The sequence below is a fragment of the Diadema setosum genome, chromosome 12 (assembly GCF_964275005.1).
Source record: "Diadema setosum chromosome 12, eeDiaSeto1, whole genome shotgun sequence".
Lineage (NCBI taxonomy): Eukaryota > Metazoa > Echinodermata > Echinoidea > Diadematoida > Diadematidae > Diadema > Diadema setosum.
In genome coordinates this window covers 24,909,868-25,042,471 of record NC_092696.1, presented here as the reverse complement: position 1 = coordinate 25,042,471, position 132,604 = coordinate 24,909,868, and the positions used below count along the sequence as shown (strand labels likewise).

Sequence of the window (132,604 nt, the reverse complement as noted above, 5' to 3'; positions counted from 1 at the left end):
TCCTCATCCTTCTTCACCGTTTCCAGCAGGCGGGGGGCGCACTCCTCATCATTCAGGCAGGTGTAGATGAGACGGGACGTCTCCACCATGGTGGGGAGAATCACTGCCACTCAGCAGGGCAAAACTCAGGTCTCTGGTGACAGGCAGACAAATACATGAAGAATTGAATGAATGGAATTGAATTGAATTGAATTGATTGAATTGCATTGAATGAATGGAATGGAATGGATGGGATGGGATGGGATGGAATGGAGTGGAATGGAATGGAATGGAATGGATGGATGGAATGGAATGGAATGGAATGGAATGGGATGGGATGGAATGGATGGGATGGATGGGATGGGATGGAATGGAGTGGAATGGAATGGAATGGAATGGAATGGGATGGAATGGAATGGAATGGGGAATGGAATGGGATGGGATGGGATGGGATGGGATGGATGGATGGAATGGAATGGAATGGGAATGGATGGAAAGGATGGGATGGAATGGAATGGAGAATAGAATGGAAGGAATGAAAGGAATGGAATGGATGGACTGACGGAATGGCATGGAAGGAAGGAATGGATGGAATAAAATGGATGGAAGGGAATGAATAGACCAGTTCGTAATTCCACTTTGCGCATGAGCAGAAAAAGGTCATTTGTACCAACATACGTTTTGGTTTGTTATTTCACTGAGATAAGCATCTGAGATGTGATGATTATTCATGTGATCATTATCTAAATGGCGCCTGCCAGTACATCCACCTGATAGCAGCCCTGGTATTTGACAATATGAAAAGAAAAGGTTGATATCGCATCCAATACAAAACAATGAAATGGATGCCTTTAAAATGTCAACTGACGGACTATTCTGGTCACGTGGTCTATACGCAAGTTCATTCTTTGTTTGAACACGAATTCCATAAATTGTTACGTCGGGCATGCTTATGCATTATGCCGCTTTGAAAACGAGTGAAGTGCCTAACCAATTGAGAAAAATGAAAGGTCATTGTACCAATGTGTACATGATCTAATTACGAACTGGCATATTGGAATTTGGTTGGCTGATTCCTCCTTCCTCCCTTCATTCATATTCATTCCTTCATTCGTTTGCACATTCATTTGTGCATTCGTTCCTTTATTCATCTCTTTATCTATTCTTGCTCATTATTTCATTCATTCTTCAATCTATTCCTATTTCATGGGCATGAACCCTATAACTGAGTCACAAGTGGTTTTGGGAACATTTTATGCATATCAGTAACACTGGGGATCCAAAACTCAGTGCATCTAGACATAGGTATCAAAGGAGCAACAGATTTTCCACTTCTTATTGACACATGCAGTTGCATCATGGTTGTGCCTTCTAGTTGTAGATTGCCTATAGAGTCCTTCGACTGTATCATGGCAGTATATTGTTAGCATCATGATGTGACTCAGCTTTCATGGATCTATTGTAAAATGTGACGCATAGTGATCATATTTGACCCACTAGCACAAGTACTTCAAACATTCAGCGTCACTTCCACATTTTGGGGTTTGTTCATTGTAACTCTGCATGATAGATACAGGGGAACTGAGAAATCTTTACTGGGATGAAGACACAATTGTGCATACACTTTGTGACTAAAGCCTGCATGGGCATAGATCAGTTGATACTACTATGTCTGCATGAACAAGTTCCTCTCTCAATTTGGTTCTTGCAGTTTACTTTAAGCATTGCAGGGAATTTTGAATACACAAAAATGATGCCACACCTACATCAACTTTGGCAAATGTCAGCTAAAACAAACAACATCTCAAGATAAATAAATTGATTCTGGGTGATTGAGGATGACTCTGAGCATCCAACACAAGGTATAAAAGCCACAGCACTATGATCCGATATCATAATATGTTTGACACATTATTTTCAAGATTGACACACACACATACACACATATCACGAACTCAAAACAAAAATTACACAATGCCTATTCAGTGGGTACGTTTACACTTACATGAGTTGTTGTTTCTTGCTGAAGTCTTGGTCTGATAGCTGGGCTACAGGCCATATTACCGAGCACACCCATACATATCTCCTACAGGTGATAGACAAAAGACATTGAATAATTTCAATTATAGAGCTTATGTCATCTCTAACACAAAGAAGCCATGTCTCAGTTTATAGCTCTAAACTGTGACTTTATGAATTTTTTGCTCTTCAATGCAAAGACAAAATCAATTACTACAGAACCAGAAACATTCTCAGCATGAAACTTTAGGCCAACAGCCTTTTTTTGCAGTATGAAACATTCACAAATTGCTGATAATAAGTTATGAATAAAGTACTGGCATTCAATGCATTGTGTAGACAAACACTTTCGCATGCATTTTACTTTTGCAAATCTTGGCTCCTCGCAAATTCAGGAACGTTTCATGCATGTGAACATTTCTGGTTTCACAATATGTTGCAAAGCACTTTGAGCGTGATGTGACAGAAAGGCAATGGATAGGTGCGAACTATCTCAATCATAAAATTGAGGAAAAAAAAAATGATAATGTGTACATAGGACTAAAACAAAAAAAAATAAGTAAATATTCTCTTTTCCTGAAAGGCACTCGCACAATTGTCAATATCATTGATTTTCAGCTTTCATAGAAACAGCTGGCCCTTACAATAAAGTGAGGAATACGAGTATGATACAGCTAAACATGACTTAATGAACAAGAGACTCGCGGGTCTAGCGCTCACCTGAGTATCGCAAGTTCACCTTTCACGCAGTCACTAATCTAAATTATTCACAGCTCTACTAAATTTGACCCAGGCATTCTCAAGTAGAAGATGAAAATGTACAATAATGGCCCAAATTTTTTAAGATTCCTTAATTTGGGGGGATTGGGGCCCCTGGGCCCTCTGGGTGTGGCATGGTGCCCATTTTGATAAATTGAGATCCTGACCCCCTAGGGATGCTACCTGCAAAGTTTGACGAAAATCAATTATGAGGTTTTCAGGAAGAAGATGAAAATGTACAATTCAGGCCCCCATTTGGACCTTTCCACCCCCCCCCCCCCCATCCCTCCGCCCCCAAGAGGGGCACCCCTGGATCTGCTATGAACAAACTTGAAACTACAGTCATTAATGTACTCACTCATACCCCTTTCAGGTAATCGTGGTTCAATTATCCGCATCCAAATAATGCGGATGAAGTAATCAAAATCGCGTTCATATATCCCATGAAGTGCGCACTACTTTACGAGCGCCCGTTCATATAACGGTGCGAAAGACGGGAGTATTTGTCATGGTTACTGCGCACGCCTCTATAATGACGTAATGTTTCCTGTGATATATACTCACGTGTATGCACAGCTCTGGCTCAAGCTCAGAAATCAGCGGTTGTGCGGGAAATCGAGTGACCTTTGACCGAACTGTGGAATGTTAGTGCGCATAAGTCGTAAAACGCGTTCATGTATTCTCGATCAACTCCTCATGCTGCAATAATGCGGATAATAGCAGCATCAAAATAATGCGCACTTTTTTACTCCTCTCCGTTCATGTAATCAAAATTTTACGACTTAGTGCTCCTATTATCCGCATCCACGATTACCTGAAAGGGGTATCATAGTATTATCTTAGCTCTATAACTTCTGATTCTAGAGAAGATTTTTAAAGATTCCTTCATTTTGGGGGGTTTGGGGCCCCCCTGAGGGTCCCCTGGGTGGGGCATGGTGCCCATTTAAACAAATTGAGATCCTAACCCCCTAGGGATGCTACCTGCCAAGTTTGGTGAAAATGGGGTCAAGGGGTTCTCAAGAAGAAGATGAAAATGTACAATTTAGGCCCCATTAGGACCGCTCCCCACCCCCCTCCCCTGGGTCCCAAGGGGTAACCCTGATTCTGCCATGAACAAACTTGAAACTACAGTCATCAATGTACTAACTCATAGTATTAACTTAGCTCTATCACTTCTGGTTCTAGAGAAGAAGATTTTTTACAGATTCCTTAATTTTTGGGGGTTTGGGCCACCCTGGGGGGCCCCCATGATGGGGCATGGTGCCCATTTTAACAAATTGAGTTCCTAACCCCCTAGGGATGCTACCTGCCAAGTTTGATGAAAATCGGTCTTGGGGTTTTCAAGAAGAAGATGAAAATGTAAAAGGTTTACGCACGACGCACGACGGACGACACACGACGGACGACGCACGACGGACGCCGGACGAAGGGCGATCGCAATAGCTCACTTGAGCCTTTGGCTCAGGTGAGCTAAAAATCAATCATTGTGGAGAACCGCCCTGTCATGATTTCAAGACGGTGGTGACAGGTGAACATGTCTCTAGCGAAGGACAGACTCACCGTGATTCTCGGTGCGTTCGTCTTGGAGATGACGCTCAAGAAGATGTCTGGTGACTTCCACTCATGCAGAAACTTTGACACCTCCTGCAGGGAAGACCACATGCACCAACAATCAACAAGTCATGGTAAAATTTGGAGTTTGGCACGTGCTGTGAACAATACACTGACAGAAGGATCATTTGTTATCCATTTTCCATGTATGAAATGAAGTTATGATCAGTTGTCACTGGCTAATTAAACCTAGGCATTGATTTTTTGTTTTAATCTTATTCAAAGACCACAGTATCATATCTTGAAGAAGGATCCCTTTCCCAAAATGGGTGTCTTCTACTACAACTTCTTCTACTACTACTACTACTACTACTACTACTACTACTACTACTACTACTACTACTACTACTACTACTACTACTACTACTACTACTACTACTACTACTACTACTACTACTATAACTACTACTACTACTACTACTACTACTACTCCTACTACTTACTACTATAACTTCCACTTCTACAACTACTTCTTCTTTTTGTAATCTTTTCTTTCCCTTATTCATTCTTCACAAAATTGCATTTTTTAAACTATTTAAAGTTTTGTGCACAAAAGAGGGCCATCAGGCAGAATGCATACATGTATTGTAGTCTTTTATCCAGGGTGAATAAAATTGATCCCAGGATGTGGTTGTCTATAGGAAAGAAATAGGAGTCAGAGCTGAATAAGGTGGATACAAGAAAGGGTGAATGGATAATAGGAATGATGTGACTAAGTGGATGACATGAGATAGAAGAAAGCAAACAGAATGCTGCATAAAGGAGACATTGCAGTAGGTAATGACATACTGTATACTGTAAAAGTGGATATTTTTGCTAGAGTCATTTTTCGCACTCGGCCGGGTAAGATGGATTTCGCGTGTTTTTAATTCCGTGGAATCAGGACATTAACTACTGGAACATATGGCATGCAAAAATATTTGTGTGCTTTTATTTTTGCACTAGCGTCTGGTTGGGCGAAATGTGCGAAAATTTCCACACCTTTTACAGTAGCTGGCAAGTGAAAGTGTAGGATCATGTGAAGAGGTGAGGAGGAAATGTGAGGTGACATTCAATGGGTCTCCATAGGAGGTGCTGCAAAAGTTAACAGCCGAGGCCAGGGTCACAAGGACATGATACAGGCATGGGTGTGGGGGGGGGGGGGGGGGGGCAGGAAGGATTAAGATGTAATGATTGAATTATGCATGTGTGTTTCACAACATAATGTTATGCATCAGAAGAAGAAAATAGATAGGTAATGAAGTTTCACAGTATCAATTCAACGCTCATACTGGATATAAGTTGGGGGACAAAAGAATGTGCTTATACATAGGCCAGCAGACAAGAGTGAGTTGCATAAAGTTCACTGACCACATTAGCTGACATGTCCCACAGACGACAGAGGTCATTCTCCAGTTCTTCATCGATATCGATCCCATGAACCTGTGCCGCGTCTCCCTGGTCATCCTTCTTCTCCTGCTCATCCTCCACTTGCTATAGAGACATTTAGACAGAGTTCAAAGGTCATGGATTTCCTCAGCAGGTATTTTCAGAATGAATGATCACATGCAAGACACAAGTACATGTATATGAATAAACTCAAAATACTTCAATTTCCACATTTCACCTTCAAGTCATTTATAAAAGTCACTGTATTCATATTATCTTGAATACTGTCCGAACTATGGATCTGCGTATGTTTGCAAAACCACCAACCTTTAAGAGTTTCATGAGAATTGAGAAGACCCAGTGCTTGCTAAACACTGTGTTGCTGATGGTGTCAGCCTCCAAGAGAGATTTATCCACTCCAGATAAGACGTCGTCAGGCGGAGGGGAGGGGTTGCGTATCGGCCCATCCTTGTCGGGGGTCAAAGGTCGCTCTACTTGCGGAGAGTTCTCTGCCTCAGAATGACCTGTGGGGTCATCAGCGGGGTCCATGGAAACTGACCTCAGTGAAGTTCCGTCCACACGATCTTAGAGAGTAAAGATATTTTTGTACACTTTCAAAACAAAAGTTTTACTATCTTGTAAGGCAGACACAATTCATTTAATGTCTATCACAGAAGTCATGTGAATTAAAGTCTAAATGATATATGGTTAAAACTATAAGAATAGATGTAGACAGTTTACCAATTTCACTTTGTCTATCATTTGAACAATTTTTCATTTCATTAAAATGTACTGTAAATGTAAATTATCAACTGCATCAATCAACGATTTTGAAAAAAAGAGAGAAAAAAAGTCTACTTGACCCCCAAACTCTATGCCCTTTTAATATTCTGACAAAGACTTTCATGTCTCTTAAAGCAGGAGGATATCTAACTACACACAGTCCTGTTGCTGTACACAAGTGTCACAGGGCATCTGGTTGGGCTACAGCTACAGGATATCCTAGTATCCTACCCTTACAAACATTTCATGTGCCATACATATGCAGCTCAGCATCTACACCACCACTAGTCGGGCTAGTCTTTAGCTTTCTAATTCTAGAACATTTACACCCTAGGTGTGATGTATGACCACATCAGCTGCTGTACATGTGCACAGAAATTTTACGGAACTTTTTTATGGTTGAACTTGACACTGACCAGCTGCCCTGGACAGGTTTCACTGTCGCTGTCGGTACAAAACCTTTTACAGCTACTATGCAGTTTTAGCCTTTGGCTTTCGTGGCCTTCAGCAGTAAATTTAAAAGTTAGAAAGATTCTCAGTAGCATGCAGCACAGCCATCAGAAGGAAACGTGCATTGAAGTGAACTGTACAACACAGCAGACACCTTGCTCCAAGTAGTTGACAGTTATAGTTAACGCAGGTCGCAGTAAAACGTGAAAAGCAATTACTAAATTTTATTGAATAAGCCAGCAAGAGCTGGCTATCTTAAAATTAAATGGGCCTCATCCTGATTAACGTTACAAATACCAGCCCAGCCTTCCCCTTCCTTTACAGAATTCTTATCTTACCCTCTTTGACATGAAATAATTCCAACCCCTAAATAATGTTGTTGTTAGCGGTCAGAGAGGGAAGACGTGTCTCGGCGGAGCTCTGCTCTTTTAATTTTCTTCGTTGATATTTAATGCTATTTTTCGCTGTTTTTATCTGCAATAAAGTTTCCAATGTGTTTATCAGCGTTTACTTGCCCCAGGGAACCAGTTTTTGTGATTTTTAACGGAATACATTTGAGGATGGAATCGGATTGATTTTTCTTGGAATCCCACACTGGATTGCCTCACATAGCGCCGTAGCTGCAATACACACTGTATATAGCGTGGCGCGGGAAACTTTCAACACGCAACCTATGCAGCTGCCCATGTAGCCCCCGCCATATTGCCGCTGCAAGATCTCAGCAATTTTATCAACTTTCGTGTGTGAACATCATTCATCATCATTCATAATTCATCATTTCCTGCTGAGTGCTGGATTATCCGCTTTTAATGTGTATTTAATGTGTATTGTTAACTTGGGATACCACGCATGCCACCGATTTTGTAATTGAGCTGTTTTTATGACCTGCAATAAAATCTACTGCCGACCTGTTTTTAGGCTACAAATGTCTGCAAATGTCCACGTAATGGATATGATTTGCTGAAATGTTGAGGATGGAACCTGTATTCATAATTTTTTGGAGCTGATGTGTATTTACACCGGATGTTTCCCCGTAGTGTGCCTTGGCATCGTGCATCGTGCAAGTTTTGATTGCCCCCGTCAATATTCAACGTTCAAGGCACCAATACAGCCGGCGTTATTACGACTTTTCTGCATTGCACTGTGTATTTTGCTACGATTTGATGTGTGATAAGATTGTGATTTGGAACCATGTGGATCAAAGGCTTTTGAGAACGAAGCTTGAGTATCCTTATGAATTATTTAGAAGTTTGAGTTTGTGTAACTTATAACTATTATCAGCAGTTCATGGTATGCTCTATCACATCTGCATTTGTACATTATTAACGCGATCAACTTTTGACGATCAGCATCACTTTTGGTCAGATTTGGTTGTTCCTGTTGGTCAACTTATAATTATATCGGTCTGTTGAAGTTTGTATGCATTATGGGCCCACATAGGAATACATGCTACTTCTTCATCCTGCCATGGCTGACATTAACTGCTCTCATTGTAACTTGTCATCCTTCAACGAGAAGCTATTGTCCAAATTCACTAGGTGGGACCACTTACTGCTTTGATGTGCATCCTTACATCCCCAGGCACATAGCTAGTAGTGACGGCAATGCCCACAAAGCACCCTCCTTCAAAATCTCAGTTTCATGCCCTGCAAAAACTCTCTACTACAAAGCATAGATATGTACTGACTTTTTCAAAGCTAATGATATTATGTCAGACCTTCATCTCGTTGAGCACGGTTGCCCAGTCTGGTGACATTCACCCCAACCCCGGCCCTCGCACTAAGTACCCCTGTGGGGTTTGCTCCAAGGCATGCAAGTGGAACCAAAATTGCATTGTGTGTGATGACTGTGAAACATGGCTCCACAAGCAATGTATTGGTATGAGCAGCACAATTTTTAACCAATTGAGTAATTCCTCTTCCACCTGGATATGTGACAACTGCGGTCTTCCCCAATTCGGCTCATCTCTATTCGAGTCGTCATTCTCCACTTCAAACTCGTTTGAAGTCCTGGCTGACTTCAAAGGAGCTGATGATGGGCCATGTTCCCCTCTGATGGCATCATCGCCCATCTCTTCACATAGGAGAAGGAATTCCTCATCCCCCCGTCATCCCCCAGGACCTCAACATCGCAGAAAGGGGCAAAATCACACAGTGAAAGATGTCCATGGGATACGCCTACTCATATTAAACTTACAGGGCATTATGAGTAAGACTCAGTCTTTTGCTGATGAACTCAAGAAGCATAATCCCCACATTGTTTTAGCTACCGAAACCTGGTTATCGCCCAGCATAGCTGATAGCGAATTTCTCCCTCCATCTAGTAGCTATACAGTATACAGAAAAGACCGCCAAACCAAGGGTGGCGGGGTTTTTATAGCTGTCCGCAACGACTTGGTAGCATCATACGCCCCTGAACTGGACACGGATACAGAACTCTTGTGGGTCAAACTACAAATTGTAAACATCAAACCAGTTTACATAGGAGTCTTTTATAGACAACCCAAGTTAGGAGCAGATCCATTAAAGAAACTTCATGATTCGCTTAGCAAAATTGATTTAACAAAAAATCCTTCCATTTGGCTCGGGGGAGACTTCAACGTACCCGACATTGATTGGGATATCCCCTCACGCAAACCGCCTGGTGTATGTAACTATGCAGAAGCTGTATCTTCTACCCTACTGGATTTATTAGGGGATTTCTCACTGACCCAGCTTGCGAAGGAAGTTAATCATGCTCATCAGTCTAAAGTTCATTGTGTTAAAAACATTTTGCAACTACTTTTAGTCTCAAACTCGGATGCTTTCTCTCCAGTGAAGACCCTTCCAGGAATTTCTGATCACTTTATCCTTAGCTCAGATATCAATTTAAAACCTGTCATACAGAGATCCTCTCGCCGCAAAGTTTTCAAATTCGCCAAGGCTGACATTGACGGATTGAAAGCAAAGTTAGGAGCATTCACCACCACTTTTCTTACTAAGGCTGACACCAACTCCTTAGATGATAACTGGAGATGGTTCCGCACAACGGTGACTGACGCCATGGAACAGCACATCCCATCTTCTATGAAGAGCTCCAGGTTTAACTTACCCAGGGGTGGTATTCTGAGGTCGTAATTAAGTCTGTAATTAACTTCGTGATTAAGTTGTGAAGTTAATAGGCCCTTAATCATGGGCAAAATCGGTATTCTGAGGACGTAATTAAGGTATGATTAAGTCCCCTGTAATTATCTTAGGTCCCTCCCATCTAATTGTTATTCCATCCAATCAGACGCGTTGTTAGAAGCCAAAATGATGATTACACGCGCAAATATGCCCTCAATGCGCGCTCCTGCACGCCCCCTGTAATACAACCCAAGAGCCCCGTGCGCACACTCCGGTATTTGATTACAACCCCTCACTTACGCACGCGAAGATCTCAACCTCTTTGCTCACATAAAATGACAAAATTCCTCGAAGATCGGCTGTATTTCTTTTTTTCTCTGAATTCTACGGATACCATGATTACAAGATTCAACCGCTCCTCGGTTACCGAAGACGGTAAGCATCGTTGTGGCAGAGAAAACACGATGTAATGCGTGATATCGGAGTAGTTAATGACACTCTTTGGTATCATTAAGTTTTCCATTAACTTTCATACTTAATTACACCCTCAGAATACCGATTCGTAATTAACTCTGTGATTAAGTCCTCTCAGAGGTGCACGCGCATTGATACGCGCAAACGCGTAGGTCCTTCCCGCCAAAACACTTGTTGCTATGGTAGTTAATAAATCCCCTACTTAATCATGCTCTCAGAATACCAATTCGGTAATTAAGTGCTAATCAGACACTTAATTAGCTCTCAGAATACGGCCCCTGGTTTTCAAGATCTCTCAGGAGGCTCTCGAGAAGGAAACAAAGGGCTTTCTACGCAGCCAAATCCACCAACAACACAAGATGCTGGCAGCGATATCGTTCAATCAGGAAACAACTCCAGAAACAACTCAGAAAGGCAGAGCAAGACTACCTCTCTACTACAGTCTTTGACTCCCTGAAAGATGATCCCAAACGGTTCTGGAATTTCATTAAAAGCAGGCGTCGGGATGCATGTGGGATTGCTGCTCTGTGGAATGGGAATCAACTAGTTAGCTCAGCTGTTGACAAGGCTGAGGCACTTAGTAACCAGTACAAATCAATCTTCACTAGGGAACCCACACTCTCCTCCATGAACCCTCCCAAGGTACCAGGTAAAGAACTCCCTGATGCATCTCCACTAGTCTTCAACACCAGTGGAGTCATGAAAATACTCATGAAGTTATTACCACACAAATCACCAGGCCCTGATGGCATACACCCTTTCATCCTTCAGAAATGTGCATCGGAAGTCGCTCCTGTCCTGACTAAGATATTCAACCAGAGTCTCACTCAGGGCAGAATCCCATCAGATTGGGCAAGAGCCAACGTCACCGCAATCTTCAAAAAAGGATCCCGCACAGACCCTGCAAACTACAGACCGGTCTCACTAACATCGATTTGCTGCAAGGTGATGGAGCATGTTATATATAGCCATGTCATTAATCACCTAGATTCGCATCATGCCCTCCATCACGCACAGCATGGATTCAGAGCCAAGCGGTCCTGCGAAACTCAATTACTTACCACAGTCCATAAGATCTGGGAAGCCAATGAGCACACTAAGCAAGTAGATGCAATTGTCCTCGACCTCGCTAAAGCATTTGACATGGTTCCCCATGAACGGCTTTTGCACAAACTGTGCCACTATGGGATTAAGGGACCATTACATAGCTGGATCTCTGCATTCCTTAAAAATAGAACACAGTCAGTGGTAGTACAAGGTTCATATTCCAAGCCTACAGAAGTGATCTCTGGGGTACCTCAGGGCACTGTGCTGGGCCCTCTACTTTTTCTTATGTATATCAACGACCTGCCAGATGGTTTGAAATCCAATGTCAGTCTTTTTGCAGATGACTGTGTGGTTTATCGGCCTGTCAAAACCCCATCAGATTGTAACTTGCTCCAGAAGGATCTCAAACTTTTGGAGAGATGGTCCTCCCGCTGGCTAATGTCCTTCAAACCAGACAAATGTAGTGTGATTAGGTTCTCCAGATGCAAGACCAAAATTGAGCGCACATACAGGCTCTGCGGTCAAGATCTCCAATCAGTCCACCAGCATAAGTACCTTGGAGTTACTCTGTCATGTGACATGAAGTGGAATACTCATGTGGACCACGCAGTATATAAAGCTAATGGTATGATTGGTTTTCTACGTCGCAACCTGGGATCAGCCCCTCCAAAAGTGAAAATCCAAGCTTTTAAAAGTCTCGTCCGTCCCCATATTGAATACTGCAGTTCAGTATGGGATCCACATACCAAGAGCAATATTCAGAAAGTTGAAGCTGTACAAAGGCGAGCGGCACGGTTTATCCTTAACGTTTATAAACGTGAAAGCTCTGTCACAGCCATGCTTGCATCCCTTCAACTCCCACCCCTCCAACAAAGAAGATTCATCAACAGGCAGGTCATGATGCACAAGATGATCCACAACAATGTAGATCTCTCTATTACCAGCTGATTACGGATTACTTGGAATTTAAGAAACGAGACCCCTCCGTGTCTACAAGAAGATCTCACCCGCTCTCCCTTGAAGTTCCTTTTAGCAAGACAAACTGCTTCAAACAATCTTTCTTCCCAAAATCTGCCAAAGATTGGAACTCCCTTCCCCACTCATTAATTTCCATCAAAGATTCAATGATATTTTAACAAAAGCTAAAGAGCGCACAGCTCGATTAGATACCGTTCCCTCACAGACCGCTATCAACGTTGAGTGATGTTCCGGATGGAGCTTTTCAACCGTGATACCGTGAAACCGTGAAAACCGTGAAATCACTTCAAATTAGCATGCCTGAATGATCGTGGTTGAGTGGAAAGCTTAGTAGTTATACATCGTGAACCTGAACACGTGCGTGCGTCTGGGGATCAAGCAGGAGCTCGCGTTAACCCCACGCCGCAAACATCGGCCTAGGATCATAGGACGCCTCCTCAACAAGGCGAACATACAGCTGTGTACCTCCACACAGCACGGGCCTCACCTCGCTGCTGGTGAAGTAAAAAATACATTTTGGATACACTTGTCCACTATGGCAAACGATCATGTACACACATAGCCTACATCCGATTTCATATCAACATGGAACTGTATGATGCTATGACAGTCAAGCAGTTTTGTCACTGTTTTAAACTTACAATATGATCAGTCAGATCAGCAGGTGCCAAACTAACTGCGACCAGCAGCCCCAACGTACAACGTACAGGCGGCGGGTCTCCGGGGCCCGGGGCTAGTGCCAAACGTGCTTCGTTTTCGTACAATCGTGGATTGGGAAAATAAAAATCAGCTGTCGATAGAGGGCGTACACCTCAATAACACTCAGTAATAACTTTTTTTTTTTGGGGGGGGGGGGGGGGGTGGGGGTGGGTGTCTTTCTCACGCCCACACGCCAAACAAGTTTTTTCGCATGCCTCACAAGAGAACCTCAAAACAAGGACATACACACACACACACTCTCACAAAAAAAAAAAAAAACACATACACACACATAAACAATCGATCATGGATTTCCAACCACAGAAAAACTCATATATTGAGATTATTATTATTTTTTTGTTTAGATAGGCCTATAGGCCTATTCAGCAGAATAAGCAAAGGTATCAGATTTAGGTGCACCAGTATCATACAATTTCCAATCTAAAATTAGGCTAAAGCTTGTTCTACCGTATGTGGGAGAAATATCTCGAGTGATATATTGCACTTAAATTTGAGACAGAAAAGTGGCCTTTTTTTCTTTCTGTGTCTGACTCGGAGATGCTGGCAATTAATACAAAAATGGTTCCCCAACATGTAGGCCCTAACAGACTAATAAACACTTACATTGGCAAGCTTAATATGCCACATCCATTAAGCATGCTCTTATACATTGCTGTCTCCTGTGTCATTTAATTCTATATAATTATCATTACAGTGTATAATTTTTTAATGCACCTGCTGCATTGCATGTGAAAAAACAGTACCCATACCAACTGGCCCCAAGGCAAATGTCTTCCCTCCCTTTTATTTTTTCTTGCCCCAAAGTTCACATTTCAATTTCTTTTTACTCAACCCCTGAAAAAAAAAATCACTACAAAGAAATTGAATTTGTTATCAAAGTCCATTGTATCAAAAGTCACAAATCCAAATAATTGATTTCAATTTAAGTATACAGTACTAATACTATAAAAAGAGTTTGCTGATTAAAAAAGAGTTAATTCCAGTTGTGTCAATTTCAGATCTTTGCAATTAAAGCTGCCAAATATAAAGAAAATAATAAGAAAATATGGGATATTAAATATGGGATATTAAGCATGGGATATTTTCTGTCATAACTTCAAGAATATTATTATTTTGCTCTATCTGATGATGAACTTATCTTAAAAAGATTAGGTGGCACTTAAATCGCATTTTGTGGCCAAACTCATCAATTGTTATGATAATAAATCAAATTCATATAGTGCTTTACAGGTGTTTCTATAAGTGCATTGATAGAGAACAGAAATGTAGCATTAAAATACAGAATATGACTATGAATATTGTGATTTGTACATGTATACCCTGTATATAGCAAAGGATAGAAATTATCGAGATGAGCCAAATCAGTCAAGACAACCAGAGTGATTTTTACTACTGTATTTCTTAAACAGCATTTCTTATTTCATATATGAGCTACATCTGAGCAGAACATAAATACATCTACAACATCAGCTTATGCATGAAAACTTTCAGAAAATCATGACAAAAATAACAGCATTGAATTACATAATAGCTTTTTTATTTTCACTAGAGTTTGATAAATATGAAAACTGACATTACAAAGAACAGTGAATACAGAAGAGACATCATATAGATCAAAAGAGCTGAAACATTACATCAAGGTACAAACAAAGCATTTCATTATACGTTATTACCACTAAGTACCTTTTTTCTGTACATACTCACACAGGCAAGTAACAATTTCTTAGATGATGTAGTGATATAACAATAAATTTTGATACCGATTACAGATACACAACATACTTACTGATTCCACAACCACACACATGTTTATTACATTCTGTAAGAATATAAAATTAAGTTCCATACCAATGAATGGTCAATTGTTACATATCTTACACTGAAACAAACAAAAAAGTTCAAGCACAATAATATTGCAGTATAAGATACATTTGGAATAGATAAGATTATTGATCACTACATGCTTTGTTCCTAGTCGTCATCACAACTAATAAATGTATTAAATCAGGATAGCAAAATTATCATCATTACCTAATGACAATGTTTCATTTCCTGTATAATCATTTCTGCACCATCTTCATAACAAATGTTTATTCAGATTTTAAAAAAGGTGAAGTGCAATCATGAAATAAAATGAAGAGTTTGTTTGCAAAAACCGATATGTCCATTTTTTAAGATTTTGAAGTACGGTCTCTGTCATAAAGTACAAAATAATACCTTTTAAATGATATATTGGTCACTACATATAAAGATATACATTTTTGAAGTTATGCTCAAAAGAAGCAAAAATTTTCTTATTATTCTCTTCATTTTTCTTGACCCTTAGCCGCAAATATCTCCATTTGACAATTTTGGACTTATCGGTTTTTGCGAACAAACTCTTCAATTTTATGTACTATGAAAGCTGAATGATGTCATCTATTGTTTAATATTTGATCTGTCTGTTTACCTACCTGAAACTGACAACCATTACAAAGAAGACATCTGTTTGTACTCCATGGAGTGAATGATTTCACCACCTTTCCTTTGATCAGTACAAAACTGAATACAAACACACAGCAACACACACACCTATTGTGTTAGAAAAGTGCAACTGAATTAATCCATTCATTTTAGTATAAAAAATGCACAGAGTTAAAGTTTGTCAAGTCACAAAAATGCATAATAATCATTTAGGCCTACAGATTGTTCCATTTTCCATTTTAATGAGAACACTGATGCAAAATAAAATATCAATACATGTAATACTACCAACATCAAAGCTTCATAACTTGCATCCTTTTGGCACACATTAAAAGTATCTTTGGTACATGTATAATCACAGAGATAATCATGGGTACAGCAACTTTGAGTACACCTGTTTAATAATCACACACATTTTGAACATGAGGGAGTAAATCTGAATATTCTATTTAGGTTTTAATTTCTCTACTGTCTGCAATCATGCTATGTTCATACAATTCTGCTCATCAGAACTATTGAATGTGATGCTCTCCTATTAGAAAAAAATCTCTTCTTCTTTTTTCTTCATTTATCTTGTTTAAACAAAAAAAAACTTTCATGCTGCTGCAAAGATCTTGCAATGAGGTTTATGAAAGAAGATTTTCTAAAATGCAGTACTGTACCAGATATGAGTCTAATAGCAACATGTGTACAAGCTATTTCATTATAATTACAGTATTATTCTCTGTTTGAAGACAAGATTTCTGATCAAGAAGTACTCCAAGGCTTGGGTTTATGGCATAACTAAAGGAGGAGGTGTCTGATTTCATGCATCATGTTACATTGTATTGCAAGTTAGTTAAAGTGAACAGAGCATCAAATAAGGTTAAAGGCATAATTTACCATTTGCAGATGAAACAAAAACCCAGCATTAGTACTTTAAAATAGTTCTAAAATGTGAGTTAGGGATAGAAACAACCACTGTCAAAATTTGAATCCGTACAATCGATGTTAAGTGTTGTTAAATACACAAAATGTGAACAATAGTTATAATAAAAATGTTTCCAGACTAAACCGCATACAGTTACGGTTTACTGAGAAAAACCCTGATATCTCCTTACATTTTACATTTTATTGCAAATATTTCATACAGTAGAATGTTTTATGACACAACAAACCTTTATATGAATCAAATGTGATATCTTGAACATTTTTGAAATCACTGCTCCCAAAGATAAACTGGACCTTTAAGGGGGAAAAGTATACCAGAATATATGTACAGCTAGCACATACATGTATTCAGCAAGAAACAATAAAATACACAAAATGCTCTATAGTCCAGGCTAGGCTCCATAGAAAATGCACCTAACCTTGTTTTTTGATATATACAATGTTTTTTGATGGTTTCTTGTCAATTCGAGGGTGCTGATTCCAAATCCGATTGATGCCACTCGCGTAACCTTGAGCATTTTCGGCAAAATGCAAAAATCCAAAATGGCCGCCAGATATGCTAATTTGGCCATGATAATCCCAGTTATGTCAATTTTATGACCAATTATTCCATCAAAGTTTTTTAAATTTTTGTTCCTTGAGTAATTCTACTTGCACATGCAAAAAATCTTTCATTTGAAGAGGTACATTTAGTATTTTAAGCTTATTTTCAATTCAAAATGGCCGCCACTCCTACACTCATGTACTATATGAATGGCAAAAAATATGCATAGAAATAGAAGACGAATTTTCAGTCACATACCTACGCTTTTATCAAATTTTGCATGTGCCATGCAAATCTCATGAGTGCCACTAGCAAAACAAGCAAACAAACAAGCAAACAAACGGAAAATGTATTGTTTTTAGGCTTATTATATTCTTCTTCATACAAAACTTCAAAATGGATGCCACCCACATACCCCTGCACAATATGAACGGCAAAGTGTTCATGGAAAAAAACAAATTTTCTTTTCTTTTTTTCTGTCACCCAGGTACACTGTTTCTCAATTTGTGTGCTGATTATAAATCTGAGGATTGTCACTAACAAAAGCTGTTTTATTCTTTGATGCAAACATCCAAATTTGCTACTGTCAATCTGAATTTTTCCCAAGAAATTTGGAAAAAACCCACCAAAGCTTGAATTGACGCCAACATCAACATCGTTTATCAGGAATTATTTGACATTAACAATTTGATAAAAGGCTGAATCCTAGATGATGACACAAATGAAATTTCCAATTACCTTTCCTGTTCTACATTATCTAAAAGCGATATCATACAAACTTTTCAGTCCCCTCACCAGAGAAAGAACATGAGGCAGGGGAAAGCGGAAAAAAGGGACCACCTCACTTCCTGTTGTCAAATCTCTGAAATGAAAACAAGGCCCAAAAGTTTTTCATGTTAACCTAGCTGAACTATATAAGGAAGATGTATTCTACCACCATTTTTTTTTCTGAGTGAATGTGTTTGCGTATATGATGTCAAGACAGACTCTAAGATCTGTACAGTGCTGCCTCATTCTGAAAGCAGTGTTATAACAACTTCACACTGCTTGTCCTTAATCTTCAGCACTCAGAGACTACAACTCTCCAGCTTTCGACGGGAGATCTTCCGCCGAAAGCCCGTTTTGCGAAATCTCCCGTTCTCCCGCTTGAGATTTACTTTCTCCTGCCCTGGCTCTGTGTCTCCCACTTGAAATGATTTCTTACTTTGTGTGTTCGTATATTGAAAAATAAGCCTTAGATAGCACAAGAGAACACTAAGAACCCTATTAGAGCTTCCAGAGCTCAAGCGGGCCCTGGACCCCGGCCGCAGGGAACTTCGCGCTCGTGATAATATATGCGCTTCGCGCACATCAAGTTGGAGTCTCCCGTTTGCTAGGGGTTTCAGGCGGGAGAATATCCAGATCAGAAGGTACTTGGGGTTGGAGTCTCTGAGCACTTGCAGATTCAGGATTGCTCTAGGTAACCAGACCAGCAGTGTTAGGACTCTGAATGATGGCCTCCTTAATGGTGGCTGTAAACTAACTCCACTAGAGCTCTTTTTACCATATACATGGTGACATAACATTCCCTTCACGTAGGAAGTTTGCAGATGATCTTGCCTTTACGTCTCGTAGAAAGTCCTTGGATGACATGAGCCGAGTACTGACCCATCTCAAGACAATAGAGAAGTTCTTCACTTTCTGGAGACTTTGCCCCAACCTTTATTAGATTATCATCCGACCCATGCCTTCCATCTTAGTAACCATCTTGCCAATGCTATGTTCAAGGTAGCCCTCTGTGGCAAGCCTTCCAAGCATAGGCTAAGGAAGTCTACCCTCCTTCACTGGCACTCGATCACTCTCTCTCACGCTGGAAGGAAAGGATGGCAAGTGTCACCAGTGCTGTCAACGCATACCCTGACCTTCCAAACATGATAGCATGGGGGCATTTCATGAAGCGTTTCGTCTGAAAAAATTGTCTGACAAATTTGCTCTCAGCCAATCAGATGCAAGGATTTTAGTAGCTTATAACAGTTAGTCAAAAAGAGAAGATCTAACAAAACGCTTCATGAAATGCCCCCTTGAACAACCTGCCATCAATGCGTCTGAAATCCCACAAGCCTAGATTTCCCTCCCGTAACTTGAAAGCTTTGACCCCAAAACCGGTTGGTGAAGATGCTGGTCTGATGTCATCTTTGACACCACCTAAGTTACCTACAACACTTGTCTCTGGCCTGGCAACAAAGCCATAGGGCTTCAACGGGTGGTGATCAAGCAAGTCTTTATGTCTTCATTCTGTTTCTATGGCAAATAATCGCCCTCTGACCCCTGAGGAAGTGCTGAACATCACCAGATGTGGTTTCTATTAAAGCAATTGCAGGACTCATATGCATCTTTAGCCTGAAAATTCTGCAAATTTGGGGCTGATGTCACCTGCTGCCAAACATCCAATTAAAGGGTTCTTTAAAGACAATAAAAATTACAGTTTTAGTTTTAAGACAAGACTGAATGAGATCATGATGTCAAAGTGTATCTAATTATTATCAACACCTGGGAACTGTGAGAGAACTGAAAGAGGTATCTCACATTGCTCCTTGGTTGATGTTTAATGAATAGTTTGTACGGTATTGCGTTTAGACAGTTTCGTTTATGCCTTCACCAGTTTTTGTCGTTTTAAGTCAAGAAGAAAATCAAGTTTACTCTATGATATCAAGGCGGTACTTCTAAATTATATCATATCAAAGTGATGGATGTTATGATCCATTTCAAACTCGCCTCCCCCCCCCCCCCCCCCCCGCCCCCCAACTCCTTGCTGGAAAAAAAAATTATAATGTAAAGGGTTTTTAGGTGTGTCGGAATGTCCGGTATGTTTTTGTCGGCAACCATATCTCTGCACTTACTGTATAGGATTCTCTGTACTTTGTTAATATGGTTATAGGGGAATGTATATTAAAAGCTTTGTTTTCTAGATTCCCTTCCATTTTTAACATTATTTGATAAATACCATGCATCTAGGCTTCTTAAGATATTGTGTTAGTATTACATTTTTATATTCAATCTGCGTGTAGAATATGACATTATATTGCTTTCTTGCGAGACGTTTAGTGAACTTATATTCGTTGTTGAGACAAAATGAAATAGATAAGAAATTGTGTTAAACATATAGTAAGGTTTATGAATATCAAATGCTGAAATATACATGTAGGCCGGTTATATTGTAAGTGACACCCAACATATTTGTATTACACATGCAACACTTTATGACAGCGTAGGTACGGGACTGGAAACACAGTAAATTTGTTCTATATTCCCATGCATTATGTTTTGCCATTCATATAGTACATAAGCATAGGAATGGCGGCCATTTTGAATAAAAATGAGCTTTAAATACTAAATGGACCTATATGAAATGAAAATTCTCTTGCAAATGCAGATGGAGTAACTCTAGGAACAGAAATGTACAAAGTTTGGTGGAATAATTTGTCATATAATGCGCATTATTATGTTTATCACGGCCGAATTAGCATATCTGGCGGCCATTTTGGATTTTTGCATTTTGCCGAAAATGCTCAAGGTTACGCGAGTGGCATCAATCGGATTTGGAATCAGCACCCTCGAATTGACAAGAAACCATCAAAAAACATTGTATATATCAAAAAACAAGGTTGGGTGCCTTCTAGCCTGGACTACTACAGAAAGTCAAATACACCAAGATGTGTGAGCCTATATGGTGTATTCAAGGTATACACCATGCTTTCAAAAAACACATAAGATAGACAAAACATTAATATCTATCAAACTACAAAGACATGCTATTTGGACAAATAAATAAGGCACTGAAAAACTCTACCCAAGGCACTGGAATATGCATTTTTTGAAAAAAAAATATTTGGACATCCACCAAATAAGGCTCTACCCAAAAACACTGGAATATTCACTCTTTGGGAAGAATTTGTGTATCATTCAAAAGATTGGAAGAAAGGGAAACTCAATGTGTTGACAATCATGGAATCAAGGAATGACAATCAAACTTGTTGCTCATCACAATACAAACAGAAAAATCTGTCTGTTTAAAAGGTTTTTATAACATTGTTTGACTTTTGACGGATTTCCTCTGAGACATACATAATTATAATAGAAGAGGGATTCTGTGAAGCCAGACATATAGTCTTCCATATCCTCAAAGCTAAATACTGACTGATCTTTTGGTCTAATCACAATATTCTTTTGCAAGTACACCTCTATGTAGCTCTACTTTATTATACTTCTCCTGGTTTAGTGCATAAATAACTCGAAGTCCATATTTGCGACTAACAGCAGCCATGAATAGAGAGCCACTGTTAACTAAAACAATTAAATTCCAGAAATCATATAAGTTTTGTGCTTTGATATTCTGCTGTCTCTTTTTCATACATTTTTTACATGTACTTACTGTTACTGTTTCAAGGGATGAGTAAGTCTTTCAGGTAAGCCATTCTATTGTTCACATCTTTGTGTGTGTATTTTTTAGTTGCAGAAATTTCAAAAGCTCTTTAATTACTAGATATTGGATTGATTCCTAAATATATAGAAAAAAATCTTTCTTGAATTGGCAAATTTTTCGGATTTTGTGCAGACTTATAATAAATTTTAACCACTTCCATCAAAGATCTTGGCAAATCTGAAATATGCACAGAGCCAATTAATGATAAGATGATAATTTTTGCAGCAAAATTCCTTTAGAAATAATGGGTTAAGGGCAGAGGATGCAAAGTTCAAAGGTCACAAGATTTGGTCTTGTACAGGAGCTCAAAGTGATTAGCTCCAATGGGCTGGCATTCTATTCAGGGGGTGGGGCTTGACTTCAATATTTAACAGCATCTGCAGTGTGATAAGATACCTGCTGTATATAAAGTCTCCTGGCATATTTTGTCTTTAGAACTTATCCTTTAAAGATGGAGCCTAAACAAACTCTTCAGTTACTGACATTTTCTCTAGCACTGCAAACAACAGAACAACTGAGTGACCAAGATGGTAATGCCATATGCATGGCCGGCAGAACCGGGGGGGGGGGGGGGGGGGGGCTCGCCCCCCCTTTTTTTTTTGCACCATACAAAGGAATACATAAGGTGCTACCACTTTGGGCCCCCACTTTTTTTTACCCCAGAAGTGTGTAAATGGCACTAGAAAGAAATAGATAGAGACCGTGAAGTGTGAGAGCGGTAAGGTTATGTTTTTGCGCTGAAGACCTTTTTTTTCTTTTTTTTGCTTGTCAGCTGGTCAGCTAAAGAAACTTGGAAGTGGAAGGCGAAAGATGACCTGAAGACCTTTTTTTCTTTTTTTTTCTTTGTTTTAATCAGCTGAAGAAACCCGGAAGTGGCACCAGAAGTTGCGCTGAAGGTTATTTTTTTTTTTTTTTTTTGTTCGTTAGCTCATAAAACCTGGAAGTGGCCCCCCCCCCCGCTTTTGAAAACGCTCCGCCGGCCCTAATGTGAGTCTCTTCAAAGAGTCTTCTTTTTTTTTGTGTTGAATAATCTCAGTTCAGCAAACTCGTCAGAAGGGATGCTTACTTTCATCACTAAAGAATAACATTAGAGCTATGACGTTTTTCTCTCTCTTTCAAAATGAGCTTACCACAACAACAATTTTGGAATCTGATTGAAATAGTTGGACATAATATACTCTGACATTCAAAGAATAAACACATTTCAAACTGATTTTGAGGCTCTTATTTTCATTTGGCTAAATGCCGGGGTTGTCATCTTTCTCAGAATTGCAATATCTATTGTCAGCAAGAGTGTGTCATCATCAAATAAATATGGATATGTTTCCTTTCAAACTAATTTATTCCATCACCATGGCTTCCATGGTTAAATTGTGGCCCACACAACTACACCAAGAAAATCTGATGGTCTTCTTACTTGCAAATTTGTCTTTCAATATTTGCATACAGTTGATATGGCTGTACGTCAATCACTTACAGAAAAGACAAAATGGTAATATCATTTTAAGGCTGATTTTGTGTGAGAGACTTTGTAAAGAGTTAATTGGTGAGTCAATTTGTAAAGAGTTAATTGGTGTTTTTATAACTATGATTGTAAAACATGTGCAATTCAGCCTTTGGCTGCCAGACATGATTTTTAATAAAACCTGTTCAATAAAACCTGTTCAATTCAATTACTTAGACAGAAAATAATTTTTAAGAATAAAAAAAAAAAATATCGAAACAATAAACAAAGTTGTGGAGCATGTACACTCTGTTGCGAATTTCGAGAATGAAACAACTAAAACATCACGTGAAGTATGTACACTTGCACTACATGCACTTCAAAACAATATTGTTCAGCAGCATTACCTGCTAAAAACCATGGGTATTTCTGTCCATTTTAAGCCAATCTATATCTACACATATGACCACTAAACCTCATAACCAATGTAATGTACAAAATGATTCTCTCATTGCACTTCTGAATGACACTGATGATTACACAGTGACAGTGTAAAATCATCTACCAGACAGCACACCCAGTCAACATATTATATTTCATAAACTTTTTGTCCCCTTTCCGAATCCCACAGAAGGAATATTATTTCCTCAGAGGAGCAGTTGGAAAACCATCAAAAAAAGTTGTTCAAGCAGAAACATATCAAAAACAGTAACCCTTTCTTCACTGGAATTTTTCCTTTTGTTGAAAACAAACTGAATTTAAAAAGGAAAATATTACCTTACGAAGAAATAAGAAAAAGATTGCATGTTTAGCAAAGGAAGACGGGAGAAAATGCATATTCAAGGCAAATATAAAAAGGAAGAACAGCAGCACATTATAAACAGAAATATGTGCATAGAGTTGTCAAACAAAGTTTGAGAAAAAAGTTAAGAGTTGCTATAATGTCAAAATCTACTGTTTATAGTTTTGACTTCCAACAGAAAGACTTGCAAAGTAAGGACAATTTTAGTGCATGGTCATGGTTCCATAATCCATCATTAGATTGTACATGTTTTGACACACACAGCAGCAGAAGAGAAGCTTAGATGACCCTTGAAACTATTCATCATGGCTTTGTTTGCTTTTCAATGCTACCTCCATCAGCTTGTATACACTTCAAGGTTTGGTGTATCTGCAAACATGTATACTGCAGTACGTTAGTGACGTAGATCTTCAATATAAAGGGCACCTTTCCACTTTGTGTATTCTAAGATGCCATGAATTTTGTGAGTACATATTTTGCCAGTTGGGCTTTGCAGTACAATAAACAATGTCTCACAAATTCATGGTTGAGAACCATAACCATTATGTAGACAAAAGGAGAATGATGTCTTACCCCAACAGACCATACAGTTACAGAGACAGAGCACTTGAAATGATTGAGAAACTTAAACTCTGAATAGGAATATACATTTTTTGTTCTTCTTCTTCTCATGATTTTAACACAACATCTTCATGCATATCATGTCAGATACTCCTGATATTGGGGGGGGGGGGGAGATTGACTAGTTTGTGTTTGTGTGTTTTTTTTCTTTTTATAAGGATGCCACTTGTATTTACTCACTACAGAATGGTGTGATGTTGTTTAGATATTCATTGTTCCCTGCTGCCCAACCCAAACAACAGATACATTGAACAGAAAATGTTACTAATAATATCAGAAACAATCATAAAATGTGATAGGAGCTGAAATACAGACATTGCACGAAGTGAGAATGAGATGAGAAAAATACTTAATAAACACAGTAATTTTAACTTTTAAGTAGAAAACAATAAGATATAATCTCAAGGAAGAACATGTGATGTCACAACTGTGATGATACCAAAAAATACTTTAAAAAAATAAGAGTTGAGTTAAATTTAAAGAGAAATGTATTGAAAATAGAACATGAGCTCATACCCTGTGAATGGTCAGCCACTAAGTGACCATGTGCCACGTGCATGGTCAGCTATATGCCATGTGCTTGGATACACCTGAGTATACTGTTCCTTCACTTCACTGAACAAATCTATCCTCAAGGTTGATGATGACATTGTACAGCAAATCAGCCTACAGCTTTAGAGGATAAGAAGGAAAGCACAATACATCACATAGAGGTTGTAAAAAAAAGTGAATAGATGCCTCAAAGAAATGTCTTGAATACCTGAATATGTGAAGAAATATATTCATGTCCAATCTACTATTTGGACAGTAACTTCAATCACAATATTTGGAGCCATAATATGTGTGCTTAGTTCCAAGTTATCAAAAACTATGACAGAATGCTAGGAAATGTGGCAAATTTTTGGCAGCGTGATGTCATGTGAAAAAAACAAACAAACATGTACTACATAGAGGCATCAGTCGTACAGCATCAGCACTCGGTGTGCAGGCTTAAAAATTAACCCAGTTATGCTTTGGGCTTAATTCAAAATTTCACAAGATGTCATTCATGATTCAAAATTGAAACATGAGAGGCAATGCACATAAATATCACTTCACTCATATACGCAAACACACACACACACACACACAATAGTTCTGGGCTCCTTTGCTTGATATTGCTAAAAAGAACGCCAATTTCAAGCAAAATTATTATAAAAGGAATATATTGTAGTGTACTGTAAACTAAGAAAAAACAAAACAAAACAAAACAAAACAAAACAAAAACAAGAAAACTGATCACCTAGCCGCAGAAGAGTATACGAGACCAAAGACCAAATACAGTAAAAGTATCCATTATGGTACATATCACCTTTCTGCTAGCCTCAAAACAGACACACTTCTAAATAGAGAGAAATAAGTTTGCTGCAAGGCACACCTATCAACGGGACAGGGTTCTGAATAATTTAAAATTTCTTCAGTACATAGCAGTTGATCGTGATCTTATGACTGATCTTCACTTTCTGGTCAACTGCGATTCCTTACAAATGTGGCTCTGCTCTGATGCAAACACCGCTGACCAACCACACCTGATGTCCACACCCAATGTCCAAAGCAGAAACATTGAAGGTGAGTGAACTCGTTTGGCAGAACTCTGAAGGCAAGCATGCATTAGGTCACCATGGTTTTAGGATCACTGTGGGGAAAAAAATTTTGTTTAAAAGTGTGAACTTCACATGCTATTCACTGAAGACTAGAAGACATGTTAGACAGCAACAACAGCTATAACATGATTTTGTCAACAAATTGAGTAGTCCCTGTATTAAGTAGGTACCTATCTCAAATATCATCACATTTTTAGCCTCTATTCTTTTTTTTTTCCTTTTTTTTTTTTACTTGAATGCTGACTTCTAATACAGGAATTTGCACCAAGCATGAGTTGAAATTTTAGAAAATGGTTCTTTCAAAAGAATGGTTTACAATCACATTCAGTAATATATAAACTCTGAATGTGCTATGTTCACACTTATGTTGTGCCATGCCTGTATATATATATATATATATATATATATATATATATATATATGAAGAGTTTGTTTGCAAAAACCGATAAGTCCATATTTGCCAAATGGAGATATTTGCGATTAAAGGTCAAGAAAAATAAAGAGAATAATAAGAAAATTTTTGCTTCTTTTGACCATAACTTCAAAAATATACCTTTATATGTAGTGCCCAATATATCATTTAAAAGGTATTATTTTGTACTTTATGACAAAGATCGTACTTCAAAATCTTCAAAAATGGACTTATCAGTTTTTGCAAACAAACCCTTCATATATATATATATATATATATATATATATATATATATATATATACATATATATTAACCAACAAAATCTGAAGGTGTACACCATTGATAATACATAGTACCATAGGGCAAAAGAAATTTAGTAATGATCTGATTGGCTAATCCCTCTTGGTAGCCATGTGATGCATAGTATGATGGGTTGTTGTGTAGAGAAATGACAGTCACAGAAATTTTCGAGCACTCTATTCAATTCAATTCAATTCACTTCAACTCTATAATACACAGGGTTACATATTTAATGTGGCTTATGAAAGGCCTGATGATGACTGACTGACGAAGGCATTTGTACAAAATGTCCTATTGCTGTCCAGAGGTTCTTTAATCCAGGTAATGTCCCTCAGTCTTACTTTACAATTTGAGTAAAAAGAATTCATAACTTGTTGATTACTCAATGTATACATAAGCCTGTGTGTGTACAGGGCTCAACATTAATGGTGGTCTTATGGCCCAGGGCCAATAAAGATTGATTTCCAAAAAGGCTATCTCTTGGTGGCCCGATTGGGCAGCTAAAATTCAAAAGGAATTTTTACATATCCTTTTACTTTAGGTTGCCAACATTTTACAATCAAATATTTTGGTGGCCAGAACAGGTCACCATCTCTGGGCCCTGGGTCCCGTTTCATAAAACTTGTTATCAGTGACAAGTTGTCATAATTGTTATAAGCTACTAAAATCCTTTCATCTGATTGGCTAAGAGCAAATTTGTCATAGAAATGTGGCAGTTGCCAATGATAACAAGTTTTATGAAACGGGACCCTGATGTCAACATGCCCAGACATAAAACTAAACCTTTCTGTACCCCCTCAGACACTGCTTCAAGAAGATGATATTACCAATAATAAGAAATCAATAGTTTGGGCAAAAGAACCTCACTCTTTTATACCACTTCATACTTTCAAGGACTATTACAGTATACACTGCCCATCAATGCAATGTAACAACATTATCCAGGGATCAACATACTCACATAAGACTACCCCAGCTATGCCACCAAGGATGAGAATAACAATAATAGTCAGAATTATTGTTTGCTGTAGGGAAAAAAAAAGAAGTAAAATAAATTGAACAGCATTCATTAATACATCACTGATTTCGGGGTCTTAAAAGTACTTCATTTTGTTATCAGTGTCACTGTACATATTACTCTAACAAGTGAATACTGGAATCATAGATGCAAGATACTTTAACATAAATCATAAGCATTTATTGTCTAATGAAATTGTGCATCATAAAAAGCAGAGGGTAACACAAGACCCATCTCTGCACAGAAATCATTTTACTGCACAAGACCAATAATGCGTGCATTGGCATTCCAAGGCATGTGTCAAAAATGTTCTCTCATACCAAGGCTTGCTCCTACAAAGTTAAAAGGCCTGGGTTTGTGGAAACAAAATGTTTCCTGTTTTAATATGAGTACTTAAATTCTTCAGTTAAACACATTTTTTAAAAATCTCTTTTTGTTGTAAAACAGTTTTCACATGAAAGAAGAAAAGACTTCACAAACTGTTTTCATGAACACATTCACAGCCAAAAAAAAAATAAAAAAAAATAGGGTCTACTGGAATGTTCATGTGCATTATAATTTCCCGAATTTCGAGAATCACAGATTACAATCAAAAGCAAGAAAGCCTTTTTATGAACAATTTCTCCATAACAAACTTAAAACAGTAGAAAATGTGGATATCCATGAATATTTCGGAATGATAAAAATGGAAAATATAAATTGACTCTAGCAATATTGAATCATGTCTTCACATACAAATGTGGCTAGCAGGAATGTTGTTTACATATACATTATATGGATAGGAATAGGCACAAAGTTTGGGTTATACAGTTCTACTTCAATTTCCAAATCAGAATTATTTTGTTCAAAACTACACACAAAAAAAAAATGCATTTTTTCAAAATTTTGAATGCTGCACTATCATGTATTTAACCCTACAAGTTTTCGTCTAATACTTAATATATTCTGTCTGAACTCCTGTCTGTATTCAGCAAATGAACTACCACTATCTTCCACATGCATTTTGCCTTGATGGAAGAGAAAACTGACCTTTCTGTATTTCCACATCTCCTTTTTCTTCACCTGCTTGGCAACAACCTGGAAACCCTTGGCTTGAGCTTCAAGATCCTCTTTGAAAAAAAAAATGACACAAGGCAAAAATTAGCAAACAGCCTGCTGCAAACATTGCAGAATAGAGCCCTGCATTTGACAACTACACCAATAAGTTGGGGTCTCCACCCATCTAAACTGTGTAAATTTCTCACCACACTTTCTACAAACACAATCCTTATGGTGGCAACTTTTAAAAAATTATGAAATCAGTTCAATACTTCCAGATTGACTTGTTTGTGCATTGCTTGTTTTAAACTTTAAGAATGGAAGACCTAGGTCTCTTACTGCAGCACAGCAGGTTGAAGCTTTTGGACCCTTTACCAGATTCAGAAAGTATAATGCAATTAGACACACATGTGTAATGAAATGGGCTTGAGCATCAAAGTAATTTGATTGGCCAGAGGGCAGTTATACGAGCCATCGTGGTTCAGTGGATAGGATCACAGACTCTCACTCTTGAGGTCCCTGGTTCAAATCTCCTGCTGGCAACAGTGCATGTAGGTGAGGCACTTTATCCCCATTGTCTATAAGGTCCTTCAAAGGGGACATAAAGATAGAGAAAACAATTACCAACACTACCCTTTTTTCTTTCCTTGCAATAAATCTGACTAATTTGATAACATGTGCATTGTACATTCTTCAAACACTGTAATTTTTGTGCTCGCATAGAATTTGGCAAAAAGCCTAAAACATGCTTGAAACATCACATTTGGCACACAGTTCATAATCATAAACTTCAGCTCAGCTCAATGGCCCTGCTATGACCTTCTTCATTTTGTTGATCATTTCCATTTTTTTTTTTCAAATGTTTCGAAGGGTTGACAGATGAAGTGAACTGGTAATCAGTGGTATCAGGGAGGTGAACATGAAATCTCTCCCCACCTCCCTGGTGGAATGTATAGCAAAAGAAACGTCTCGTAGTGAATAAGAGCAGATGAGGGAACCTTATTACAGCAAGGACTTGAAAACAATGACAATTACCTTATACCACATTTTCACAATATCATGGTGCAAAAACAAAGTTCTAAATAAAAAGTTGGGACCTGTATATAAAATATCACCTTGTCAAAAGAGGACTTTGTTACATGTATATCTGATCTACTGATACAGTGTGAGATTCCACTTTACCTACACTGACCATCAGGTCATCCAGGGCATCCCCTCTGTCCAGCATCTTGTCAATGTTGGACACCATGATCTGAGCGATCTGGTCAACTTCCTTCTGGATGACGTCCACCTGACCAGTGTTATCATCTTCAACCTCCGGCTGCTTCTTCTTGCTCTTCTTCCGCTTCTTTTTGTTCTTCTTTGACCCCTGAGGTGTTGTGGAGCCCTCCCTGAAAGCATGCAACAATGACGAATCATTACATCACAATGATGAATCAATAACAATTAATGGTATTGACCGATTCTGTGACGCGCTATGTGTATTTTTGGCATGGGCAGCGCCATTACGCGGTGTCTCAGCCAACCCCCCCCCCTTCCCACTCCCCACCCCTCTCCCTACATTAGCACGCGCGCAGAATGAAAAACTGATGCATGGTTGCTTTAGCCAATGGGCGTCTCGTACTGAGTGCGCGAATGATTGCTTAGTGCGCGAACCTTTGTTACAAGTGCGCGATAAACATGTTGCCCTGGGGGTGGGGGAGAGCAGGGGGGGTCGACTGAGACACCGCAATTTGAGCTCATGACTGCGCCCAGTGCCATAAAATGTCTGCTGCCCTCAACAAACCCGAATCGGTCAATATGGATGAGAATTTTCTATCATAATCTAACATGTTGGAACTTTTTTTCACTGAAATATTTTTACTGAAATATAATGTTACTCTCTCTCTTTGCAACACACGCACACACACACACACACACATGCCCACACACACTGACACACACCTACACACATAAAACACAAAACTGCATGAATACGTAAGAAATCATGAGAGTTATAAAATGTACTGCTTAATATGTATACTGCACAACTTCGGAGCCATATTGCTAGGTGTACTCCACCATGCATGTACAGCATAAATACACTGACGTAGGCGCAAGGTTATGTGAGCCGAAAATTTTTGTCAACAAAAACCTTGTTGAAACTCCAAATGACATACTCGAGATTCCTTCTTCTACTTATAATAATACATACATATACACATTTGATTGTCATATCATACATACATACAGTATCTATTTTGTGAACACCAGTAGTTCATTAAAATTCTAATGTTTCAAATGTCTATGCTAGTCATTGTTTGCCTGTTGATAAAACAAAACACTTAATATGGCAGCAACATTACACGTTTTGTATGTCAACTTTCCACTGTACATGCATAAAAACAGTGCTGTAGTAAACACAGTGACCAAGATTATATATTGTTATTGACATGATATACCAACTCTATTCTACTACCCACAATCAGATCCTTGAGCAATCCCTTGAAAGATTTCCAGCCTTGGGGAAAAAATAAAAAGTCCTCTAAAACTGGTAAATAAAATTCAGGCCATATTGTAGGCATGCCACCATTTTTGTCTACACTGTAATAGTCCCTCCATCTATGCATGACCATAAAATTGTGAACTTCCATGCTAAACCAGCTGCATTTCCATAACTAATATGAATCAATTGAGAATCTGGACTGTTCAGGTAATACAGCAATTGGTACTTTTTAGTAACACAAACTGTATATGAACCATACTCTAAGAAAATAGGTTCAAATTTGCATCTTTACCAGTGTCAAACTGGGGGCATCTTTATGGGTGCAACTTTGCACCTTTCAGACCAGTGTCTACCTTTAAAGGTGCAACTTGGCACCTTTCTGGTCTGAAAGGGGCCAAGTTGCACATCTGTAACATAGGTGCTCCCAGTGTGACACTGGTGAAGGTGTAAAGTTGAACCTATATTTTTCGTATATGTGAACATAATATGTGACCATGCATCACAAAACAAACAAAAAGTCGCACCCCTTGATTTTACGTGAGGACTCAAAAAAAGGTGAAATGGGTCAACCAAGTCAATCTTGAGTTTTTCATATTTTCTGAAAGAACTATCTTTCTTCTACATTATTCTTCAGTTTGTGATCTTAACATGAATGGGAAATTATGTTTTTAGCAGTTTTTCTATAACCCTTTTTTTGGTGAAGAATAGAATGATTAGCTATGTCTTGGAGATCGCTTTTTATCTCTTGAAATCCTTTGCACAGTCTTTACTTTCAAGTCTAATAACTTTCGAAAGGATAACGCTACTGCTTTGAAAGTTATCATTAATCATGGGCAGAATGTGTTTATAGAACATGCTGAATTTCAGCCAAATCTGATAATCTCTTCATTGTTGTTGCTCCAGTGGTTTACATCCTGTGTTTTGTCCATTTCATGGTATGGCTAGCACGGCTTGGTAAAGATTAAGCGTTTGAATAGACTGTGTACTTCAGAGCCTCTTTTTCTCAGTTCACACTTTTCAAAAGTGTGTGCTTTCTTTCCAGTATTTAGGTAGGTTAGGGGAGACCATTTGAATTGAGTTATACATTATTTTAAAGCTTAGAGTCTGCTCTTTCAGAATCTGCCCTGAACTAAAAATCTATGCCTGGCGACTTTTTGTTGGTTTTGTGGTGCAGGGTCACATATATATAGTCTTTGTCTAAGCATGTAATTATATTCCTCAATCATTCCATATTTCAGAGACAGATATGAATGATTGAAAAGTGAAAAGTGAGAACTCGGTAAGTCCATAAAAAGAGAAACTTTATGCATAGTGAACACCTTTGCTTTTTCTCTCCAAGGCACAAAAGTAAAAATTGCAAAAGTGAAGAAGTAGTCATTTATGCATAAATGCTCTTCCATAAAACAATAACAAAAGACAAATTTAACACAATAAAAACATAAATTCAGTTGCTAAAACGGAGCTATGATCTCTATATCTTTGACACCCAAAATATCTAGAGGGATAAAATGAATGGAGAGAAATGAAGAATTTTCTGTCAAATCAACATTTCAAATGAAATAAGAGAAGAATCAATTTTTGCAAAAATTGTAGGATTTTGAATTGATTTCTCAAATTAGGGAAATTGTAACATATATTTGGTTCTTGAATTTGTCTCATGACTTCTTAAATAACAAATTTGAGTGAATGAAAAAAAGATAGTCAGTTCATTCAAAAATCTTTGTGCCCTTATAATACTCCCTATGTCATTTGAAGTTTGAGTTGTCAGAAAATTCTTATTCCCCCCTTAAGTTTCCCACTTTGATTTTTGATCCAGCATAGGTAGACTCCATTAAAAAAAAAAAAAAAAAAAAAACTTTTTCCACTCTTAATATGCAAAAAAAAAGGTGAAAACATTGGTGAAAATATCTTACCATCCATGCTATAGTCATATGTTCATGTATACATTATATATCTTTCTCTCTTTTTTTTTTTGGGGGGGGGTTAAGATAGTGGAGTACATTATCATATTTCTTAGGGAACTCTTAAACCATAGGGCAACACCAAACATGCATTTGATACAAGCTGTTCCATCCTCTCCCCTCCCCCTCCCCTATCAAACATCTCACAAATCATATTTACACCCAACATTTACTGGATCTAAGAAATAAGTTCTACACCAATATCAAAAAGTACCATTAAACTGCAGTACATAGACAGAGATGGAAATCATGGTAGTAGCTTAACTGCGACCAGCCCCAACGTGCAGCGCCGCATAGCGGCGCGGTCTCCGGGGCTAGGTAGTAGCTAGGCCATATTACCAGCAACTACAATACATACTGTACCTAACTATCAAACTATTGTCTTGACACGTACTGCAATAAAGGATCTATTAAAAATAAGGAATGCAAGTTCCTAGAATCTGAGCATTCAGACAAATTTACTTACATCTGAATCAAGTCATACACTCATCAAAGTTGCAAACGATGAAGAAGCGTTCCATTCATCCGCGCCGCATATTAATGTACGGAATGCTTGTTCTCACAATCACATTTGCCTGTCACAAAACTAGAGACAGAATGTTGACGTTTTTGTAGTTGTACGAATAACTCCCGTTGTCTACCAACTCTTCTTCCCCTTTCAGTGCCTTTTGCAGAATCCAAGGATAAGTCAGCTTCTTCTGCCGCCAACCATTACGACGGCGGCTTGAATAAGATGGCCTTTCAGGGAGGTGGAAGAGAGAAGCCTCCCTGTATGTACAGGACCATCCCATAGTATGTGTACATGACCAGCGGCAGGTGTCTCACCCCGGGGCACGGCCGAGTCCGTGTACTTGTGCGCCGGATCGGTCAAAAGGTAATTACGCGCTGAATTGAACAGACGAAGAGCCACCTGTTCCGATACTATAGAGTTTGACTACTACAGGTTTTGTACTCTTTGGTTGTGCGTATTTGTTCCGAGTATCGAACTATTTTCGTCAGGCTGAACTCGACGAACTAGGAATCCACTGGAGCGTGACCTATCACAATTAAGTTACTGACAAAAGAACAATAATGAACAAAAAGTCGCTTTAAAGGACGATGGGATCTTTGGACTTGTGTCAATCTCGAGAGAAGGTGTAAGAACGGCGCGATGATAAACATGCATACATTTTACATTTTAGTACATCAGACAATGTAGGCCCTACATGTATTATCATCCTTGTTTAGCTCATAGTACTTGATACAAACGATATCACTCTTGAGGTTGATATTGGCAAGACAATATACCCGGGAATATTACATTATTATGTAATATATTATTCAGATCGATTTTACAGCAGTACGTCACTTTATTTCACATGGAAATGGAAACATATACAACAGACTTTTAGACTAACGTCAGAGGATTTTGTTACTTTGAAACGATTGAATTTTCACGGACATTTTCATTGATGTCATGTGCATTTTATAGTTCATATATCTTTTTTTTATCCTTCGCCAATCCCAGGTATAAGAGAGCAGAAATGTCCTGAACGACTTTAAAGCTTAATTCTCCGTATAATATTTCCACGATTCGAGGTCAAAACATGCAGCTCCTATGGTTGTCGTTGCCAAGTCTTTTTGAGAAAATATTTTTATTCCATATGTTTGTACCTGCAATATCTTCATGATTTGCAAGAAATGAACGCCTATGCACATCATGACAAACACGCTCATTCTTGTGAGAATATCAACTCCGCTGATAAACATATAAACCGGTATGTGTGGGGCCTAAAACTATGTTGAACAGAATATTTCATATCATGAGTATTTTTCGGTTCGCCTTGAGTGTGAATGTAATCATACCAAAAAACAAACAAACAAACAAACGATTATTTAGGTGAAAGTGATGATTCTGGAGATAACGTGGTTGTTTCAATTCTGTAGTGTGAACACGAGAAAAACAAAATAGGTCGACGCATAATTATCGAGATTTGAGACGTGAGGTAAATAATTTTATTAACATCATACCTCAAATTTGCACAATTATGTGTTTCCAACTATTTCTTGACTTACGAAATTATAAGCGATCACAATTATTTAGAATCACTTTAGAATGAAATTAGAATCACTTTTACATGAAGTCCTTTCAAATCAATTCAATTCAATAGTTTATTCATTCCATCAAAAAAATATTCAAAGTGGTACCTGTGTCAATTTGACTTTCATTCAACTGATAAGGACAGTTCATTGAACACAATGTGAAATAACATTATGCACGTATGATGTTATGACAACAAAACAAAACAAAAAAAACCCCGAAACAATGCACATTTTGTCATGCTAACAAAAACAAAGAAGTAATCATAACGATGGAAAAGATTGTTCCACTAAAAGCCAAGCTTGTATAGGACGTGGAACACTGGAATGAAAGCAACAGCAACACCAATACTAGTATATATACCAATGAAATATATTCATATCAAATTCATTTACATATATTATACATATGTATATGTATATATATATATATATATATATATATATATATATATATATATATATACATATATATATACATATATATATATATATTATATACCATTGTATAATTAATCATTGATGAATGATGCTGACAATAGAAGCATACTATCAGCAACACAATAATTTTCGAATGCATATAAAATATATCATAACATAGCAATATTATGGCACAGACACTATTTGGCCCTGTATACCAGGAAAATGTGACCAACTTGAAAGAAGATATACACGCAAATCAGCAGCAACAACAACAACAACAATAACAGCAACAAAACACATAAATTAAGAAAAATGCACATACGTATTTACTGGACAACGAAGAACGAGGAAAGAGGAGCAGGGAATTCATGAGAATGGAGAAAGAAAAAGAAGAGGAAACGAATGGAAGAGGTCTGTGGACACGCTATACTCAAGGACAAGTAAAAATATGGAGGATTTTTCACAAACAATACAATCAACTGTTGTGGTGGAAAGCAATTTTTTTCAGTTCATATCTTTAATGTCATTAACTTAGCAAATTCTTTTAAATTATTATAGTATCCAACATGGGGTCAGTAACATAAGACTTGTGAAACGACTTGCATGTATGCGTATGTGTACGATTCAACAAGAAAATGCAATACAAGAAAAGCAGTTGTACTTTAAAATCGTATATCAAGTAGAAATTAACATAAATTTGATATAGTATTGAACAAGAAAAAAGAAACGACCCAAAATGAATACGTATAATGTAATACATTATGCAAGTGCTGAAACTCGAATTTGAATACATATACAAAAAAAGAAGAAATTATTTACATTTATTTTCATTCACAAAACGACCAATCAGATATCATGAATATTAAGGGAAAGGCAGAATTGTCGACATTAACTTAAAAAGATATTACTTTTTAAAGGTTTAATCGGAGTAAGCGAATCATTTTCAACATTTCTAATAAAATGGAAAGAAAATATTCAAAACAACAATTGGCTAATTAAAAAAAAAAAAAACAGCAGTAGGCCACTGGAACGGTTTACACACACGAGCCGGCGATGGAAAACAAAAACGGTAGGATTCGTCAAAAGGATATGATTATATGAAGAATTAGAGCACAAAGATCTCACATTACATGCATAAAGAACCGACCAATATAAACTCCTAAGCAGATAAATGAATGTATACCTAAATACTGTCAAACGGTGCAGAAAGGGTGTATGGAAACATGTAAGTGACCACTTTATTATTATTTTTTTAAATGAGGGTCAAAGTGATAAAGCCTTACATCTGTTTGATCGCTCAGCTATTTTTCTTCACAGATACATTTCAAGTTTGGATTTAAATATTTTTGTAGATGACAGTTACCTTATCTGAATAGGTAGCTGATTCCACAATTTCGGTCCTATAACGGAGAAGGCACGATCATCCCGTCCATGTTTTCCTCTGGACTTTTGGAGTAACAACACATCTGATGGTGAACGTAGACTTCGTGTCGAATTATTGTATTTGGGAATAGAGAATAGAGTAGGTATACGGGGGAAAGGAAATGAACCGAATGATGGGGATATTTTCGGGGGGGGGGGGGTAGTTATCCGGGTGGTAGTTATCCAGGCGTAGTTATCCAGGGGTAGTTATCGGGGGGAGGGGGAGGGGGGAGGGAGTTATCCAGGGGGTAGTTTTCTGGGTGGTAGTTATCCGGGGGGTAGTTATCCGGGTGGTAGGTGCTATACCCGGGGGGGGGGGGGTATAGTTATCCGGGTGGTAGTTATCTGGGTGGTATCTGGGTGGTAGTTATCTGGGTGGTAGTTATCCGGGTGGTAGTTATCCAGGGGGTAGATATCCGGGGGTAGTTATCTAGGGGTAATTTTCCGGGGTAGATATATGAGTGGTAGTTATCCGGGTGGTAGTTATCGGGGGGGGGGGGGGGTAGTGTCCTAGGGGAAATTGCCCTGGAGGGTAATTGCCCTAGGAAGGTAGTTGTCCGTGGGTAGTTGCCCTAGGGGGAATAGCCCTGGGGGTAGTTACTGTATCCTTGTGGTAGTTATCCGGAGGGTGGTTGCCCTATAGGTAGTTATTGTCCGGGGGGGGGGGGTAGTTGCCCTAGGGGGTAATTGCCCTGGAGGGTAATTGCCCTAGGAAGGTAGTTGTCCGGGGGTAGTTGCCCTAGGGGGAATAGCCCTGGGGGTAGTTACTGTATCCTTGTGGTAGTTATCCGGAGGGTGGTTGCCCAGGGGGTAAGTGCCCGGATACGTTTATTTTGTATATAAACGATTTTCCCAAATCGTCACAACTTCTTTCTTTCATATTATTTGCCGACGATTCTAGTATTTTCTTCTCTCACAAAGATCCACACCAACTACTGAATATTATAAATTCAGAACTGAAATCTGTAGTTACATGGATCCATGCAAACAAGTTATCTTTAAATTTCTTGAAAACCAACTAGCGATTCATTATCATCTTTACAAGGCCATATACTCTGTAATAATGTGCAAATAGACAAAGTCACGATGGAATACAAAATATCTTGGCCTACTTATAGGTGACAAATTGAACTGGAGAATGCATATTATGCTACTTAAGTAAACTTCTTTCCAGAAATGTTGGCGTTATCAATAATATAAAATTTATATTTCCAAAGAATATATTGCGAATACTATACACTTGTACTACCCTATCTCAATTATGGCGTTCTTGCCTGGGGAAACTCAGCAAAATTATACTTGGATAAATTATTATTACTTCAAAAACGGGCAGTGAGAATTATTTCTGGTGCAACATCACGTTCTCACACTAATGAACTCTTCTATGAAAATAAATTTCTAAAAGTACAGGATATATATTTTATGAATCTAGGATCCATTATATACAGCTCGAAGGATTCTGAATTTCCACAGGTTATTTCGTCACTTTTTGTTATGAATTATGAACAAGTACACAATCACTACACTCGGTAGTCTTCTTCTTACCACCTGCCATCCATTAGAACCAACTTTAAATACAATACACTTGCTTTTGCTGGACCAAAATATTGGAATTCTTTAGCCTATTCTCTTCAACAAACCACAAGCCTCAAATTCTGAGTAAATATGTTACGATGTAACTAGCCTTTATAATTCTATACCCGTATCTGGACATTTTTACCCTATAAGGTAATGTTATATCAACTTTTACATGGTATATTATTCATGTGGAATTCCTATTCATTTTAATTCCACTGTTTGTTTGTTTTTTTCTCTTTCTTTCTTTCTTTCTTTCTTTTTTTCTTTCTTTCTTTTTCTTCCCCCTCTCTCCCCCCTTCGGTTCTCACTTTATTTCCCCTATTTCTCTCGTTCTCTCGTTCTCTCCCTCTCTTTCTCATTCATGTTTACTACCTTTAAGATGTAAATATTATGTACAAGTTATGTAAATATGTTTCAGGAGTCTGTATATATGTTCTATTCTTAATTACTCTGTACATAATTATGAATATTACTCGTCATGTTCGACCTACAAATTTTATAAGCTATGCTTTTAGTTGGGTCACCCCATTTCCGTTGTACTATAAGTACCCTATATTCTGTCAATTCATGCTGATATATTACTGTAATATTATGTGTCAATATGTTAACAACAATGCAATGTAAAATGGAAATGAAACGAATAAATTCAATTCAATTCAATTCAGTAAAACTATGTCCGCGGATGAGCGGATCTTTACCATTCACGAAATCTGTGTGCCATCATTGTCCGCGGACCAGACGTTGACAATCAACCAATCAGCGTTGCGTGAGTAAAATGATCTAGCCAATCACAATACGCAATTCACTGACAGCGATCTTTCGAATTACGGTGTTGATGTTTACACGATTGACTACACATGCACGTTGCGGGCATTTAAATGATTACAGGATTGGGTAAGTCTCTCAGAATGTTTGCCGTTCATTTCGCATTATAGCAAAATCTTAATTTGTCATAGGATCGCAGGATTAATGCTCCGCTGATGTACGAATAGTGTAGACAGTGGTAGCTTGCAAATAGGTAAGTAATGGAAGCAAAATCGCAATTCGCATTGAGTCGTACGTAGAGTCTGCACGTCTGTGACTTACAACATATGCCTTACAGCGATACTTTACAACGCCCATGCATGATGTGCTACGCTACGTGCGGTGCACGGTGGACCGAAACGAGTCTCGCAGCATGCAAGACCATGAAGACAAGTGGTGATGTGGAGATTGGTGTGCAAAAGTCTAATGATAACGTTTAATATATGTGTAGATCACAATAGTGTGTTGCAGAACTGTTCTATTAGCTGATTAGGCTGCCTTCTATTATTAAGACTGAATACAAACGGGCAATTCCACAATAAATTAAATGTAACAAAACTAAACAACTGTAAAGGGCGTGACCATGGTGACCATGTGACATGAGCTGAGTAATGTCTAATGAGTGAAGAAAAGGGCAAAATCGTGAAATCGGCCCTATACAGGCTACATACAGTCACACCACCAGCCACAGCACAGTGGCAATGAATGCGTGTGTGCACCTCTTCCGTTAGCAAGCTAGCTCAATCTGCTCAAGCAAGAGAACAAGAGTTAGGGTTAGCTAGGGTTGTTTTCAATGGTTAAATTGGTGATTGAATTAGATAAGCTCTAGAATCTAGACCCTAGTTGCTAGTTGAGGGACAGTACGTAGGAATTTAAGTCCTTTTTAGAATATAAAGGTTGAAGAAAAAAGGGAAAATGCAAATGGGAAGGAAGGATGAAAGATGCTATGCTGTGGAAATTACATTGGCTCCACCACACCGCTGTGTCAATCACGCGTATAACTGAACACCGTTCTCAAGTCACGAGTCCAGTGTAAAGTGTGGCAGTGCGGTATCTCACACCCTCCAACACAAGGGCCAAGGCTCTTTCTGAATGCACTAATCAAGCTCAATCTCTTTCAAAGTGAATACACTTTTACCTGCTGTCATTAACCCATTAAGGATGGGCTAATTTTGCTACCAACATGCATTTCCCATAAGCACTTGCTCGAGTAGACTCGGGACTCGTCCTCAACGGGTTAGGATTCTAATTTGACCGAAAGATCGGTCTGTACGTATCTGGTCGTTGGGGAAATGTTCCGCGGAGACTGCTTCTAGCTTCACGGATCCCCTCCTTCTACGGAGGAGAGCGATAACGTCAAAAAAATAAAAGACTCCTCTGGACAGACGGATCTTTCTGTCTAGATTCTAATATGCTTAAATGTTGCCTCAGACATAAATAACATGTTAGGACTCTAGTTCTCGTACGGTACATGTGAATTTTAGTAAGATAAAACTTGATTTAAGATGATCAGTTTCTTTAACGTTCACAGTTACCGGTACCTTTTACCACTTAGACTATTTAAAATGAAATCTTATGCAAATTGTTTATCGCTCCATGCATCAAAGGTTGGATTCAAGATATCCCTCACCATGCCACCCAGACGTCCCAACAAGGGAGGCAGAGCCCAACAGATGAGGACTCAGAAGAATTCTGGCACCGTCAACAGCAACATCCGAGTCGTTGTCCGCATCCGCCCCCAGAATGCCCGGGAGCGAGAGGCGGAGAATTCCCGCGTCGTGGTCTGTCCAGTAGACGATAAGATCCTCACCTTTGACCCCAAGGTGGAAGAGTCACCGTCCTACTTCCGCGGCAGGAGGATGAGGCGAAGGAACGTGATGCAGCGCAAAAGTCGTGACATACAATTTGCATTTGACCACGTCTTCCATGAAGGGTGCTCCCAGGAATATGTGTATGAACACACAACAAAATCCATTGTGGACAGCATCCTCAGTGGCTACAATTGTTCTGGTAAGCATTTGGGGTAACTTTTATTTGAAACATTTCATACAGGAACAGGGAGTTACCCTGCAAGTTATTATCATTAGTAGGCCTATATCAACCCTCAGCCCCCTAAATTACCTGCAGCCACCCCTGTTGAAAATCATTGAACCACCATAATGCCCCTTGTTACGTACTCAGGTCTGTGATTTCTTGTCATAGGTCTGTCATTTACCCAAACCTAGAACTGAATATAAGAAATGCTCCTTCACATATGCTGCAAGCAAATCGTTTAATGAGTTACCCATTTTTATTCAAACAGCCTCCTCATTGCAAACATTTAAAGTATGGTGAACGAGAAAAAAAGGACGATATTCATAAACAAGGTGATTTATACATTCCTGGAAAGCTTAAGTCTCTAGGAATATGAATAATTAACTTTCAGAAGGTAAAAACGTCTCCAGAACGATAGAGAGATGGTGTTTTAAGACTCTTTTTAGACCACCAGAACCCGATCTGACGGCGAAATTTTGTTGACCAAAATTATGACGTCATGAAATGTGTGCTGTGCTACCACTCCATCCACACAGTGGGCTCCGTCTATGGAGGGCCGTTGCGGACGTGGTTCGTTTGGGGCATACGTATGGAGAGGCAGTGTGCCCGTTTCCATGTATGTCCCAAACGAGTTGTCTTCTCGGCGGCCATCCATAGCCGTCGCCTCTCAATCGCTTCTTCTTCCGCTCCGACTTTGCCACTGTCACTGTCATCACTCAATTCACTCTCGATGTCAAACTCAAAGTCTTTCCGTACACTATAAGGGAAATTTGGACGTTTTAATGTCTCAGCTGAGAAAGCAGAGGCGACTAAAGACAGGCCAGATACTGCATCCGCCCACCAAGAAATTCGTGCTTTATGAATGGTGGCCTCGATGTCCCGCTGCACTCGTAAAGGGTTTTGTTCATTTCGTGACGTCATATTTTAGGGCTCGAAAAAGACAGCTGTTCCGGAGCTAATATCTGTGAAGCAAATCAGTCAGTTTTAACTCGCGATTTCTCAGTGGCGCGAATATCATTTAATAAGTCACATTAATTATCTGTTTTAGGAGACATTTCCCTCTGCTTTGACACCTTTTTTAATATGATTTTCTTGATTTTGATGTCTCGTTCACCATACTTTAAGAATCGTGTACGCCAACATCAGTCTCTCATTTGATATAAATCCTTTACACTAGCTATGAATTATTCAGATATCTAATTTCTCTGCCCGTTTTATGTTCTTTCTTATGTGTTTTATGTTCTTTCGAACCGATTGTTCTTTAGCTGTATCATATCTATGCTTGTTTTGTTCTTGTTTTTTTTTTTTTTATTGTGTGCACATGCAATGTAATGTATATCAACGCAGGGCTCCCTTGTAAAGCAGGCCTTTGTGGCACTGAATGGGACTACCCTGCTTTTAAAGAAGACCTAATAAAATAAATAAAAATGACAGAACTGCAGTGGTCTCATCTTGTACATCCACTGTTTGTTTCTGATACCAACAGTATTTGCCTACGGAGCAACGGGAGCAGGAAAAACTTTTACCATGCTCGGTGGCCCAGACCAGCCTGGGGTAATGTTCCTAACCGTCATGGAGCTCTATCACAAGATAGCTAGCCAGCAGGCGGACAAACTGTGTGATGTCGCTGTCTCATACCTTGAGGTTTGTTTGAAAATCTGACACAGTGTCTTTCTTAAGTAAATAGAAACCTCTTTTGAGGGCATGCAATTTCCAGGCTTATTAAACTGTTGCTGTACCTGTACATAATAGCTGGAATCTGAATAATGATCATCAAATCATGATTTAGTTAGTGCAATTGTAAGTATAGTCCTAAAGTTGATTTCATAACCATCGTCTTTGAGTACCGGAGGTGCATATCTTCCAAATCCTGCACATTCACTTGTATGAGATGGATAATATATTACTGCATCACTCTGATGGTCATGAATATAAATGATGTAGCAATGTTATGGATGTACATGATACCATGCCATAAGTGATAATGTTTTTTTGAAAAAGAACACCCCAAGCCATTGCTTCGAGCACAAGGGTACGTGTCAAGCTTTATCACCCCCACATCAATTTCAAAGTACATGTGCAGGTATAACAGACACATTAATGATCACAGTCTCTTACATTAGTCGACTACCTTGTTTTGATGATAATTTTGTCCCGCTTCATGTTTCTAGAAGACTGAAAGTTATTCTGTGCCATGTTCAATTTCATTTTGGTATGGTGTACATAAGTTCAGTCTAATGTGGGAGTGCACGCCACATACGGTACACATGGATCTAACCGTAAAGCAACAGGGGCGGATCCAGAAATTCTGTAAAGGGGGAGGGGGGGGGGGGAGGTGCAACTAATTTTTCTGGTGCCACTTCAGGTGAGTTGGACAGAAGATAAGGAAGCCATGTAATTTTTATCTAGAGTTTTACATGTTCCCATCACACATACCAGGCATACACAAAATGCAAATTGAGAGAGGTGATAATGTCATTGATTGTTTCGTAAATCTCCACAACATTTTTCTTTCCATTACCATATGGTAATTTGAATTATGGGTAGGTCCAATTTTGATGAAACATCCACTACTCTTTTTTGTTTGATTTTACTGTAGTTACTAAATCCACCAAGATCAGGTATCATTTTGGGTGCTAGAATCAAGATCCAGCGACAGTTTACACTGCAAAGCACTGCTATCTTGTCCCATAAATTAACTGTGTTGCATCAATCCACTTTTACCTCCCAGATCTACAATGAGACAGTAAAGGACCTGCTGGTACCCACAGGACCCCTGGCCATCAGGGAAGACCCTCAGCGTGGTGTGGTGGTCAGTGGTCTGTCTCTTCACAAGGTCAGTCAATATTTCTAAGGGATTAATAATAATAATAGAGAGACTCTTAACTTTTATAATATAATGTTTTTTAAAATGAACAGATGATGAAAAGTGTCTCATCCCATTTGATAGGTTAACATAGCATACCGGTACCTTTGGAAATGTTGCCATGGTATTGTATGTAAGTATTTAACACGCAGGCTAACACAGTATTCCCACTTATGTGAGTCCCGATTAAAAAAGACGACTTTTCTTGGATATACGCCATAAAAAGTAGGTGATATGCTAATAATGCACTCTTATTTCTGTCCTGTCTCTGCTGGACAAAACTGGACTATCACAGATTTTTCTCAGTTCTTCTTAACTGGCCAGACCTGCACAAGCATGCAACCTTGCTCTATTTCAAAGAAAATCACTGGTTGTTAACATTGTTGTACCAAGATAAACTTTGGACCAAAGCAAATTTGACAAGCTGCTGTATGTAAGATATTAGTATACACATAGGTTTATTTTTTACACCCAGTTTCTGATTTCTTATGTGGTGTCCCTCTCTTTCCCTTTTTCCCTCTGCCCTTCCGCTCAATTATTGCTGATGCGTGATGACACAGCCCAAAAGTGCCAAGGAGCTATTTAGCATGCTGGAGTATGGGAATACCAACCGCACCCAACATCCAACTGATGCTAACGCCCAGTCTTCACGATCTCATGCAGTCTTCCAGGTTTGCATGCCACACCTTGAACTATTTTTGTAGCACAGTCAACATTGCACAAATCAGAAAATTGGCAAATCTAGTCAAATTACAAGCATTCCACCCTGGATGGATTTAATAGTGATAGTAAGCAAATAATCAATGTTGGTGAAGGTGATGGGACAAACTATCACTTCCGAGGCGATCTGGATGTAGCTATCTTTCCGAAGCGCAGCTGAGGAAAGATAGCATACACATTCAGATCGCCGAGGAAGTGATAGTTTGTCTCATATACTCTCATCGCCTGAAACTAAAAGTTGATTATTTGCTTTATATTCCACATCTAGGGTCCTAGAAATTCCCATTTTATTCCACATCTGAAACCGTTTCAGTAGGGCTTATTGCTGCGTAGTTTACTTTAGACGTGTGCGCGTACTTATGACAAAACAATGTGGAATATAATGATCAATATTTTGTTAATCAAAGTTCATGTTTAGTAGTCAGTGGATTTTCTCCAGTCCTCTTGGATTTTACGTAGGCGATGTAGCTGCCATACTTTTCTATCTCACCCAGAGCTGTGTGTGAAGCAGTCGGATATGATTATATACTGTCTGTATGGTTGGATTTAGCCTGAAATGGAATGCTTCCAAGAAAGAAGAGGCATTACTGTCATCATTATTACTATTGTCGTTGTTTGTACTACTGCTAATATCAATGTTACTGTTGTGATTGTTATAACTGTTATCACAATACTTATTGTTGTTCTCATGATCATTTTATCAGGGTAATCATGTAGTCATTTCTCATTCTGATTTAAATGATCAACAAGATCTGATGTAGTAAATATTTTTTCCTGATTCTTCCATAACAATCCAGGTATTTGTTAGACAAAGGGATCGCACAGCTGACATCAGCACCAATGTGCGAGTGGCCAAAATGTCGCTTATTGACCTGGCGGGTTCTGAGCGGGCCACTGTCACCACCAACCGCGGGGCACGGTTCAGGGAGGGAGCCAACATCAACCGCTCCTTGCTGGCCCTTGGGAATTGCATCAATGCTCTCGCAGACAATAAGGTACGTAATTCATAACATGCTCCTCACACACTGTGTCTGCCAGACACGAGTAGATGAAAACTGTGAGCTGGCAGCATTTGTTTTGGTTTGAAAGCAAGTTTAGGACAGGGTTAGGGTAGAATGTGTTCATCCTCTGAGCTACTTTGGTAACCAATATGGGACCTTTCATCTAATCTGTCATCTTCTCAAGCCCATATTCGCCAGCTGGCAGCATTTTATAGTAAAGGGATGGCATAGAGGTTGAGATTGGGGCTTCAGGTTTCCAACCTATCTTTGTGAGATAATGAGAAGCCTCTTATGAAATGTGAATGAGCATACAATTCTAAGAGGAATTTAAAAATCATTTGATGAAAATTAGTTTTGAAATGGCTGAGATGTTCAGAAACACAGAGGTCCTAATAGAATGTTACCCACCTTTTATCAGGACCTTTTACTTTGTTTTGGGTATCTCAGCCATTTCAAAACCGATTTTTGTAAAATAAACTTTGATTACCACGTACAATATATGCTCTTAATATTTCATTGTGGTTTCTCATTATCTCACAAAAAAGTTGGAAACCTGAAGTCCCAATCTCAACCAAAATTATGCCGTCCCTCTAAATGTTCTGGGTGTACTAACTTACTTGTTGGTGGGTTTTTTCCCCTTTTGTATTTTTTTTTTTTTTTCGATTTGAACCTCATTCTTTATTTTGAAGGACTTTATTTTGTGAAAAGAGAGCATTCCTCTTTGGTGAGTTCATACATGCAATTGAATGCATTGAAGTTGACATTTGAGCGAGATTGATTCAATAATTTTTTACTCACAGAAATAAACCATGATAATTTGAATGACAGCAAAGAAGGTCATCATGGGGGAGTTTCAAGTTCAAAATACAGTCATGTTGCTGTGATATTTTGGGTATAGATTGCTTTTCCACCTTTACAGAATGTGATGCTAATGGATGTTTATGTAGGAAATACCATGGTATATGACACCAAATGGAGTACTTACTGATAAAAACACTGAATTAGGGCCACCAATTTCAGTATAGTCACAGACAAAAATACTGTTCCTACAGTAAATTTAAAGTGCAATGCCATTTCATGTTCACTTCTTGTGAAAACAGTGATATTTTAATACCATAACAAATGCCCACTATTGAGGAGAAAGTTATAAGCTCTAATAGACTTAATTAGCAAGTACGCATGGCAGTATTGATAAATGTCGGGCTGTAGCCCCAAGCCTGCGAAAATCATATTATGTGAAGTCATGCCAGGTATACTCCAGATTTTTTATTTTTTTTTAATTTGTAATTTTTTTTTTTTTTTTTTTGGGGGGGGGGGGTGGGGTGGGGATGAGGGGAGGGGAGTACTACTGAGCTTGAAATATCTGTTTACTTTTTCTTGTTTTGCATTGTTTATGAAGACTAGTGGATCTAAAGGACAAGTCCACCTTCATATACATGACATGGATTGAGTGAATGCAGTAATATTAGTAGAACCCATCAGTGAAAGTTTGGGGAAAATCGGGACAATCTGTTCAAAAGTTATTTAAGGTATCTACACAGGACTGCCGGGTGAGAAGACTACTACAGTGTATGATGCCTCGTGCGTAGAACAATATAAGGAAAATATGAAGAGAATTTTACAATTTTTTTTTTTTTTTTTTTAAGTACATATATTCTTGACTTGTCACTGACATATGTTAAGAGTAATATTCCCCCTGCCTGCTGAAAGAGGCAAGTCAAATGTTCTTTTATTATATGCAAGAAAGTGAAAATATGTTGATTTTTTTGTTTTCTTTATATCATTGTACACATGTGACATCACAATAAACTCTCACTGGTGTGTTCTACAAATATTGCTGCATTCATGCAATCCACATGTCAATGAAGGTAAACTTGTCCTGTAAAAGCTCCTTTTTTTCTAATCTGAAGTGAAAAAAACCAAGCCAGATGCCTGAATTATTTGGTGACTAAACTACACAGCAAAATCTGTTTACTTCTGGTTTCTTATTGTCATTGGAGACCAGTGATGTCAAAAAGCTCGCTTTTTTCAGTTACCGGTACGTGTAGTACTGGGGTAAATACAACCCAGAGTAGAAAACTTAAGCCTCTGAATGCGTCACCCTACACCTCACAAAGGCTGCTGAACTACTCATGCATGATATTACCTGTCTTCACAGAAAAGGGCACATTCCTTCTATTCTAGTCTGAAACAAAAACTGGCTACTGTTGTCGAAATCTGGCTAATTCCTGTGATGACTGGTATAATCCTCTTAGATGAAAAAAAGAAGAAAGAGTTGTGGAAGAGAGCGGATTAGGAAAGATGTAGGCACACTGTAATCTGTTTGAAGTGGCGTGAGTGGGTGTATACAGCGACACTAGTACTTAATGGGGTGGGATGGGCCACCAGAGCTGGATATAATGAACCCTTTTTTATATAGATTTTTCTTTCTTTTTTCTCTGCTTTCCCTATACCCCCCCCCCCAACCAATCATATTGTTATACATAGTATGTGAGATAAGATCCAACTGTACCTCCAGATATTTCATCATTGTTTTAAGCTAAATGTTTCAGTCATTGGAAATTGTCAGGCTGTGCTGAGAGTTGTAACAGTTCTGAGTGTCAGTATTAAATACAGTATATTTCACTGGTTTATGTTTCTTCTGTCAGAACAAAGGCAAACACATACCTTATAGGAACAGCAAACTTACCCGCCTTCTGAAGGACTCCCTCGGTGGCAACTGTAAGACAGTCATGATAGCTGCTGTCAGGTAATATTTTTGAATGTTTCTCATCTCATATCCACCCTTCATATTCTTTGCTATAGTCTGCCTTCTGTATCTTGTTCCTTTATGGTGTTTTCTTTAGCTGATTTTACTTACTGTTTAATATACACAGTGCAAATTTACACAAGTACTCCTCTCCCCACACAAAAAGGAACAATATGCTATTTTTGCAATGCAAGGGTGCTACAAATCCACTTGCTTGCCAGAGCAATTAAAACTCACTGTTGAGCAAGCGGTATCAAAATTACATTTGTCCATCAAATGTATTTGGCCCTACTTGCCTTTCATTGGTTGTAAGATGTGCCATACTATGTCTGATTGTGTACTCATGATTTAACCTACTGTTTGTATGCATGAACAGAATGTGTCAGATGTTAACCCTGTAAATAGAATAACAAAGGTCATTGATTTTAGATTCAAAGGCTTAATGAGTCTGTGTCTCGCTATGCATCTTGCCCTCTTTCCCTTACTGATTACTCTATCTCAAAATAAGTTATTGCTTCAGTGTGGTTGCTGACATTACAGCAGGGAATGATGCGAACTGCAAAACACATAATAGTAGACATGTTTTGCTTGATTGTTCAATTTTTTTATTGTTTTCATTTACGTGTTAAAAGTAGCATATTGCAATCGTTTGTATGCCGTAACTGTTTGTATGCCGTAAACTCATCGCCCTATAACCCTTCTATTTTCATTTTGGCACCACAGCCCATCTAGTCTATCCTACGAGGACACATACAACACACTGCGGTACGCTGACCGTGCCAAGGAGATCAAGTCAACGCTGCAGAAGAATGTGGTCAACATTGACATGCACATCAGCAGATACACCCAGATCATTGCTGAACTCAGGGCAGAGGTCAGTTGCAGTGATTTCCTCTGTTTGCCATTTCCTCCCAAAATGCAGCAAAATTACTCATCAGAATCAGTCAAATTTTCCATACTTCACGATACGATAAGAATTGCTGTAACATTTTTGATGTATTTCACATTGATGGAGCTGATCACTTATCATTGTATATTATATATTATATATTATATATTATATATTATTTATCATATATTATATATAATATATTATATATCATATATTACATGTTGTATGACATATGTTATATTATATTACATTTAATAATCCTACATGCTGACTAAAAGGAGTATGCAATATGAAGAGAATCACTAGAAGTCCGATGTTTTGAGTTTTGATATCAAAGTGGAAATTCCTTGCCTTTTATTTTATCAAATACATGTATACAGTGAATAGAGAGTTGTCCCTGAGAAATGCTAAAGGACAGAAGTTAGATATCATCCGAGCTGCCAAGTCTTTTTGATTCGACAGGAGTCTTCCTAAAAAAGTTATACAATATGTCTTTCCACATCCAGACAAAAGGATAGCAAAGCCTTCCTGACTTAGGAATTAATTTTGCACATTGAGATGTGAAAACCTTTCTATAATCTCTCTGATGTCTCTCTGATATACCTCTGATTTTGATATGTGAGTGTCTGCAACCCTGTATCATGCTTTTTAACATCTTTGATAAAATTCACTGTTCACTGCTGAAAATGTAGGTATGTAGAAATGTAGGTATGGAGCCTTTCTCCAACTATAATGTATGTCACACAATGTAGGTCACTGAGCTGAAAGGTAAACTTCAGAAGCAGGTGGCAGTTCCCATGGCAACCATGCAGCAGCCCACAGCACAGGCTCCAGAACCTGAGTTTGTTGTCAAGTGAGTGGAAGACCCAACAAATCAATAGTTACCTGAGAATTTATAGTACCACACATCCTGCAAATATCTCATTACAGAATCATTGCATAAGGTCACTACATACTATCACTAACATTTTCCTATGGGAATGCATATTCTTTCAAGAATTGGCGATTTGATGAGTTCAACAGTTCAGTTATTGCCGTTTTTAATCAAACAAGTAGATTGCTAAGTCAGTATGTTTGAGTAACTTTTGTGCTTTGATAACATGAAATAACACAGAAATTGCATATATCCACATATAGTGTGGGACTTATATTCAGCTGTTAAGTTTGATTCTTCTGTTTCCCCTCCAAATTGATAGGAGTCAGTTTCTGGAAACATAAATTTCTTTTCAGTGCTTCCCTGGAACCAACACATAGAAAGGTAGACTACGGCTCATTTTCAAAAACTCCTGTTTTGGGCCAGAACTTCACCCATACAGAGCATTTCAAACAAACTTCTTTGTGTATTGTTAAATTTGTGTGCCCCTCCCCCTTCAGTTTTGTCTTTGCTAAAAAAGTAAAAGATAAACAAACAGACAAACAAACATGAGTGCATGCATTAGCCCTGCAGTGCTTCCCTTTGATCCCTGCTGCTTTTTCATATTTGTGTGTGGTGAGCATGTTTTGGGTGTACTAGTATACCTATAAAAGTGTCTCTTTCTTTGCCTGGATCATTAGCCCTTTTTGTGTCACTGTACTTTTCAATTTAGTCTCTAAAGGCAATTGATTTGTCTGAAGCAATGCAACATTGTACAAAATCCACTGTTTCCTTCAATGAACAATTGCTAGCATTGCAAGAAATCTGTCGGTGTGGCAAGTTTATAATCATAAAAGGGACCAGAATTTCCACTAAATCTCACCCACCAATCATTCCCCATTCTCCAGTCTCCGCCTTGAGCTGAATAGGGTCTTCCAGCAACGCTCTAGCATCCGCAAAGAGCTGCTTGAACTCGAGTCGTTTGACCGCGACCTGACTGCCAAGATATTGCGCAAGAACATCCTGGTGGAGAGACTAAGACTGATCCATGGTGACACAGCCCTGGGTGAAAAGGTGAACAAACTTTTGAACATGGTGTTCTCCCCTTTTAATGGAGGATTTGCATTAGAGTGATATCACATAATCCAATATTTCCTTGCACAGTCAACCTTGCTTAAGTCGACTTTGCATAAGTGAAATAATTGCCTACGTCAAAGGTCTTTTTAAGTCCTCTTCTCTTTATATTCTTTTGATTTTAATCCCTTATAGATCGAATTTTCTCCAAGCTGAAGCTATTTCTTCAGTTCAAATAGATTCGTTTTTGGCAAGGTTGACTGGATTACATTATATTTTCATCAAACATGCCATTGTATGTCAACGGGCAGGTGTTTATCTTATTTCACTATACATCAGTCTCTTTGTAGGCTAGCAACCCACTATAATAGACAAATAAAGTGATGTGTGTTTTTTGCATTCATCCTCTTGTGTTTGACAATCAGACCACATCCAAGATGGAGAGGGTGGTGGCTGCGTCTACGGCTCGCCAGAACCGGGTCAGGAGCCGAAAAGTGGGCGTGGAGCAGCGGATGAGAGAGAACCAGGGAACGCTCGACAGACTGGTGGAGAATGCTCAGAAAGCGAGCCCCGAGGGCGCTCTACCAGAGGTGAGTATCAGTCTCAGACTTCCCAGAGCTGCCAAGTGTTCCTAAAAAATGATATGTATCTTTCTACATCTTGACAAAGAAGTGATAAAGCCTCCTTGATTTTGGAAATTTTAGTTGTGTCTATTGAGATACATGCAACATGCAGGTACATATTCCTAAAAGTGTCGAATGTAGGAAGCCCCGCAATCTTTTGTGGTTGAAAATTTCGTTTTCCTTCATGTCAGTATTGAACACTGTACTTCCAATGTTCATTCCCCTGCTGTGCAGTGATGCGATATTGTTTAATTCAAGTGGTTCACCCATCAATCTGCCAATCTGGTCATGTGTTTCATTCCTTCTACCTGCCGTAATCTGAGACTGAAAGGGAGCAAATAGCAATATATAAAAGTAATTCTTGTGAGGTATAATCTATCTATGATAAGAGGACAGCATATGTCTGTTCTATGCCCAGTATACAAAGCAAAATGCTGTTTGACTGTACTGTGCTAAGATTGCAAATGCAACCCTCCCTGTTACTGCTTACATGCTTCTTTTGTTGTGAATTGCATTGATAATACTTAGAGTGGCATTTTGAGGATTTCACATGGCTAAACTTTTATACAAAGTTACAAGGTTGATAAACTAAAATAAATATGAATCTCCACCAATACAATAAGGTGATGTATTCTCTGTGACCCAAAGTAAGTGAAAACCGATGAATCAGACATTCACCCCAGAGTGGGGGTACCTCACTATATATCACCATGCACTCCATAATTTGGCCCACTGCCGAGTTGCTGCTGGCATTGTGCCAAGTTGTGAACCATTACTGCATTCAAAAAGATGGTATATACTTGTAGACTTTGGTTGTACATTTTTGCTCCTACTTCATACTCATCCTGTAGCAGTTACCCTGTATCTAGGCATCTAATTTGCTGTATTGCCTATCAGTGTGAAATGTGCTTCTGAAATGATACAAAGGATTAAGTTTTTTTTTTTTTTTTGTTTCCTTCTATCATCCCAGGTGATTCAGGATACACTGCGTATGAGGCACCTGGAGATTGAAATCAAAGATGGCCGCCGTCAGGCCAAGCACCTCAGGAAGTTTGCCAGGCACCAAGAGAACCACATCAAATCATCTGAAAAGTAAGATTTCCTATCTTGTCTTCATGTATTTCAATTTATTTCTTTTAGTGATGCCACAGGGAATGACAGAGTGAAATACAAGAGAGCAGTGAAATATATGGAGCCAAAACTGACTGATAATGAAGAAAGTTGTGACACTGAAGATCTAGTGTCCTGTGAGCAGCTGAATGTAGGGATAAAGCAAAATCCCATAATACTTTGTGCTTACAATATCCCCAAATCTAGCACCAGTATTTTCTTTTTAAAGAACCATATTTTCTTCACAACACTACTCAGAATCAATGTCAGCAATGTAGTCTCTACGTGAGTCCTCTACAACTAAGAGAATAAAATCTTTCACCCATTATGTGTCCAGGCACTTAAATTTGTAACTTGCTAACCAAGCGTTTTCATCAGCACTCAGGAATTCATTCAAATATGACCTAGTTGTGAGATTAGCATGCAAGCAATTAATGTGCCTCAATCCAGCAGGAATGGCATGCATGGTGACAAAATAGGTTTAGGGGGATTAAGTACTCTCTATTCATTGACAGGTTTTCTATTCATTGACAAGTAGTTTCCAGCTATCTGTGCCAATTAGCAAACAAAGCATCGGAAGCTGGGGTTATGAAGCAAATGAATACTAACCATAGTATTCTGGTGAGTACAAAATGGGTGGAGTTAGTCTGTTTTGTCACAATCAGTGACACAACCGAGATGCTCTGATGTTGCCTTGTTGGATGATGTGCTGAGAACCTTCCAGTAGATATACATGTACAAGAGGTCAAAACTGTTCAACTTCAACTATTCAAGATGTCAAACCTGTTAGCTCTGACAGTGAGTACATGATTGTGCACTATACAAAGTATTTGTAACCTGCTACTAGTATTTTAAAAGTGTGGTTCAGAGAAATTCCTCTGCTAAAAGTGTGATGTTTTCACTGACTTAACTTACTTGGTGCTTTTTCGTTTATGCATGTGGCCTTTTTTTATTTGTTTGTTTGTATGGCCTCTTTTTTGCAACACAGGTTGATTTTGCGGTTGCTCTCAGTGGTCCGCAGCCAGTACTTCCTGATCAAGGGATCGGGCATCGCGACCTCTGACCTCACCAATGAGTTTGAGGGCATCCAGAAACAGGTTGCCAACGAACGAGAGGTCATGTGGGCAGACCAGAGCCAGACCGAGGGTAGCCTGGCCCTGGAGGAGGCTGAGGCGGAGGACTTCAATCGACTCCTGAACCTTCCCATTCTTAGCTGTGTCCAGATTACTCCGAGTGGTAAGGATGGGCATCACATTTTTCTCTTTGGTTTGGTAGGAATATAATGGACAAATAGGCAGGCAGATGGATAGATGGATGAAAAGTGAGAGGGCTGATTAGCCTCCTATTCCTAGTCATATTGTACAATACATGCTAAAAATAAGTTTATTCTTAAATTGATAAATGGAATGATTCACAGGGAGATATATGGATGGTAGATTATTCAATTAAAGCATCTGATTCACAACCATTACTCAAGGTTGATTAATTTTTCATTGATGATCAGGAAGTGTGGCCTGACTCCCCTTATCATTGAAGCAAAACCACAAAATAACTTGACTCTTACATGAAAATGTACACCATATTTGGAGAAATGTTTATATTCTATTCATGTATCATATTCATATATTTCTGTATAAAACTTGTATGTTCTAATCATATTTGTCTGTATGGTATTCATGTTCTAATCATATGTGTCAATTCACATGTTTTTCTGTCTGTTTCTTTCAGGTCAAAGACGAGTGGCAAAGACACCCAGTCCACAACAGCAACAAAAACAAAACAATGGTTTGTAAAGTTATTTGTGTTCATAACCAGTAACTCTGCTACAGAAACATTGTATCATCTTGTTATTTGTTGTCTGAATTTTCTCACTTTTGTTTACTGCATCTTTGAGTTGAGCTACTTTCCCCTTCAAAGCTTTGTCACTGTACACTTATTGCCAAGTGTTTTATACCCTTCCTGTACTTTACTGTGTTTCTGTGATTGACACTAAGGTGAATAGGCTTGCTTGTGTACAGGTCTCACTTATGAGAATTACATCTCTTCGGGATAAATGCTTGAAAACTACAACTACAAGAAATTGGATAAATACAGGGACAACTCAGTATTCTTCATGTTTGGTATCCAAGTAAAGCACAAAGTACTTTGCGCATCTAAATTTGCTTCAAGGACTTGAAAGGAATACTACTTGTTGGTGTTCAAAAATTGCATATGTTTTGTTCCAACCTATGCTAAAATAGATAATCCTTCAATATATGACAAAAAAACATGTCTATCCTCTATTAGGAGTGAGAGGGGGGTATGGGGAACAAGTATTTTGTAGAGGAATTTATCCTTTGGTAGGACTGTGCGATGTGACCCGATAAACAAAGGTCCATTTTAGGTGTAGGTGTGAGACATGCATAAATTAAGCCATTTTTCTTTCTTTTGTCTTAAAAATAGGGACCACCCCTTACCAATCAATACCATCTAGACGTCTCTCCTATGCCACTGCTTGCCAGACCATGGTTGGGATTACTCCAACAGCCACCGGGGGTGCCCTCCGAATTCCAGGTTTTGAGAACCAGCCTAGTTGTGGTAAGTTGTCGCTATCTCAGACGCAGCCTGACAGAAAGCAGAGAGAGACAGAGACAGACAGAAAGAGTAAAGAGGGGGTGCTGAAATGCTACAAGGATGATTCTATGATAGATGTAGATGCAGAATTATCTCATGGTTCTACTGTGTCAGTTCGAACTACATTCTTAATTAAGCTCTGCACATCATAATTGTGGAAGAATTTTTAATGAAATGAAGGAGTTTGCCAACCCAAGAAAATTAATTCTCATCGCAATATCATTTTGTTAAACAAGTCAGAAGTTTGCTGACAAGATAACTGAATGATATTTCTCGCATGGGATGGATTGGCAGACGGTGTTATGGGTCATGGTGGTATGGTTGACTGAGTTGCCTTGTAAGTTCCCATGCATGGAATATTGATGCTTTTCAACTGTGTGTGTGGGATGTCTTTTCAGTTATTTTCTGGTGCCAAATTATTGCCGTACACTTATCCTGTCCACCAAATTTGAACCCATTTTGAATTCTTGCAAGGGCACTTTCTAGATTCTTATACTGTACATTTTGGAGAATGTAGTTCTGCAGCAGTCTCACATCAGTGAAAGTATACTTTGAAAAGGCCATCACTTTGCATATAAAATGTTACGTATGGCTTGAAATCTATGCAGGATTTTTAAAGTAACATACTGCCCTATTTTTGATTCCAAGGTCAAAGGTTACCAAGTCATATTTTGTAAAGATTGATCAGTCTTCATTGTGATTCTTCAAACTACTTCATTTCATAATCTGTGTTCTGGATCATTGCACACCCACAATCAATCTTTCTTTCATAACATGCCAAGCCAATTTATTACCAGCACCTGACCATGATGCATTCATTTTATGTCAGGTCTTGCATAGATTTAAACTGTTTCTTACTTTCATGGCAATATTGATATTTTTTTTTAATATTTTAGCTTATTATGAATTTCAACATTATTGATTTGGTATGATTTCCAGCCATGTGAATTTCCCATTCCTATCACAACAACAGGTCAACCCCAGAGGATTCCTACACCAAACATGAAGCAGAACCACACCCCTCAAAGAGTTGCTACCCCACAAAGGGTTGCTACCCCTCAAAGGGTTCCCACAAGTCCAGCAGTGCCTGCTCAATCTGTTCCCAAATTGTCTAGGGATGATTCCAGTGTTGAACAAAGACTAGTGAGTCAAGATGTTACCACACTACCTGGAAACCGACCATCAGTAATGCCCCTCCAAAGAACAGAAGGCATTCCAAGTCCTGATGCTGTAGTGGAACAGTCCACCTTATCTACAGACCCCAGTGGCAGGGTTCTTCCATCTTCAGTGGAGAGTGATGTGGACAGCCCTGCTAGCCCCCAGTTGGCAAGTGATAGTCAGCAAGAATTTCAAGTGGATGGCATTGCACCCCTTCAAGCCACCCCACTCAGCGAAACCACCTCCTCCCAAGTGGAACAGTCTGATAATGCATCGGCTGCATCACCCTCCTCACTAGCTGGTTCAGTCCAAGTGCCTGGAGTGTCAGCTGGAGGGGTGGAAGAGAATATGAGCAAGCCTGCTATTTCTGAGGGGCAGAGTAAGGTGACAGAGACTACCCCTGTGGCAAGAGAGATCTCATTTGATGATGAGAACAGTCGGCCATCTTCAAAGCCTGCAGTCAGTCCTGTAACAGGTGGGTAGTTGAGTTAATACAGTGGCACATTCACATTTACAGGGATAAAGGCATCATTTAGCTGCGTGTAGGAGGATGCTGCAAAAATAACATAGTATGTATTTAGTCAACCTCGCGCCTGAGTCAAATCTGAACTCCTCAAAATAAGTTCTGCAATTGAAATTTGGTATATCATATTTCTCATATACCCGCATTATCTTCATTGAATATGACATCATAAGAAAGCCTGATTAATTATCTTTAAAATGACACCTCACTTGCTATGATTGGGTGTTCATGGAATGCACAGTATGACTGAGAATGAGGAAAGGTCAAATGTGAAATGTTGCAAAATAGAGCAAACATGTTATGTCAAACAGTATAATTCCCAGTTGCTTTGTCGTTTCATGGAAGGAATGTGCTTGAAAAAAAAAAAATGCATTGTGAGAATATCATTATATTCCATGCTTCATCCATGAATTAAAAACTGCAGTAGTATATGCAGATTAAAATTAAACATAAAGATTGACCAAACAGTCATCTAATGTCTAGGAAATGAGAATTTTTTTGAGGGAAAGTGCTGTCATTTCAGCATTGCTGATTCCAGTGGCCTTTTTTCATTAAAACTGTACATTATCAATAGCAGAATTGTTGCAACTTTTCACTTTTGATCTGTCCCTGTACTCAGCTGTTTTGCACATTCCAAGAAGACCCAATCATAGAAAGTGAAGTGTCATTTTAAAGATAATTAATCAGGCTTGCTTATGATGTCATATTAAATGAAGATAATGCGGGTATAAGAGAAATGTGATATATCAAACTTAAATTGCAGAACTTATTTTGAGGAGTTTAGATTTGACTCGGGCGCAAGGTTGACTAAATACATACTATGTTATTTCGACTTTGAGAAATTTTGACTTATGAGGGATTAAAATCAATAGAATATAACTTTAGAGAAGAGGACTTGAAAAGACCTTCAACTTAGGTGATTATTCGACTTAAATGCGAGATGGACTTAACCCGTTGAGGACGAGTCCCAAGTATACTCGGGAAGGTGTCTATGGGAAATGCATCTTGTAGCAAAATCAATCCGTCCTCAACAGGGTAAGCAAGGTTGACTGCAGATAGGCGAGTTGAATAGAATTGGCTTTGCTTGACAGTGGATTGAAGATTTTCAAGGTTGCCTCCAATCGAATTCAGTTGCTGTTTAATCAAAATCCTCATCAAATCAGATTAGACATACAGAATTGGCAGGTTGACAGAAATTTGGTATGTCCAATATAGATATTGTAATTAAATATCAAATGTTTTTAAAACAAGTTTGTATTATATTTTCAGATGACAACTTAACCCTATTCTAACTGGGCTATTTGAGACCAAGTTTTTACTGAGGGGGGGTCAATTTGACCCCCCCTTCAGATCTCGGCCGCCAATCGCGCGATCACCGCAAAATTTTGCCTGAAGATAGAGCTGGATGTCAACTACAAGATTACATGGTCATACAATAGAAAATTATTGCCTTTCTATTTTTAATAAATTAATTATGCAAATTTGTGCATGAAATCATATTTTCACCTATAACTCCATCAAAAAGACTGGAGGATTGCTAAATTTTTGTGTCTGAATTCCTCAAGACACATCAAACAATTTGCATGTAAAAAAATAGAACAATCGAAATCAATTTCTTTTGTTTTTTATTGTTTTGTTAATTTCTTATGTATTTTATTGTTTTTTCGACCTTTTGTTTTCTATTGTTTTTTGGCCAAAATTTGTTGTAGGCACTTTTTCAGGCTTATCTACACTAGAATTGATTAATTTTGATGGTTAAAAGTTGAAATAATCTAATTTATATCAGTTTAACCAAAAAACACAATTTGCATTGGATTTGCACACGATATCATGAATTTGAGCTGTTTTTTGGTTGACATGCATACGCAAAACATTACGTAACTTCAAAACAGTGCACCCGGACGTCGCGAATTTGGTCTCAAAATATGCGGGAGACTTCAATGAAAAAAGTCATGAAACGGCGCGGCAAAATCTTTGCGCGCTGCGAAATCGTGGCGCGAAACGTCGAGGGGGGGGGTCAATTTGACCCCCCCCAGTTAGAATAGGGTTAAGTAGTAGATGATCGAGACTGCAGTGAGTTTTGTGAGACTTGTAATTGGTGAGGAAGAATCTTAGTGAATGATTATAAGAAATCCTGTTGCTTTGCTTTATTCTGACTGAAAACATTCTGGAGTAGAATGTAATTCACAAGTCCAATGAGAAGATTTTTAACTTTGGAGCAAAACTCTGTTCTTCATCATATAAAAAAAAATAAAAAACAAAAAATAAATTCTATTTCTTGTATCTCTGTTCTCTTCAACACAGCATGCAAATTGACCTATGCCCAGGTAGCAAGTTCGCCTGTAGTTAGCCAGCCCACAAGAGTTCCATTTGCAAACATTTCGGTCAACTCGCCAGTCATCCGAAGTGCGCCCTCACCTGTCAAGAAGGCCCCAGCTCTCAACCAGTCCTTCACCATCTGCAAGGGAGTGCCAGAGGAGAACTTCAGGCAGGATAACCAGCAGAGAAAGTTAGTCCAATTAATGCTTTCATGAAGGGACATTGCTCCTCAAGACTTAATGCATTTGATTCATGCATAACCCTGTATCACAATAGCAGCAAATTTAAATTTGCCTACTTTTATTTTTTTATTTTTTTTTTGTTGTTGTCTGCACTACCACTCTGCCTTGTAACTTTGTGGCACATGGAGAGTTTATGAGTTATGGTGTTTGTGTGATAAGATGCTTTGTAGAATGATGAAAATATGCAATGTGTAAATTGCTGTTGTCATAAGACCTTGTAACTCAAATTTTGATGAAAATGACTTTTTTTGATTGATGGTCAGATAATCACATAAGTAATGTCCTGTCCAAATCCTAGGTGTCTTACCCCAAAAATGAAGCCACCACAGCATGTCAAAGGAAAGGTTATCCCATTTAATATGGTGCTTTAACACGAATTGGCTGCCATGTTTTTGTGCTCTCCTGAACATTTGACATTTTGTAGATACAAAATCTTGTTGCCCCAGTGATGATAAACTATCTCAGTATGAATATGATCTCATCATCTTGCGGCCTGCATGATCATCACAATACATTAAGTATTGCATCGTGCCATTTTATGCAGTCTGTAATAAAGATGGCTAGCAATATTACTTAAGCATGATGTAGGCAAACAAGCAATCAATTTCATCTCATATTTGAGCAGATGATAAATCTCTTCATTATGTATTTATCCGCTTTTCTGGAGGGGGGGGGGGGAATGGCTTGATATGTTCAATGGTTTGCCTTTGGCATTTTGTTAAGTTTGTCATAAGACTCTTGAAATTTCATGATATCTGTGAGTTGTGTCTGACAACCCACACTGATGTCATTCTATCCATGGTCCCATTCACCTCACAGGCCCAGTCGCAGGGACACGTTTAGTGCCAGGTCCAGGCCCTCTCTCTATCATCAGCGCAGCCGGTCCCAGGGCCACCTCAACGTGGAGTCCAGACCGACGACATCGAATGTCAAGATGCAGCACGCAGACACCCTCAGGAAATATGGCCTGCCATCTATGGCAGACAACTCCTCAGGTATGGATTGGCACTTTCCTATACAGACCAATGTAGATATCGGTAAAGAGGCCTTCTGACCTCTGTGTGTTGAAGGGTTGCATTCTAAATTTAGAGGTACATTAATGCTGAAATTTTGTTTTCCATAGGGGGTTGGGATCAAACTGTATGTTGTGTAAATTTGTCAAATTCATCCCTTGGTATATTGCAAACTTTCCACTCCCATATCTTAGAATTCTTATCTAATGGTCTGACAAATATGTATTGTCAGAATATGTCTTCAATGAGGTAAGGTAAAATACAGGGACAGATTTTTAGAGATAGGACAAAATTGTTCATAGCCCACATGAAGTGATTTTTTTTTTTTTTTTTTTTTTATAGAATGGACATTGTGACATATTTTCACAACTGCAGTTTCCACTGGGAGTTCTCATATTGTTATTTATTTAACTCTTCATACTGATGCTTTAATGTACATTGCAATAGAAGGTAAACAGTTTCAGCTCATGAGCCAGTGTTCCATTTTAAGTCTTCTTATAGACACTTAACAAACGCCTGTATCCCTCTTACTCTAAAAATATATGATCTGTGATCTTTGATTCTTGTTTTCTCTGTTCTATCCCCACAGGGGGTCCAAGCAAACCAGTCCCTGCCTACATGTCCATGACGAAAGCAGCAGCCGGGAAGAGAAGGGGGAACTATGGGGAGGCACGGTGAGTTCTGTCATGCTGTACACGCTCATTCATTATATTGAAATGCAAGAGGCCACTTTTCAGTGAGTGCATATATCATTCCTGAAGTGACAAGACCTCAAATCTAACAAATAATGAATTTTCAAGAGAGCGAAAAACTTTTTCATCTTTGCAAAATAACATCAATGCTGTCATTGAATAATGTAGAACTATTGCTTTGGATTATTTTGCTATTTTTAGTGGTTAAAACTTAAAGGGATGGTACAGTATTGGTGGAGATGAGAATTGGGCTGTTGACTTTTTGTGAGATACCAAGAAAACACTTATGATATAGTACAGAGCATACCATTTTAAGAGCAATTCAAAGTTTATTTGATGAAAATCGGGTTTGGAATGATTGAAACATCCAAAAACAAAGTAAAACAAAGCGATCGTAATAAAGTGTGGGTCCCACACTTTTTTAGAATCGCTCTGTTTTTTGGATATCTCAGCCATTTCAAAACCAATTTTCATCAAATAAACATTGAATTCCTCATAGAATTACATGTTCTTTCATGTTTCATAAGAGGTTTCTCATTAACTCACCAAAAAAAATGTTAGAAACCTGAAATTAGGTCTCAACCAATACTATACGATTCCTTTAAGTCAGTATATTTGATATTCAAAATGGAGCTTAGGCTTTTGTGGAATATATACTACTTGAGGTACATTAGGGTGGAATCACACCCCATCCCCCAGATTCAGCCCAAAATGCCCAGCCTGATAAGGCTTTAACCCTATTCTAACTGGGGGGGGGGGGGGGGGGGGGGGGGGGGGGGGGGGGTCAAATTGACCCCCCCCCCCCCCTCGACGTTTTGCGCCATGATTCCGCAACGCGCAAAGATTTTGCCGCGTCGTGTCGTGACTTTTTTCATTCGAGTCTCCCGCATATTTTGAGACCAAATTTGCGACATCCGGGTACACCGTTCTGGAGTTATGCAATGTTTTGCATATGCATGTCAACCCGAAAAACGCTCGAATTCATGATTTCGTGTGCAAATCCAATGCAAACTGTGTTTTTTTGTTTAATTGATATAAATTAGATTATTTCAACTTTTAACCATTGAAATAAATCAATTCTAGTGTAGATAAGCTTGAAAAAGTGCCTCCAACAAATTTTGGCAAAAAAACAATAGAAAACAAAAGATCGAAAAAACAATAAAATACATAAGAAATTAACAAAACAATAAAAAACAAAAGAAAATGATTTTGATTGCGCTATTTTTTTACTAGAAAATTGTTTGATGTGTCTTGAGGAACTCTGACACAAAAATTTAATAATCCTTCAGTCTTTCTGATGGAGTTATAGGTGAAAATATGATTTCATGCATTCATTTGGATAATTAATTTCTTAAAAAATATGAAATCAAAATTTTTCTATTGTATGACCATGTAATCTTGTAGTTGACATCCGGCTCTATGTTCAGGCAAAATTTTGTGATCGGCGGCCGAGATCTGAAGGGGGGGGGGGGGGGGGGGGGGGGGTCAAATTGACCTCCCCCCCCCCCCCCCCCCAGTAAAAACTTGGTCTCAAATAGCCCAGTTAGAATAGGGTTAAGCGCCATGAGAGTCGAAACTGTGCACTTAATATGCAAATAGCCCCTTTAACATCATTATCATTATTGATGGTTTTCTTTTTACTTTTGATGTGTTTTTTGTTCTTTTTTTGTGAATTGAAATATTTACTATTCATTGGTATATGAAGATCCGTTTGTCACTTAGCTTGAGGCTGAGAGTTTGAAGTTCACAGTCATGACTGTCTGGTTTCACTTCTACTTCATACTTCAACAGTCCTCTATCCCAGACAACGAAGGAGAATGTTCCTCCAGCCAACAGAGGGCGCCCTCTCTTCTCGACTGGTCCATTTTCCATGAAAGGAAATGTCAACAACAGCAACAACAACAGAGGGAGCAGCTTGGCAAGATCCTTCAGTGTTGGCAACATTCGGCAGGCCTCCAGAAACATGTGAGCTCTAGCAGTATTGACTAAAGAATGATAGGAATTTATTTTGACAGAGAATAGCAGCATTGACCAATACTTGATTTGTCTGTTTGTTTGTTTTTTACAATATTAATGTCTTCTGATTTTTTTTTTTTTCCAGACAAGAAGAAGAAAAAGTGCTAGAATTCACTTGACCTGTCACATCCATTAATATGAGGCCCACTAAGAATATTTGTGCTTAGCCACAGGGTCTGTGACCGAATAAACCAATATAGTGCTTGATGTTCTTCAGCTGTGCTTTCCATGCCATGCACTTGCTGCAATTAGCACGATAAGTTTCATTAATCTGATTTAAGTTTGCTTCATGGTATGCAGATTTCTTTCTTTCATTTATTAAAACCTGCAAGACATTGACAAATTTTAAACCATGGAAGTATGTAGAAAGGATGGGGAATTCGACTCAAATGCACCACATAAAACTTCCAAGCACAACCCCATGTACCAGTAAGTGCAATGTGTAAGTCACCACTCAGGGGTTGTACATTGATCCAGTGATGTACTTATTAGACAAGAAAAAAAGAAACCCAAGATGATAAACCAAACAGCATACATATGTAAGTTAGGTTCTTTTCATCCATAATCATTGACACATTAGAGTCAACTCAAGTTTCCTATCAATTTAATAACTATAACTTCCTTTGCACTTGTCTAATTCTTTTTCTGTGCAGGAGTAACAGCAAGAGCCATTCTGCCTGGAATTTTTGAAGCCTGCCATCCTAAGACCAACCAGAGAGAATCTACCTGGTATCATCGGTGTCTTCACATCAAAATTTCAGATTCTATCAAACCAGATTGCTTTCCAAGACATCTGTAGTCAACAGCATTGTTCTCTGAGTAAACCAAACTTTTGTGACACAACATCATGAGCAAATGTTACTGGTATTCAGCTACATACTTGTCATAGCAAGATTGTAGTTTAGGTGTATGCCACCCACAAACGTTCCAATATCTATTATGGTGTTGCATGACAAATCAGTGTACCAGCAAATTCTTTGAATATGAAGTCATAAACTTGGAAATCCACTTTATGAATTCAGTGAGGGATGGACAAAATGGCAGTGTGTGAAACCAGACAATCTAGGAAGGTTAGAGAACATGTGTTGTGTGTGTTACAAGTGATACCAGTGTGTGTAAGACCAATGCAAGTTGGTGGCAAAGTGCTGAGTAATCCACAAAGGCCACAAGGCTTAGCTAGAAATTTGATCTATTTTAGCAAAAAACAACAAACAAACAACAACAAACAAACAAAACAGTGTATTTTGGTGGAATATGCAAAAATCTGATGACCACTCTAACTTTGGTTCACCAAAATATAAAATCATGCAAGGTTGTTACCATTTGTATCATGGTCAGAAACTAATGGGTGGACTTGGTGTATTATCACAAATTACAAAATTAAACACAGAGAAACAAAAGTTTGGAAATGTAAATCACTATTTAGAGATACAGTCTAACAAGTAACAATAGGTATGTTTAAAATGGAGATGAAAAGCTAATCTGTCACTTTTGATATTCAACAAGGAGGGCCAGGTTGCAAGGCCCACCGCGGTGCTTGTGGCCTTGAGTAAGAGACTTTACCCACAGTGTACCCCTCTACCCAGATGTATGAATAGGTACCCCCTTTGGAAGCTGGATATGGTATGTGGTTGGGTTTGGTGTGTGTGTGACAGAGTGGCATCCTGGCTGGATGCTGCTGAGGAAATATGGCAAGAGCACTGTATGTGTTGGCGTGCTTCCATTGACTATAGAGTAAAAATATGCATTGAGCAACAGGACTTGATAAAGAAGTGGCCCTTGTAAAACAATTTTTATCATTGTTGTAATCAGAACTGTACCATGCAAGAATTGATTGATTGAAGACTCAGAAATCAAAGGAAAAGATATCAATTCAGGTTTAACCCGTTGAGGACAGTTTGATTACACTGCAACGCGCATTTCCCATAGATGCGTGCCCAAGTATGCTCGGGACTTGTCCTCAATGGGTTAATCATCATCAGATGGGTATGAAGAAACTTACAATATTTGAATATCAGTGCGTCCTGTAACATGCTGCAATCTGAGGATCTCAAGAAACATCTGGCCATGTCAAATGCTCACTTGGAAGTCCTTATTTGTAACATCATGTGAGATGATGAGTTATAAGACTAATCTTCCTCTTTTATTTCTTTTATTGAGCTCTTCTTTTCCCGTCTGAGGATATGTAATCAGATAGTATCCCAGTTTGTACTTGGCACAACCATGACATGAACATGCTTTTTTGTAAAAATGCGGGGGAAAAAATGCTATTTCTCACTAAAAACAGTCAGAAACATTGACTGAGGCATATCACAATCATGTGACAAAAAAAAAAAAAAAAACACCTCCAACATTTTGATTCATTTGAGCTGAAATTTAAGCAGGCTGCTTGATATTCGTCCAGTAGCATCACAAATTAATACGTATATGTACATTGTCTCTCACTTTGTGGACAGAGAGCGTATTTCTCTTTGAAGTACATTCAAGTTGAGATTTTGCAATTTTGGGAAAATGATTGTTTGGCAATGAACTGCACTCTGTAAGATAATTCTGTATTAGATGAGTTATATTTTCTTAATGAGTTGCTTTAGCACAGAGGTGACTGGTCTGAATTTGTAAACGCAGTAGGCCTACAGAGACGTAAAACGTGACATGCATGTAGAATGTAGGATCCAGCAGTTATAAGTCAAATCAGATCAAAATGAACTAATAGGAACGTGCTCTGAGAGCCGTAGCATGCTTTGTAATGCAAAATTTCCTCATGCAGCAATGCTCTTGTAGCATATTAGAATCTGCTTTGCTTGATGCCATCTTAAAGGACAAGTTCACCTTCATAAACACAAGGATTGAGAGAATGTAACAGTAGCAATATTAGTAGAACACATCATTGAAAGTTTGAGGAAAATCAGACAATCTGTTCAAAAGTTATGAATTTTTGAAGTTTTTGTGCAGTAACCGCTGGATGACAAGACTACTGCAGTGTATGATGTCACATACGTACAACAATATAAGGGAAATATAAAGAGAACTTCACAAAATTTAATCTTTTGAAAAAAGTACACATTCCCTTGACTAGTTACCGACATCTGTTATGGGTAATATTATTCCCCCTGCCTTTAGAAAGAGGCAAGTCAAGTGCTCATTTATTATGCGAAAAAAGTGAAAATATGTTGAATTTTCTTTACATTTTCTTTGTACTATTGTACTCATATGACATCACAAGCTGTAGTAGTCCCCTCATCCATCGGTTCCAACACAAAAATTTTAAAAATTCATAACTTTTGCATCGATTGTCCAATTTTCCTCAAACTTTCACTGATGTGTTCTTCTAATGTTGCTGCATTCTCTCAATCCTTATGTTTATGAAGGTGAACTTGTCCTTTGTATTAATTAGGTTTGTGACTAAATTATGCTAGACTGAAAATTTGTCCGTAATAGCAAAAAAAAAAAAAAAAATGTTGTTTTATTCTTAGCTATTTATACATACCGGTACTCTGCACCTTCAGATGCAAGTTAAGTTATGCAAAATTTGTTTTGCATACTGTACCTAGCAATTTCATACTAGTTATTTACAAGTATATGAATTTTTTATGTTTATCTCAAATCATGTTGAAGTGTACCTTTTCTCAGCATTGCTACAGTAAGCTCATAGCATTCTACAATTGCTTTTCTAAATTCATGTCCTCCTAATCCATCATACAAAATAATTTTTGTACCCCCCCCCCCAAAAAAAAGGGTCTTCTCCTCACTTCTGAAATTATGGTTGAAAGTGACCAAAGGGTTTTGAAGTGGCACATCAGGACTCTAATGAACTTGTTTCTATTTGTAAATTTGTTGTAAATATGTTCAATAAAATGCTATTGAGAAATGTATTTCTATCACTTCAAACTTATACCTGTAATATGCGGATGCCTAATGACAAGCTTTGTGTACATTTCTTTGCTGTTGTTTTTGCTAATTACAGATTTTGTCAATTTCTATTTTTCTATGTGACAATCAAAAGTTGTCGTGCAGAGGAAATAAAGTAAGCAGAGCTTTGCTGCACTCAAAGGCTTGTGCAGATATCTGCCTGGTTCTCTTCTCTTTGCTAATTCGAGGTGGCATCAGTCTGTGAGTTTAGGGTCAGTTTTGATGATCACTTGAACTTATTTAAAGGAAACCCAAACCCAAAGAGAAATGTGGATTGAGTGAAAGCAGCAACATCAGTGAAAGTTTGAGGAAAATCGGACAATCGATGCAAAAGTTATGAATTTTTAAAGTTTTGGTGTTTGAACTGCTGGAATAAGAGACTACTAGAAGTTATGGCGTCATGTGTGGACAACAATACAAGGAAAATATAAAGGGAATTCCTCAAAAATTCACTTTTCTAACATAATGAAAGAGCACTTGACTAACCGCTTTCAGAAAGCAGGGGAATAATTGCTACCCTTAACATATGTTGGTATCAAGTTGATGGAATGTGTAATTTTCATGAAAAAATGAATTTTTGTGGAATTCCCTTTATATTTTCTTTATATTATTGTCCACACATACATCATAATCTCTAGTAATCATAGTTAACAACGAGCACTGCGTACTGTGCTCTATTTGCTAATGGCTTATGGTACCTGTAGATCACGGGACCATCTATTGACCAATCACAGGGTTCAAAGCTCATAAGCTGAAAAACCGAGTTGAGCGGACTCTCTTTATTGTATATGACACTGGCGTGATGATTGCTGCCATCTTCATCAGGAGGATTGACGATGTAAAGCTAATAAGCCATCTATCATACCAACAAGCTCCTACGGCTAGAGCTGCTAGCAAGTTAACCTTATCTTTGAAGGACCCATAGTATGGTAGTAGGCAGGACCAGCCATGAACAATGACTGAATCAAGAGATGAACTGAGATTGACACATTTCCCTTGTTTTCGACATACTGTACTGTAAGAATTGGCTGTATTCCCATGTTCAGAATATGGCAGCTGTGTAAGCATGGGTCCATGTAACAGTGCCCTCTGGGGGGCGTTTCATGAAGGAACTTTTCGGATAAAATGTCCGACAAGTCAATTATATCCGACAAGTTCAGAGAAATCAGCCAATCAGACTAAAGAATTTCTCAAAACTTGTCGGATATAATTGACTTGTCAGATATTTTATCCGACAAGTTCCTTCATGAAATGCCCCCCAGAACTTGTGGGTCAGTTTCCCTGTGACATGAACAGGTGTACTATTGTAAACATCGAAACAAACACACACACGCAAATAGACAAAGTTGCCGTTCAGCTCCATGCACACATGCTCGTATACGTAGCACAAATTCCTTAAAAATCTACAATACATGTAAACACTTGGAAATTATCAAAGCAACCTCACAAAACAATTGGCAGTTCATGGCCCATATTTATTACTTTTTCCATGATTATTCATTACAAGTACATTGTAGACTACTCCATAAACACCCAATCATTTACAGAATTTCTTCCAAAAAGAAAACATGTACACTGGATTCATAAAGACATTACATCAATCTCGGATCACTACAACCGAAGAAGACTATTACCTACACATTTCATATTGCCCATTTCCACTCGTATTCCTCATATCATCCTGACCTTTGACCTTAACACAGATCTAAGCTTAGACTCTGTACCTTATTTCTCATATACAAAATGGCAGTTAAGGTGAAAAGAGTGGCATCAAGAGAGTGAAATATTAGTGATATGGACTCATTGCCAGTATATATAAATATGATACGCACATCAGGTCAGGAAAAATAATATCAATGTATGCACTGGGGGGCTCCTAGTTGTACAGTTGTGGCAAAGTCTTTCAGAAGAGAAATTTGATGACAAAAGAGGTTTTTTTTTACCGTCTTCTTACAAGAAATAAAATGCAAAGCACATTTAAATGACACATATTCTGGATAAACAAATGAAAGTACTAGAAGCATTTCATGATATGCTATTGCTACATGGTATGTACGCAGGGGAAAACTCACATACATCTATCTTTATCATTCATGCAACGAGTTCAAACTTCTGTAAGGGTGCATGGTAAACCAGAAATTTCTACAGGTATGTTTTGTGATAATTAGTTTTTACTTTGGGTAATAGTAGATCTTTATACATTGCAACTATCTGCAGTGCGGTTGAACAAGTATATGTACTTTCTCTGCCTCTCATTTAATTGCCAAGCTAATGCTGCTTTAGAGCAGCCTAATTGCCCTTAAATACTAAATCATTGTGCAAGTGATTCTACTCCTACGACAGTCAGTAAAAACAGAGATGTGGTGTGATACTGGTTTGGGTCCATTGTAGGTAGACACACAATACATCAGATATAAAATAATTGACCAGCAAGATTTGGGGTAACCTGCTTACAAACTCACGTAAACAAATCTTTAAACCGCAGCCAGTCACTTTTAACCTCTGATTTAACTCAGTCCTTCATTTCCTCAAATCACATAAGGAGGTCTCTGTCTAACTAAAAAGAGGACAACATTCCTCAAACACAGCTGGGCAACTGAGGAGGGATTCCTAGTAATCGTGAAAAGCATTGGCAAAAAAGACTATCAAGAAGAATGTAATTGTGGAATCAGCAACTTAACATGCATGTACATGCTAATTTTATGGGTCTTTGACCATTGACACGTAAGCTCACAAGATACAGGTATGTGTGTACAGTGCACTCCCATTATAACGAACATGGTTATAACAAAATTCTGGTTACAACGAAATAAAAAATGCAGGTCGCAAAAGTTTCCGCTCTATGTTTTTAAATGTTTTTTTGTTCGGTTATAACGAAATTTTGATATAATGAAAGAAAACTGCCGGCCCCGAGGCCTTTGTTATAAGGGAAGTCCACTGTACTGTGAAAACTAATGAAAGAGAAAAGAGAATGGTGAGTTGTGACAAAGCAATGAGTGTCATTCATGACATGTATTTCAGTTGATGGATCACACTGCAAGCTGTCTGGTGAGGATCCAATAGTAAATACGAGCGTCCTATTCCTGCTGACAGACAATTTTTATCCACCAAGTTGTCAGTGTTCCTCCATGGTGCTGCTATTGAGGCCTTGCCACCAGACAACCAGCTTTGAACTGCCAGCAATTCAAGTATCTACTGTATTTTGAGAGTGGTACACCAGTAACACAATGAATTATGCAGCATATATATAGCTAGGTCAATTATATGAATTTGATTGTGCTGTGGAGTTCAGATACTGAAGTACTTCATCTTTCACATGAAGTTTGCTCAGAAAAGAATGTAACAGCCATACCTTGAGGCCATTAAGGAAGTTGAGATTTATTGCAGTACTATATTTCTTTTTATAATCAACATTTCAGAGCAACTGTTGAAATTACACTATGCCCCTCCCCCATTTCTCAGTAAGATTATCACAAGATTCACACAGAGACACCAACAGGTGGGACTACACACTCATGTCTTCATAAGAAGCACAGCCATTTGATACCAGTATTTTATATAGAATTAAATTTCTACATTTTAGAGTTAAATTCAAAACTTTTTCTTTCCATATAAATGTATTTCATCCACATCAACCACAAGAAGTTCCCCCTATTCACAATGAGGCATTCCACAAGATATTACAGCATACCGGTACCAATTTTACAGCGCAGTCCATGCAGTAGTGTATGTAACCATTTCAACTGCCAAGCAAGCCACTTACCGGCTTGAAGCAGGGTGACCAAAAAAAATACAATCATAAAAGGAAAAACTGTAGCCCTATATTTATCTTGTAAAGGAAACACATACTAGGTGTCTTAGAACTTATGTTGGCACACGGGCAAATACTATATAATGCAGAGATGCCAAGTACAAGTCTCTCAACTGAAACTGTGATTTAGCGAAGCAATCAAAGGAGTCGGTGGGGGGGGGGGGGGGGGTGATGCCCCCCATTTTGGAATTAGAAATTGTGAAATTTTGTGCACACTTATGATACAATTTTACTTGCGTAATTCTCATCTATTCATTATGGAATATGGTCCTGCAAGACATCATTGCAACCATTCTTTTTTTTTTTGGCCAAAATTTTGGTCAAGGGTGAATAGGCCTATTTTGTATGACTTACATAACGCAGTTGATGGCATAATTTTTAGGGACCTCTTTGGATTACTTTTCATAGTTAGAAAGGAAAACAGCTTTTAGATACAGTCATGCAGGTATCCTCTGGCTAACAAAAAGAATAAGGATAAAGTTTACATTACTCAATTCAAAATAAGCAGGCTTCTCATATAATGTTCATCATTGATCTACCTGCCACATTTTTTCTTTTCTTTTCTGTGAGGCAAGAGGAAATGACAGCTAGGTGGGTGAGCCTGAGATGGTTTGCTGGGCAGTGAGACTCATGCCATAGGTGTGAGACTTGTTAGGTCTGGTAATGCATCCAAACAGAGTACATACAAGATGTGTACATCTAAATATTTAGCAGCAATTACATGAAATGGCAGACATGACCATTATATGCAAGTGGTCTTTACAGACAGGTAGGTAGCATTTTGGTATTTTACTACTTACACACTCATATTACCTAATATGCAAAATAAGTGCAATGTAGAGGTGTTGACATATAGTATATGAACTCAAAGATAGATGGGTTCAACAACTGCCTTTTAAGAACTAAAAATGAAAATATGATCATACTTACCCAATATAACCAACTCAGAGTGGGTAAACACATAGTGAATGACCACAAGTGCAATGGTACAAGATTTACGCATGGTGAAAAATAAAGTGCTCTACTGAAAAAGGGGAAGCCAAGTGGAATACTGGTAGTGCTCCTTATCATTCACCCAATGCAAAATCTTGTTCCATTTAATGTATGAAGGTCATTCACTATTTAGCTTGGAGTGTCAAACAACCAACTTAAATATGAAGACTAGCTTTGCAGCTATAAGTCAAATACTTAAAATATTTATATGTCCATTCTTTAATGACTTAAATAAGGACTATGTAAAATAATAAATAAAAGGAAAATATAAATGGAGATACATAGTGAGACTGCTGAATGATAGTTGAAATATTTGGTTCAAAATATGATTATTCTTTGCTGTTCCTACAGCACAGGATAACGTCCATTTTTTTTTCTTTCTACATGGTTTGAGCTATCAACTACAATGAGCTCTGAATACTAAGAGAATATTACTAGAAGACTTGTAGGCACCTAGCTGAATACATGTCACCACACACCATTACCATATGGAAAGTAAAGCAGATGCTGATACTAAGAGCTGAATACAACACACTGGCAAGCACATAACACATGGCATCACAATGGTACAGCCAGTATCTCATGGGGAAAGCAATGATGGACACAAAGTGAGCGTTCAAGTGCTCTCCTAAAGCAAAATAAACTGTACCGAACCCACACCAGAGGAGCACTTGAATGCTCCTAAAGTGTACTGTAGCGAACAGAACCAAGCCAAAAGAGGACCACTTTCTGATGTGCTCTAAAAGTGTACCAGAAGTTGGCATGTGATGACATAAATGGTATCCCGGGGTACCAAATAAAAATTGGCCATTTTGTTGAATTATTTATTTTTTTTTTACAAAGGGTGTACCCTGGGTGCCAAAAAGAGGAAATTATTTTGGTGCTGGAGCTAGTGCGCGCTAGCCACTGCACTGCACTGCACTGAAGCACACGCTAGTGGTAGCACAGCGTGCCATGCACACACAGTATAACATGCAGTGGCATATCACATGGGAATGACTAAGTACACGCACACACAGTGCATGCATTTTTCTCTGGCTGTCCTCGAGTGGACGTGAGGTGGCGCTACACAACGCGGTACCCCGGGGTAACACGTGATGCATCACGTGAAGAATGCGCGTAACATGCATATAAGTCATAATGCAAAGAGTTCATTCTCTTTGTTTGGGACATACATAAGTAGTTTAGCAGGCCAGGTGAATGACCATGTTGCTACAAAATGTGTGACCATCTCTAAAAACAAAACTCATGAGGTAAGCTTTCTCCACAGAGCACTCAAACCCTCCAAATCTGGCACAGTTCAGTACAGTCCACTTTGGTTCGCTCTTTGAGCGCTCAAACACTGACCTCCAAATTGGCAGCTCTCCCAGTTCTACTCACCGTCATCTCATAATGCCATCTAGCGTCAGAGTGGCAAATTTGCCCGGTGATCTATCACTTGGTCTACTTCCACTTCATCTAATAGCCATTTAGTCTCAACCCACGTGGTCTAATCCTGTTTCGTCTACAACCAGCTCGTCTAATGACAATTTAATCCACTTGCCACTTAGCCTCTTTACCAGTTGGTCTACTTCCAGATGGGCTATACCCATTCCATGTAATACCCACAGTTTATTGGACAAGATGGGAAAATCAAAGGGATAAAAATTGCAATTAGACCATCTGGTCAATAGACAAAATGATAATTAGCCAAACTGGGCATTAGAACAACTGAAGAGTAGACCACACAGGCATTAGACGAAATTGGTAGTAGACCAAATGAGTTTGGGCGTAGTGGTGTTACATAAACTCAAAGTAGACCATCTGATAGTAGACCAAGTGGCAATAAACCATTTGCCCCTTGAGACACTCGCAGCTACATTTGCCCATGAGTGATGGCCTTATTTGTGTAATCTCCTTAAATTCTTCTTCAGGTGATATCTATAGATGACATCAAAGTTTTAATCGCAATGTTTCATAATGCCCAAATGAGCAAAAATTACATTTCCTGGCAGTCAAAACTACACATCATAACAGTAGAAGAGGACTATGTCGGTAGACATTGCCTTCATATGAGCCCCAACTGAGGTATACCCTAGACAGAGTCACATACATGAAACAAAGATTCTAGAAACACAGTCTGAGCTCCAACATTGGTGCCATTTGCTACCTGTACGTGATGATGTCATGATGACATCACAGATTTCAGACTTTCGTCTTTTGACACTCAAATTGGCAGTACTTCCCAAGCTCGAACCACAATGGCAATTTGTCATACATCACTCTTGGTGGAAAAGACAAAAATTCCACACAGACAACATGAATGTGTGGACATTAATTGATGTATACTGGATCTCACCAGTGAGAAGCTTGTTATCCAAGTCAATCTCACAATCTGGAAGTCATTCAAACTCCGACTCCCCCCTAAATCTATCACCCAACAAATGCTCTACTCACGTGAGCTTGTTTCTCTCTTCTTTCTAGTTTTTTATTAGGTTTTTGTTTCATTTTGTAAATGATGTGGAGAATTAAGCTCAAGGTGATATTTTAGCTTAATTAAAAGCATTGAGAGTCTAATTTTTGATCTGTACATCTGTTTTAGCATATTCAACAATTGTACGTCACAAAAACTTCCAAAACTCATTTCAATTCTTATGTATTTTATTGTTTTCAGAATTTCTTATGCATTTCTTTGTTTTTCAACTTTTGTTTTTTCTTTGTTTTTTCATTGGAAATTGTCACTGACCACTTTTCTACCATAATTAGCACGAAATTAATCAATGAAAGTGATTAATTGTAAAAATAATCAGGTTTTTATGCCTTTCATGACAGAGCACTGTTTTCCATAGGAAATGTACACAAAATCACAAAATTGTGCCCGTTTTGGAGCGACATTCCGTTACAAAAATGGGCGTGGCTTCGCAAAAGTATGCGCGGACGTTGCAAATTTGGTCTCAAAAGTTGCGCGAGACTTGAACGAAGAAAGTCAAGAAGCCTCGCGATGAGGCCTTCTCGCGTTACAGAATTATAGCGCGAAACGTCGAGGGGGGGCGGATTTTAGGGTTAAAGATGAATGGACAATTCATGCTGTGTCCTAGGAAACTGTTGTTACGGGCAGCAATTATGAGTGAAGAAAGAAACAGAAAGTCTGTCAAGATTCCTGCGCTCAGTTTGAACAGCAAATTTTTCCTTCATGACTGTAGAGCGGAAGTGAAATTAGGTAATTTTTACCTGAAAAAAAAAGACTTTGAATCTAACATTTGTCTACGATTTTCTTTACAAATTTCGATGGAGAAATATTGAAGGGTGTGAAACCCATACAGTCAATGTGAAACAAGTAATACGTAATAAAAAATACCCACATCTAGATAATTTCTTATGTGGCAATGGTATTGCTTTACTGTTTAATAGATCTTTACCATTTCAACAGTTACTTTTACTGCCATCATATATATATGAGACCCATACATATATTGAATACATATCTTTTACACAAGAACACACTAATAGAAGTATGACATTGTGTAACACTTGATATAACACACCTTCGCATAGTAACATGACAAACAAGCAAATGTTCAATATTCTTTCTACACCGTGTACAAAGAATGACAACTAACATGAAGCAGTCACGACAAACATACTTTAGTGCAGTGCTATATTTCATGTAGTTCTTGGAAGTCCACTGAGATCTCTCTCTTGTTCTCACCCTAGCTGTTTGCTTCCTTTGCCGATCAACTGACTCTAGCAATTGCCAATAGACAAGCAGGCAGGCAGGCCTGTAAGCAATGTGATAACTAGCATTGGAGGGGTCCAGAATCATGGTTAAAGTTACCTTACCAATGCTTCCATAAATATGCATGAATGGGGCCTGTAAATTAGGTTTTAAAAAGTGTCTATAAAATATGACTTTCCATTCCATCTGGATGGGAAAGGGATAAAGTTCTTCATACCCTCTCTGCTACACTTTTATCACAAAAAAAAAAAGAGTACTCATAGGAAACACTTCAAATCTCCACTTGATTTATAAAACAATTGATTTTCACAAGTGCTGCAGGATGTGTGTCATTTTCAGGGTAAAGTAACAGCAGGAAGTGCTGGTGATGTAGTCACATTACCATGGCAACTACAGAGAAGAAGATAGACCTCTTGAAACTTGCTGCTGATCCATTCCAAGAGTTATGACTCTACCCAATTTTTCACCTATCAAGATTTCTATGATGACCTGTTGTTCTTAATATGTTTGGGATGCTTGCACTATACTCAAGGGATGCTTGCCCTATCTTGGTTTTTGTCTTACAGAAATGAGTCCCTATAGCCAATATCAAGGCATCCAACTGTTGCACTTGCTATGATCAGGGAGGTTTCATAGGAAAATCAGGGAGATGCTTGTGTGTTACTAGCATCTCAATGGGCAAAATTAAACTCAACATTAGGAAGGCTTTGAAACTGTACAAGGTGCTACATAAGTGCTTGCCTGATTGCCTTGGGGCAAGTGAAAATCAAAGTCAGGCAAGTATTTTGGAACAATGAGAAAAAATGCTTGCCGAAATAGGACAACCCACAAAGTCAACCATACAGAAGCCCAAAGAAAATGACTGTTTAGTGATACAATGCACTTTCATTTCATTTCAGCAACTTTCCAACACTTATGTGAAGAAGCTCCAATGCAATGCAACACCAACATTTGATTGAACCAAGTTTGTCATTCCAATGTGTTAAGCGTGCGAATCAATGTGTGCTGTTTATTCAAGTGATTGTGTCTTATTAAGCCCTTTATTTACAAGTTATCTTTTTTATATCATTTCCTTATATTTGGGGACTTTCTTTCTGGGCTAGCAAAATTGACGTTCAGGCAAGTGTTCTGCAACAATTTGAGAATCTGCTTGCCCGACTGGGTAAGTGGTAAAAAACAACAACAACAACAAAACCCCCCCAAAACCCCCCAAACCCCAAGAAGTTATGTAGCACCCTGCTGTACTATTTGGACATAGAGAATTGTCCTCATTTTCAGAGAGGCCCTACAACCGTGTAATATTTATGTCAATCACACTCTAAACATAAATATGTAGTCAATACAGAATGGGAATGATTTACAGCACTTCACAAAAAATGTACAAATAGTTAGCATTGGCATTAGTTGCTTTCTTCTGACCTTCATTTCTCTTTTCTGGGGGGTGGGGGGCTGGTATTGCTATGTGCTAACTGTCAAACTAGATAAGTTTTTGTGGTATATAAATATAAATATATATATACACATATATAATTGCGCAGTGAGTTTTCATAAAGACACCTATCCATTTATTTCTCAAATACAAACACATAGGACAGTGCGAGAAGAAAGAGAGAGAGAGAGAGAGAGAGAGAAAGAAGGAGGAGGATAAAAAATTATGACTACAGAAATACAGGGAGGTTGACATTTTTATCACGAGGTGGAGTTGTGGAGGCTTGGGTTGGTCTCTAACGCTGCTTCATTCCCTGCTGATGTTGACATGGTGGAAGCTGCCGCTGCTGCCGATGGTAAAGATGAAGATGGGAGAGATAATGATGCCGATGATGATGATGGTGGTGGTGATGAGGATGAGACTGGATGCCTGAGGCTCAGCTCCGGACTCGGCTGTTCCAGGAGGACCTTGAGTTGCTGTCTGGTGCTCTCCACAAACAGATCCATGGTTGCTAGGGAACGCTGCCTCAACACTGCATCCGCCTGCATCCGAGAATGATAAAATCCAAGTTTTATCTTTTCTTTGCATCCTCATGCCTCCATTCTGATTGGAAATTGACCAATGTCAAGTATTGTGTGGCACAGAAACACTCTTCACAAGTGATCGATGGTGCACTAAGCGATTAAGCATGCATAGAATTAGCCTCTGATATTTATACCATACTGGAGATTACTCTAGGGTGGGGTTAAATGGAAAATACATCCACCTGGTAGATCAACTGACCATCTCATTTTGATGACTTGATATCCAAACAAAGTCTATAACACTCATAACAGCATTTTCTACACACACTTTTTTCATCTTTCCCTGAGACACTAGTGACACTAGTTCTGCTGTGCAAAACATTTAATCTTTAGACAAACTTCTTTCCTAGTGGTGGATTTCAGTGCACAATTGAGTTAGTGACCTGTGATAGAAAAAATAAACATCTTCACTCTATTTGCTTGGGATTATAGCTCCATTTTCCACCTCACTTTGACATCCTCATCATCACAAGGAGTTCAGTGCCAAAGAGCATCTACAGGCATCTTGTGCATGATGAGATGCAAAAGTGAGTATATCTCTGATCTGGACTGGTCGAGATGTCAATTATTCATTTTTTTTGTGTGTGTTTTTGTGTTTTTTTGGGGGGAGGGGAGGGGGGTTATGCATTATATGATATGGTTTATTCTCCTTATACTATAAGATAACTTCCTCTCTCTCTCTGAATAAGCAGAAGATACTTGTAAGGAGATGGATTCAAACCTTCTGTCGCTCCCTGCAGAATGCTATCGTCTCCTCTCTCGTCTTCTCCACCACCTTACGTAGCTCTAGCTGGTGGTGCTGCCGTTCCTCCTCTAGAGCTTTCCTCATCCATTCCTGAAGCAGAAGATACCAATTGATGTAATCCACATCATGAAGTGGACGGCAGAATGTCAACTATTTCAAGAAGTGTTCTGAATCTGTCACTTCCTCATGCCATAAATATACCAATGAACCTTGCTTATTCAACATTTTAGGCAAAGTTATTGTCATTTTTATTGTCACTATCTTCATATCAAACACCATTATTAGTATATAATTTATATCACTATAATCGGTATCATAGTTGTTATCACCACTCATTTCATTGGAGATATTGGTAATCCCATTATCATCAACATTATTCTAACCATTACTATGCAATGATGATTGATTCAACTGCAATGAATGTAAGTATATATCTATGTGTATTATTCATCCCCAAGTTCTTCATTTTTCCCCATTTCTACTAAAGGCCCACAGAGGGTGCCCTTTAGTCCATCTCCTATGGCACCTCACCCTACTCTTCTGTCGTTCCTCCTCCAACGCTCTCTCCATCGTCTCCCTGTGCTTCTGCTGTTCCTCCTCCATCTGCCTCTGGGCCTCCTGCCTCTGTTCTTCAATCAATCTTGAGGTCCTTCCCACCTCCTCCTCGAGGGCGCTCTTCACTGCTGTCCGACTCTCTTCCTGTGTGTCCTGCAGTGAGGTATTAATTCATGCTGTGATGACAAGACTTGCAGTCTCAAATCATCATTGAACTTCACATACAATAAAAATCGGCAAATCTCAAAAAATAAACACAGTTTGAAAATGTGAAAGGTAAAGTTATAGCAGGGAGGTGTAAGAAAAGGAGAGACAACTCCTGCTCTCCTCTGAAGGATGCGCGGCACCGCCGAGAAGTTATGCGCTTAACTACAGGTGGAAATCAGGTGCTTTGACAAAAGAGAGCATCAATAATCGGGACTAGCGCTCTCACATCTAGAAATACTTGCCCCTACTGCATTTCGCTCTCTCTCTTTCAATGTGATGGCAACAATGAATTTGTGTACCTTGAATTGGAGCAGCGAATCAAAATGCAGTGTAAAACTGACAATTTTAACAGCAAATAGTTTAAAAGCATGCTGGTGCACGCTTTAGCGGAGTACTTTATTTGAAAGATCAAAATATCCCAGATGAAAGGATAGAACACTAACATGCTGAAATGCGCGCATTATAGAAAAATATTAGGTTTTTAAGAGGGCCTAATTTTCATTTCGCGCATTTTGATTTGCGCATTACGAAGAAACTAGAAATACATGTTTATAATATTGAATTCTTCCCTAAACTACTCTTAATCAATTCAAGTATTTCATTTTAAATTTTACGGGGGAATAAAGCTTGTAATTCAACGAAAGGTGAAATGCGTTCTTCGTCTCCGAACTTCGCCTTGCAACTAGAGCGGTGCAGAGCATGACTTCAAAGCGTATAGTGGAATGCTAGACATCCCACTGTAACGCTTTGAAACCAAACATGTGTTTGCATGAATTACGAACGAGTTGTCTCTCCTTTTCTTACACCTCCCTGGTTATAGTGTCCCTCAATGTGTCTGTAAATTGTCCGTATCCCTTCACTCTAGTCTGATAATGGAATATACATTTCCTCTTCCACAAAAATGTCATTTTCAAGTACATAAAACCTATGTATACAGCCCTTCTTCACCTCCCCCTCCCCCCAAATTTATACAGCATGGCAACTGTGCCCTTATGACAGTACTTTACATGTTAGCACTAGACTGCACCATACCTTTAGGAATCAATAGGATGTTAATTAAAAAGGTACAATGAGTATGAAACCACTGAAATTCAACAATGAAGGACTGCGTGTAACTAATGGCCTGCAGGATGCTGGTCAGTCCTGTGCAAAGTCTACACTTGTTGTACATTTGTATATCATACAGGACAACAGGCTTCTCATTTGACCTGATTGCATAATAGTCCCATATGTGCGATAATCTGATTGCATCATAGTCCCATACCTTCAATAATCTGCTGGTTTCAGTGCTACTTTTCTCCCTCTCCTCCTTCAAGCACTCTGCTATATGTCTTCTCTGAGTCTCCAGCTGCTCCTGTAGGGCTTCTTCCGTTCTCCTCTCACATCTCCCCCTTTCCTCCTCCAAGGCCGAGGCAAACCTAGCATGCTGGAGGAACCCAATAATGGTGACAAAGATTACAACAAAGAACATACTCTACAGGATAAAGCATGAAATGGTGACGGGAATACTAACACCAGAGACTCCAACCCCAAGCACCTTCTGATCTGGAGATTCTCCCGCCTGAGACACCTAGCAAATGGGAGACTCAAAATTGCGCACATCACGAGCGCAAAGTCCCTTGCAGTCTAGGGTTCTAGATGCTCTCTCGCGCTATTTAAGGCCTATTTTTCAACATACAATGAAAGTAAGTAAGAAATCATTTCAAGCGGGAGAAATTATATCTCAAGCGGGAGAACGGGAGATTCTGCAAAAATGGGTTTTCGGCGGGAGATCTCCCGTCGAAAGCGGTAGAGTTGGAGTCTCTGTAACACTGATAAGAAGAGGACAAATCAAAACAGGAACACACACACACACACACACACGCAAAATTCAGAATTCTTACAGGAGACTAATTCATCATAACATTGCAAAATCTTTAGAACTAGTACATGAGGTGAAAGTGGTTTGGTAGCTTATTTATAAAAAGTGTAATCATGTATAATTATGTGTGGCTGTATGTGAGTGTGTGTGCATACAAGGATGAACACACACACACCCACTTAGCCACATACTAATGATGATGATGATGACACATAGCATTTGTATGGCAACATATACAGTATCTGTTTTAATAACCCAAGCACTTATCAAGCATGGCCCAAGTCTTAGACAGACTTGCAAAAAGTGTAATTGTGTATGAGTGCACAAGATGTAATGTATAAGCCATTATTTTCGCGAGGGTTTAATTTTCGTGAATCACAGTTGGATCGCGAATTTAACAACACACGAAAATGTCTCCATACGCCCTGTTAATAGTGCATTAACGTAAGCCCCGGCGTCGATTCGCGAAAACAACATCCTGCGAGAGTGTCTATGGCCTCGTCAATCACAAAAATATCTGTACGCGAAAATAACAGCGTATACAGTATACATTCATTAACCACAGAACAACACAAGCACTTATCAGGCATAAATCAAAAACACTGACCCCAACACATAATGCCAAGGTACATATCTGGGCAATTACCCCCAGAGGGCAATTACCCCCCCCCCCCCCCCCCCCCCCCCCCCCCGGCTAAATACTGGTTAGTGGTAAGGTTAAAATAAAGATTAGGGTTAGGTTTAGGGTTAGGAGTTTGGGTTAGGGTTAGGATTAGGGCTAGGGTCAGGGGAAGGGTCCGGGGTAATTGCCCAGGGGGTAATTGCCCTAGACCCTCCAAGGTACTCACCTGTTCCTGTAATAACTCTTGACATCTCTCAACTTCTCTTGCCACCGCCACCTGCAGCTGCTGCTCACTCGTTTCCTGTTGCTTGGCAACAGCACATTTGCATAATTCCTGGAGCACACAGAGAGGGCAAAGAAATTCCCCTTATTCTATATGAAAAGATTGCCATCATGCATGCGACAGCGGTTATCACTGCAGCTATCATGGGAGTGGCTGGCTGAAAAGGGAATTGTGATTATGATAGGAAACCACTTGGTTTTTATTTTTGTTTGTTTGTTTGTTTTTCGACAGACAACAGATAAAATAATAATTTTAACTCTGCATCTGACAGTTCAACAGGATACATTTGTATTGGGTAAATACATCTGAGCCGCCTTAAAATGCATGCATTGACTTCTCACATTTAGCTGTAGGCCATAAGCATGTTGAATTCTTATCAAGGCTCTTTTTCACATGGTGAGGTCTACAACATCATCAAGAAGAGTGCTAGAAATGTGTCGCAAAGGGCTTCAAAGGGTCTACGGAAGGAACAAGAGCTTCCTCCTGGCTAGAGATTCAAGCAAATATAATTCTGCCTGTCACATCACAATATGTTTCCTCTGCTAATCTGCTGTGTAACAATATTCATTAAGATGTTACTGGCTATTATACATTTGCTTCAGACAACAGCACTTCATGTATGATAAAGGAGATGAACACTGCATGTCTGAAAGAAACTCCTTTAAATGAATTTGGAGTACCAACTGAAACTGAAGATTTTAATTCTGAAAATTGAAGTCATTTTTCACAATTCATTGATACCTAACAAATGCTGAAGAAGTATTTCAAGTAATTCAGACCCTCAGATTTGCTAAACATGAACTCATTCTTCATTGTCGTATATGGACTGGTATACTTATACCAATCTGGTAGCATCGTGTCTTACAAAACTCATCACACTAGACAGCAGCAGTAAAAAAAAGCAAGATGAATATTTTCGTTTTCCAGGCAAGGACATTGTGAGTCTGTTTCAACATTCCTTTGAAAATAAGTGAATTCAACACTTCAGAAGTGTGCAACATTTGAAATGAGGGATGGTACACCTACCTTGTACTCTTCCACTATCACCGCCAAGGCTTCATGTCCTGCCCGCCTTATCTCCTCAATCTCTGCGGCATGCCTTGTCTGCACCTCGTCATATCTCTCTTGCTGCTGCTCCGCCTCCACACGATGACCTTCGACCTCTCGCTCAAGAGCCTCAATCTTCCGTTGGAGTTCCTCCTTGTCCTAATTGACACACACACACATACAACAGAAAATAATCTAGTGAATAAGTTTCACATGTTTTAATGAGACAGTAAACACTGATGGCTTTCAGCTAAATGAGGTCAATGAATTTAAAGGACAGTTTCACCCAAATATACGTTTGGATTGAGAGAATTCAGCCAAATTTAGTAGAACACATCAGTAAAAGTTTGAGGAAAATTGAACAATCCATTCACAAGTGATGAATTTTTAAAGTTTCTGTGCAGCCATCGCTGGATGAGAAGATTACTACAGTTTATGATGTCACATAAATACAATGATATCAAGAAAGTAAAGAGAAAATCCACATATTTTCATATTTCTACCAAAATGAAAGAGGGATTCACAATACCTCTCTTAGAAAGCAGGGGGACAATATTACCCTTGACATGTGTCAATAACAAGTGGAGGAAATGCATACTTTTCATCAAAAAATGAAATTTTGTGGGATTTCTTCATAGAATTGGACATATATGCAAACAATGCTGATGGACAGAGATATGTGGCAAGGCACTGTGTAGTCGATCTGAGATGTGTCCGCCAAAAAGTAGTGTAGCAGTGATATCAGTCCTGCCCTCATACACGTGTATGCAGGTTAGGTAAGAGAATGACATCGTTGCATCACAAGTCTACCAATGATCTGAACACAAATCTTTTTAAAATGTTCATTTTAGACCGAAAAAAATCTATATCATAATTTGTCTGAAAGCATGACTAACATTATATTGATGAGACTTGACTTCCTCACCCTCTGTAGTCGAAGCTTTTCTCTCTCTGTTACAGACAGCTCCTCTTCCATCTGTGAAACCCGAGCCGCAATCTCCGCCACTTCCCTGCCACCCGGTCCCTCGGGCCCCATGCCATCTGGGACCCTGGGCACGGGGGCCGGGGCTCCGTGGGGACCATCCAGTGCCGCAGCAGCCTCCGACTCACTGATGCGGCCGTTTTCATGGGGCGGGGCGACATCCAGGGACTGCTGGCTGGAGACAGATCGTGGGGCATCCTGGGCAGAGTGGAATGATGCCATCGTGATGATCACCACATAGCAATACACTTTACTTCTAAACTCACGATTCACTCAAGGTCTGCCTTCTGGTAAGAATGATTCTTCCTTTGAGAATTAAACTCTACACATTCATACTGTGTTAACATTTTTCAGATCAGAGTTAATAGCGTTAAAACCAGCTGAACTCACCATTGATTACTATGCTTGCATGTGAAATATCAATAAGTAACCTCCACTTCATGATATAATATATTTCTGGTGTCTTTCAATGTTTTGCTTCCATGGTTTTCTTGTTGTCACAGAATTTCCCCATTTCAAACTGTGAAAGCATGGGAAGCTGTTTGTCCAGCACCTTACAAAATCATGATCACACACAATGTCTGTACATTTAATAATGTCCACACTGGACTACCTGCCAACAAATGTCTTTTATTCCATGTAAACCTTCCAACACCAAATCAAAACCAAATGAAATGGAGAATAATCCAGTAATACATTTATAGGAGTCTGCTGGTCTGCTTTTGAATATATACTATGACATATATTTTGTTTGTTTGTTTGTTTGTTTGTGTTTTTTTTTTTTTTTTTTTGGGGGGGGGAGGTAATACAAGCTCAAATGCTTGATCAAGCAAACATACAGACTGTCCATAAGTATAAAGCAATTTTACAGAAAGTACAACAATTTGACAGGAAATACAACCCCAGTCTTCACCTCCTCATCATCCAGGTTGATATCAATGCCATCCAGGCCACTGGGCACTCTGCCTAGAGGACGCTCTCTGGGTTCGTTGAAAGGGGCTCCCTCTATTGATGCTGCAGCAGCAGCTGCTGAGCCGTTGTGCTGAGCCTGCTGCTGTGCATGCATGGATGCCTCTGCCTGTGTGACGAGGCAATAGTTGTAAAACAGAAAATAAGTTGGGGCGAAACAAAAGCTCATTAGCAAGAAATTTTATATCACTCTTTATGATGAAAGAAATATATTCAATACAGATTGGTAGTTGAGAATAGTGATGGCAAGGTCTATCCTTGTATGCAACCAGTAGCTATTATATATTAAATCCATGCTTGCCTGAAAGAAGTTTATTCTACCAAGAAAGTTGTTGTAAGGGTACAAGAACAGTTTCCTTCAATCACTCATACTACCAGAGCACAGAATATGGCAAATGAACTATGTGTGTATAATGTTAGTACATTTAAATAACTTTTTTATTTGTTCATTCCGTCACTGTAATTCTTGATTGTGAATTCAACCATTCATGAATTAGTCTTTCCAAGTCCTGATTCAAAAAATGTTACAATTGCAAGAAACTATTATGGCGTACAGAGTACGTTATATGACCAGCGCTAGAACATCAATTGTTTTAAACGACAACACCATAGTACTGACTTCATGAATGAAACTAACCTGAGAGGCAAGCTCGGGTGGCGGTCCCTTGGGGACAGGGTCGGCAAAGGGAGGGTCGAGGACCGGCTGTGGCTGGGGCTGTGGCTGGCGAGACTGGGCTATCAGGAGGTCAGGTTGACTCGCAGCACCTGGGTCACAAGAGGAAGAAAATGGGTGTGTCGCAACCTTCCAATCAATTGCTTTATTGTACATCGTACATCTTTTTGAACAATATACTCAGCAGAGGTGAGGGGAAACATATTCTGAGACAGAATAAACAGCCTCCGACTAATTATGATGCAAGGGAGATACATAACAAGTTGTCATCATTGTACTTCATAAATTTACAAGATTTAGCGTAGAAATATGTGTCCAAAGGCAAAACAACAACAACCATTTCTTTTTAGTTCATTTTCTATGGCCAGTTACTCTTCACTGAAAATACTATAGGAATCGTTGATATCGGCAAAGGGTTGAAATAACTTTGGAGAAATTGATTGAGAGTATCTATTTCAATTTCAAAGTCTTAACCCCGTTGAGTACGGCTGATTTTGCTACAACATGCATTTCCCAAAGACATTTGCCCAAGAATACTTGGGACTCGTCCTCAATGGGTTTAGATGCGGTAGCATGGGATGGCTGTGCAGTGGGAAGGTTGGCTTGATTGAATCAATCTTCATTCGCTGCCCATTGGGGTATATTCATAATAACATGACTTGCACAGGCCTGCTAGGATAAAATTGCCCGTCAGCAAATATGCACACTGAAGCGCACACTCATCAGTAACATTCAATTGCAGTTGAGATTCTCTGGCGGCGTGCGTCTAGTGCACAATTTGTTGCAGAGATTCCCAAATATATCCGAGTCAGGCCAGCCTTCCCGCTGCATGGTATCCCCACGCTAATGGGTCTTTGATTCTCATAAGCACACTCTGTGAGGGGAAGCAGACTCTACCAGTAATCAAATATCCAAAAAAAGCATCATGGAAATCATTTAGCTACAATTCAAGTTACAAGAAACCATTGGAGCAAATCCACCCAATTAAAAAGTGCACGCAGTCATCATACAAATTGTACATGCACATAGAAATGACATCCAAATCTCCTCTAGTTAGAGTCCTCACCCATGGAGAACGTTGCCCATGGCGACGGACTCGCCTCCACACCAGCTCCTGGTAGTTCTTGGCTGAGTTCGGGTGGGGCGGGTGTGGCACCCTCAAACCCCCCAAAGTCATCCCAGTCATCCTCTTCTACTCCTCCAGCTGCTCCACCCTGGTTGTTGTTGGCAGCTCCACCCTGAGAATCAATACAGCAAGAAAATGGAAATGTTGCTTCGAGGACATGCAGTAATTACAATGCCTGCCTGCCTTGCCTTAAGAATAAACAATTCTTTCCATGAAGTTTAAAATTTTTTCAGTTTGTCTCCCTGTTAGAGGGAGAGAAACTGAAGAAAATTCAAACCTCAACCTTCACCCTTGTACTTAATATTCTCTTACAACTTTTTTTTTTTTCATTTTGAACTAGATAGGTAACCAACCACCAATAAGTGGGATTTTTACATTAAAAAACAAACAAACAATAATGATAGTGACAAATGAGAGGATAGATCTGGAAGCCCAGATGTTGCTACACAGCAATCTTCAAGAATCTTTGGTAAAGGTATGGGTTGAAGAGTTTGGACTAAATTCTCTGTGCATAGAATTAGAAGTATTAAAAGTAAAAACATACTGGGAGTGTAGACAGGAGCATACACGTAGAACACAGGACATATTATCATCCCCATGCCATAGGCCATTGATTCAAATTGTGAAGACAGGTTGCAGCTTTGTATTAAAAAATAAAGTAAAATTTCAACTGCTTGACCCATTAACATGTAACATTGAAAAGCACAGGACAGTGCAGTGACTACAATAAACACTACAGAGTAATGTTGAGTGACTTTTGGGAGAGGTTGATTGTTTCTCTTCCAAACAATTAGTATTAGGTAGGGTTCTACTAAACTCATTCCCTCAACCTGGACTAGATTGTGAAGGTGTTCAGCCTAGATTCTGATTTTTTCTAGTAGTTCTAGATCAAATAGACCTAACACAGATATGACATAGTGGTAGATCTAGACTTTTCAGCCACCCCTGCGCCTGCCCTGCAGGGCAAGGGCCCTGGTATTCTATTGTGGTAAACTGATTAAATTCATCTGGATCTGGATCTGGATGGTTTTGTTAGCAAATGTCCTCAGCAGACACATCCATGCTAACTTACACTTGATGATAATATGATGTGAGATTTAGAACTAAATGTAGTTAACTTTTGTTGACTTTGATCTGCTGTAGGGTCTAAATTGAATACTTCCAAAGATGGAAGGGAAGATAGTTCCAGTCCTTCACAGTGATTATGAAGTCCTGGCCAGCGGCCCACGCCCAGCGACCATGGCCCACGCAAGTTATTAATGGCTAGGCGCTAGTGTACTTTCGCATCTGTTTGTCAAATGATCTCCAAACAAGCTCAAACTCACTCTAAATATCCAACAGCCTTGAATACTTGCATCTGAGTGATATTCAAGTGCAGTAGAAAAGGAATTTTCACTATTTTGATACTTTTATACTTATCGGATTATGTCGATCGCAGCTAGTTCGCACCATGATAACTGCGTTGCACAGGCAGGAGCAGACAACACAGTACAGTGTACAAAGCATGTTCACACACAGCAGTGAGCGCTGCAATTGATTTGAATGTACCTACCTCATTGCGATTACAGAGCAAGTACTTCTATGGTATCTTTAAAAAGATAATACTTTTTCCGGCTTTCTCTCAGCTTGTACCGAGTTGTGGTAGGGACTGAGGATTTATTGGGGTTGTTTATGTTGAGTGCGTGTGTGTGTGCGCACACGCGCATTCGTATATGTGAGGGTGGGTGGGTGTTTGTGTGGGTGTGTGTGTGTGTGTGTGTGTGAGTGTGTTTGTGTGTGTGACTGAAAGAAGATTGTGAAAAATGTGGTTATAAGACAAGGGTGAACTATAATAAAGCCCATATGGCTAGGAAAAGGGGGAAAAAGGAAATAAAAGATATAAAAACAACTGGAAAAAAATGAAACAAAAGATTTACAATATAGAGAGTATACTGAAAGATAATGGAAGGAAAGAATGAAGAGAAACTTGCATTATAAAGGAAGGCAAGGGAGAGATGGATATACCTTTGAAAAGAAAAGAGGAAAGCAAAGAGAAAAATACAGGGGACAGAAAAGCACTAGGTGAGTAATGAGAGATGAATTCAAACTGGATGAAACCAGTTGACATTTGTATACTAAAAGCATTGAAACTTAACTTCTATTCGACTTTGGAGACCCAGATGCCCAGATTAAATTTTAGGTTACTGAATAACAAAGGTGAGTTTGTGCATGTTTGGAGATCATTTGACAAATAGATGCAAAAGTACACTAGCGCCAGTGCAATGGCTATGGATCCATTAAATTTACTGTAAATTTATGCAGGCTTTTAAGCCACTGTAAATCTATTCAGATGAAGTATCTCAGTGTTTCTGTTGACGTTAGTTGGTTGGATGGGATCGTGGTGATCATGGATGGCGAAGTTACTGGCGTCATGGTGCGTCAGTTTGTTAGTAGACGGTAAAATTATATAAACTTATGAGTAAGTTTATTTTAGAGGTCTAACGTAACTTAGATCTAACAAAGTTGAAAGGCTCAACGTTAGATCCCCGTATCTAACACTTAAATTTAACAGTTAGGCCTTAGGCCCCTATAGGCCCTAGACCCTATAGACCTATCTATTTTGTGAAAAGGACCGGACATCTTTAACAGTCTATATTAGCACTGTAATGATTGCGTGGTCTTCGGGTTTTCTGATTTTCTGTACGTTAGACTCCTGTCCCGAGCCCTAGGTCCCACTCTAGAGTCTGCAATCTTCGTGTACGATTGATGGTATGGTATGCATTGCCATGGCCATGGGACGTATGAGAGATGGAGAGCGCGAGCGAGCGGTGAATAATAAATAGAACCCTACTCATAGTCCCATACACGCTTTGTCCTGTTTGTGAATGTTTACTTCACGGCAACTCACCTCTGCTCCACCACCAGGAAAGTGTGCCCAATTATCTGCCATAATGTGTACGTAGCTTGGTCTTTCACGGCTAAAACTACTGCCTCCTGAGCAAAATGTGGAACACACTGATGATCATTTCTGTCAAAACATGAATTTGGGAGAGATGTCAACACCGTAGTCGTAGACACAACAGCCGCGGCCCAGCTTAGATGGTTCTGTTCAATAGATGGCGCCCTAACCTTGTCAGTAGTGCGCTTTGCAGGCGCAAGGCGCTAGGCAGTTTGATGGACGGAAGTGGAAAATCTCCTTCCCAAAAAAACAACAACAACAACAACAACAACAACAACAACAACAACAACAAACAAACAAACAAAGGCACACATATGACTACCTACGACAAAATAATATGAATTTTCGAGCCACCTAACCATAAAGTACAGTGATCCATTAAAATGTGTGACAATTCAATAGAAAAAAAAAATCTTTGTTTATCAAGTTTAGTGTGGCAGGACACGTATTGATCGCGGGCCAATTAAATACCTCGCTAATACCAGCATTGAAAATATCTTATATCTATTAGGTGATTGTTATTTACTATACGGATAAAATGGTTAGAAACATTATTGAGGTTTTTGTGTGTGTGTGTGTTTTTTTTTACCCAGACCTATCAATTAGACCTGAGTCCCAGAAATTATTTTTTATTTGAACAAGCCTCACATACCTGTAATCCTTTTTGGAAATAAGTATTCACAGCTTACGGTAATTTACTTTTGGTTTATTGTAATAATTTTCAGTGCCAACCTTTGTGGAAAATAATATAATTATTGTAGGGAATGTGTCGGTTTTTAAACGAATGTGGTATAAAAAAAGGGAATTCGTTTTGTTAATAATTTTTTTAGATGAAAAAGGAAATGTATTATTATTTACTGCTTTAAGAGTAAATAGGATGTTGGTGTTAATTTTCTATTTTGGAATGTTTCAAGCGGTTAAAAAAGCAGGTTGTGATTGAAGTATGAGTAATATGGAAAAGTTTTGTCAACCAATATACCCGATATCTTAAATTTGGTTTAAACAAATTTGTTAGAGAATAGGGTACATGCATATCAACGTAAAGGATTTTTAAAATGGCAACAATTAATATAATTTGAGGAAAAGAAATGGCAATCTTTCTCGTTGGCCCCGTTCAGGAGCACGACAGATAGTAATTTACGATGGTTTCAGTTTAAAATAGTTAATAGAATATACAAATAAGATGTTGAATAGAATTGGGATGGTTGAAAGATAAGAATGTTCCTTGTAATGTGTAGGTTGAGACATTTTTTTTTTTTTTTTTTTTTTTAGTGAGTGTCCATTATGTCGATAGATTGTGGGTTGAAGTAAGAGAATACATTAATGATAACGCTGGGTTAGAAATAACATTACCACGGAAAATAAATTATTTGTTTTTTGGGGTATTAACAATAATTTCGGCATTGAATTGTATTGCTATGCTTGTGAGATACGAAATTTATGTTTGTTAAATAGAAAGAATAATACCTCGTTTTTATTTATGTAAAGATAGTATAAGGGAATATTATGATAAGGAAAAGTCTATTGCAAGAAATACAGTAATCATAAGTGGCAAAAAAATGGTGCCTGTTTAGACACCTGTTCTCTTAATATGAATTGTCTAAGTAACAATATTTCATTCTCTGTTTTTCAAAGTACTTTATTTTAAATATTATGATGTATTATGTGTTCAGATGAAAATATATTTGATGTAGAATAATGAATATCCAAGTGAGAAAAACAAACAAACAAACAAACAAAAAATACCTCGCTCCCGACCCCGCAGCTGTGGAACGTTGGTTCTAAAAAACAAAACAAAACAAAACAAAGCAAAACAAAACAAAACAAAACTAAACAAAAAAAGAAAACTAAACAAAACAAAACAAAACATAACATAACATAACCACACAAAAAAAGGAAAAAAAAAGAAAAAAAAAGCAAAGAACATAAATGGATTCGAACAGATCTGTGCGGCTAAATTGGATATATCAATTTCTGCTTTGGGTTGAAACAGCCAGCCATAGATTTATTGTATTCTAACTTAACTATTGCGTGAATGCAGTGTCTCATTATATGACCACCTCCTTGATATGACGTGATATCAGGAAAATAATATCACCCGGCTACACAATGCTTGTAGCTTCAAGTGTGTTTGTTTTATTTTGGCCTAAAGGTATGTTGGCTTGGCGAAAATCTTGAAATTTCCAGAACGGAAGAGTCAAAACCTCCTGCAAGCCTAATTGTTTTGTTGGAGGGTCCACGTCAAGTTCAAATCCACTTTATAAAACTATACATTACAAACAGTATAGGTACACACTTGAAATTTCATTTCATTCCTGATTTATTTGTCCAAATTATGTATTAAAAAATCGCATGAAAAATTGATTTTGTCACATATTTTTCATGGACACATCTTGACAACAGATAAACAACAAGTTAAATTACATATAACATCGAATGAATACTAAAAATATCATCAAACTTAGACAGAGAATTAATAAAACTGATACTGCAAATTTTCGCGAGCGTTTTCGTGAATGAAAATTGTGGAAACCAGTGGAAATCAGAAGATGGGAAGACACAATTGCCTAATTATGTTTATTGCTATATTGTTACTTTTGTATTATGATATCTTTATCAATGAATCTTTTACATTGTCCGACAGATTGACAAATACAACACCCCAGGATCGCATGATAGCTACTGCCTATAGGCTATAATCGTCCTGGATGTATATGGGCCTATACGTGTTATTGCTGAGTTATAACAATTTATTCTCCAATAAGTGGAAAGACATAATATCACTCATTTTGTTTATTTCAAAAAGGGATATTCGATTATATTATCATTTGCACATCACAGGTCAATGATAGACATGTGAAACGATGAAATAACCACAATACCTTTGCCCAAAAACTGGATTTGAACAAAATAATTAAGCTTTCATCACTGTCACGTTTCTCAGGCGTGGTTAATCGAATCCGCAACATGCAACATGACTATTGTATTGTAGGATATAATGCCGTCATTTTATATCAAACACACTTTGACACCAAGTCATCGTCAGCTTTGACGAAAACTAAACACAACGACAGATATTTCATTAAAATCAGACATGAATGAGAAGTTGTGGAACTTTTAAGATTCAAGATTCAAATTCATTTTCACTTCCATCAAATAAACAAAGAAATTTTATACAATGCATATGTACAGGATATTTATAATAATTGCAGAATGTGATTTAACATAGCCCAAAGTACATATGACAAAGAGGAGCAGATGAAAAAAACAACAGCAACACCGCAATTATATCTTTGTTAACATGTACATAAAGCGTATGATACAAGTTAACTAAGGATGGGGATGGAAATGGAGGGTCTCACTAAGAAGCAAAGCTTGTACGATATGGGACCCTCATAAAATACACAAGACAGCAATACAGAACAAAATAAAACGAACCGATGTCAACTGACATGAAATCAAAATAATTGGGAAGGGAAAAAAAGAAAGAAAAAAGAAAAAAGAAAAAGAAAGGGAAAAAAAAGAACTACAGCACGTGCCATCGTGGACGCAAGCAAGCTTGATTCCATGATGTAAAATTAGTTCAGTTCAGTTCAGTTCAGTTTTTATTTCTGCATTTCAAAATCAATACAAATCCACAAATCAACAAAATACTTACATAGTCATTTACACAGCTAATATTCGTAACGTTTGGATCTTACATACATTTTTTTTTTTTTTTTCAAGAACGAATATCATATATGAAAGGAAGCAATAGGAAATGATAAAAATGAAATGCAGGGGACCATCATCATAAGCTAAGCTTGACGAGGAAGATGGCCCCAGGTAAAGAGATACATAAAGAAAATCTTGCCACTCACTGAGTGGGGGGTAATTGTGCAAAGGGCACAACGAAGAGATACATAAAGAAAATCTTGCCACTCACTGAGTGGGAAGTAAATTGTGCGAAGGGCGTGCGGTGCAGTGCGGTGTGCATTGTGTTGGGATGAATCTTGGTTTGTACGTTGAGTGTTATTTTGTGTATCAGTGTGATGAGGTGAATATTACTTCAGTTATGGCCGTGAACTCATTGTTTAGGGTGTTTGTTGACCAGGTGGTATAAATATTTTTATGTGTCAAAAGTATACTGGATTATGAGGGTGTTTTTTAGTTCTCGTTTAAAAATGTTCAACGACGTACGTTGTTTTAAATTAGGGGGTAAAGAATTCCAAATATCTGGTCCATTGTGCTTTAAAGATTTTTGAGCTAAAATGATTCTGGGGTTTTCGAGATGGTAATCGGACGACTGACGTGTTGGATATGAATGAACGGTGAAATTTGGAGTGAAGAAGCCATCAAAAATTTTTGGAAGACAATTAAATGTATATTTATACATAAAAACAGCAGTTTGAAAGGTGTGAAGATCCTCAATTTTCAATGTTTTTAGTTGATAAAATAGGGGATTGGATGGGGATAAGTAACGGGAATTGGTAATCAAACGTACAGCACGTTTTTGGAGAGTAAGAATTGGATTAATTTTAGTTGAGCCACAGTTTCCCCAAACGATATTGCAGTATGTGATATGTGGTAAGATCAATGCATTGTATAGAATAGTCAGGGAATTTTGAGAAATGAAGTTTTTCAGTCGATATAAAATTCCTACAGTTCTTGAGACAGACGTGTGGATATTATGAATGTGATCGTTCCAAGTTAAACTCGAGTCAATTGTGATTCCTAAAAATTTAGTAGATCTTACTTCAGTTAAAGATAATCCATCAATATTGATATTATAACTGCTGTTAATGTTCTGTGAAGCAGTAGGTTTGAAACGTATAAAATTTGTTTTAGAGACATTAAGGGATAATTTATTACATATAAACCATCGGGAGACTTTGTCTATTTCCGTGTTCAGAGTATTAAACAGTGTTTCGAGGTTCTCATGGGAGTAAAAAATATTAGTATCATCCGCAAAAAGTATAAATTTAAGAGTTTTTGATGTATTTATTATATCATTAATATATACAAGGAACAGTAGGGGGCCAAGAATTGATCCCTGGGGAACACCACATACAATATTAGAATTCGGAGATTTAGATGACTTAAATAGTACATATTGCTTTCTGTTGGATAAATAATCAATAATCCAAGAAAGTGCTAAACCACGAATACCATATCTTTTTAATTTGTAAATTAATATATCATGATCTATGGTATCAAAAGCCTTTGATAAATCCATGAAAATTCCTATAAAATGTTTTTTATTTGCAAAAGATTCAGTAATCTTATCTAACAATTGAATTATAGCTAAATCGGTGGAATGGCCCTTTCTAAATCCAAACTGATTAGGTATAAGTAGGTCATTTACATGAAGAAAAATGTACAGGCGTTTATGAATAATTTTTTCCAGAATTTTAGAAATACTAGGTAATAACGATATTGGTCTATAATTTGTTACAAGAGAAGGGTCGTCTTTTCTTTTGAAAATTGGAACTACTTTCGCAATTTTTAATGAGTTCGGGCATATTCCAGAAGACAGTGAAAGATTGAAAATGTAGGATAAAGGTGTGGTTATTTGTTTGATGATTTTCTTCAGTATATAAACGCTTATTTCATCATGGCCACTAGATCTACTTGGCTTTAATCTGTTAACAATCTCCAGTATTTCTTCCTCATCTGTTGGGGTAAAGAAAAGGGATTTGTCGCAGTTTGGTGGAAGAAATTCAGTAAAGTTTGAATGAACATGTTTGTTTTTTATTTTTGAAGCTAATTGGGGGCCAATATTTACGAAGTATGAGTTAAAAGCATCAGATATTTCATCAGGGTTTATGAGTTCTTTGTTGTCATTATAAAAAACGGACGATGTTTCCTTATTATTTTTACCTGTTATTTCATATATAGTTTCCCATAAACCATTTACGTTATCCTTTTGATTATCAAACTTATCAGAATAATACATTTTACGAGAAATACGAATCAAATTACTGAGTATATTTCTATACTTTTTGTAATCTGTAAAATGTTTTGTATTGTGGGTAGTAATCGCCAGTTTATACAATTTATTACGGGTTTTTATTGAATTGATGATTCCCTTTGTAATCCAGGGATGTTTGTTCTTTCTGCGTGTTTTTTTCTTAACTAAAGGAATGTTTTTTCGATAATAATATAAAAATTTATCTAAGAAAATATCATAAGCTTTATCGGCGTTATTTTGAAGATACACTTCTTGCCATTCTTCCTTCACTAAATCAAGATTAAGTAATTCAATATTCTCGTCTGATTCTTTTCTGTACATTATCGGCCTGGGTTTTGAAATACTTTTGACGTTTTCAGAATAACGAAGAATAATAAATATCGGTAAATGATCAGATATATCATAATATAAGATACCATTAATGAATTTATTTACAGAAAAGTTATTAGAAAAAATATTATCCAACAAGGTTTTAGATGTTAGGGATATTCTTGTTGGGTTAGTGATAAAATACAACCTGGATTGAATATAATGCCTTTTTTTTAAAACGTAATTATACCGGTAAGAATGCAGGAGAAGAAGAGAATAGACACATCGGTATATACGGAACACTAACAGGAATATGTAAGGAGGACTTGTGTTTAACAAATAAATTCATAATTGTATAATGTTCAAAGAAAAATGATGACTTGACTGAGATGGTAAAACGAACCTAACTCGGTTGAATATTGTAAGATTTCAATAAAAACAATTTTGAATTATTCTTGAAGGAGTTCAAAGATTGAGCTGTTGAAATTATATACTGTATCAAGTATAATTAGTTTTGTATGTTATAAAATATATGATGTACATTGTATTTAAATATTACCTGCCATTTCAACCAACCATGTAATAATTTCTCGTTTGCGTTTAGCTTTTAGTATGAAGATCAAGGTGACCAATCTCGACTAGCACGTGTGCTAACTTTTGGTTTCCTTGTTAACAACAACAACTTTGTAGAATTACGCTACATGTATCACATTTAAATCTCAAATGTCTTCATTTAATCATGTTATTGTAAAGGAGTAATAGATAAGTATTTTTTTTCCATACATGTATGTAAATACAATTGTATAATAATTGAAATGTATACATGTTCAAATGTTGTTGCTAATAAAACTTCAAACTTCAAACTTCAACTTCAAATATTGTTATGAAGTTTACAAGCGTTTAAGTTTACACACGTTTTCAAAAATTGGTGATACAACCCTTGTATTAATTTTGTCATAAAACATAATCATAATAATCTCACATTGTACAAGTCAGATGTCTTACAATGTCATCTTTTAAGTTTCCCATTAGAAAGTGAATGCCCATTTTTTTTTTCTTCTTACACGAAATCAGGCGATAGAAATAAGACGTATAAAACCAAATCATCAAATTATGCTATCTTTTTAAAAACTATTTTAACAACCTTGACTTTGAGAAAGAAGGGTCATCAATTTCATATCATATTCGTGTGCAAATACAAAAAAAGAAGAAGTTTTGAGGTCATTGCCTCTGTATTATTTTGCACTTCAGTACTTGATGATCAAGGCGTTTTCAGAGTTAGCGATATTTCATGTCATCGTGTGTGGCAAACGAGAAGGACTACTTTTGAATATTAAATGCATTTTTGTTGGGTATCTAATGAATCTTGAAGCAGAGAGTTCCTTTTCATTTGGAGGGTGTATTGGGGGTGGTAAAATGCGTTGTTAAAGCGCTTTGATATATGTCATTGATGAGAAACACACTCATACAACATCGACAGTCTATAGTTATCATTACACTGTTATCATCATTAATTATCATAATGATATTTTCCGTCCAATTTCACGGTTTTGTCATTCAGTTACATATTAATGAATCAGACTTAATGCATTTTCATCAAAAACACTCATGCATCGGAACATTTCCACTCAAAATTGTGTTTTGTTCTCCAAACCGATTTCGCTTACGCATTCTCATTTTCTACAGAGGTTGTTATTCAAATTGATTCGTCTCCACCATCAAAACTGTCGCTAGCTTATTGATTACGTTTTAAGATCGGATATGGACAGACCAGATCATAATAGCATTCACGTAAAATATGTGAATATGTCCTTTGAAAATGACATTACTTGTAGTAGTGTATAAATGTTGAAACATAATACGAGACTACAAGAGTATAATTTATGTCAACATCACCCAATAGAAGTGTGACCGATATAGTGTCGTCATACCCATGCAGGGCCTACATGGCGAGGTGCTTATCGTGCAAAACCCATAGACGGATTGAAAATCATATTCAGAACTATCAGTAATGTATAAGATCAAGCTACACAAGCTCCCTTCCCCCCCCCCCCCCCCCGCTTTGATGGGAAGAATTTCGGGCGGAACTTTCAGAGAATCATGAGTTTTGTGATTTTTTTTTTCTCCGATTTTTTCCCCCCATATTTTCTTTGAAAAGCCCAAAACAACTCCAGCCCCGGTTCCACGGCCCTCGAATATAATGATCACGATTATTAAAAGTTAAAATTTAACGAAGATCACAACTTACAGCGTGATGATCATGATGAACAGAATGATTCATACTAAAGATCATGCCAAATGTTGAACGAAAACAAATATTTTCAGATTTAAAAAAAGAAAGAAAGAAAGAAGAAAATGGCGATGAAATTAAAGATAAATAGGAAGGGTGAGTTTCATTCACTGACAGAATGGGTAAAATCACTCTTGTTTATAATGCAACGTATAATGCATGTGCCTATATTTCAACATCAAATGCACAAAATTGTGACAAGAGATCTTTCGAAAACGAAACTGAAAGTGTTTTAAGTGCTTTGAAGGTCCAAAGACTCACTAGGCCCTGATTGGAAAGCACAAGTTGGAAATCCATGCCAAAACACGAAATTAAATACTCACGTAGGCCCCTATATTTAAAATTGAACGATTTGTAACCTAAAAACTGAGTTTGAAGAGCTATTTTGTTTGACCAAAGTCTTTCCTTCGCGATTGTCAAACACACATATGGTATAGGGAAAATCCTACAATGCATGTCACTAGTGCTATTGTTGTTGTTATTATATCATGTTGTCATTTTTGATACTATCATTGTCATTTAAATCATTATCATTATGATGATATGCTGTTAATTTTATGAATATCGGTGAATAAAAAACAAAACAAAACAACATTCCATAACCAATTCTCTCTTAAATCTTTTGTTTGCTATTCCAAAAATTCGGTGCGAAGAATAGGGGTATAGGCCTATACATTTTTAAATCATTTCATTTCCAACTCATTAAATTCAGCAGAAGATCAGTGTGCATTATTAGCTATTATTGCAGAATTGGGGTTTATGATAATATTATGTTAGCATCAATCTCTAACATAAATTTGCTTTGTATAGTTGCCACTTTAAAAATGACCTCAATCTGTACTGTGTGCAACTTTGAGAAATTTGAAAAATTCATACTTTTCTCATGTTACATGTCCGATATTGACGAAACTTTTATCATTCTTTGAGTTTAGATTTTACGACACTCATTCAAAAAGTCTTTTTGAACATGGAGTCGACTTAAGTACACGGTGACACATAGGCCTACAGCCGGAAATGCGGAAATTATCAACTTATCCAAAACGATAGTACTACACGAGTATACATGCTATATATAGGCCTGATATAGCCTACTATTTTGCACGATTAATGATGTTTGGTACATTTACATTCTATTTGACTCATGAAAATAAATGAAATGAAATGAAAATTATCGCAACCATTTAATCGACATGAAAAAACAAAACATCGCACATATTAATTTCATTAACTTGAGATATATTGTGAGATGGAATCTGCTGAAAAACTAAGAAAATACTTCAAATATCTATTATTTCGATTATCTTCAAAAATAATTATAATTAGGTAGCGTGTGAATTATCATTGAAGAGATGTTATTTTTCTCTATCTGTTGAAGACCTTGTGCTTTAAAAGCCTTGACAATGGCATTTCTGTTTATTAAAGGATCTTATGTACAAGCGCTACATTGAAAACGAAGAACACCATACACTTAGGCCTACTAGTTGCAGATCGTTATGACATTGACGTTTTTCAAGTAAATACAGTAGTTTGTAAGAATTTCAACAGCTATGGGATAATCGCCGCTATTACTTTTACTCTTTCCTTTTTTTTTTTTTTTTTTTTTTTTTTTTTTTTGCTATATCGTTTGGTTTTTCCGAAAATGTTATTTCGCACTTCATCTGTAACACATAAAGCAATGACGAAATACTAGTACAGTAATGATTTCTGAGTACTCAGCTATTACATATTCCGACCGGTGGTTCACGCACGCATGAAGCATGCAATGCATGAGAAAAAGGCGTGGAAACACGTGTGTCGAACGACGATTCAATCGGTCAAAGTTCAGTTTTTGCTATGAATATTCATAAAAGTTTAATTCAATATGGTCATCAATTTGGTGTAGTTTCATTTTTAGAACAAGTTTTACCTTTAAAAAAATTTAAAGGTCTAATTTTACAGAAAATAATTTTAAAATTGATGAAAATTGTTTATTTTTTGTTGTAAAAAATGTTAAATGATATAATTTATGTCCTAAATATGTTTAAAAAACACACTCTTGTTAGTACACGTATGGTTATTATAATTATATGCTAATGAAGTTATCTGGTGGATAAAGACATTCAAGGGAAAGCACTGTTCTCGGGAAATTTCGCTGAGACTTTGGATGTTGAGGACTATCAAAACATTTTATATCATCCTTTCATTCCGAGAATAACTTATCTCAAGCATTCACCAGAAAAGATTCTGTTTACGGCCGTGGAGAAAGCAGCATTCGCCAAATTCGGTAAGCGTTACCAGGGGGACTACACTGCACTGGCAGTGGTAGGTACGGTAAACTCGGGGCAGGGCATGAGCAAGAAGCGGCACAGTGACCAACCGTCTGATAAGCTGAGCCGTGTGTAGCTAACGTTAGTTAGTAGGACGCGCCTACACGGTACAGTAGGCAGATACGTAGCAGACAGACAGACAGACAGACTGACCTGGGACTGGGTCTGTCGAGCTGTCACTGACATGACATCTGTGCTGTCTGACATGAAAAAACGGGTAATAGAGACATAAGTTTACATGTTGCCCATGCCATGTGTCCTCTCTATTGACAAAGATATCGTGTAAATCTGTTATTGTTAATTATTGTGGTTCGAATGTGTGTTGAACATTGTCACTGAATTGTATGATACCAATTTTATTACCATGCCATTGGCAGTGACATTGAATAATCAAATGCCAGGCCAACAACTCTAATGTTAACAAGTAAGTGTTAATTCATATTGTCAGTGACATTGTCAAACATAGCCAGTCTGATTGACTGATGTGATGATGTCACTGATGTGTAAACGTGTGAGTCGAGTGTAAGACACTTGCTTTATGTAGGGCAATTTACCTACCTACCTAAATGGATACCTATCTGCCTATGGAAGCTTCTGAACGTAGGCTGAGCCTCTGTATTCAGATCCAGGTTCAGTCCTTGCGATGAGCTGGGTTGTGACCAGGTGGCGTGGCGTCAAACTTAAAGATAATAAAAAGTTTTGGTACGTCAAAAGTTTCCCTGAATTTCCGTGTTTCAGGTTAAAGTATCTATCATATAACTAACACTGTGAGACTTACTCGCCCCAAAGTGCTCTCATTTCTTAGTAATCATGCAATTAACTGCGACCAGCAGCCCCATACGCATAGCGTAATGGGGCTTCGCATTGTAGCATCCAGGATCATGACAGATTTAGTATCTCGGGCAAATATCAACTTAAAATCCACAAAATTCTTCAATTTGAAGACTTACCAATTAAGTTGAAGTCTTAAAAACAGGCTTCGGGCAACGTTTGGTTCTGCCAATAGTCCCTTTCTGTTCGAATTGATGACCGAATGTGACTCTGTCGAGAGGACCGTGGGAGAGCTACATACACTGATTACTACGGCAAGCGCATACGCACACATCACATGCGAACAATTTTCAAATCCATGAACGGATAAGATGTTTGTGTGCGCATGCGCTGGCCGTCAATTCAGTGTATGTAGCTCTCCCAAGGTCCTCTCGACCGAGTCACATTCAGTCATCAATTCGAACAGAAAGGGACTATTGGCAAAACCAAACGTTGCCCAAAGCCTGTTTTCTATACTTCAACTTAACTGGTAAGTCTTTAAATTGAAGAAATTTTTGGATTTTAAGTTGATATTTACCCGCGATACTAAATCTGTCATGATCCTGTAAGCTACAATGCGAAGCCCCATTTAGCTATGCATATGGGGCTGCTGGTCGCAGTTAGCTACACAGTATGCGTATGGGGCTGCACGCTGCTGGTCGCAGTGATATTCGCACAATACGTGTACTACCTCGCCTACGGCGGCGGCGGCTCTGGTACGAAACCATTATTGCATGATTACTAAGACATGAGAGCACTTTGGGGCGAGTAAGTCTCACAGTGTTAGTTATATGAAAGGTACTTTAACCTGAAACACAAACTAAGACAAGGAAATTCAGGGAAACTTTTGAGGTAATACCAAAACTTTATATTATCTTTAAATTTTATAGGTTCGCTGTCCCAGAATTTATCCATCAGTTTTTGTCAATCAGTTGCAATCAGTTGCAATGAAAAAAACATCACGACGGAAGAATTTCATCATTGACATTGTTCATGTACTCATCATATGCTCATCATGTAGAGTATTCTATTTGAACTAGATTGTAGAGTTAGTCCTAGATAGAACTGGACTAGTTCGGAGGTCTCTGAACACCATTAATGTACTTTTGTATCCATGTTAGATACCGGGTATCTCAAATTCCACGAAAACCAAATTGCACCAAAATAGCACTCTCTAGCTAGCAGGAGATGCTAAATTACAATCATGTAAATTTGAAATTAACCAAATTGGTTTTTGGGAAGCATGGTCATTGACATTGATATCCATGTCAACTTGCATGTCACTCAAAATAATTTACTGTTCGCAAGCTTTTCGGTGTAACACAATCTGAAACTGAAACATCTGATTTACACTTACTTTACTGTAAAAACCAGGAATGTTCATGTGCATTTTAATTTCTCAAATTTCATGAGAGCCAAGATTCATGAAATTGAAATGCATGTGAAAGAAATTGACTATACTACTAGATCCAATATCTAGACCTCTTTATGCATTGAATTCCCAGTGACAATTTGCGACAGTTTCATGCTGCAAAAAAGGCTGTTGACTGCAATTCGCGAACTTTTAAGCAGCAAAAACATCTTGCTTTACTTTACCCTCATAACATACACATGAAATTAGATGGCTAACTTCAGTGTCAGATTGTAATCCCTTTTCCCCCTGCTTTTCTCGGTAAGATTGTGACTGTCACAAGTGCAAATTTTCATCCTACCCCCTAATTTGGTCTGCTTTTAGCACACACTGTTAACTGTCAATGGTTGGTGGCTACGTACACTGTGAAAGACATGTACGGTATGCATGTGGCTGTAAGTTTCACCAACTATACGTATATGCCCATCTCATTGTGGCACAGTGTATCAGAGTATTGGGTTTCAGCATTCAACTTGTGACAAGACTCACATTGTAAGCATTGAAAATTATCCCCCATTTGGTTGTAAATCTCACAAGTTCATTTCCTCTTAAGTTTTGTGTTGTTTTTTTAAGCCAATCTTTTCTGTTTAAATTACTTTATTCAACAAATTAATAGTCAAACATGTAATGTGACAGCATGTGCATAGTCTGATTGAATGTGGCCAATTGCTAAAGAGATTCTGTACTACACTTGTAGGAAAGAACAAAGAAAAGCAAAAAAATTGTAAAGAAAAATGGGGCCATTTGAACAGTAGTGCATGTTACGCAGTGCAGGGAAGATGGTGATTTACAGAACCTGGAGCCTAGAAGCACCCAGTGATGCACATGAGACACAGCTTCGATTGTGGAAATGGGTTGGCATAATCATTCTGATTTTAATGAAAATTATTACATGTGTCCATATGCTACAATATCTTTATCAAAGAGATTCATTCATAGCATGAGCACTGTTGTGTTTTAATAATTGGATTTGCTCTAATGTGTATGAGCTAGAGCTGTGTACAGTACATATGAGCCTTAAAGCCCAAACAAAGTTCTGGTACGCGTACAAAAGTTGTCAAATTTTGCTCCAAAATGTGAACGTATGCCTAGGAAATGTGCGGAATAACGCTGTAATAACAAGATATTCGATGGGTAACGACGAACATGGGAAATATTAACCAAAAACGTTCAGTCTCAGAACTTACCCGAACGGGGTCAGACTAGACTCGGACTCGGGGATAACTCGGCCTCGCTTTGCTTGACGGCGGGATGAGTTGTATCGGTTGTCCCTCTGGATTGTACAGCGTTGTACTATGCATATGGGAGCGGTCTGTATAAACTACATTGTAGCGTTCTGGCTACTCGCAGTAATTGTCCAAGTTGTTACAACGCGCGCATCAAAAACCTCTTTGGCGCGCATGCAAAATTAGTGTGTGCCTCTCAAGCACCTCTAAAAACAATCAAAGACGCTTGATAAACAACAACAAAAACTTCAAAGACCGCGCGTCTCAGCAACTGAGGTGATGTGCGTATACTATATAGGCTTGAGGACCGCGCGCTGTCCATTTGTTTTGTACAGGATTAGCACGCACTTTCCTGTCTGCTCATCAAGGCCTCGTTTGGTACCTGTAGTATAGAGTACTGATGAACATGGCGATCACGAACTGTGTGTAAATTGTCTGAAATAGGGTCGAGTTTTCCCTGAGACCGAGTTAGTCTGGAGCCTTCTGGAATAAAAGTCGGTCTACCGACTTTTATTATTTTTCTCAAAATACTCCAAAACGACTCATCATTGCGGCAAACCGTGTCAGCCAGGTAAGTTTCTTTGTAGACTCTTTCGATATATTGCAAGCAAATATGAAATGGTGCCAGACGGGTTCTCAGGCCCTTACCAGAACTTTGTTTTCACTTTAACATGAGACAAAAAACAAAAAACAAACAAACAAATTGACAAACATAATTCAAACTTTGATGAAGACTCAGTTGCTGTATCAAAGAGTATGACACATAGCATGTTACTCCTGTAATGCTTTTCCTTCTGTAAGTTTATTCTCACTCAGAACAAACTTTTTGTTTTATCAGTGCTGCAATGTATGACATTTTCATTTAGAGTAATAATACATTCTGTCCATTTTCTTTTGAACATACAATTTCACATGCATACTACAGGCACATTCTTCCGCATGCATGCATTTTCTCGTCTCAGAACTTTTTATTCTTCACATACTAGTATTACATGCTGGTAGTTTAGATTTGAAGTAATCCATAGTATCTTTCCTCTGTTCTCTGTGTTTCATGGGGACTATATTTATCACCAAATGGGAGAAGTACTGTGTAGAATATGTACAAATTGTAGTGATAGATACAATGTATATTGAAGATTCACAGAAAGTTGTATTCAAGTTGCTGGAAAAAAAAAGGATTTAAATTACCATTACTTATCAAAAGAATTGCAGAAATATGCAATGTACCCTTGCACATGTACAGTACTTCTTGGTATGGAGTAGTGATTTCATTTACTACAATTGTCGAAGCAGTGCACACACTGTACAACACACACATACAACACACACACAAAAAAAAAGTACTGAAAATGATATTGATTAGCGTCTACACTGATGGAAAAAATGTATTTTTGGTAGGTTTTCTTTTCAAACCTTCAAGCAACATAGGTTTTCTTGGTTTAATCTAACTCTATTCCCCTCTATTAAAAAGAATTTTCTTGGTAAATCATTGACGCTTTTAAAGGCGTCTATGGTTTACCTTTTGCAAATGAAACAAAAACCCAGCTGTAGTGCTTCAAAATACATGTAGTTCTAAAATGTGAGTTAGGGATAAAAACAACCAGTTTAAAAAAGTTAAACAGTATAATCAATGTTAAGTATTGTTAAATATACAAAATGGGAACAATAATAAGATTGTTTCTAGACTACACTGTGTACAGTTATGGTTTAGTGAGAAAAATAGTGATATCGCCTTAAATTTTTTAAGGCTTTATTGCAAAGTTTTTATGTGGTAGGATGTTTTGCGATCCAACTGTCCTACACATAGGCATCAAATGTGATAACGCTAACTTTTTTTAAATCACTGCCCACAATGGTAAACAGTACCTTTAAGGTCTGTTTTACTTCACAAAGTTAATACCCTTCCAGGGCAGTGACTCATTACTTTTTCTGTACATACTTCTATCGCTAATGTATGGGGGAAGTTGCTGGCTTCACAAGTATCAAAAACCACTTGTTACGATTCACACTGTGTTGTATCACGTCTTCCTTCCTTCTATAAAGACATTAAGAATTATCTCACTGATAAAAATAAGCAATTTGCTGCTTACCCTCTGGCAGCAAGATTACACACAAGTTTCTATATATACTGTATACGCCAAATATTTAGCGAGTCTAAATTTTTGCGAATCATGACTTCCTGACGATTTCGCGAGAGGTTAAATTCGCGATCGTGAAGTACTGAACTGAACAGAGAAATGTGCATACCAATACGTCACATTCATATCAAGATCAGAGTCAATTTTTTTTGGTGTGTCTTTAATTTTGCTAATAGCACCTGACTCGCGAAATTCGCAAAAATAAAAACCTAGTGAAATATTTGGTGTATACAGTAACTATTGGATTTTTCGAGTACACATATTCATGAGTGACCAAGACACGACAGCAGAATATTCAATTAAACAACAATGACAAAAAAAAGTTTATGAGGCCCTGTTGTTCATCTTCATCATCAAGGTATAAGCTAGTTCACAGATTTGCGAGTCACTGAGATACTTTATTGCATCCATGATGTAATGATTATTTACTGTAAAAGTGGACATTTTGTGCAACCAGAAGCTAACGCGAAAATAAAGGCACGTGAATACTTTTGCATGCCATTATATGTTCCAATAGTGTCCTGATTCCGCAGAATTGAGAAATTCATAGTTCTAACCATGCTGGGTGCACAAAATTACTTGTGCGAAAATTTTCACCTTTACAGTGCTTGCTAGCACATCATCCACCTTACAGCAAACCTTATGTGCCCCTATTAGGCAATATTGGTTGAAAAAGGTACTTGTAAAATGCATAAATTCAGTGCACATCAACGGAATGGATGCCTGCTGGACCACTTTGGTCACCTTGGTACTGTGTTATAAAAGTTGTCAGACCTGATAAGTTGTCATTCTCTGATAGTCACCATAGTAACAGTCAGTGACCGGAGCTCCTCAGCCAGTCAAAAACCAAGGATTTTACTAAAATTATCAGAGAGTGACAACTCTGTCAGTGCTGACAAATTTCATGAAATGGTGCCTTGGTCCATATGGAAGTTCATTCTTTGTTTGAACATGAATTCCATGAATTGTTTTGTTAGGCAAGCTTATGAATTACTGTGTATGCTGCTTTGAGGATGAGTGACGTGCCTAACCAACTGAGAAAAAAAAGGTAACTTTTTCCAGTGTACACATGAGCTCATTGTGAACTGGTACAGTATATTGCTTGAAAAAAATGCTGTTTAAGGTCGTTGAAGATGATCTGTGTTTTTTCGTCACAATCTGTTTGCTGGATCTCTTGCTGCACATTCTTTGACATGTGCAGGGGATCCTTCTGGTAGCTTATTGTTTCTCTCTATAGTGAATCAAGAGAACAGAAGAGATGTTTTTATACTCAGTCTGTACTCAGTATGTGCATAGATGATTAAGAACACTGAAAAGGGAGAAACTGCTGACACGATACAGTACACATCACCACTGAAGAGATACACGGAACTTCCATTGCAATGTGTAAAGCTTGAATTACACTTGTATGCATTTTCTGAAGAGAGACATTGAAAGATAAAGTTCAACATTTGAAAAAAAAAATGTCAAAGTGCTGCAGGCATCCCTTGCTCTTTGGAGTACACCATTCCATAGGTCATATAAAAAAGGACATAAATGCACAAAAGGACATTTCTCATGAAAGTCCACACCTATAAAGCCCTGTTTACTACAGCTGTAGATGTTCGTTTAATGTATTTCTAATGTACCTGTAAGATTATTGCATATAAAACTTGAAATGTTTGCATATTTTGGAAATATTTGTGCATTTCCCATGACCAGTTGAGAAGCTACGTAGTACAAAAACAAAAGCACATACAGCTACATTCAGTGTTTTTGCTGGTCATGTGTACCACTATGTGTATGTAATGTCTTGATTCCATCGAATGAAAAAAAAAACATCCAAAATTCTTCTTATTTGCAGCAGAGTGCGAAAATAACACATGAAAATATATACTTTTACAGTATACAGTAGTAAGTTTGCTAATTATGCACTCTTCATCAGCATAAATGGTTAATACAAATCAAATAGCAACAAAAAGGAACCTCTACACATAAAGGACTTTGTGTGTGTAAATGTGTCTTGATTTTATTCCATCATCTCAGATTCTTGTATCTGAAAGACAAACTAGAATCATGCTTTTGTATTTTTATTTGAAAATCATGTTTGACAATGGTCCTGAGGGCTTTTATTTTTTCAAATCAACTTTTGTCTTTACTTGATTTTAGGTGCATGTTTGTCTTCGGAATGGCGAGGCCTTTAAAACACAAATTAATTTGAAACATGAGCTTTAGATTAACCTCGCTTTCAATTTTCTTTGCAATTAATGATGAGCCATTATAGGTAACATGCAGTACATGCAAGGAGATATCAAGTATTAGATCAAAGTCCATTCAGTAGAAAATAGATATTGCTGCCTATTGCATTGTAATTAGCAAAAATTTGTTTTTGAGTTCATGTCATGTATTGTAAGGTTTAATACAAACATTGGACAGCTACAGCAGGGAATAATTTTCCTGGTATCGCATCGCAATTTGCTATGCATTTTTACACCACTGCTACACAAACTAACTTTTGTGTAGCAGTTTTCTTCCATAGAAGTGTACAGGATACCATTTAAAATATTGTTCATCAGCTGAAATTGCTGATCAAATTTGACTTGGAAAATTATTCCCTGTACAGAAAGTCGTTCTTTATACTTTGTGATGCCAGGAAGGCATAGTAGTGCTATAAGAAATGAAAGAAAAGTAAGGATGCAGAGTAAAATATCCAAATCTTTTAAGACAGTTTGGTCCATGCAATTTACAATTGTACAATAGACTATGTGTACAATTTGCCAATACAGATCATATTTTGTGTGGCTGTGTTCATTTCATTGAAGGAAAAAAGAGAAATATGAGGGAAGCATTGTTAGCGGATGTTATGTAGCTTCTTACAGGAAACAAATTGATAATGACATCTTTTATATCCTGTGTCCACTATTTTCTTGTTTGAACTGCATACATACACTTTGTCATTTCTACCCAACTTTTTTTTTTTTTTTAAAGATATTGATTCTTTTAGATACTTTTAGTATCTGTTATTTCCCTAAAGAAGTTGTTTTACTCTTCCAGTATACACAATGTCGGGGGCAATTGAATTAAGATTTTAAGTTTTTAAAAAATATTTTAGAGTTACCTTTGTCAACAGATAGAAAATTTGTGCTCCTGTTGGTGATATATGCAAAAAATTTACTGCATATTTCTACGATGTTGTTGCAATTAAAAATTGACGCTAAAACTAATGATAGTAAAAATGTCTATTCATAGAAATCAGCAAACTTGAGGATTTACATGTTTTAAGAGCTAGATTATGAACGTATTAGATATGCCAGGTACTTGTAAAGAGTATAAGTGCTGGTACACAAGCAATTCTTTTTTTCCCCCTTCTTCTTTTTCTTACAGAAAAGGATATTGCAAGGCCATTAAAACCTATGATGATGAAGCAGCCAGACTTTGAGGTTTCTGATTACTCTGTGTACGTTTTATAGTCAGCTCACACAACATTAAATTTTAGCCTAATTTCAAGACTGTCTTATTAGAGATTGCAGCATTTTTAATAATTTTTCTCTTTAAAAAAAGAAACAAAGTAAGATTAGATAAAAAAAAACTCATAAAAACCAGACTTGGAATGATAAGAAAATTATTGAATCTGAAATTTTCACATGTTAACACTGAATAGTGATGATGGTCTTTTAAACCCATGCTGTGCAAATCAAAGTTACGTTCAGACGACAAGCCTTAACCTCGAGGTTAGGAAACCTTGAGGTTACGCTTGTAGTTAGGGACCGTGTAGACGCACTCGTAGTTAAGCTATCCTCGAGGTTAGCTCGATGTTAAGAGCCACGAGATATCTCAGGGTTAGCGCTCTAACCACGAGCCGCGGGGGTCCCACTTGTAGTTAAGCACCATGTGGACACAAAAATCAACGAACTCAAAGGGGCAGGAGCTTAACCTCGAGGTTAAGCTTCGTCGTGTGGACGCACATCGAAGTTAGAGGGCAAGAGCTTAACCTCGAGGTTAAAGGTAGGGGATACCTTTTACAGACCTCAAATAATGCAGCAAAACATCAAATATGAACCTCAGGGGACTTGTTTAGGCCACTGCTGAGAAATTTGGAAGTCAACAGTTATCTACAATTTGAATAATGCACAAAACTCAACCACTCAGTACTGTAGTTCTGTGTGTCAGCCACACTTAAGCCTTTTTGTTGCAGTCTTCTGTATTTTTTATCTATAAACACAAATCTAAAAGTATAAGAGCTGATGTAATAACATATAGAGTGTGTGGCAAGAAATGTTTGTAAGTTTTGATGAACTTTCTTCACAAAATATACATGATGGACACTCATGCAGTGCATGAGTCTGCAAAGGTAGCCTAGTAATGTACTGGAATTTACGGTGAGCCCCGAAAAAAATTCAATTCAAAATCTAACGGTCAATAAAAATGTACTAAATGTTACCTTCCACTTTCAATACTTTATGGGAGTTTCTAAAATGATACTCTCTTCAACATACCACTGTATTTATACAACTCTTCATTAAAGGCATGCAAATGGGATTCCCTACCATTAAGGCCTGTCGTCTGAATGTAACTCAAGTGAGCTGATGATGTCATCACCTCAACTCTTCACTCCACCCTGAACTATCTTAAAGGTCTGTTTACCTTTGGGAGCAGTGCTTTAAAAAATGTTCAAGATATCACTTTTGAAGCATATATGTATCTAGATCAGTTGTATCACAAAACATCCTACCATATATGGTTTTTTTTTTCTTTTGCAATAAAGCCTAAAATAAAAGGAGATATCATTATTTTTGTCATTAAACCAGAACTGTTGATGGTTTAGTCTGGAAGCATTTTTGTTATAATTGTTCACATTTTGTATATTTAACAATACTTAACATTGGTTATACTGGTTCAAATTTTTACATTGGTTGTTTCCATCGTGTACTCACATTTTGGAACTATTTTGAAGCACTAATTAAATGCTGGGTTTTTGTTTCATCAGCAAATGGTAAATTATGCCTTAAACCCTCACTGGAGAGGGAGAAGTAAGGCCACTTACATCTATGACTGAAGGATAACACATACACTTAGTGTAGGCCTTGATAACATTAGTAAACAGAGGACAGCTTTGCTGAATAGACAAGTTTGAAGGTGCAGCTATATTTCATGGGACCTGTGTAATGATGGTATAGGCTAAAGCATGCCCTCGAATTTGTAGTAATAAGAGTATGTTGTTATTAAAAAAAACAAAAAAAAAACAGCAGCAACCCTTTCCCCTTGTAAGCAAATGTAACACAACAAAACTGTGATGTACACTGTAAGGTTACTAAATTCTATAACTGAAGAATGATACAGGCCTTGAGAGCATTAATAAATGGAGAACAGCCATGCTGCCGATGCTGGATAGACAAGTCTGAAGGTGCAACTACAGTTGAACCTCTATTATCCGGCCTCCCTTTATCCGGATCTCTCTATTATCCGGACGCAATCTCGCCGTGATTTTTTAATCTTTTTTTAAAATAATTACGGGAGGAAAGGGGGATTCCCAACGGATACATTTCTTAATAATTATTTAGGTAAATCATCCCAAGAATTTATAAAAGAAAATGATTTCATTCTTGCAAACACGAACCTCTATTTTGGGGTCTGTTACTGTGTGTAACAATGAAAAGGTTGCAGTATACACATTACTACATGTGGTACTACAATGGGCTACATCAGTACATGTGTATGTATATGTAGACTCTACATGTATAAAGCACTGAGTCTCCCGTATCCGGACGAGCCCCGGTCCCGACTTGTCCGGATACGAGAGGTTCAACTGTACAATGGGACCCATGATAGTATACAAATAATGACTGCTTATGAGGGCACAGTTAAAATTATGGGCCCAAGGTGATGTGAAAACCGTAACTATGCCCGAAGCGAAGCTGAGGGCATGGTTACGGTTTTCACATCACCGAGGGCCCATAATTTTAACTGTGACCCGAATGTCAAGCAGTTATTATTTGTTTTATATACCGAAAATATAGATTCCGAAATATAGATACCGAAAATATAGATTCTAGTCTCTTTTACAGCACTCGTAATCAATGCTGATCGACAGCGCGGCGGTCGTATCACTGGTGCGTACAGTGATGTGTACAGTGTACGTTACGTGTACTACGGGGTTGCGATTGTCTCCAAACCAGTCCGCTAGTCTCTTTTACAGCACGCTGATTGAATGCGCGGCGGTCGTATCATTGGTGCGTACATATGAGCGATCTACGTGTACGGGGTCGCGACTGTCTCTAAAACCTATTTACTAACTGTGCCCGGGCCCCGGTCACAGTAACTCAAAAATAGGGCACAGTTATTTTCATGACTCCCCTTTTAACCAATCAGATGAGAGGATTCTAGAAATGAGGTATATAATATAGGCTAAAGCATGCCCTCGAATAAGTGGTGGTAAGGGTATGGTAAAAAAAAATCTTGCCTGTCACAAAGGAATACTGAAGATGCATGATACAAATCAGTTGGAGACTCCATTGAGGTGTTCACTTGTTACATTTGTAACCTCATCTTATTTGTATATGGGTGCTGTTTAATAGCATCACCATTTGTAAGAACGTGTGAAACAGTGGGATAACCATAACTTTGTTATTGTACGTCTCATTCTGATGAACCTTTTGTCATTTGGTTTCTTTGTGTTTACTCTGTTTATGAAAGTAGCTTTAATAAACATTGTGTAGATTTGCACTTTAAAAATGGTTTATATGCAAAGATGATACACTTTGTAACTTGTATGGCTATTCTGTTTCGTAGCACTGAAAGAAAATCAGTTTACAAAAGAAATCTAAAATATCAAACTTGTAGCTTTCAAGTGAGGGGGAATAGAGTTCCACAGAGATTGATTGTCAGAGGAATACAAACAATTGAAAAACAAAAACAACAACTAAAGCATGTCATTGAAGTTTAGAAGTTAGCATTCCATATCCCATAGAAACTGGTCACATCTCTCTGATGATTGCTATCAGGTACATTGTACATCATGCTTTTTTGCAGCCAAATTTTATGGAGATATGTATAAAAAAAAAAATCAGCCCCAAAACAGAGTGACAGAAAACAGTTTAAGAAACTGACAAATAAACAAAGCTTGGTTGTGAGGATATTATTATTTATTCAACTCTAAATCCTCTATCTTAACCATAGACTTACACTATTTTCAGTTCGTACTTGATAATGAAGACCAAAATAGTTCTAGGTGCCTATTCTTGGCCATGTGCAAACAGACAGTTCATTTAATAGAAAATTCAGCACACATTTGGACTATTTTTATCCTTCTCAAGCTATTTGTGGCTTTTTTAGCTGGAACAGATTTGTGTAATCTTGCTTTAATTTCGACTGAAATCTTCTTAGTCTGTTATTAATTCTGTCTTCTGTGACTCAAACCTATTGGTACCAGTTTACTCCTGTGTTTACCTTACCCAAACATTCCCTAGTGGATTTCACAAGGAATTAGTGCAACCACAAAGGTGTGATAAGTGTTTCCATTGATCAGCATGTACCCACACATCAGTGTGGCCAATTTGATTGGTCGAAATACCGGAATTTAATGATATGGATACGATGAGAGATTTTTTTTTTCTTGTCCATTTTCATTGCCACTGCCTTTAATCAGTGATGAAACGGATATGGAGTATTTGTTTTGCTTAAAAAAGATCCACTACGCAAAACTCCTGTGCCCGTACCCCCCCCCCCCCAAAAAAAAAAAAAATCCTTGTAAATAACACACGTGGTAATTTGCTTAAATACAGCTCCAGATTCAGTTTGGATCAGATGTGAATGCCACTGCATTGCTTGATGGATAACAGAATATTGTCAGCATCTGATTTGCACCTGGGAGGTCTGTGATCATTGTATATGAAGATTTCTGTAAACTGAAGCGTTATTGAGCCACATATCCCTATTGTGGAAACAGTTTGACTGCTGTTCGAGGAAGTCAAGTGCTAAAATATTTTGCTTCTGCTACATCAATAAGAGGGACTCTTAACTGACAACGCTGCATATCACCCTCCGCTTTCCATCGAAGGGTGAAGACTGAACTTGCTGTTTGTGGAAAGAGTCTGTTCTTGAGCTTGTAGATCAAAATGCCCTGCTTTGATGACAATACTCCCGTCTGTGCCCCCTTAGATGGGGACCGCACATCGGGGGCTCCTGGTATGGTTCAGGTTTCCAGTGAGGAGTTTGCCATGGTAAGCAGCCAGAAAGTGGTGAATTGCTGAAAGTTGTTAATTTCTTGTGTTCTTTTTCATGGCTATTTCTTATTGCCATAGTTTGGTCCGTTCATATATGTGATATTAACCACTGTAGTAAAAAAAAAAAGACACATTAAGGTTCGACCTCCTGTGCCAAACTTTGACCACATAGGTTTTACATGTAGCCGGCAGTTTAATTTTGGATGGCGTTATGGTTGAATGATGGATGGCTTACAGACGTACTTGACTCTTTCTGTTGTATCTCATTCCCATCTTGCACTTTTTACACAAAGGATATTCATACTATATAGCAACCTTGAAGCTTGTCTGTGGTTTGCCTTGGTGCTTGAAGTTTCAGACACACTGATTAATTACTCTTGAGAAACAATTCTTCTTTTTAGGATTGTCAAGAGAAATTAAAAAAGCTGAAAAATTATCTGCCGTAGGCTTGAAAATGGAGCTCCTTACTGGTTGTTGTGAGTTTTGTTGAAACGAACATCTACATGTATATTGACTAGTTTGTTGTATCTTTGATTCCAGTGGATAGGTAATACTAACACTGTGAAAAGAATACAGTTGAGATATTACATTGTACACACATTATTAGCCAAGCGTTTCGTTGTTTATGCACTTCGGGCTTGTCAATGTGCTGTGGTGCATGCCTGAAGCATATAACATCATTGACCTTTATAAAGGTCATACATTGTATTTGTCACACTTGAATACATCTCAAAGCGTACCAGGTGATTTTGTGTATTGTGTAATCAGGAGACCCCCAAGACATATTTGATCACACATTATATCTCACATCAGAAGAGACATAGTGTAGATAAAGAGAGAGAGAGAGAACAAAAAAAAAAAAAACCTGATAGCCAGTCTCTTTGCTATTTGCGAAGAAATATGTTCTGCTGCGCAGCACGTTACCACTTACTATTGTTGCATCATAAAACTTGTAAATCTTTATACTGACACTGGACTGTAATGGTGATGAAAGCAATTTTCATTAGAGCAATCAATGGTTTGTAATGAAAATTACTGTTTAGATGTTAATTCAACATTACTTCATATATTTCTTAAATCCTTTACCTCAAACGATAAATTTGCAGTCCTGATACAGACAACTCTTGAGAGCAATAATCCTAACAGGAAATATGGTTCCAAAGAGTGTGTTTGTTGTATTCAACATGTGTTACACTCTCTTTCCCTGACTATTTTTATTGTTGTTTCTTGTTCTGTACCTCAAGTAACAGAGACCATGCATTTTCTGGCACTTTCTTGCAGAAGCTAAGCGCCCCAACCACCACCGGCGGCATGGCCCACTGCTCCATCGCCGACTTCTACGCCGGCAAGACCCTGATGGTCACCGGCTCCACAGGTTTCATTGGCAAGGTGATGCTGGAGAAGCTAATGAGATGCTGTCCCGACATCAAGAAGGTTTTCCTCCTCATCCGGCCCAAGTCTGGCCAACGAGCGGCAGCTCGCATTGACGAAATCACCTCGGGCATGGTATGCATCCAGATCATTAGTGTGGCATGAGTAGAAAACAAAACATTTTTTATCATCACCAGTCTTATTTTGTTGTCAATTGCTCAGAGCTACATGTAGACCCAAATGAAATAAGATCTTGGGGACTTTTGAATATTTGAAAGATATTTGCCCTTCAAACCTCAATGAAAACATTTGAATATTCAGCATGTTGATTCAGATGAAAAGGTTAATGAAATTTGATTCTCATTTTTCTCGTCCTATCATGTGTTTAACTCTGATAGCACCAATGACACTATCATATCTGTCAATGATAAAATGGTTTATTGTCTTCTGGAAAAGAAAGAAAAGTTGAAAAAAAAAAAGATGTACACAGTCCGTTTCTTATAATGTGTTCTTATATATCATGGGTTGTTAAACCCTTTCTGTCTGGAACTTTGCAGTTGTTTGACAATGTCCGAGCTGCCCAGCCAAACTTCAAGTCCAAACTAGTCCCCATCGAGAGTGATCTGACTGAACCAGATCTGTTGCTCAGTGAAGCCGACATCAAACTTCTACAAGAAGAGGTGGAACTTGTGTTCCATGTCGCCGCAACCGTCCGATTTGATGAGAAGTTATCGTAAGTCCATCTTTACTCTCTTGTTTTATGGGGGAAGTAAAACTTGCAAAATAAAAGAACAGGATGGTCACACGTTTAAATTCCATGTATTTTCAATAGTGCTGTCTTGGCACTTGGAATGAATTCCATGTGTTTCTGTGAAACTTGCAACAAATTTCTGTAATTTGATGTGTCTGGCAGATATAGCGTGATATTCATCTACCAAAAAATTAATTACAATGACACAAACTGAATATATCAAACTTCCAATTTCATGTAAAGTATGATTAATGATAGCATAATCTCATATGGGAAAAAAATCACATTTCTTTGAAAAACTCTTTGTGAGCAGCTAGGTAGTAAAGGTAACCTCCAGTACGGAGAATATCATTCTATTGAAACAGTTTAAAGTCCAAAAATCTTTCCATTTCTTTCATTGTACGTTTTGTAGACACTTTCCAATCATATGTCTAGCTCGGCCTATAACACGCAAAAGATATATTATCAAACATTTGCACACTCTTGAACTGTGATACCGGCATTGACATTGCCGAAAATGAAATGACAAGCAGCTCAAGTTTGTGACTGCTACAAATCAGAGAATTGAGGCCAAGGCAATTTCAGAATATGCAATGTACAATACAAAGTTCGTTTCACCTCCATGCACTTCACACCCACTTATACGGTAGTGATCATACTACATAGATATAAACCAGGCTGTTTGGTCTTTTATGGAGATATACAATGTAAGTTTGAAGTCAGTGACATAATTTGAGGCAGCAGTGCACAGAGGTTGTAAAAAGAAGCAATTGAAGGACTCTTGTCATATTCTGGTCTATTACTTTATTTCCACGGTTATGTTTCTCCGATAATTTCAGTATAAGTAGGATGTCAATGAACCTCTTCCACTTCCAATGCAGTTTGCTCTATCATTGCCATGCCAGGCAAGGCTGAATAAACACTAAAAAAGAGAAAGAAAAAAAGATGTCAGTGTTTTAATACCCATTCAAATCAACTCTCATTCACTGTAAGGATTCTAAATGCTGCTTCTGAATATCTGTACCTCTACAATCTTAAATCTTAAATCAATGATTAACTGCTGAGATGAGATAGGCAGATATTCTGTAATCTTTGGATTTGTGCAGAACTCATATCATCATGCCAAAGTAGAGTTCACACAGAATGCGGACACAGGTAAATGTCTATGGGCAATAGTGTCAGAGGTCTATCTTGCATCCACTTTGTTAAAGGCACAGATCAAAGACCACTGTTAAAAAAGAAAAGAAAGGAAAGATTGAATAATGGAAATGTTCGTTATCTTTTTACACTTATCGATGACTGTAGATGACCTTCAGAAAAGCCTGAGAAGGGGTCAAGAATCTTGAGTAATTCAATCATGCAGTTATGGAATCACACAGGGAACAAAGTCTGATTTTCTGTTATATGCTTTTCAGCTATGTGTATGTGTAGTGCTAACATGGCTTACATAATCATGGATAAATTCAGACAGATTAGAAAACCTTTAGTGTGCCAAATTCAAGCCATCATGCAAATGCATGTGTTCACAGATACTGTAAGTGGTATATAGTATAGCTACTGTATACCCCATATATTTAGCGAGTCCAAATTTTCGCGAATCCGGACTTCCAGACGATTTTGCGAGTGGTTAAATTTGCGATTGGTTAAATTTGTGATTGAGTACAAAGCTGAAGAGAAAAATGTATTCGTGCACATCACATTCATATCGGGATCAGAGTCAATATTTTCGCGTGTCTTTACATTCGCGAATAGCGCCCAACTCATGAAATCACAAAAATAAAAACCTCGAAAAATATTTGGCGTATACGGTACATTGTAATGATCCCTTGAAATGTGACATGGAAGGTTGAGAGATAAAGGCAAAGAAATGCCCCCTCCCCATTAGGATTGTATCCTTTGTGCATACATTTTACAATAAAAGACCGCAAATTTAGTCCCGCAGAATTGAAAATGACTAAAATTTGTTTTTCCATGTGTTTATTGTCTTGAAGGTTGTCGTTGAGACTCAACGTTCATGCTACGAGGAAAATCATTCAGCTGTGCAGAGGAATGAAGAAATTAGAGGTAAAAAGATTAACGTTGACAGGGAAATTTGCATCAAGGAGAAAGTATTCTTCCATGGAAACTGTTATGTACAGGCAACATATTGGGAATTATTTTTGCACATTGAAAAGCATGTAACACAGATATCTCCCTGATTGCTGTGTGGAATCTCCCTGATTTGGATGTGGAAATGTTGGCAGACCTGTTAGTGAAAACAGTATTAAGGACAAATCTTAACTCATGGCGGACTTGAATTGGCCCTGGGATGTTCTCCAGTGGAAGTTTTACTGGCATGGTTACTAAGTTTACTCTAAAGTGAGGGGTGTTGTGAAAACTCAGAATCTTGACAAAGTTTGCATGGATTAGGTATGAATAGTGATCTTAGATTTGTACGCTCTGGTGATATTCCTTTTTTTTTGAAGGTACTGCAACATGTCTCGACTGCCTACGCTAACTGTGACAGATCAAAGATTGACGAGGTTGTGTACCCGCCACCAGTCGACCCATACAAGATTCTTGATGCTGTCGAGTGAGTCTTTCAGAGATTGTTGCCTTTATAATCATCCTCCTCCTCTTTTTGATACTCCTGCTCCTCTCCCTGGTCTTCCTTCTCCTCCACCTCCTTCTCTTCTTCCTTCTCTTTCCTCCTTTCTCCCTCCTCCTCCTCTACTAAAGAAGTTAATTTGTAATGGCTGACACAGATTTTAGATGGAAATATTGAAAATCAAATTTATGCATTATTGTTGATGCTATTTGAGTAATACACATAAGTATAATTAAAAAAAAGTTGTGCTTTAATGAAAGAATAAAGTCAAGAGCTTTAACATTGATGGTATCAGATTTTATGCTTGCTAATCGACATATTTGATAATGCTGCTCTAGGCTTGCATAAGTTTTAAATGAAGGAAGGTTTGTCCTTATGGGAAATTATATATTCAATAGTTTGTTTGTTTTTTTAAGCCACATAATCTGTGGCATTACATTTGATAGATTTTGATAATCATGATATTACAATTTTGTGTAAAATATACTGTTATTACAAAGTTCAGATATTAGGCTTCTTTTTGGCAGCAGTGTAAGGTTGTATTTGGTTTCTCTTGTCTTTCGTGATGAAATGTGAGACTACATTGTACATCAAAGTATGCTGTCATTTCTCAAAAGCTATATTTATAAAGTACAACGACGATGCTATTGTTCAACCAAAAATGCACACAAAAGTTTTTGTCTGCACTATATGTGTTGAATGCCAGTGGCCATTCACGAAAATTTCATGCTGCAGAAACATCTTGCTTTACAGCATTTCTTTGCGGCGGAATGGTTTGTTTACGCCAGAAACTTTAAAAGTGCATTGTCTGTTTGTTCCTGATGTACTAGATGGATGTCGGAGGACATGATACAAACGTTAACGCCCAAGCTGCTGGGGAAGCGGCCCAACACATACACCTTCACCAAGGCCCTGGCTGAATACATTGTGGTGGAGGAGGGCAGGGGGTTGCCAATTTGCATCACACGACCGTCGATCGTTGGAGCGTCGTGGAAAGAACCTTTCCCTGTAAGTCTTGAAAAGGGATCATTGTGTTTAGAAAAGAGATCAATGTGTTTATATTACTCCTCGGTGCACAAAAATTAAAGCATTTACAGGAATTTGTTACTTTGCTGGATTTCTTGTTCACATTGTGGTATGAAGTAAAATCAGTATGAAAGTTGAAGATATAATGGATTTGTTGGAACAACCCTCAATTTTGCAGGATATAATTTGGACAGTGTTTTTGTATTCTTTGTGTTCACGATCTTTTTGACATATTTTCGTCAAAAACCTGCCACTCCCATACCTTAGTCCAGAAACCTTTATTGTAAAACCAAGAATGAGTACTGGATGAAACTCACCTGTTACTGTAAGAATGTAGTGTACCATATTCATATTTACTGAGAACTTCAAATGAAGGAATCATCAAATCATTCATGTGGATCCACTTTTTCTTCTTTTCCAGGGATGGATTGACAACTTCAATGGACCAAGTGGGATATTCATAGCTGTAAGTAATGCATTGATCGATTAATTGATTGATTGACTAATTCATTGATCGATCCAGAGGGAAAGAGAAAAAAAGGGCGTTAGAAAGTAGTGGACAAATTGAGCAAAACAACAGATAGGTAGGAATAGAAGAATGTATTGGAAAAAGGAGGAGAGACCTAAACATGCAATGCATACAATGATGAGAGTGATTAGAGTGAAGATGTTAACCATGCTACTAGTCTTCGCTAGATTGTGTTAAATGAGCAATTCAAGATATCAATGTTGAGAATGGGACTCCAGTATGATGGCTTTGTTGGAGTGGGGAGGGGGGGGGGGGGGGTGAGAGGGAAAAGAAATAATTTCTCTCATTTACCAACTAACAGCTTTGCATTTGTTTTAAACATATCTCTGTAATCATGATACAACTTGAATAGACTTGAAGCTGACTTTTATTTGATTTTAATAATCTGCTGTAATGCTGATATTGATACCAGGATCTTCTGCTGGAGAAACATCTTTCTTTACATCCATCTTTTCATAGATAGCAGTATAGACAGAGGTATGCTGCAGACTTTATGTATCGATTCTCACCAGCGTCTGATTAGACTTCTCATAACTTTGTTTTCAATCCCACCTCAGGTTGGCAAGGGACTCCTGCGCATGATGATAGGTGATGCTGAAGCCATTGTGGATATCTCACCTGTGGACTTTGTGGTCAACATGATGATTGCAGCAACGTGGCACACTGGAGTTCAAAAGTGAGTAATCTTTGTTTATAATAAACTAGACATCAGTCAGCTGGTCAGCTGGATTATATTGCTCATGAGAATATGTGAATGTCAATTTTTTATCACTTGGTGGGGAGGGGGTGGTAGAAGATATGGAAATATAGAAATTATAGAATAGCATGATCTGTTGTTTTATTGCTTCCCTTCCATTTATGTGTTTGATTGATTTTTTATTATGATTTCTGGTTCAATGGATGCTATTTAAATAGGAGATGTGAATGGATAAAGATATCAGAATTAATTGTCTTTTTAATCAACATTTTGTAAAAAAACCCCACTACATTAGCAATGATATTCTGCAGTTTGTTGCTGAGTATGAGTAGGATATGAATGTGAACACCTCGATTGTATAATGTTGGTTTTGTTTTTTTGCGTGAGTAAAGAAATTTCTGAAGTACCATCCATTGATTCTGATGTCGCTGAGCAAAAGACATTATAAATGAACATGTCTTTATGTTATTCCATCTTTTAACAGACCTCCCTCAATCCCAGTGTATAATTGTGTCACAAGCCCAGTGAACCCAGCCCGATGGAGTGCTGTAGGTGAGAGATTGTAGTCTAAATACCCAACTGTACTTTCTGATGATTTGATGGTGTTTGTAACATTAATGAGAATGAAACCCAAATATATATTATCTCTTGTTTTCCATGCCTGATGTCAAGAACTGTAGTAGTCGTCGCATCCAGCAATGGTTGCACCAAAACCTTAAAAATTCAAAACTTTTGAACAGATTGTAGGATTTTTCTCAAACTTCACTGATGCATTCTACTTATAATGTTTGAAATGTACAACCTAAGTTGCAAAAAGTTTTGTGAACAGTAATGTGTATTCAGAAGGCTCTTGCTACCTTTTTAATTGCAGAGGAAAATATTGATACTGTTTTATATAATAGACATCAGTGGAGTTTTTAGTATATCTTCGAGAGAGAAATAATTTTCTTTTCTACTTCTGTGACAGAAATTGTTCCAGACCTGTACAACAGGATTCCGCTGGAGAAGGTTTTTAGACGGCCCAGTGCATGCCTCACCAAGAATCCGTAAGAATCCATATAATCCTCATCACCAATTCACTCTTTATTTGCTGCTTCTGTTCTGTGCCAATTTATGAGCAATTTATGAAAATGTATGGAATGTCTGTACAGAGAACTACATGTATTCTGCACAATTAAACATTTGTTTTAACGTTATTATCATTCATTGTAGTTTTGCTGAAAAAGAAAAGCAGTAGCTTTTAAAACTTAACAATGATGAAAGATGTTCATTTAGAGATTCTGTCAATTAAGAAGTTGTGAGTTAGCTGGGTTTATTTGGTAATGGTTGTGTAAATAATAAAGCAGTTGGGTTCATTTATATATTCAGTAACTTGCTGTATGTTTAGCTATTGCTGCAAAGAATGTTAGGAGCATGTGAAGCAGTCTTAGTAGAATTGAGTTAATGAAATTGATAATGTGTGTACATGGTCCTCAGGTTTGTCAACTCCTGTTTCACATATTTTTCTACCTTTTCATCCAGGATGGCCTTTGAGTACTTCAACATGGTTGGTGCCAAAATCCCTGCCTATCTCATAGACTGCTACCTGAGGCTACGGGGCAAGAAACCTATGTAAGTCGATGACTTCCAGATGGCATGACATAACATAATAACATTTGCACGTTTGCATATGGGGTGATATTTTCATTATCAGTTACAAAATGCTGTAAGGCATCAGTCATACATTTACCAGGACATAATGATTGAAGTTACAGTATTATCAAAACAACTCTAGAACTTAAACACAACGAAATTAAATTTTTTAAACAGTACACATAATTTCTATTAGATTGTTTTGTTATGCAGTTTTGACATCCACTGGTGGTATTATATGGATTATGTGAAGGTGTATACCAATTTCAGGAATATAAAAGAATCTTACTCGGCGAAAATTTCAGAGATTTCTCTGCTAAACATCATGGACCTAATGCTGTCAACACTTGGCTCCCAAGTTGCCTTAATACTTAGAGGAATGATTCCAATACTTGCAGTTACACAACTGTTACCATGGAAACTAATAATCGTGTGTCACAATCATTGTTAGCTGTTTCATGATATGGGATCATAAAGCGATCCTTGTATTGTAAAATACATGTATGTTATTTTGTTTTTCTGATTGATATAGTATTGTCATTTTTATCTCTGTTGTTTTCACCTTCCTGTTCTTGCTATTTTCAGGATGGCAAGAATGAACTCAAAGATCACCAAGATGGCGCACACACTCAAATACTTCACGACCAACACGTGGGAGTGGACCAATCAGAACACAGCAGCACTCTCAGCCGCCATGAGTGAGGAAGACAGAAAGGTGAGGCCTCGCTCCCTCTTAACCCTCTCTTTCCTTTCCCTCCTCTCTGGCATCATTTTTATTCCCAATGTAAAGGGCTCAATCTCTGACTGCAATTATATGAAGTCATTTGCTGCGACGTCACTGACAACGATGCTAACAATATTTAGTATTTAGCATGCTTAGTGAGTCTAAATTTCCCCCAGTTTTGAACCAAAATATGATTTGTGCCATCAAATTATGTTTTTGACTATGCGTCAGCATGCTTTTTGATATGGAGAGGTTGGTGGCCCTACTGTGTGCAAAACATTGATGCTACTTTTTTGCACTTTAAAAGCTCAAGCTGAAAGTGACATTTGTGATACATTTAGGTTTATTTTTCTAATTTGAAGCTGATATGGTGTGTGACATTGACCATTTTCTCCTGGTATCATTTCTAGTTTGTATGGGGTTTACCCCTGCAAATTATTCATTATCAGCCAATTTGAGTTACTAATGCTTGAATATGGAATGTGTAAACTTTGTTGTTTACCAACCTGAGGTATGTTTTGCTTGACCTTTCTTCTGTGATCTTTGCGAACTATCCTATCAAACGGTAATTGTGATGATTCTCCCTGTAGACATACTTCATTGATGTGAGGCCGCTCCATTGGCCGTCTTACCTGGAGGCGTACTGCCTGGGCACCAAACGATTCGTCCTCAACGAAGATATGAACAGCCTCCCATCAGCCAGAGGACACATTAGGATGTGAGTATTTTACATGGGATAGAGACATGTTGAAAGATGGAGTGAGTTTGAACAACAAGGCCACTACACAGCAGCAATATATCAGTGAAACTCTGGCTGTAATCTTACAGCTGCAAAGAAAGCTGCAACTATTTTATGCCATTGTGCCATATACGTTATTTAGAATGTGAAATGCTGAATTATTTCTCACTTTTTCAACAAAGTGGAAGCATGGTCCTCAGTACTTTGCTTTGTACTTTGTAGTAGAATCTACAGTTTGTACACACTGCTACAAAGAGACATAGTCATTCCTTCAACCGAGTCCATAAAGATCACATTTGAGTCCTTCTTTCATATTTCAAGACAAATTTTGAGAGTGATGGGATTGATGTTTTGATGAGGTGACCGACAGAAGCTAGTTTACACCACCATTTAGATACGATACTTCTCAGTTTGTAAACATGCAAATAACAAGATTGCAACTTTCAGATTTTGTGTCTGATTTCAAGATTTCATACCCTGTTTCTTATACAGTCAACCTTGGACTGAAGAAATGGCTTTGACTTTGAGAAAGTTTGACTTATGAGGGATTAAAATCAATAGAATATAAAGAGAAGACTCGAAAAAAACCTTTGACTTAGGCAATTATTTGACTTACGCGAAGTCGACTATAGCAAGGTTGAGTGTATTTGACTGCTATTGTCACAGACAGCATCACTGTAGTAGATTTGCTCAGCAGTCCTCAGATACTCTTCGCTCTTTTCACTTCATTCTGCAGTGTGAATACAGAAAGAGAAGGTTGCATTACTTTCCTCTGACGATGAGGTAGTGCATAATGATATGCTGTATATATAGCAAGACCAATTTTTCATGAATTGGGACTTCTGACATTTTAGTGTCAGGTTAAATTTACAGATGTGGAGTACAGCAAACAGCAATGGATGAAGAAATGTACATGTCTACATGTCACAATCATGTTGAGATCAGAGTTGATATTTCTGTATATTTTAAAATTAGCAAAAAACAAACAAAACAAACAAAACAAGATCACTTCATTGTTTATCCCTTTCCCTACCAGAATCTCAAATACCATAAACTTTGTACATTTCCTCCATTTTCCTATAAGCAGTAACTTAATAAGGGCGTACATCACCAGAGGCAAACTTTCATATCATTTGTGTCTTCTCCCGCAGGCTTCGCAACATCCGCTGGATGTTCAACACCTTCCTCCTTGTCATCATCTGGAGGTTCCTCATCGCCCGATCCCAGCTGGCGCGCAACCTGTGGGCTTTCGTCATGAACATCTTTTTCCGCTTCCTGCGCTACTGTCGTGTTACCAGCACCATTGCCCGTGTCCACTGAAAGACGACTTTGCCCCTACGCCGCATGGAACTGTTTGGCAGGGGAAGGTTGTCTTTCGACCTCCAGCTTCTTTCTGGTAACGCAACTCTGGTGTCGGGTTGGTGTGGTAACGCCAAACTGTTTTGTAGAGGGCAGATGGAAAACCCACAGGACTTTGCTTAAGGTCATTGCACTCTTCATTCTGGCCCTTCTTTATCTTTATGTCGGTGTTGTGAATGACACGATGGAATTGTTGCTGTTATCGTCTAGTCGTCCTGAAGCTTGGTTTGTTGGCAGGTGTTAGTCTCAGCATCCAGACTGTTTTATAAAAACAGTGAAGTGCAATCTACAGATTTAGTAGGATGCAGTTTCTTGTGTATTTATATCATTGTATTCTGCATCTTTTCTATGTCAAAGACATGAGCAGTGCAAGACTAGGAACACATACTTTTTGAATATCATTTGGCTCGAAGGTATGCACCGTCTTGTTTTTCTTTACAAGTTTGAGGAAGGTGTCTCACAAGTGATGAGAAACTTTCAGAAAGTTAAAACAAAAATGCCAAATAAATGTCTTGTGTTTAGATTTGTGCATATCAGATTGTAATCTGTAATTCCTCATATTTTAAAATGAATTTATGCTTGTGAACTCTTGAGAACAGATTCAGGCACATAAATCAATCCATGGCAGGCTTCTGTCCAATGACTAGATAAAGAAATGTCTACAAATGTGTGTTTCTACAAAGAAAGTTTGGTTCTTTTTTTCTATCAAAACCCATGCTATGTTGGTTGGTTGCTTGTGTTTTGTGTAATCATTTGTATTTTATGCATATTGTCTCTCTAAAAAGATGAGAAAGTTGTTGGATTTATATCATGCTGACTTGCAGCCAAAAGTATTGGAGAATTGATAAGTAATTGCACAGAGCTATTCAATTTTCTTTTTATATTGTTTTGTTTTGTCTGATGGTGCATAGTAAAAGGTTGGACAGACTTTATACCTTATGCCAAACCATTCTAAGTAGGTATTTGTTTCATATCATCATGTTCTCCATTGAGATCTGGGATGGCTGCGATGTGACACGTTTATGTAAGGTTGGTTCTGGCTGGTCTGTACATGACGAGCACTGGTATAGCAGTGCCCTGACGACTGACAGATTACCTAGAAACCTTGCTGTTTTTGGAATCGGAAGAATGGAAAGCGAAGAGCTGCGCACAAATGAGAAACTTTCTGACCATCTAATTTTGCTTGTCTTGCATTTTCTTAGTGTCTGAATCAATCCATATGGCCATCATGCAAGACACATTTCCCACCGGCCTTTGTGGAGACTTTGTGATGTCTGCTGGTAACAATTTGTTAATTGGGATAGATAGAGAAAGCAGACACTTCTTTTCTTTTCATTTTAATAAATGATTTTAAAAATATGCTAAGAACCCATCTTGTTTGATATATGCAGGCCAAAAAGAATAGTACAGTCATAGATTACCCAAATACTAGTATCGTGTTTGTTTCTGTTTCGTTTTGAGTTGATACTGTGAACCTTGCACTCTAATATTTTAGAGCTATTCGAAGTGCGTGGTTTGATAAGTCTGGATGTGAAATGGCCAAAATGGTGACCATCTGTGTTAGCTTTTCTTGATGTTAACAAGCCCTGGAATTGAATTCCATAACAAGTCTACGAACATTGAATTTTTACTGGTTGGTTGAGGAATTTGGCGTGTTTTGTGGGAGTTACGAACGGTGTATTGAATTTGAGACTAAAAATGCAAGCACAGCCATGATTGTACTAGGTTGAGCTATTAGTGTCCACTTTGTGGGGATCTTTGACTTCGAGCGCATTGATTAAGGATGGATGAATGTAAAACTTGTACAGAGTAATATATTTTCCTCTCATTTCCTCTGTAAATAGTGTACATAGACAAGTTTGACCATCTTGGGTCAGTCTTAATGTAGCAACTTCAATTAGCAGCCATTGTATGTACTTGTATATAAGTACTGTGTGATGAAAAGAGTACAGCGTTTAAGAAAGCATGACTTTTTCATATATCTGATCAAGGATGTAAGATATATTTGCTGTGTAGTTCATGGCATATCAATGCAATTGTACTTTGTTCTCCATCAAATTGATGTATTTAATATGCAATGCATGTTATTTGTGGAAAGATAGTGTAAGTCATCACTATAGGCAAACAGAACCCAGTGTAATTTAAAAGATTTGTACAACCTCTTGCATAGCAACCGCTGTTTGAAAAGATAAACAACTGCAGACTTTGCCATTATATCTACACATTCCATATATGTCTAAAACTTAGCTTCTGAGGCATTGAGTGATGTTTAACAAGTTAAAAAATAAAAAGTTTAACCCATTTTATGCCAAGTCTGTTCATATTTATGGAGGGTCATATGGATGTATCCTCCTATACTATAGTAGCATGTGACAATCATTATTCTACACCTGTGTATGCCATGATGGTGCTGGTGGTTGTAATTCAGTAGACTCACTGTCATAGACTCACAACTGTCACAGACAGATTCTGTTTAGAATGCCCATTGTATCATGTGGATTACAGTGTGCACACAGATGGCACAAATGTGTACTGTATTCATAGCTCACTCCATTCACAAGATGAACTGTGAATGGAGTCACTATGCTGTGATTTAACCCCCTCAGTACCGCTACCATAGAACTTCATTGCTATTCCATGGAGTATGGCTGTCCGATGCATGACCAGATGCCATTTGTCGCACAGCACATGTCTTTTTATAGTAGTCAGTTAAGTGGTACAAAATGAAGTATCATCTTACAGTGAAGTGCACTCTGTTCAAGTAAAGATTTCAAGTAAATTGTATTCCAAGGCTTAGACACCTTTAACCTTTCTTTTCTTCAAATGAAATAATTATATGTGAGTGATGTTCACTTGATACAGTTGCATTGTTCTGGAAAGGTTGATAAAGGGTATCAGCACAAACATGTGACATTCATTGGATGAATAATTGTACTTGTCAAAAGACCAAGGGGCACATTTAATTCAGAGAGAGCAAATAACCTCAGAACTTTTTTCTGTGACCTGTTTATCAAAGACGTTCATATCTTGAGTTCAAAGTGTCAGCGTCCAAGGACATCATGGTAAAGTTAAGAGTGCAATTGCTCCTCTGCATGTTTATTGATGCAATATCTGCCTTCTCTCACTGTGACATGGGGGGCATCGTGGCACAATTTCTAATTCAATGGAGAAACTGGCTACCTAAGCAAATAATCACAGTCTGTATGCATAAAGTTTTGTGATCATTGTCATTTGTCACAAGTGGCATCTTCTGAAATAAAACTGCATGCTCAAATACATGTATTTGCCTCAAGCTCTCATACTATTAAATGATACTACATGTACTTTTTTATAGCAAGGCTTTTCAGTGGTACAAACATAATTATACCAATAGGGCTGGACGTTTCTTGACTCACTGTAGCTCTCCATTGTGTAGTGTAGTGATTGACTACATTCTAAAGTGCAGTTTCACAAATATAAAGAATATGAGAAAGCAGAATTTATTTGCTATTTGGTTACTAAAGATCAGTATTCATTTAATGCAGTTTTAAGTACGGTGTAAGGCTACCCTGAAATCAGAAACAAATATAGCTACTGTTGATTAGCGGTCATTTTGAATGTGAAATGACTGTTGAACTTCATTCATTTTTAATATAGTATATATATACAATGTACACAATCTGATAGGAAATATGAAAATAAAAGCATTCTCAACTTATAACTCGCCTGAGTGTATACTCACCATTTTCTTGAACTGATGTCTCTATGTACCATCTCATGTACCGTGTGTGGGCATGTCAGTGTATATTAATATACAAATAATGAATGTTTATGAGTGAAATGGACAATATTTCATGAGGTGAAAGATGAAATGATCCAGTCAACAAGGCGCAGCCGAGTTGAATGGATCAAACATTTCATCTTTCACCAAATGAAATATTCTGTCCATTGCACAAATGAAAAACATTGTTTTATGTAACATCTAAAATATATCCTTGTCATTTGATGTCTTATGAATTCAGAAACAAGAGAGAATGTGCGAGATCTGAGATCGAGAGAGCTAATGCTCACTGAGCGCTTTATGCTAGCCGCTGTCCGTTGATATGCTTGATCGCATGCACACTATAAACACAAGTGTTTTATGTATGTAGTGTGCTGGGCTCTCAGCGTCGCACTGATCCAAGATTGCACGGTAAATGGAGCCACAATTGCACAAATGATGACATAATAATGGTGTAAATGATCAATATCAAACAACCAATCAAATGACAAGGATCTATTTAGGTGTTATATAATACATGATAATGTTCACATGTGGAGGGTTGTATGAATTGTAAAGTGCAAACCTACACATAATTTTATGAGTTTATTTTTTTTTTCTTCTGGTAAACGAAGAAGCCATCATTGAACATTTCATTTACATGTACATACAGTGGCGAATCCAGGTGGGAGCACAAGGTGCACGCCCCCTTTACTTTTTGTTAAAACAAAAGAAATTTAAAAAACGGGAGCGTGTGCCCCCCCCCCCCCCTTCCATTTACGGAATCCCTGGATCCGCACCGCTGTATGTATACTACTATGTATATAATTATACAGTGTAGAAATATTTTCATAGAGATGGGGGGGGGGGGCAGCATTTCATCAAGTGTTTTGTCAGACAAATTTGCTCTCAGTCAATGGGATGCAAGGATTTTAGTAGCTTAACAGTTTATCAGAAAAAATACCTGACAAAACACACTTCATGAATTATTGCCACCAAGCAAAGGCACCTTTTCATAAAAGATGTCACTGTCCGATTTCAGTAAAATTCTTGGTTTTGATTGGCTGAGAAGCACTGGTTATAATTATATCTGCCAAGTTTGATGAAAATAGGTAGTAGGGTTTTCAAGAAGGAGATGAAACTGTAAAAAGTCTCAGGCACGACGTACGATGTGACGGACAACAGACACCGAACGAAGGGTGATCGCAATAGCTCACTTGAGCCTTTGCCTCAGGTGAGCTAAAAAGTGAGTTTATCTACCATCTTTATACATAATATCGGTGATATAAATGACTTGCACATTTAACAACAAATTGAACGTTTGCACATTTTCCCGGCATTTGCGCATTGCCCGCCGGCAAGATGTTTGCACATTTCCCGGCGTTTGCACATTTCCCGGCTCCACAGACCTTCACCACTACTAGTATTTGGTTTATATTTTGGGTGTTGTGTGTGTTGGTGTACGTCGTATCTACTCGTGTACACATCATTTGTATACTGTCTGCACGTAGGTGGTTGTATGCACCAACCACGGTGTGAATTTAAAGAAATGGATATTGTTGTGTAATGATACACAAAGTTATCACTACCCCCTCCCATTCTACATTGATGACTGGACATACACCACCAGTTCACCTCCACCAGTCAATGACCTCTACCAATACTCTCCACCTCATCCAGTGAGTCATCGACCTTTATCATCCCTTGAGTACTTCTAGCCCCATCTAATTTACGACCAGGCTAAGCCAAACCTAAACATCCTGCCCTTCCCCCATTGATTACTTAGAATTGTTGTTAAATCCAAATCCAAGAATACTACCTCCTCTTTAAAACTAGTCCCGCCTTTGTTCCTATACCAACCAAAGTTTTGCCCAATCAAAACCCCTCTTTAACACAAAGACTCCACCCCCATTCACCCATCCATGGTGTGTCACAACAGTGTAACCAGTAACCACCAGTGTAATCCTCGTGACTGAATGTATGATCAGAGAATTGGATCATGTCTTGAAGAAGACTTAGGGAGTTCGGATTCAACATCCACCATGGGAACATGCCACCTTCGGATTGCTCTCTGATATTATTGTAAAGGCGACTTGCACTTGTAAACTTTTGGAGTCTTGAGTTATAAACTTAAACTCAA

The 132,604-nt window shown here is 38.0% G+C and overlaps 5 protein-coding genes across 5 annotated transcripts in view; 2 read left to right on the top strand and 3 right to left on the bottom strand.

The window, feature by feature from the left end:
• The window catches only part of LOC140236111 (protein saal1-like), a 20,114-nt gene extending 6,869 nt beyond the window's left edge, over positions 1 to 13,245 (bottom strand). Inside the window, 6 exon segments of the mRNA XM_072316083.1 lie at positions 1,985 to 2,013; positions 2,015 to 2,065; positions 4,318 to 4,401; positions 5,719 to 5,841; positions 6,064 to 6,320; positions 13,214 to 13,245. Of these exon segments, the coding sequence (XP_072172184.1) occupies positions 1,985 to 2,013; positions 2,015 to 2,065; positions 4,318 to 4,401; positions 5,719 to 5,841; positions 6,064 to 6,285 (509 nt within the window). The 5' untranslated portion in view covers positions 6,286 to 6,320; positions 13,214 to 13,245.
• A 12,819-nt stretch (positions 13,246 to 26,064) lies between these two features.
• Positions 26,065 to 33,993, bottom strand: LOC140235816 (uncharacterized). Its single transcript, XM_072315816.1, has 5 exons — positions 33,883 to 33,993; positions 30,153 to 30,361; positions 28,962 to 29,041; positions 27,876 to 27,939; positions 26,065 to 26,126 (listed from the first exon to the last, which is right to left on the bottom strand). Coding segments are annotated over exons 1-5 (417 nt in total). The 5' UTR covers positions 33,885 to 33,993.
• Positions 33,994 to 39,762: 5,769 nt separating this feature from the next.
• LOC140235563 (kinesin-like protein KIF18A) lies at positions 39,763 to 68,270 on the top strand. The gene is made up of 21 exons (XM_072315569.1): positions 39,763 to 39,812; positions 41,330 to 41,732; positions 43,243 to 43,400; positions 44,488 to 44,592; positions 45,183 to 45,293; positions 46,140 to 46,337; positions 48,992 to 49,092; positions 49,816 to 49,966; positions 50,737 to 50,837; positions 51,746 to 51,911; positions 52,337 to 52,501; positions 53,505 to 53,626; positions 54,633 to 54,880; positions 55,373 to 55,429; positions 56,087 to 56,221; positions 57,231 to 57,890; positions 60,243 to 60,447; positions 61,319 to 61,494; positions 62,102 to 62,186; positions 63,996 to 64,169; positions 64,874 to 68,270. Exons 2-21 carry the CDS (start codon positions 41,354 to 41,356, stop codon positions 64,908 to 64,910), a joined length of 3,534 nt encoding a protein of 1,177 aa, XP_072171670.1. The 5' UTR covers positions 39,763 to 39,812; positions 41,330 to 41,353; the 3' UTR covers positions 64,911 to 68,270.
• Positions 68,271 to 78,325: 10,055 nt separating this feature from the next.
• LOC140236144 (uncharacterized) lies at positions 78,326 to 90,772 on the bottom strand. The gene is made up of 11 exons (XM_072316115.1): positions 90,619 to 90,772; positions 87,672 to 87,843; positions 86,570 to 86,697; positions 85,877 to 86,041; positions 84,907 to 85,161; positions 83,961 to 84,140; positions 82,878 to 82,985; positions 81,433 to 81,594; positions 79,938 to 80,114; positions 79,383 to 79,496; positions 78,326 to 78,619 (listed from the first exon to the last, which is right to left on the bottom strand). Exons 1-11 carry the CDS (start codon positions 90,658 to 90,660, stop codon positions 78,338 to 78,340), a joined length of 1,785 nt encoding a protein of 594 aa, XP_072172216.1. The 5' UTR covers positions 90,661 to 90,772; the 3' UTR covers positions 78,326 to 78,337.
• Positions 90,773 to 116,599: 25,827 nt separating this feature from the next.
• LOC140235652 (fatty acyl-CoA reductase 1-like) lies at positions 116,600 to 130,407 on the top strand. Its single transcript, XM_072315660.1, has 13 exons — positions 116,600 to 116,816; positions 117,239 to 117,414; positions 119,424 to 119,496; positions 119,898 to 120,004; positions 120,850 to 121,027; positions 121,467 to 121,511; positions 122,132 to 122,250; positions 122,756 to 122,823; positions 123,239 to 123,317; positions 123,793 to 123,882; positions 124,489 to 124,618; positions 125,218 to 125,345; positions 126,518 to 130,407. The coding sequence occupies exons 1-13, from the start codon at positions 116,622 to 116,624 to the stop codon at positions 126,684 to 126,686; spliced, it is 1,557 nt and encodes a 518-aa protein (XP_072171761.1). The 5' UTR covers positions 116,600 to 116,621; the 3' UTR covers positions 126,687 to 130,407.
• Positions 130,408 to 132,604: the final 2,197 nt, after the last annotated feature.

What these genes read in the sequence shown, in the direction of transcription:
- LOC140235816 (XM_072315816.1), bottom strand. An exon ending in TGACCTGATGGTCAGTGTAG is followed by an intron (nt 29,042 to 30,152) that starts GTAAAGTGGAAT and finishes TTTTTTTCAAAG; the next exon opens with AGGATCTTGAAGCTCAAGCC. An exon ending in AGATGTGGAAATACAGAAAG is followed by an intron (nt 27,940 to 28,961) that starts GTCAGTTTTCTC and finishes TTTTCCCTACAG; the next exon opens with CAAACAATAATTCTGACTAT.
- LOC140235563 (XM_072315569.1), top strand. Translation starts at nt 41,354, where the DNA reads ATGCCACCCAGACGTCCCAACAAGGGAGGCAGAGCCCAACAGATGAGG. An exon ending in GTGGTCTGTCTCTTCACAAG is followed by an intron (nt 44,593 to 45,182) that starts GTCAGTCAATAT and finishes GTGATGACACAG; the next exon opens with CCCAAAAGTGCCAAGGAGCT. An exon ending in CAGGATAACCAGCAGAGAAA is followed by an intron (nt 60,448 to 61,318) that starts GTTAGTCCAATT and finishes TTCACCTCACAG; the next exon opens with GCCCAGTCGCAGGGACACGT.
- LOC140236144 (XM_072316115.1), bottom strand. Translation starts at nt 90,660, where the DNA reads ATGGCAGATAATTGGGCACACTTTCCTGGTGGTGGAGCAGAG. An exon ending in TGATAGTGGAAGAGTACAAG is followed by an intron (nt 82,986 to 83,960) that starts GTAGGTGTACCA and finishes TGTGTGCTCCAG; the next exon opens with GAATTATGCAAATGTGCTGT. An exon ending in AAGAGTTATTACAGGAACAG is followed by an intron (nt 81,595 to 82,877) that starts GTGAGTACCTTG and finishes GGGTTCCTCCAG; the next exon opens with CATGCTAGGTTTGCCTCGGC.
- LOC140235652 (XM_072315660.1), top strand. Translation starts at nt 116,622, where the DNA reads ATGGCCCACTGCTCCATCGCCGACTTCTACGCCGGCAAGACCCTGATG. An exon ending in GAGGAATGAAGAAATTAGAG is followed by an intron (nt 119,497 to 119,897) that starts GTAAAAAGATTA and finishes TTTTTTTTGAAG; the next exon opens with GTACTGCAACATGTCTCGAC. An exon ending in CAAGTGGGATATTCATAGCT is followed by an intron (nt 121,512 to 122,131) that starts GTAAGTAATGCA and finishes ATCCCACCTCAG; the next exon opens with GTTGGCAAGGGACTCCTGCG.